This window comes from Neolamprologus multifasciatus, chromosome 7 (assembly GCF_963576455.1).
Source record: "Neolamprologus multifasciatus chromosome 7, fNeoMul1.2, whole genome shotgun sequence".
Lineage (NCBI taxonomy): Eukaryota > Metazoa > Chordata > Actinopteri > Cichliformes > Cichlidae > Neolamprologus > Neolamprologus multifasciatus.
In genome coordinates this window covers 60,971,026-61,096,812 of record NC_140445.1, presented here as the reverse complement: position 1 = coordinate 61,096,812, position 125,787 = coordinate 60,971,026, and the positions used below count along the sequence as shown (strand labels likewise).

Below are 125,787 nucleotides of genomic sequence, written 5' to 3'. Positions count from 1 at the left end.
CAACCAGGAAAAGGTGATCACAACAGCTTTGCAGTGACGTGCATGAATCGTCATGTGCATGAGAGCCCAAATAAATTGTCATATTTCATTTATATCTTAGTTTGAACTCATTTATGTTCTTGAAGGAAAATTCTGAGGGTTATTTTCCGTGTGTCATAATGTTTGATTTGGCCTTTTCCACAAGCTGCCTCAAAAATAGCAGAAAGCACAGATGCTCAGTAATGTTTACTTGGTGGAAGCAGTCAGACCTCCGCCGTGAAGCAACAACAAGGAAAAAAAATTATATCGCATGAAATGTTGCTACATTTTCTGATTTAGATGGTTCCCTACTATGTGTTAGAATTATCTGTACTTAATAGAAGAGTCTGCGGTTAATAAAGTAGACCTACCTATCTGTGCTTACACTCATTCTGTCTCTTTGCTCAGACCAAAATGTAAGAAAACAGTGTGTCATACACAACGGGTGCTTTGTCTGAGGTTGTTATGTCTTGGCTTTACTCACAACATGCTCATTTTTGTGCTACATCTGTGCTTCATCAATAGCAAACAAGTGTGTGCTTGCCACTGAGTCACACTCTGCAAAGTAGAGCACACGCCACTTGCATCTTTTCCACTTTGATTACTTTCCAAACTCTAGAACTTAGAAAGAAGTTGTGTGAATACAAATATGGTTGCGAAGTGACGTTAACATCTGATTAAGTAGCTTGCATGCAAGAATATTCAAGTGCATAATCATAGAGTGCTAAGATTAATGACCCTTTTCAATAGTCAAGCGTGCTTGGCCACAGCTGGATTAGTGTCTGCCATGACATCATAGCTGAGGACACAGAACAGATCGTTGGCGCTACATAACAATGACATTCAGTGTTTTTCCCTCAGCAGGCCCCTAAATGTGGGCGCCAATTGACAATGCTCCTCTGTGCCCCCTGAAGTATGGCATCCTGGCATCGTTGTGGCCCTGGAAGGCTCTTGGGATGAATATTCGTGCCAAATGCATTCAAACCTTCCAAATCCCTAGATGGTATCCTCTGGGACTCATGCTTGATTGTCTGGGATTCAGCTTACAAAAATGCTGAAAGAAAAACTGCCTTAAGGTAAGTGTGTTTAGTGAGATAGACAAAGCAAGTGAGGAAAAGAAAGAAACACCTTTGAATAGTTAAAAAGTGCCATCTTGCAACAAGCAAAGGTAAGTCTACTCTGAAATGCATAATTTTGTAGATAAATTGGGATGATAATGACTGAAATGGTTTTTACACACTTCTTGCTTGGAGAAGGAAACAGGAAATGTATTTCCCCAAGAAACCTGACCAAAAATAAATCAATCTTTAAAGCACATCCCATTATTTTTTGTAGCCTCTGATCAAATTCTAGCATTGCTCCCCACGTACAGTAACACTACACCTGCCAGTCAAAAGGTGGCAACACAAACCTTATTATTTCTTTCTCTGACAGAGAGGAAAATTGGGGGGTGAGACTGCATTTGGCTCAATCACCGAGGTAATTACAGATTTAAAGACGAAAAGAGATTCACTCAAACAACTGTGCCCGAGGCCAGTGAAACGAAGAAGCTGTTTTTGTGTGTGTAGTATGTGTGTATGAGTGTGTGTGCTGCTGCTGTGACTGACAGAATGGTGGGAAAGAATAAGAAAGATATGGGAAAGAAGAGCGGGAGAAGGAAGGGGAAACAGTTTAAGAGGGAGGGCAGAAGCAGAGAATAGTTTCGGCAAAAGGGCGGGATGATGTGAAGAGGGGACAGAAAAGCAGTGAGTGAAAGGATGGAGATTGAATTTCGTCTTCACAGGCGAGAACACTGTCTGCGAACAAACAAAAGGATGAAAAGATGACCCGCCGTTGTTCTCAGACTGACAGTTGGATGGTCCCCCATCTTCCTGATGGCAGCTCCTCCCTTTAACTCCCTTTGTTGCTGCGAATGTCCTATTGCCACTGTGCAATATGAACTCCTGCGCTGAGTCAGCAAACAGTCGTGGAAGACTACCTGTCACAGACCGTGGAGAGGGTCCAGGAAAATGGTGCAGGGGAGGGAAAGAGGAAGGAAGGGGGGAAAAAAGACGCAAGGAAGGAAGAATGGATGAATCATTTTAGAAATGGAACTCTGAAGACGGTTAAGCCGCTTAATAATTTGGCTGACGCTGCAGATGTGTGCGTGCGCATGTGTGCCCGCTTGCGCTGTCTGTTTGTCCTTTGAGGGAATACAACTTAAGTCACAGTAAAAGCAGATTATGAGATTAAGTGGTGTGCTGCTGGGAAATAAATAAATAATAAAAAAAAAGAGGTATGTGAATGAATATAGCAAGTAGCCTACAATAGCACTACAAGAAATTTCTTCTTAATTGATTTTTTGTGTGTGATGCGTTGATGTACAAGGAGGAACGTAGGAGTAAAGTATGACTGACATTGGAAGGGGCTATGCATTACTGTCATATTCACACATTATGTTCTGACAAAGAGAGGGCCGTGCAGGTTAACTTCACTCTATAAAAGCTTTACCGAGAACAGGGACGTAAACTGATAAATCAAAGCATCGATGACGACTTTTGAAATGAAGTAACCTGAAGAGATTTTGCTTTTATCTCCTGTGCTTACAGAGTTGCGTGTCTTGCTTAAAATTTCCTCGCGAATATACCACATAATCCCACTGGATTATTTTTTATTTTAACTGTTTTTTTTTTTTAAGGAACATGTGTAGCACGGCATCAGAGGAATCTTTCAACCATGTTAAATATGAAATCGAGGCTTTGATGTGAACCACTGCAGGGCCACTGCTTTTTTCATGCTTCCTCTGTGTTTATCTCTCTTTGCCCCCCCCCCCCCCCCTCTCTCGTTTCCTCCCTGTGTTTAGAAATAGGATCTTATAGCCCGAAAGTGGGACTGCTTCGTAACACTCAACACATGGCAGCAGATGCGTAGCAATATGCGAGGAGAGTGTGAGGGCAAAGGGAATATAAGACAGAAGGAGGGTGAGACGTAGAAGATGTAAGAAAGTAACGGAAAAAAGGAGAGAGGGGGAGGGAATTGACAGACAGAGATATAGAGGAGGAAGAAAGATGAGAGGAAGAGGGGAGGGAAGAGAAATGGTGGGGAGTTTACAGGCTCTCAAACACTTTGCACTCCCAGCACAGCAGATGCCACATTCTGTCTGGCACAGTGATCTGTGGGCCTGCTCTATTTATACCCTCTCCGTGTCACTTCAGGGCCAGCATCACACTCACAATGTGCACACATCTAGTATGAGGCTTTTGCAGATCCCCTTACTGACTCAGATGAGGCAGGTAAGAGAGGCTCCCAGCATGGGGTAGAGATGAAAAATTGAGAGCATGTGCAGAGAGAAAAGTGGAGCAGGATATATGATGTGGCTCTATAGGAATGAATACTGGGTGTGTAGAAGTGTCTGAAATTCACATGTGTGAGAGAGGATAAAGAGTCTGTTTTTAATTTCTTATAATACCTGATTAGTTTTAGTTGGCAGGCAGGACCATGAGAAAAAGGAGATTGAACAAACAGTGGTCTGATTAAGCAGCGGGAGGATTGGAGCCTTTTGAGTCACCCTGGTTACTGGGAATAACAGCCACAATTTACTGCAGCTTTTCTACCTTAACAACGGATAGAACTGCAATGCTCGAAGACGAAAAATTGAAAAGCAAAGTCAGAGGGAATGAGAAAAAGAAGCAACAATGTGAGCCTTTAAAGTTGAAACAATAAATATACTCGGAAATGCTTTCTTCCATAAAAAGTGAAAAGTGGCTTTGAAGAAATACATAAGATGGGGAAATTGTACATGAATCATCACACAGCTTCATTTTCATCCTGGGTGGTGCTTTCATGCGGGTGGAGAGAAAACTTGATAATGGCACAGCTTTAATTTAAAAAGCTGCATGCTGTGGACAAAAGCAGGGCGTCTTTACTCATATTTTATGTATAATCTCATCTATGAAGCTTTGTTGCATTGTTAAGAGACAGCACCCCTGCATATTAAATGGCATTTGTTTGTAATCAGTCAACCCAAATGTTACGGAAGCAAAGCGGGGTTCATTACACATCTGCTCAGAGAAACGACAGCATTCCACACATCCATCAACTTCACTCACGTGGGCCCCTGCGATGTAACGCTAGCTGGATGGGAACGACAGCTAGTGCTCACGCGCAAATACAAACACACCCATTAGTCTGCGACCTATCGTATTATATCAAAGGCACACAAGCAAACTCTAATAGCGCAGAACAAGGCGGCTTTTAAGTGCAAGATATTATTATGCAGGTGCGCTAAAAAAAGGATTTAAAGCAATCTTTGAAGGGTGACCTTTGATATGAAAAATAACAGGCTAAATCAGAGCTCTGTGTGCCTATCGATGTGCGGGGATGAGAAAGGCGGACTTCAAAAGGTGCAAACTGACATCTCTCTTCATACAGGAATCAAAAAAAATGTAATGAAAGCTATCTGAACAGATAACAATGTGTAAACGAGTGATTGAACACTCCGGCTGTCTGACGTTCAGAGGGAGAGAGTGCTCATACATGTGCACCACTGAGCACCGCGGAGTAAAACAACAAACGCTTCCTCCTCTTTGAAGTGGACCCTGTTACCCTCCCAGCAGCAAGTCTGCCTCCCCCTCCAATGTCCATCAGCAAGCCATAAATCCAGGCTCTCATCTGCCGGTGTGCCTCTGAAGTTCTGGAATGCCCGTATAGGATTTGAGCCCGGGTGAGTTATGGGAACACCTGGGAGGGGTAAAGTGGAGCAGGAAGGGGGGAGGGGAGGTTCATGCATGCTTACCTATGAGGGGCAACGTGTTGACAGCCAACAAAGCTAATGCATTAGTTCTGGCGGATCTTAGGTGTTATATGTAAAGTAATATGCCTTTGAAGACTGGATTAAGCGTGGAAAACAGCCTGCTGAAAGCATGCACGTTTGTACCCATGCACACAGCTACTGTTTTTACAAGATGACAACAACGGCGTGTGAGACAGGCTTCCACGTCCAGCGGCGACCTTTTACGGAAAGAAGTTGCAAGGAAATAAATGATGACAGTGGGCTGTTTTGGAAAAGGCTGAGGGTTATAAAAACGAAACGTGGCCGGGGTCGTGGGACCTGGCCTAACTCTGTTGTTCTTGTGCTGGAAGCTGAGTTACCCATGTGTCTACCAGCAGAGACGCTACAGTGCCCTTTCGTTCAAGAGCCAGGTCTTTGACGTGAACGACGCGAGCCGGCTCCTTATCGCGAGCCGTGGGTTTTTTTTTTCTTTCTCTCACCCTCTCTCTCGCACTTTTTTTCGGCTTCACTCGCATGCGAGCCTTGTGCTTTACGCTGGGCAGAGGGGGGAGGGGCGGTAGTTACACTCAGTAGCACAGGAACAGAGCCGGAGGGAGAGACAGAGAAAGAGCCACGGACAACAGCGTCACATTAGAAAGGTATAGTAATCATCCACAACTATTTTCAGTTGCAGATGATAAAGGATTCAGAAAGTTTATTCATGCGGGCCCATATGACAGAGAATATGCATGTTCTTTTTGTTTTCATATTTTAATTTATATTTAATTGTGTTGTGGTTTGCAGTGTTTTGTGTTGTTTCACTTTAAATTTGTAAAAGGAAAAAGCTGAAAATTTAAATAGTTAAAATTTGAAATGTGAATAGTTGATTTATGTATTATATGATTTATTTATTACATTTTATGTGGAGTGAATAAATAAAAGTATATTTACGGTGGCCCCTACAGACAAAGCACATACAAACTTCAAATCACGTAAAAACACGTACAAACTCCGAAGCACGTAAAAACTCCGAAGCACGTAAAAACTCAGAAGCACATAAAAACTCAAAACACGTACAAAACACAACAGAAGCGCTCCAGGATGCTGGGCGCAGTGTTGAGCTTTTGTTACCTAGTGGCTACACAAGCCAGCAAGTACCAACAACCAGATTTGGTGTGTGGTAGTAACAAGTAAATGAACTTTTTTTAAAAATTATTTGAATATATATGAGTGCCTGTGTATAAATACACAAACAATACACACATGCTTTCAATTGTGTAATTTAAGTGATCTAGTAGCTCTGCTTTGGAAGTTCAGTTCATGCTAGAAATGTGTTTGGGAGTTTGTACATGTTTTGTCTCTAGGGGCCACCGCATATATTTATATATAAACATATATAAATAAAACCACTTTTTTTTACGTTAGTAATTCCTTTTCTGCATAATTTTATATTATTGTTAATAATAAATTAATTAAAGCAACAAAACAACCTGAAGAGCCGGTTCGGAGCCGAAAGAGCCGGATCTCTAAAAAGAGCTGGAAATCCCATCACTAATTCCCTGACAATGCTAGCTCATTTTAAAATGTGAAAATGTGAGAACATCTATTGTACTTTCAACAGCATGCTGAAGATTTAGACTACAGTTACAAATCCCTCTCTGGCCAAAAATCAATGGAAAAGACATGAAAATAGGAATATTCTTGTTAATCAACACAGAACTAATTAGCCCTGGGGCCAGTACTGCGAAACAAGTTCAACATACCGAAATTATCAAAGCACAAATTTGTGCATATTTCTCATGAGAATAGCAGACAGCAACGCCAATCCACCCATTTATTTATTTGATTGTCCAGCTTTGGGTGTCAGTACACCCTGAGCAGGTTGCATGTTCCTCAAAGAGCATACACCCATCCTCACCCTCACAGCCACGTGTGCAGCCAGTTTAGAGTAACAATTAGCCTAACATGCATGCCTTTAGACCAAGAAGTTTCAAAAAATTGGTGCCCAAGGCACACCAAAGGGCAAGCCAAAATTTCAAGGCACATCTGCACATCAGTGGATAACAGCTTCTGTATGATCTGAAATACAACCAGTTCTTCTCATTTATCAAATAATGACAGTACAGTGAATATGAAATCAAATAATCATACTGCCCAGCAGGACTCCTGTAGTGTTAATTATTTGTGCTTTGCTCCTCATAAAGTGATCTTTCTTACTGCTTTGCAAATGTTGCCCTTCTTGCTCCGCCTAAGCCCCTTTAAGGTCTGCTAATGTAAACTGCATGTAAATTTAGTTAATTGCAATTTGTGCAACTCTAATAGAGTAAGACATTTCAACTGACGCAAATTTCCAAGGCACAAATGGGCATGCCCTAAGGCACCCTATACAACCTGTGGGTTTAATTTGAACCAGGAACCTTTTTGCAGTGAATCAGCAGTGCTACCAACTGGACCACCATGCTGCTCCCTAAGCAAACAAGAGTTTAAATTCTTAATGTCAGCTAAAAGCTGAAGCCAGCTCAAGCCAGAAAGGATCGAAAGAAATATCAAACTGGGCAAATGCGCAAGTGAATTAATCAGAATCACTGGGCTGCCATAAAGGCATGTGCATGATTCATTCGTTTTTTGTTTATTGGCTCCATTTTAAATCTTATAATGTGCTTTAAGTCTCTGATTTAGGGTTATATTTATATGAGAAGGATTATAGAACACTAAAACAGCAGCTTCCTCCCCTGAGAATTTATGTCACTTATACAGATGCTTGTCAGGGAAAGCCAAAAACAGTCTCTAAGAGCTCTTGTCTTTTAAGTAATCTTCGCATTATTAATGCACTGATGCCCATGATGTCTTCTCTGTGAAAACGGTGATCTTATTTTCTTTGAAAAGCGAATGTTCATTCGGTGGTGAATTGGGATTTCTCTGTCCTCAAATGCAACCTGCTTCTTAGCGAGTTATTACGTGTACCGCTTAAATGACCGTGGTAATGTATCTATGTAGGAAATTAACCGCAATCATTATGAAGGAGAAAGGGTGCAGTATGAAGCAAGATTAATGGATTAGTGAGATGTATGAGCCTAAAGCCAGGATTTTTAATATCACAAAGATGGCTTTCTTTTAACTTGGCTTATTTATCATGGTAACTAATGCGCGTGAGGAGGAGGAGGTTACGTTCAGTGTCGCAAACATGCTGAGCCATAGGTTAGAAATTCCTCAGGACAACGTTTTATTAACGAGAAGTAATCATTAAACATGATAGCATGTAACACGGTTCTGGGAAGAATGCAGATTATACTTGTTCATAAAGAGAAGGTCAGTAGAAAAAATGCCTTAATCGTATATGTATATACAAATTCGTATATTCGTATATGAATGTACTCTGTGTGAGACTATATATCATTTAAATTGTGTAAATGTTGAGTATCTCTCTGATTACAGCATGATCACGCACACTCCCTCAACAGATGGAGAGATCCAAAGCTGGACAGACCTGCCGTGCCCCAGTTACAGCTGCTGTCCTATGAATGGATAATCACTGTTTGGGGGAGGGGTTCCACACGCAGCCAGCTTCCTTGAACTCATCCCTGAATTGCTTGTTTTGTCTGACAAACAATCCACATCAATTTGCATAAATCAAAACGGACATCTGTGATTGATTCATTAGCAAAATTGTTGTCAATTTATTGTCATTTCATCTGCTAATCATTTTACTATGCATGACCTTGTTTGTTCGGTCTGGAACGACAACTTGCAGGCGACGTGACAAGTGTACTCTACGTCTATGCAAGAAGGCAAAACAGGAGGAAGATAAGTCAACACATTAATTGCCAAATTCATTTTAGTGCGCTCTGTAGGTGGACGTTTTCTGTACCTTTCTATTTCCTGGTTGGAAGCCATAATTTATACCATTAAAACTGATTTATATGTAGTACACAATGCTTTGATGATGTATTTCAAATCCCAAGTATACAATAAATCTCCTTCTTTCTCTTTTTAAAGGATAATTATATAGAATAAATGAAGTGGTTCAAAAATCGAAGATGTAGGGAAAAAAAAAGAAGAGTCAAAATGTGAGAAAATAGATATTCCCCCTGTGGCAGACAGTGCTATATTACAAAGGTTTGTGGGAACCTAAGAAGATTTAGTTTCCCTTTCAGTGGCATTGATTATGGGGAAGATGTCTTTGTAACCAACCCAGATGATTAGACCCCACATACAGTCAATGCTCAGAGGATCCCACAGTGGCAATATTTGCAGGAGCCAAATAGATGTGAAGAAATAGACTGAGATGAGAAAATAGCGTTATTAATGGATATGGTAAAGAAGAAAACTTGAAAAGCGAGAGCCCTTAAAAAACTGGGACAAGGTCAGGAGCCACATCTCTATATCAAAAGCTTTTGTTGTGTGTGTTTTCATAAATTCAGACCTGCTGATTCATAAAATCAATATGTCTGTCTGAATTTCACATAACCACATCTTTTCTGTCAAGTGCTCTTTTTCATATTTGAAACCTCCGCTTTCCAGATTTCAGTTCTGATTGATTTTATGCAGAATAGCACAATGTAAGGCTAAAACAAAGGTTTGCTACTTGAACTGCCTCTTAGCATGGATGAACATGAACCACTACACCCTGTATTGTTTCCCCTCTGGTTCGGGTAATTTGAGGGTGTCGTGGAATGCTAGACACCAAGCCTCACCCTGTAGTTGTGTCAGAGTATAATTGCTGTTGCGGCATGTGTGGGAGGCCTGAATGCCTTCGTCTTGTTATCTGAGATGAGTCAGATTACAGGTGTGAAAGAAAAGAAACATCTCTGAGAGACACAAACATTTCTCAGCGCTCATATACGTACATATATCATCCATTCTCTTGATTTTGTCCACTTTTCCAGCTACTTTATGATTCTTATATTGGCTGTTATGATACAGCAGTGCAGCAGTTAGCTCCGTCGCCTCACAGATGTGGATGTTAGCATTAATGGTTGTTGGTTTCATGTTGTTACACAAGCAACTGCAAGAAGTTTGCAAGTTTACACCATCTATCCTAACCAAATCCCACAGCTTTTCCATTAACATTGAAAATTCTCCCACCCTTCCCTCCCCTCAGGTTAAGAGTTTGGGTGTCATACTTGATAATACTCTCTCATTCCAGTCTCACATGAATTACATAACCCGGTCTTCTTACTTCCACTTACGTAATATTAACCGACTGCGCCCTTTCCTTACTCCCCATGCTGCTGCCATCCTTGTCCATAGTCTTATTACATCCCGTATTGATTACTGTAATTCCCTCCTATTTGGTCTCCCTAAAAAGTCCCTTCATAAACTCCAACTTCTTCAAAATTCTGCAGCTCGGATCATAACCCGTACACCGTTAAGTGCTCATATTACCCCAGTTCTTCAGCAGCTTCACTGGTTGCCCATAGAAGCCAGGATAAACTTTAAAATCTTACTTCTCACGTTCAAATGTATCCATAAATCTGCTCCTTCATATCTGTGTGACCTGCTCCATATCACCACTGTTTCCCGCCCTCTCAGATCATCATCTGCTACTCATCTTACCGTTCCGTCCTCACACCTTATCACTATGGGGAACAGAGCTTTCAGTCGCTCTGCTCCCCGGCTCTGGAACTCTCTTCCTCCTGCACTAAGAAATATTGACACCCTTTCCGTATTTAAGACACAGCTCAAAACACACCTGTTTAAACTGGCTTATTCGCTTTAATGCTGATTTTATCTGTTGTCACGCTCTGTTTTGTCATTTTAACTTATTTTATGTATTTTATGACTACTGTTCCTTTTATTAATTGTGTTTTTTGTAAGGTGACCTTGGGTTTCTGAAAGGCGCCCTCAAATAAAATGTATTATTATTATTATTATTAAGAAGTCACCTTTGCAGGCAGCGGCTGTTTGACACTTCTCAAAAATCTATCAGTAAAGCTGCATATCTGAGGAAGACAGGGTGATCACGGCGTAGTTGCATGGAACTGTATTGGCTTTTTAAATTAAAGTTTTATGACACAAGAGGCAATAACAGCGGCAAATCTACTCTAACTTGCTGCCGTTAAAGTCAAACCACACGATCCACATGTTCACATAAAAATATTAATAAATCATCTTCGATAGGAAGCTGTTAGCGTATGAGGCAGTTCTCGAAATTGTCTGTCAGAGCAACACGATGTTGAACAGATCTGCTTTAGTAGAGTGTGATACAGGTTGGAAAACTGAGTAGTGACAGTGAAAAAGAGGAGACAAAAAAAGTTTCGCAATTCATTGACATTGTGTTTGATTTGGAGAGAAAAAGTTAAAAGAAACCTAATTTTCTTTGGATAATTCAATATAGTGATGCCTTTAAGTGATACTGCTGTCAAGGACACAGAGAAGATAATATCTGTAAGAGACATGATTGCTTGGCTTGCGACACTGCCGAGATTTAGACCTAACCCTAAGTTTATAAACCATGAAGTATTACAACCAAGAAATCCTGTTGGTGTCATTAATCTATATGCATATAACAATATTTCAATTTTTATACTTTCTCACATTGTTTTCTATCCTATATGTAGCCCTGTGGGCTCAATTTATTTCTAATATGTATCTATGAATAGTGTTGATGAATAGTGTTATTCTTTAGCTCTCTGTATGTCCATATTAATTAAGGTAAAGTTTATTTTGTTAACATGCTTTTGTTTTGAACTGAGAAGAGCCGAGAGGATAGAGAAGGACAAAGGAGAAAGATAGGAAGGGAAGGAGAAAAGGCTAAAAGAGTTGGAGAATGGATTGGTTGGGTGTGACCAGTGTCAACTGGGACATTCATCATGGAATATGGTGGGTGATCCAGTATCCACGGCCAAAGAACTGGACTTAGATGTGGGTTAGTACAGCTCAGACTAGCCAACACACAGTGTTGGGGAGTAACGGAATACATGTACCGCCGTTACGTATTTAAAATACAAAATATGAGTAACTGTATTCCGTTACAGTTACCGTTTAAAAAGGTGGTATTTAGAATACAGTTACTTTGTTGAAATAAATGGATTACACGGCGGTACTTCCCTGTTTCATATTGTGGCGGGTCAGGACTGTTTGGGTTTTGTTTGACAGCTACGTTCTGTTGTTCCAGGCGGCAGCGTTACGGTTGCCATGGTTACAGGGTGACGCTCTCTCGCTGCGTGTTTCCTGGGTGAGAGAGGCCTTTTTGTTGTTGTTGTGCTAAGCTAATAGGCAGAATGCTACAGGTATAGCTCTAAAGAATGTAGCATCATAGGCAGTGTAGTCCGTGCTGCAGGGAGAATGGACTGCCATACCCGTTATGTGTCTGTGAGTGAGGGAGGGAGAAAAAGGAAAAGTACGAGCTGTCATCGAGCAAAAACGGGAGCTGGAAGCATGTAAATATAATAATAACCACTGCAGCCAAGAAGAGAGCCTGACGAGCCCAGTTGTAAGTAAGCTATTAAGACTCGACTGTACACCGTGTTCGTGTTTTCCTCCGAAACAATAAGTTCCGTTGGAGCAGCCTTTCAACGCCTCTCTCTGTCTCTCGCTAGTAAAGTTGACCCAGACAACAAAGTAAAGCTAGTTTTCGGCTACGAGCCCGACGTATTAGCCAGAGGTCCCTTTACTACGGTTCAGAGCCGCGCACCTTCAGTAACAGTAATAAATGACAGCAATAGTACATTCATGTAGTTGTAAACAACATGATAATATATTAAGTAATCCAAAGTATTCAGAATACGTTACTCTAATCGAGTAACGTAACGGAATACGTTACAGAATACATTTTGGGGCATGTATTTTGTAATCTGTAATGGAATACATTTTAAAAGTAACCTTCCCAACACTGCCAACACATATCTGCGACAGTCAGGGCCAAACATTACTGAGGACCTTAGCTCGACCAGGCTGAAGATGTCCCCAATTAGTTTGCATATATTAACACCATATATATTTGGTAAAGAGTGTTTGGTGGTATTAAAGAGTAAAAAATCTGAATTTATGCGAAAAACATAAAAACTTTCTGAAAGAAAATCGGCCCCAGGCAGTTATAAGAGCAAAACTAGAAGTGATAATAAGCATAGTAAACAGAATAAGAGAGTGAAATGTTCTCACAGCTGATCTGGCTGTATCAGATGGCCAGGAGCGCTACGTAAACTACAGTGTAATTTTTCTTTCACTCAGGCATGTCCAATCTTGTGCAAATGACAATGATACCGCAGAGTCAGCCATAAACCTCCCCTAATGTTTGTCTCCAGTGAGCTCTTCCCTCTTCCCCCATGTAAAGAGACACGCAAGCACCTGGATGCAACCCAAAAATGGCTGCTTGAATCTTATACCTGTCTTCAACGGCACATGGCTGAGTGCTTTCCTCTTCTTTCTATACTTGTGTTGACCTATCTACTCAGCTGATTGACTGTCATGACATTTTCTCACAGTTAGCTTTAATCATTTCATTGTAACGGTGGACCATTATGGGATGAGGCAAGCCGCTGCATAAGCGAACAGAAAAGCCCACTATGGTGGCACAAAGCCCAATTTACATAGAAATGGCCAGATTACTGAGCCCTGCACAGGCAATAAGTGCTATAATTCAAAATGACTACTGCGAGTAGCCAAGTTCAGATCTCCGACAGGGTATAGCCTCCAGCTAACACTAACATTCAGAGAGCAAGTGGTCAGCAAGCAGGAAGGAATGTGTTGTTTCAGCAGGTTGTGGGTATTTTGGCATCAAGTATCACACGTCCTCGTGCCCTTCTGCGTATCGATTCTCCCTGTGCTTCAGGCGTGGCAACTGTAAAGCACTTATGGCAAGGTCACAACACATTAAAATACTCAACTGACAAAAAGTGCACAAGTAAAAAAGAAACGGCTACTTTAGGAGTAAGTATGCGCTTTAAAGTCTGAACAATAAGATTAGAAAATTAGAAAAAGTTATCCCTCCCATTCAAAACATATGTGCAGCTTGCTAATTAGTCCGGTGCTGGGGTTGATTCATAGCCTCCCCATTTATAGCATTTGCACAGAAATATCTTAATTATGGTCAAAGCCTGAGCTAGGTGCAGGTGGCGATGAGAAATGCACATTCACTAACAAAATGATAGATTATCACCCCATGAATATTATCAGTTATTCCTTCCTAGCAAGAGATTGGGGGTGGAAAAAAGTCATTTCCATGAGCATACTAATTCACATTTACATAGAGATAGAGATGAATCCAGATGCAAATGAGAAAAGCTGCATGTTACTTAAAACTGGTCCGCTTTCTGTACTGACAAGCTTCACATTAATATCGACCTTTATCAAGGATGTTGATCAAATGCTATGCAAGAGGGGAGAAGCAAAACAGTTCAACACAACAAGGCCCTTGTGAAATGCACTACACACCGGCACACACACGCCCAGGTCTTTGTCTTCAGATGCCAAGTTTATTTATTGTTGTTTGTTATGACCGACCACAGTCTGACAGCTGTCGGTCTCAGCTGATCTCCAGCCCTCCTCCGCTCCTCTCCCGTCTCACTATAAAGGGGAAGGAAATAGGGCTGGGCGATATGACCCAAAATTCATATCTCGATATTTTTTACCTGGACGGCGATATAAGATATATATCTCGATTTTTTTTTTTTTTAAGCCATAAAGTAAGAACAAAAAGAGAGTTCTTAGTCAAAGCTGTGTCCCAGATGTCACACAGGCACTTTTATTAACATAGAGCATAGATGTACATAAAATTTACTCAAAAATAAATTATGAGCATTTATCAAATAATAATGCTCCATAAATAAAAGAAAACAATGTTGTTTTTGTGCATAACAAAAAGCTCACAATTGTGCAGTCAAAATGTAAACTAACAGACGCTGAGCATAGTAACAAAGACAGATTTCACAGCTGCTCTGTTCCCAACTTCTACTGTGTGACTGACAGCATTGAGTTTGAAATCCTCTTCGTAACCACGTCTCTTAACAGGTGCCATTTATGGTCCTTATACACAGTAGGGTAATATTACGTTGAAGCACCGTACGTATCACTCCGCGAGGCTCCTCGGTAGCCGTAATGCTCTGACAATCCATCAACCGGCGCAGCACCGTAGCTTACCAAAGTCGTACTAAAACATTTTTGACAGATTGCTGAGCGCTGTGTACCACATAAAATCGGTTCGCGGTCATCAAGCACAACCAGAATTCATACATAAGGCGCGCTGTCAACTTTTGAGAAAATGAAAGGATTTTAGGCTGTGCAGCGCCTCTGGGCTGCATGGCGTTAGCGTGGTTAGCTCGTTAGCGTGGTTAGCTATCTAACAAGTTGACGGCGTCCAGCCCCACGCACGGGGCGATGCGCAGTAACTCGTTAACTGAGATTTGCCGCGTCCATCTTGTCGCTTCCTGCAGGTGAAGCGATGGGGGAGGAGGGGGAGTTGTGTTCAGTGAAGGAGGGGCGAGGCCGAGTAACGTTGCGTAAAGACAAAAGTGGACGAAAGAGAGGCAAACTTGCGGCTCCACAAGTATAGTTATAACGTAACATAGACTATATCGATATAAAGGATATTGTCACATCTTATATCTCGTATAAAAATATATCGATATTTTTTAAAAACTCGATATATCGCCCAGCTCTAGAAGGAAACCATCATCAGTCCAAAACGCCATCAGCTGTTCTCACCTGCGTCTCCAGCACCGCCCCGTTGAGCTCAACGCACCACTCCTCCCCTGCAGCCGCGCCCGGGACCACACCTCCGCCATAAAGCATCACGGTGAAACTAGTTTAATTCCCATTTTGCACATCTGCTAAGTGAAGAAGGGACGAAACGTTTATGATAAATGTGCTGTAGATAGGGTTGCCAACTCCCTGAGAAATAAATAAGGGACACCTGGTGGCCAGGGCCGGGCGACCCAGTTGTCTTCACCCTTCCCAGTGTGGTGAATTTTTTAGCTCTTTTTTTGTGTGTGAAATTATTTTTTTAACCATTTGACTTGAATTTGATTTAAGTAGATGCATATTCTTTGTGATATCAACACATGGGAAACTAAAATCATTTAGCCATTTATTTTTTAGCTCAAAATGACAACATTAACACAATAAAACAGGTCTCTTTCTTAAACAGAAGCCTGTCATACTTAACTTTTGAGAATAAAAGTAAATCTTTCTTTAAAAGAACTCTGTCCTGCTTAACCTAAAATTATATAAATTAATAGAAAACAATAGAAAGAAAAATATTCTTGTAACAGTGCACATTTAGTGCATTTAGTGCAATTGGCTTCAGTAGAGGCATTTTTTCAGCTTTTGCTCCCGTTTGTAAACCCACTTGTTCCCATGATTACGCATCATAACTCATCATCATTATTCATCTATGTATGAATAATGATCTATTATTACTTTTATACTTTTATTACTTCTAACCCTAACCCTAACCCCTAACCCTAACCCCTAACCCTAACCCTAATCATTGTTGGATAGATGATTACAACAAATAGATTACATCTATTTGTTGTAATCATCTATCCTTGCAGTTGTTTATTACACAAAATAAATTATATTATCACACTTCTGGCCACATAGCGCTGATATTCACTGCACATGCCCATTTTAACCTTAACCAGAGGGTTTAAAAACAAACAAACCAGTGTTTACATACCATATCTGCTTCTGCCGTGGCCTGATGGACAAAAATTGGTTAAGGGTTCCCCGAGCTTTCACGCCCCTCATGTTCTTCATGTGCCCACCATTAGAAGCATGCCTATGGAAAAAGTGCGCCGGCACACAGTGCAGTGCGCTTTATTGGTGTTATCTTGCACTTTTCCAGCCAGGTGTTTTCCTTTTCCCATTCTTTCCTGTACTTTTGTAGCCTTTTTTTCTTTCTCTGAGAGGAACAAACATTGCTGGTCTAATGCTGGGCTTACACTGTGCGATTTGTGGCCCATTTTGAGCCGATTTTTGAGTCGTGCGACCAATTTGGTGATCGGCCCGATTTTGGCCTTCATCGTGCATCGTGTAGTATACGTGGGGTAACGAGAAGCGATTAACACCTCACGACCAGCTCCCGATCATCAATAGCTCGTGAGGGTGTCACCGCAGCCGCTCACACTGCTCACACGCAAACACGTAAACGTCGGTGAAAAAGACGGAGCAGCACGGCTGTGCGGCGTGTGATCTGGACACAAGCGATGGAGGCACAACTTGTAGAACTTTGGAAAGCTCATCCGAGCCTTTTCGAAGTGGCATCACCAAATTATCACGACCACAACAACCGTGAAAATAGTCGGATTTACATTGCTGCTCAATCACAGCTGCCTGATCAGTGTTTTTCATTAGCAATTTAGCAAAGTTGATGGTGGTGTGTGTCTGTGTGACAGATTTTCTGTTATAACCTTCATTTTATGGAGGCACAGTGTGAGCACTCAGGTCGCATCAGAGCATCGGGCGGTATAGTGTGAGACCCTGCATCGTGACCTACGAACTTATAACCCATGCGAGCCAATCGTGCAGTTTGAAAATCGCACAGTGTTTGCCCAGCTTCAGGTGTACTGTCGTCTGAGACCGCAGTGTCGGCGTTTGTTTCCCCGTTGGCCATGCTTTTTGTTGTGGTCATCTGTTGTCTTCCGGTATTTTCTCTGCAAGCGACCTTTCCTCAACCAATGAGATGAGCGGTAATCTGAATTGTCATACTCGAATTGTCATAAGTGTGCTGTCAGCTCATTGGTCACAAAGCAGGAGCGGGGCTGGGAATTATGTTTTCAAACAAAGTGTTAATTACATTAAAACTTATAGACTACTTTTGATTCTCACTGTATTACGGGACAAAGTGCGTCCCTTTTCAGCTCAATACGGGACGTGTACTTTTGTTTCTAAATACGGGACGATTCCGTTTTTTAAGGGACGGTTGGCAACCCTAGCTGTAGATATGTTGGACAGTAGACTTTCCTGCCTGTTCTCATATCTGTAGACATAGTGTTTATGATATCAAATATAAATGTTGAACATGAAATCAACTCAAGCTTATGACTGTCTGCAGGCTACGGTGTGACATTCTGGAGACAGAGCTTGATGAGCGCAGCATGACAAACAGGATGGATTTAAGTGCTGAAATTAATCAGGATTTATTTTTATGTATCCTATGACTAGCGTGAAGCAAATCGCATTAAGGGAAAATAGAGGGAAATCAAATTGAGGCTAAACAGTTCTTGTTTCTAAAACTGTTAACGGATTATTTGCAGATCTGCATCTCTGTTCTGTAGGCTACAACATTGCTCCAAGCCTTATACTATCATTATATATAGATAGTGACTTGTCTATATTTCTGTCTACGTAAACTATTGAGATCAAAGATTTGACTTAGGGTTTGTCATCACAGATTGAGGGGGGAAAAAAGATGCTTGCAATAGTGGTAACACACTTCTGTGATTGAAAAAAGACAAGTTCGCTGTAATCTCTTCGACAATCTGCAAGGGTGGCAGCTGCGGGAGAGTACAGAGATGACTGGAAAGGGACAAAGAATCCTTGTCTTTCAGCACCTGGGAGCCTAAAGCTCAATAGCGGTCAATGGCAGTGGTAATGTATTTTAAAAGTGTGGAAAAACAACGAGAAGGATCAGCAAACTTTAGTAAGTAGTAGAGGTGGGAATCACCATACATCCCACGATACGATATTATCACAATACTTAACGCACGATACGATATTATTGCAATTTTTTAAAATATTTTGCGATATTCAGATTCTGTACATAAAGGTAAACTTTATCAATATTCATTTTATCTAATATCAAAGTCTCACACTCAGTCTTTCTCTCATTTCAGTTTTATTGTTGACAAACTGAACGGTTTGTATTACAGTCTAGTCCAACTTAACTGAATGCAACCATCTGGTACAATTATAGCTATTCTGAACTATGCAGTTTATGAAAACTATGCAGCCCCTTCAGCAACTGAAGAATTTTAAATTAAACAAAACAAAATATAATTTTACATTAAATAAAAAAGTTTTAAACTTAATTAAACTAAAACATGTCTTAAATTAAAATAAGTAAACTGTCATGTTTATTGCTGCCAAAAAAAAGTTAAACACATTTGGACAGTGAAGGAATGTCAGGATTCTTGGTCAGAAAAAGGAGCTGATCAACATGCTCTGAAGTCAGAGTCCACAAAAACTTTTTTTGTAACAAAATATCGATTTCTGCTGTCCCTGTATCGATACATTATTAGCAAACAAAATATCACAATACTACACAGTATCGATTTTTTCCCCCACCTCTAGTAAGTAGTAGTAGCAGTGTGCAGCCACCATGGAGACACCAGGGATCACTTCAAATTGTAAGTCAGTGCCTTGGTCAAGGGCACAGTGGCAGAAGAAATTAACCTAGCATGGTTTTAATGGTGGGAAAACCTGGACAGAGGGGTTATAGCTTGGATCTGAGGTCTCATGAATTGTTACCCAAAGAACTTCTAAATCATAGAGCAAATTAAGACATTTTTAACTAGTGATAAAACTAGCAAATGTTCAACATAACATAAAATAATATTTAACTTTTACTTCAGGTAATTTGCACATTCTCAGATATTTGACATATTTTTTCTCCATTTATCACATGATGCATGTGCATTCCCCTTCTGGCCTTAGTTTGTTGCTCATTACTTTCTGCTGTACAAGAATGCACAAAGCTTTTGGCCTCGCACTTCCAGCCCTGGATTGGACAAATTCAGTCTTTGTGCCAGCTCTTCAGGCACACCACAGCCTGCGTGTCCAGTGCTTGCATTGTCAAAGGCCCTCGAGTCGTTGCCCCAACCCCCCCCCAGTTTAACCATCATGGCCCGAATCCACTCAGCTGTGACTAAGTGACTCTTCCTGAGTTTCATAATGAAATCATTCAGTCATGCGCAGGAAGTTCCTTGTACTGTGTAGCTGTGAAACAATGCAAGTTGTGTTCTTCCACTAACGGGCCACCAGTCAGTTTGTCACCTAGTGTCTGGGAAAATGCTCTTTTTTTTGGCACGGTCTGACAAAAGCAGTCCTGTTTTCTTGAAATAAATAAAATAGAAAAAAAACACCTAAAGTCTATTAAATAACTCCAGAACTCAGTAACTGATATGTTACACCTTGTTTTTACTCTTAAATGCACAGACCAACAAGTGTAGAAACAAAACAAAAGCAAATTTACAGGGTAGTGTGTGCCAGAATATTTCTTGGCAGGTGTTGTCATAGTCTTGTTGTCACCATAGGTTTGCCAGGCAGTTGGCTGAGAATTTGGAGGAGTCACTCCTCTTGGCCAAAAGAAAAATTTAACCTTAAATCTTATTAAACCAGCACAGTCACATCATTTTACTCTTTCTTTAATGTATATGGACTCAGCAGACAAGATACCTTAAAAGGTTTATTTGTGAGATTTAGAAGAGCTGATAAGTAGATTTTCCTTTTAGTTAATAAGATTGTGGCTGTATAGCCTCCTGACGCCAAACTGACTAGACTGGTACTCTCACTTACCTTACAGCAAGAAAGCAACAATAACTAGCATCTACTGAAATGTCTTTCTGTTCCTAATAAAATGTAGCATGCTGTAATTTATTTATTTTTTTAAAAAAAGATGAAAAAGGATCCGAGTCAACGTTGACAGCGGTTTGTGTACACAGCTGGGACGCTTCAGTGCCTGAGAAGTGTCTGTGTGTGCTGGTGTGTCCGTGGAGATGATCCTCCCTCGGCTCCTCAGGAATGTTTGAAATTTGCACAAAGAAGAACAAGATTGGCTCGAGTACCTGGGGTCGGTGCTCGGGCCTGCTGTTAGCCCCCGGCTGTCTGTACTTACACAGGAAAAAAAACGAACACATCTGCAGGAAACTGAAGAAAACTGACGCGTATTAACTTGTAAGTAAAATAATCTGCTGCACTGATGCCACAAGCTAGGACGGGTTGCATTCATTACACAACTACACAAACTTATCTGTATGAAGATTTTGTTGGTGTTGGGTGGGGGAAAAAAAGACCTCATGAAGTCTGTGTGGTTATCTGAAATAAGCAAGGCAGTAAGAGTGAAGGAAGAACATATGTGAACAGTTAAGGGTGTTTCAACGACCTCTTTGAAATACCCCATTAGTGTGATTACAGCTGGCAGGAAACCCGGGTTAAAAAATGACTTTCTTGTGCAAAGGAATCCACAAAAAAAACTAATTAGGAAAATGAAACTTTCATTTTCAATTTAGGTCATAAATGAAGCTGACAGCGATGTTAAGAGCAAAGACAGATGCACAAAAAGATGGGTATGGTGTGGATGGAATACGGAAGGGGAAATCAAGCGAGGCAAGAAAGGAGGAAAGGTCACAAGTCTGTCTTCGACATGCAGACCTTAGCTTTGCATTGTTTTTAATCCCCGGAGCCTGCAGCTGGTTGTAAATCTCTTTGCAGAGTTTGGTATTAACAGACATGCCTGGAGCACCATACCCAGCTGCAAGTGTAGATTTTGCAAGGGCCTTGAAACACATGTTCCTATTTTAACTGAAAAGGCAGCACATTAACATGACCTTCTTTCGCCTACACACCAGTCAGTGCACATATTGATCCCCGAGTCCCTATTACAGCTGAAGCACAGCAGAATGCCTCTAGTTACACCTATTTACACCTTTGCTGCCTGTCTCCCTTTACGCAGTGACCTAGCAGGCAGAAGAACAATTCACTGAAACATGCCGTAAACCATGAAATAAAGTATAAGCACAAAAATCGAGCCACTATTTTTACAAGGTGCATTCATCTCTCTTCGTGGAGTCGCGCAAACAGTTTGTGGCGTGTCCTGGACTTGAACATATATGAAGAAATTTTAAAAGAAACCAGATGGGCTGTAGGATAGCAAAAGGCTGGAAAGAATTAGTCTGTCAAAAGTTTGATCACTGTCTTTCCCTTAGATGTGCTCATAAGTCTGGAACCAGAGATCAGACACAGAAGTAGGCCTGTAGTGGAACGAATAAGAAAAGTATGGCTCTATAAGGTTCGAATTAAAAAAATTATGCGCTGATGTAAAGTGACAGCACAGACTATACAGCGAATTAACGCAGCTGGCCTTGATGTTTTTCTCTTCGAAACCTTTCACGGTTACATTTCCAACCCATAAAAAGCCGTAAACAAGTCTCTCCACTGAGGGCAAAACACTCATTAACAGCACATGCAGCACATGCAACCAGTAAGGCAGACTGCTTATAGGTTGACCAATTTATATTGTGCGACAAATATTCTGCAATATACGGTATAGCTAGGAAATGTCATAATATAGTTAGGGAACAGCAAATTCCTTTTCAAATGATGTCAAATAATGTCAGTCGTCTCCTTCAGTTCATCATTCTGGGTGAGATTATAAAGGGGATTAGAGACGCCTGTTGTAGCGTGCCTGTGGCTGACAGAATGGCTCCTGGGGAAGTGTGCCAGTGCAAGATATTTCTACAGTACAATGAGAGCACTGTATGGGAAAGTACGGAGGCAACAGAGGCTTCAAAAACAAGGAAAAAAGAAAAAAAAAAACAGCACTCCACACAAAATAGGTAAATATTTGATGCGTTCTAATAAGGCAGTTAAGAACAAACTGCATACAAAATACGCATTAACAGAGAAGTTAAATTACAGCATATTTATAAAAAAAAACAAAAACAAGAGTTTTTTTGGAATGTTAAAAAGCACATTAAATTAGTTTAGCATCAAATTTCCAAAACAGGTTGGCAGACCGTATTTACATCAGACAAATGCACAAATGAATATGCTCCACCTGTGAAATTAAGGCTAAGTACGCTATCCAAACACAATTACAAGAGTGCAGGTGCTGGGCAATGTGTGTGCAAAAGATCTTCTCTAAAAAAGCGAGCTGAACGTCAACAGAAATACAATATTCAAGAGTCAACTTACATTAAGGCTTAGGAGTTTATCATTGGGATTATTGAACACAAATCAACAATCCAAACCGCAGCATGAAGGGGTAGTTTATGATACCCAACGCGCATAGTCTACTCTTTACATTTAGTCATATTCAGGTGAACATCAGAGGGGTGAAGTAAAGACAGGGTCATTCTTCACAGTGAGGCGAACAGTGAACATCTCAGCTTATAAACGTGTCAAACTGATTCATTGATAAACTAGGAAACACATTCTATTCACAGGAGGTAGTTCAGCTGGATATTCAAGACATTTTTTTTCTGTGTAATGCGCATCAGCTTAGCACAGGTGTGCCAGCTGCGTTTGCAAAGCTCATTACTGTGCAGGCAGACAACAAATCCATCACCTGTGCATGCTGAATGTTCACAGCTGGCCGTACTTTCCTTTGCAATGCACAATGTGTGTATATAATCTGTCTATCCTGTCCTGGAGAACACCGGCGTGCTCATCTGAGAGAAATCCTAATTCCTGAGACAAAGGCTCGCTGTCTCTGTAGAGCTCCAGCAGCCTTTGCCTGGAGTCTCTGCGCGTGTGCAGCTCTGCCACGCGCTGCGTGGTCCTTTTTCTAAACACGCACACAGAGCTCAGGACTGTATTGTGATATTTCTCCCACATGTTTAACACTCGAAACCCGTGCACTAATCCGGCCTCGTTGTCTATGAATACGAGGTCACCGCGAGGGGTTTTCAGGAGATTGTTCGTGTCTCTCTCCATTACACGGGAGTCCCACTGCAGACTAAACAAATTGCTGACGAGCCTGTCGAAGTTTGCCGTCAGGTAGTCTAATACGATCAGGTCTGTCCACTGCATCAGCTCCAGCAGCTCCGCCGCTGTCTTGTTCCAGAGCCCCTTGAGCGCAGGATGCAGCCCGCTGCTCTCCTGTCTCAGCGGCGCAGGTGTGATGACCCCTGTCAGGTTGGAGATCCACTGAGTTAGAGAAACCACGGCTCGGTCATTCCACTGTAAACCATCTATCCGCGTCCTCACACTTTCCCATTGCTCACTGTCACTGTCCAGCTGGGACAGTACGAGAGGGGGCAGGTTTGTGATGCCAAGCAAACGTGCAAGGTAGTAAGTCAAAGTTTCACCCTGCACCTGGTCAGCGTTTATCCCGTAACGCACACAAGCTTTGGTCCCGTCTGCAAACGTGGCAAGCTGATTGGATATCCTGCCGCATCCCGGCTCCAGCTTCACCACCCGGTACGTCCTCGCTTTCTTTTGCCAAGCCACAGCATATTCCTCCGTGAATCCCGCAGGAAGGGTATCTTCCATCCATTCGTTCCAAAATATTCCGTCTTCCAATGGGGACAACTTGACCGGGCCCTCCCGCGGGGCTGACCTCTTGTTATCCCCATTCATATTGTAATCTCGATTTCCTGCAGAGACAGGTTGATTGGTGAGGTTGAGGCGAGTCTTCAGTCTGTCTCCAAAGTGCAGTCTCTGTGCCGCTGGGACAGCAAGCAATGCACGGAAAGTTTTGGCTGAAAGATCCACTGGGAGAGCTTGGTGAAAGGACACTGCACCTGGTACTGAGAACCTCCGTTTGTGTCGCTCCAAACGGTCCTCCAGTGCGCTCCAGACGTAGAAAACACTTGCGAGGGCGCACAGGAGGAGCAGAGAAAACAAGTTCGCTGAAAGAACCCTCATGGTGACGGCCACCATTCCTCTTGGCACACAGTACTCCAGCAGGTTTTAATAAGATACAGGCAGAAAAAAAATTCTCCGATCCGCAGTTGAGCCGGAGCGGCTTTGAGCGGTGCGCTTTCTGTCCTCTACACGCCCGAAGCCCTGCGGCTCAAAGGCGTACTGGGTAAGATCACAAGGAGAAGAGGGTCTCCGAAACTGTGTGAAGCTCATCTCCCGTCCTGTTCACACGCCTTGTCATATTCCTACTCTCTGGGAAAAAAAGAGCGCATTTCGCTTCACCCCGATAGCCGCTATTGGACGTTCTCCGTTACAGCCCACTGGCGTCGTAAGGGCTTTCTGTGCGTGCACGCCACACTCTTTCCCATCTGCCTTTATCTCTCCACCGGGCGCTGGGTGAGTTTGATTTGTGGTGGAGTCGGTTAGCAGAGACACACTAGGCGGTGAGACACGTGACTTTAGTCCCGAGATGGTGGGCGGATCGTGGGAAGGAGGGTTCCAAGAGGAGCGGAGCAAGTGCACCGCTGTGCGTTTTATGTGTTTGTGTGATGTCAGACGATTGTGTGTTATTACAAAAAAGGTAGCCATTATGATAATTGATATCCAGAGTATAAATACTCCGCATTTTAATACATTCGTATTCCGTACCTGCGTGGAAAGCTGTGCTTGCATCAGCGAGGCAGACAAGAATGGAGTCCAGGCGAGAGAGTTTGCAGACCTCACTCTTTTTGCATAGCATTTTTCACTGTTTTCGAATTCATCTTTTAATTTATGTCCGTTAAGGAGTCATTATGAATAAGAGAAACCACTAAGTATTTTACTTTGTTGTTTTACTTTGTATTTTTCAGCAGATTTCAGATTAAAGTCAAGGCATACTGAATTTCAGCTTTAACGCTTCTTTTTTTTTTTGGAGTATCTATATCTACATTGGCCACAAGACTCTTTGTTCCAGAGCATATAAACTAAGCAACAATATATGAACAAATAAACCAAATCTGATCACGATGATTTGATTGCCTCTCTGCCAAGAGCCAAAGTAACACAAAAAGCAGATACTTAAACGAAAAGCCTGGCAAAGGACTCAGTATATTCCAATTTATTGACTCAAGCAGTTTGTTGGGAGCCAAATGCAGTCTCCTTCTTTAAGAACAATGCAATCACAAGTAATAAACAATTTGAGCCCATTTTTTACATTCTGTTTTAATTCAATTGCGCTACAGTTCCCCCAGTTTCTATAAAATACAGTTTAAACATTATTCCCTTAAGAGGCCAAGTCCTTATTAGCAGATAAGACTTGCTCAGTTATGCATAGCGGATACAAATACACTATTCCAATATTTTTAGTAGTTTGCACTCTTGATTAATATTTAAAAAGAGCACAGTTATTTCCATTTTTTGCTGCTAAGCATTTGACCATTCTCCTATGAACACTAAAGTGAACCCCTGCTTGTTTGCTCTTTGTTCACGGTTTTTGTTAAACCAGATGTAACATGCATGCACATAAACTCCTTTTTACACTTCTCCCTCACTAATATTCTCTCACATTAACATCCCACTGCAACCTATACCATTCCACTCGTGTTTTCCCTCTCTGTATCTTGAACCTTGGTTTCCTAATCAAATTAATTGGGTCATTTTTATAGCAACATGCTGGCATGCTAAATTGCCTGAGTCGAAAAGACAGCCACGGACAAGAATACTCAATTACAGCCAGTAAACTAGATGTCCACTAATGTATGCTCGATATGCCCAGAGCGCTTAAACTCTTATCTCCACTGATATTCGTATTATATCATAGCTTGAACAGAGACATAGTGAATTACAAAATAATAAAATAAATAAATCGAATTTATCTTTTATAATCCCATATAGAAGAAAAACTCCTACAGACAGGCAGGCGAAATGATTCGGATTGGGACATGCTTCTTGTGTGCTTTCATTAACATCAGCGGGATAATTTCCTTTCTGAGAGCATGTTTGATTCTGCATTGCAGCTTGACGGAGCAGTGTGGAGAGAGACGGAAAAACCTCTCGATTCTGTGCAAGCAAAGAGGAATTAATGAATGCAACAGTCTCAATAAATGGTTTGTGTAGCGGTGAGTGGTACAAGGCTGTTTTTTCAGACATGTTGACAAAAGAGTCACTCCTGGTAAAAGTGAGGCTTTTCCACCTGCTGTGTAGAACAAATTAGCCTTTCTTAATTGCATGCCGCCAATTGCTCAAGATTGCAGATAGTTAGGGCACTCAGCAGGCTCGCTAAATATATACAACTTTATAATTACGTTGAAAGGGTACCTTGAAGTAGTTTGAAATATCTCTCTCTTTGATCTCCAGTCATAACAATCCTTCACCACCTTGCCACTTCCTTTCAGTTCCACATGAAAAGTGAGTAACAGCGAGATTTAAGACTTTCAGTGTCTAGACATAGAAAATGAAGAAGGCTTAAGTGCATTGCTGGAATTCTGTCTGATGGCTGTTACTTAAAAGGAGTGTGGACTAACAGTAATGGCTGGCTCTTGGTGTCGCTTTTCCCGAGCACAAGTGTGGGCATGTTCACATATCAAACCTATCTGTTTTCTTGCTATGTGTTATCTGCAGGTCATCTAACCCCTATGTCTCTCTCCTCATTACACCCCCATCCCCCACCCTCTTCCACACACACAGACATCCCACTGCTGTCATGCCCCCTGCTGCTGCATTCCTCCCACAGCAGTCCCGGGGGGGCTGTAACTTATGGAAACCTTTTCTCCCCTTGGTCATGGCTGTCCATAGTCAAGTGCCGCAGTGACACGGGAGAGCTCAGACCGTCTGTCATTCTGTCCGCGGCAACACAGCACACCCATCACTAGTCGCCTGACAACGCCACAGCTGTGATACAATCTCGTGGAGTCTGTGTGGTGCCTGTCTGCCAGCGCAGATGGATGCAGGGAGGGAAAGGAGATATTAAGGGACGGAGACAGTGGAAGAGAGAGTGCAGGGAGCTTCTATCACTTCCCCCGTAGTCTTAGGTTGTTCATGCTGAGTAATAACTCATGGGTCCCTTGACACTTTGTGGCACTCTGTTTCCTGGACTGAATAATGAATGTGCAGGACTTCCATTAGTGTTGAAAGCTACGATTATTTCACTAGGACTTACAATTACTCATGCTCTGGGGTTTGGGGACAGGGCGGAGGAGATCCATGGGGATGAATTTGTGTCTCCTGGTTTATGTATGTGCAGAGATGTCTGCATGTGGATGTATGCTTACAAGTGTTTATTCTAAAGAAGAGAGTGGAGCAGATGATACCAAGGGGATTAGAAGTTGACGGGATTATGTAATGTATATGTATATGTGAGGTGTCAATACTAGCTTTGAATCCAGGAGGAGGCACATTTCTATCTGTTCAAGAAACCCAACATGCTCTTCTCTTTCTCTCCCATCACATTAATATAGAATAGCTTTAGCAGAGTATTGCAATGAATACTTCAGAGAGACATAACACATTTATTTTATGTACTGGAGACACAGATACAATCTTCTCAGTACTTGGTTCAAGTAATGCTTTGGAATACTGCATACATAGCCCAAAATTGATTTTATCGTCAGCAGATTATCCTGACTTCAATTAGCCGGCAGATGTTGCTGGTCTTAAATGTGAGAGGTAATTCAGTTTAATTCTCGGCTAGAGTCTTCCCAGAATGATGCCATTTTTAAAAGCAGTTTCACTCGTGGTTTCATTGAGACAGAAGTACGGGAGCAGAAACAAGTAGCCTGTGCAGAATCAAACTGAAGCTGTTGCTACAACAAGCGATCCACTGCATTGCTGAACATGGCACACAGCCACCAAACGGCTGCCTTTTTTTTCCACTATTCACTGCGGTTTCGCTAGGCTGCCTTTGCCAATTTCCTGATACGCAGGCCCAAGGTTTTTAAAAGAGTGGTTGGTTGCCATTTGCTAATAATGAATGGGTTATTGTTAATAAATGCTGAATTTATCCAGCAGTCACAGAAGAAAAGATGGTTGGGTTATTCATGTACTGCACCCTCGTCTCCGCCCGGCTTCCATGCAGCAGAAGTTAGAGAGGGGAGGTTTGAACGAGCTGAGGAGTGGGCCATTGAAATTCAGCGCTACACAAGGGAGACCCTCTTACAAGAGTGAAATCAGGAGGGGAGGAAGGAGATGTACCGTGGAGCCACTTGATTAAAGAATCAGTGTCCAATCTCCTGGATTACACCCTCTGACCTGCCATGCCAAATCCCCTATTAAATAAGTCAAGAATTGAATTCTTTTTCTTTCCTTTCTGCTAACTGGCTTATTGACTCAAGTGTGCTCAGTGCCTTGTGGTGAGGTCCGCCTTTCAATTGGCTAAAAGGAGGGTTTAGGAACATCTGATCATTATTTACAAAGTCATGACTTTCCAAGCCTTGGTATTTTTTCAGACGAAATGCACCATGTGATGCTGCGATCTGGTTCCCCTCCCCTCCCCAGTGCTCGAGGGGGTCATGTGGTCAGTTAAGATTAGAGATGGAGGTTGAATGTCTTCCTAGCGTTTCAGCGAAAAATTTAGCAGCTTCAAATTTAATGGGAGAACAGCGTGAAGCGCTTGCTCTCATATCACACTGGAATGAATCCGCTGCATGTGTGAGGGAAGAGTGCAGCGGTCTAAATGCATCTTCTCTCAACTCCTCCCCACCCTCCCAGGATTTCAAACCAGTTTAAAGCAACCACTAATGAAAAACATGGGACCTTTTCAGCATATGGCCCAAGCTTACACAGAGAGGAGGGGACACAGTCACATTTCGTTTTAAACTGATGCATCCAGATATGCATATTAACATGACATATTTCACATCATGAAAAACTCCAAATTAAGTTATTGTTTTTCTACTCTGTGCTCCAGATAGAGTACAAACAGTGTTTTCAATGACTTATTTAAGCTCAGATTCAAAGGCTAAAGTCCACAGGACAGTGCAGATCTGTAATATTATTAATTTACCATATGGAGCACCCTGCAAACACACATACACACTTACACAGTAACTATAGCTTGCACATTTATTTCATCTTGTCACTTCAAAATACATCTTAGATGTAGCAGCTGGACATTGGGCAGAAAGAAAAATTGCAATATGCTACCAATGTATGAGGTTGCCACAGATCTGCTGATCACAAACTGCCAGATACAATGAAGGCACATTAGGTTGAATACAAACCTTGTGGTCAGTAACATCTGAAAAAGCTTCTGTTATTTCAACCTTATGTTTTGCGTTTCCCAGTGGTAGTCTTGTTTTTATGGTTCCTCAGCTGTAGTAAGAGAGGGAAAAGGTCAAATACCCGGGCACGAGCTTGACCCCTTTGCATTTTGACCTTTTTTTTTCTACCCATGAGGCTGGTAGTGTTGACAGGACGCTAGTGGGGGGAGGGTAGGCAAACAAGCCACATGGAAAAGGCTAGCAGGCAAGTGCTGCAAGACCAACAAGACTATGGAAAACCTTTCTCAAAGCTGGCTCAGTCCTCTGCTCTAAATTAGCATGCATTATAAGCTGTTTGCAACTTGACTCAAAGGACTGGCTGGTTTTGGGAGACTTTTCACAGCATAGGATGTCTAAATCAGGAATAATCCCTTTACTGTTATCTTGTAATCTTTGTTCTATATTTTTACATGTGCTGCATCAACAAATATTTGGTAGAACTGAAAGAGATGTTAGATAGTTTTTGTCATTTTAACTATGAAGAGAAGGCTCAAAATGCTGGCAATTTTCTCTGAAGCCGGCTATGGAGTGAAAGCCTGATCATTTATGGCTGTGGCCTTGCAGAGCGAGTCTTTTCCACAGGCCTTGATGCTCAGTGTATTTTACTTGCCTATGCTTCACTGCTGCTGGGAATCACTAATGTAGCTGATAGCACCCACCACTGATAGATTTGTGTCCCTCAGGACAGGTTTGTATCACTGCTGGCTGTCAGCACATACATTATGGGGTTTAAAGAAGAATGATCACTGCTATTAACAACAAAGCAGGCCCAATTGAATAATTTAGCACAGTGGGTATTCACAGTGGCTTGCTGCTGATAAAGAAGTGGAGAACTGATCAAACAGCTCTCACGCAAGGCGCGGAAATAAAAATACGAAAATAAGATCAGAGTAATTAGTTAAGGTGCCCCGTTCCAGTCCGGCGCCTAGTGCTTACATCCCTCTCGCTCTGACATTTAGTCAAAATTGTGATTCTGCTTTTCTGCCTGCAATGGCAAATCAATATGTTCCATAACAGATGGAAGTAGGAATGATGGGATGTGTTTTCTGTGTAATGCAAAAGCTGGTTTTGGTTCTTCTTCTCTCCTTGATCTGGTTTGTGTGATGTTGCTGCAGAAGTTACAATAAAATAAAAAATAAATAAATAAAATAAAACACCCTACATTTCCTGTTAGCCTATTATGGGCTATACTTGAGATTGATCTCATCTTCTTGGAGAAGAAATAAATAGATTTGCAGGCTCTAACTCCCTCTAGAGGCCCTGATGATTAACAGCAACACGCACACACACACACACACACACACACACACATTTTTTTGAATTTCTGGCACGTACCAAGTGTTAATAATGAAATGAAAGGACATTAATTATTTTGTACTCATATTTATATCAACACACTAACATGCTGTTTTATATATATATATATATATATATATATATATATATATATATATATATATATATATATATATATATATATATATATATATATATCAGTTTACTGCTGAGTTCAGTATTGGCTTGCTGTTCTGGGGGGTTTTGGCTTACTTTTGCAGCTGCTTCTGTCTTAAAATGTATTCATAATTTAATTTTAAACACTTTTTCAGTGACACAGTGGCATTCTACCAATAAGTTAAATCACATCCACACTGGTGACTCAATTTGCACAATTTAGACATCTGAAATGTCCTTTTCTATGGTCGTGCTTTGAGATTACTTGCAGCATTTTTGTCAATTTGCTGTCACAGTCACAACCGAGTAAGTGAAGAGAAAACAATATATTTGCATCAACATCAGAAGGCTCAGACAGACCACAGCCGATGTTGCACGCTCTGTGCTTCAGCTGCCTGCACTGTAAGAGCTTAGACATCCGCATGAGCAACACATGATGTAACAGGTCTGTAAGGATAACTTTAGGGAGAAACAGATCCTCAGCTATCAGCAGGGTTTATCAGGATCATGGTGCTTTTTTTTGATTAAAGTCTTAAAAGTCTTAAAATATTTTGATCCAAGATCAATGATAGATAAGCGATCTTCTGATATTTTACTCATTTAGATCTAGCCTTTTAACATTATGGAGTTTCCTCTCCAAAGTTTCCAGTGAGAGACAACACATGTGAAGATCAAAGGTCTTTTGAAGTTAAACGGTAGAATGACACCAGCAGTTACAAGTGCAGAGGTACGAACGTTAGAAAATAGAAGTGCATTTTCATTTTTTTCAGCAACTTACACACGTTTTCACACTTTTTGTTCTTTGTTAGATTCATTTTTAGATTTTAGATGTGTTAATTATGCCTCATTTTTCTCCTTTGTTTTTTTTTAATTGACCAGGCTCTCTCTCTCTCGCAAGCACAGTCTGTCTCTTTCTGTTATGTCAGTTTTATTACAAATATAATACAGATGCTCCAAATGTGCCTTGCTTTTTATGTAAATAATGGTGGCCTTGAAATCATTTCCTATTCTTCATATTTTACTAGGATAATGTGAAAGACGTGCAGTAATTTGTTGGAAGATGTGCAAACATAAGTAGAAATACAGTATATACTGAAAACAAAAAACAGTTTGTACAATTCTAACAAGCTTGAAAGTCAATATTTGGTATCGCCACCTTCATTCTTCAACACAGCGAGAACTCTCTGAGTTCAGGCCTGAGGTGTGTTGTTATTTATTTAGGAATAGTCCTACAGGCTTCTTGATGAATATTCCAAAGCTCTTCCTTGGATACTGGCTGCCTTTGATTCCATTTTCAGTCAAAATCCCACACTTTTTCTACAATGTTGAGGTGCAGTTTCTGGGGAAGCCATTATGTGCTTTTCTACCCAGGTATGCAGGTATGTTTGGGATGACTGTAAAGTTAAAAACATATGAAGCTGTTGTCAATCAATCCATGATAGTACTTTTAACTTTTAATAGTACTTTTAATTCCACCAATTTCATAATTTAATGAATTCTCACAAGATCCCCAACACCACTGGCTGAAATGCAGCCCCAAAATATGACAGAGCCTCCACCATGTTATATAGATAAATGCAGACAGTTACTGCTGTGCCTCTCTCTTTATGACCTCCAAATGTATTAATTTGGAGTCAACATGACTGATTTTCAGTCAAGTTTTTCTAGAATTTTGTATAGCTCAGCCCTTTATCCCTGTTCATTCATCTGCATATTCAGTTTAAAGCCTGTGAGTGGAGAATGGAGAGCCTATTGTTCCCCACTCCTCCAGTTTCTGAAGGTTTCTTCTTCTTCTTTTTTAAGGACTAATTTGACACTATTTTTTATGTTTTAGGTATATAGATTTTTATTTACTAGGTCTTTGGGAATAACATTCATTGTACAAAAATACTATTAGATGATTTAACTAAAGAAATTGGAAAAGCTATGAGTTTTTTATGTTTAGGTTATAGTCTGTTAGTAACATACAATTTAAAATAGTTTATTTTTCTAAGTTGTCTGTTACGTGTAGACACGGCACTAGTTCATCTCCTAAATTACTACATTGTAACTGAACGTACACACTGAATATACACACACTTTCCTCTTCGAGTACAAGCATACTGTGCACTTTCCTGTCTGGCCACAAGAGGCCGCTGCACACATGTATCTCAAGAAACTGATTTAAAGAACACAGTTGCTCTTTAAGCTATTGTGCTCCTTATTTATTTATTTATTTTTGCAAAGATAAGTACAGAAAAAGGGTGGACATGTCCATACACTACCAGTCAAAGTTTGGGCATGCCTTCTCATTTAATGGTTTTTGTTTATTTTGACTACTTTCTACATTGTAGATAGATACTGACAACATCAAATATATGTATATATATATATATTACTAAATATATGGAATTGTGTAGCAAAAAAAAAAAAAAGATAAATGACTTTAAATTGTTTTATATTTTAGATTCCTCAAAGTAGCCACCCTTTGTTTTGTTGACAGCGCTACAAACCCTTGGCCTTCTCTCAATGAGCTTCATGATGTTCATGATTCACTTGACAGGTGTGTCTTGTCAGGGTTCATTTGTGGAATTACTTACCTTCTTAATGGGTTGGGACCATTAGTTGTGTTGTGTAAAGGTCAGGTTGGTACACAGCTGACAGCCCTATTTGACAACTGTTAAAATTCATATTATGTCAAGAACAATTGATCAAAGTAAAGAGAAACGACAGTTCGTTATTACTTTAAGAACTGAAGGTTAGTCAGTCCAGAACATTGCAAAACTGGCTCACACGAGGACTGCCCCAGGAAAGGAAGACAAAGAGTCACCTCTGCTGCTGAGGAAAAATTTATCTGAGTCACCAGCCTCAGAAATCACAAGTTAACAGCACCTCAGATTGGAGCCCAGATAAATGCCACACAGAGTTCCAGTAGCAGACACATCTCTACATCATCAGAGGAGACTGTGTGAATCTCGCCTTGATGGTCAAATAGCTGCTAAGAAACCACTAGTAAGGAAAAGCAACAAGCAGAAGAGATTTGTTTGGGCAAAGAAACACAAGGAATGGACATTAGACCAGTGGAAATCTGTGCTTTGGTCTCATAAGTTCACATTTGAGATCTTTGGTTCCACCTCTTTATGCAACGCAGAAAAGGGGGTAACCGTGGCGCAGGGGGTTGGGAAGCGCATCTGTAACCGTAAATTGCCAGTTCAATCCCTTGCCTCTCTGTCCTGGTTGTTGTGTCCTTGGGCAAGACACTTTACCCTACTGGTGTTGGCCAGAGGGGCCGATGGCGCGATATGGCAGCCTTGCTTCTGTCAGTCTGCCCCAGGGCAGCTGTGGCTACAACTGTAGCTGCCTCCATCAGTTTGTGAATGTGAGAGTGAATGAATAGTGGAATTGTAAAGTGCTTTGGGTGCCTTGAAAAGTGCTATATAAATGCAATCCATTATTACCTCTTTATGCAATGCAGAAAAGGTGAGCAGATGAACTCTACATGCATGGTTTCACTGTGAAGCATGAAGGAGGAGATGTGATGGGATGGGGATGCCTTGGGAATTTATTCAAAACTGATAGCACACTGAACCAAGGTGGCTACCATAGTATCCTACAGCAACATCCCATCCCGTTTGCATTTAGTTGGACAATCATTTATTTACCCCAAACACACCTCCAGGCAGTGTAAGGACTATTTGACCAAGGAGGAGAGTGATGGAGTGCTGTGCCAGATAGACCTGGCCTCCAGAGTCACCTTACCTAAACCCAATCGAGAGCAAAAGGGCCAACAAGTGTTCAGCATCTCTGGGAACTTCTTCAAGACTGTTGACTGTTGAACGACCTAATGAAACTCATCGAGATATGCCAAGAGTGTGCAAAGCAGTAATTAAAGCAAAGAGGGGCTATTTTGAAGAATCTAAAATATAAAACATGTTTTGAGTTATTTCACACTTTTTGTTTACTACATAATTCCATATGTGTTCATTCTTAGTTTTGATGCCTTCAGTGAAAATCTACAATGTAAATAGACATGAAAAAAAAACATTAAATGAAAAGGTGTGTATATATGTATATTGTATGAATGAACAATGGACACTTCTTCTTGTGTATGTCCCCTGTGGGATCTTGGGAATGGGATGTTGCTAATGGATCCTTTGGGGCTGTAGGTGTTGCAGTGGGTGGGCCCTCTTTGGATCAGGCTTGTTCCAGCACATCAGAAATTTGGTGCATTTGAAAGCACAGAAGCAGAAGCAGCCATGTTCTTGGCTGCTTCGGAGCACTTTCTGGGACGTGGCATGGTTCATTAACCTGCCGAAGGAGACTGCTCCCATTAAGGTGTGCTGTTGCTATTGTTTGTGATGTGCTTGGACTGCAACAGTGATTAGGTGGATGAAAGTCATCATTTATGGCTTAATAGTAGAATATCTGTGTGTAAGCACAGAGATATTTTTCTCCCTATGCTAAATCTCTTTAAAGGTGCTCTTGCGTGATACATGGTAGGTTCATATTTAGCTCAGTGGAAAAAGATACCAACCTGGTCCACTGTTATGATGATGGCTGCGAAGCAACAAACTTGCTCATAAAACATAATGCCAAATTAATACCTCTATAAATACACACAACAGATCAAGTGTTGAGAGTGCATAGCTTCGTGTCCATACCTCACCCCCTGACTGGTGGCACCTGTTTCTTTTTCCCAATAAGAGGTTATATTTTATAAAAATCTAAATTCCTCTTGTCAGTTGTTCCATTCCTTACATAAAATCCAAATTACGCCACTGAGAAGATGTTGACATCACGAGCTCCTGTCTGGAGACTCTTCAAGCGCTATAACCAATGGAAACCGTCAACAAAACACTGAGAGATCAGAAGGAAAAACTGCTCTCTAAGCAGCGAAGCTGGAGAGGAGGAGAATAGGTGCTGTTAAACGTTGGGCTTGCTCTTAATGGGTTCTGGGTTGCTGTGGTTCACTTTAAAGTAGCTTAGTGGTTCCAGTTGTGGTGTCTCATGCTGACCTCATTCGGCCTCACATTTCGAGTCTGGCCTCTCCTTTGTCTTGCCTCCCCTGTATCTCGCTGACCAAATTATTTCCACCGTAGTGGCACAGACTTGGTGCTCCACTGAGTGCACTGACAGGAAGGGGATAAAAACAGAAACCTTGTTTCCATGGCACACCAAAACAAACTCTCAGCGTGGCTATTATTTAGTGGCAATGACACGACAAAGGTCACTCCAGGGAAACACAGATGAAGGGAAGGAAATGCAGTTGTCTAATGCAAAAGGCAGAGATGTCAGAGAGACTTCAAAACTCCCACTTGGAGCCCAGAATAGATTCCTTCCTTCGGCATGCCAAACTTTCCTTCTCCTTCTCCTTGCACGTCCCTCCGAGATTTCCATTATATGATTTCTTTTAATTTATTTATTTTTCTTTATCCCAGCTCTCCAAGCAGGAGAGCTTTGTCTGCAATTACTGAATAAGCTTCCAGTGCTACTGCCACCAGCTCCGGTTGTTCTTCCCCATTCAATAATTTAGTTGTCACGACATGAAACTATGATCAGAAGACAGCGTCTTCAGCCTTCCTATAAACTTAACCGGACAGGATTTATGATCTTGAGAGCCATTTAGATGATGGCGCACGGCTCTTTGAGAGACAACTCCCTCTCAGAGGTGACCTTGTGGAAACCTAGTCAGCTAAAGATTTATTATTAAAAAGAAGCATCTTTGCTTTAGTAATTAAAATGAGGGATGAGGTGATCTGATTAATAGAATTCTGTAAGTTATTAAAAAAGAGGGGAATAAGGATAATAATAATAATTAATGCTTAGTATCACACAAGCACACACTATATTCACATAATATAAATCTAATGACATGTAACACATCCAAGGACATGAATGGGCTCATCCAAAGCCAAAGCTCATTAAGGCTGCACCAGATTTTCCCTTATTTGAGCATATACAGCATCTGGTTTCAAGTTTTTAAATCTTGAATAAATAGTTAAAGATCGAAAGAGTATGTTTAATGCTGCTTTATAAGTAATTACTAGCAGATTTTATATTCTGCTCTGCGTGAGTTAGCACAGAAAGCTGAGGCTTGCAGATATTTTTCATATGCCACAATTTAGATGGTGTTGTTTTCCATTAAAATAAATTGCTTCTTTTAAAAACATCACCAGTACGGCTCAGCTTTGTTCTCATTCAGTAAAACAAAAAATCAACAACCCCCCCCCTCCCCCACCCTCCCATATGGGAACATATGCATATGCTCAGACAGGCATCCGTCTTTCCAGCATTCTGTCTATAGATGACTCTAAGTGTGCTGTAATGGCATTAACTCTAATGTAGTTCCTTGCTATTACAAATATCCCACAGATGGATCTTTTGTTCTGGGATTAACCAGATGAAATCCAAGTCTTTGTCATTTACAGACAGAGCAGCTATAGCTGTATAACGTCACTGGGTGGAGACTAAAGAGGGCAGATTTAGAGCTTTATGTAAAGTCGTGTGTAAATGTTGACCTGAAATATGGATTCAAGTAAATCAAAAACAGACCGTGACAATTTGGAGAGTGACTTAAATGCAACAAGTAAGAACGTGTGAGTCAAAGGTATGTTAGATGTGTCTAACATAGCTTGTATGCATTTCAGTCATGGAAAATACTGAAGTACGAATCAGACTTTGACAGTATTAAAGCACTGAATCTGGTATGACACACGTGTAGTTGATCAGATATTAGAGTATTGGCTTTATGGACTTCATGCAAGCAGAGAGTGAAATCAGGAAAATGTACACATAAGCATATATAAATGTGTAGGGCACTTCATTCATTCAAAATGCTAACTCATCCATCCATCCAATCATCCATCCTCTTAGTGATAATATCCATGAGTTACTTTTCACCTATTCTTTAGCTGAATATATATTATATAAAAAAGGGAATGATGGATAAGTGAAAAGAACAGAAATGGCTCTGCTCCTTCTTGGTGACAGAACTATGTATAAACACAGCTGTGAAGAGGAGGGTGCTTAACATTAAAAGAGTTCACAAAAAGTTCAGCAAATACATGAGTGGATTTTTAAAAAGTCGTGTCCTCAAACTGTTCTGCTGCATTAAGTTACTAAACTGCATCTTATTATTACATTCTACTGGAAAACATTGTCACTGGCTTTGCGTAAAAGCTCTTACTGGCATCTTGGCCTACCTGCGACGCAGATGGCTTAAATTTCACATACTGAAAGTAAGGTAATGGACATGGCAGGCTGGGGCATGGTAAGGCCAGACAGTTAATTTTTGGGGGGATGGGAGGGCTGTCTTTGTCCACTGTGTAACCATAGAAATGAAATGTGATGTCATGATTAAATCTGCTCATATTAAAACCACATGTCTCCGTAGTCAGACACCTTCCTAATGTCTGACCTCACGAGAACCCTCAGACCTCAAACACAAGTTAATGCTACTGTTAATAAACCAATTAGACACCAGTCTGAGACTGAACTTTTACAAATAACATTGAACAGATTTAGTAACATAACTGCAGCCAACATGGGAATTCTCGTAATGGCCCCTAGAAAATGCACCCCCGTTACATTGCTTCCTTTATGTACTTGGTAATGAGATTTTTCTATGTGCTGTGGGCATTCATAAACAACAATCACTGTGGAGCTACCTGAGAAAAATGCAGCTCAGAATAAACTTAGGTCATGAGAAAATGTTTTCTTTTGTGAAAACGCCTTAACTACAGTAACATGATGGATGGAGCAGGCTTCTGTTTGTCAGGTAGTGTGACCAAAATGAAATTACACATAACAGCTTATCAAATTTTATTTTATTTTATTTTTTTTACTGAAAGTTTTTCAGTGGTTTCAGACTCCAAAATGTTTATACAGGACATAGCACAGAAGGAAACATTTTAAATGTTTTCTACTGCACTGTAAACCCAAACACTCAAAGTACTTGAATAAATTAAGTAATGTAACTTTTTAAAAACAGTCTTACCAACTCAATTAGCTTATGTTTATCTTACATTTTCTTCCATTTGAGTTAGTTCAATTTATTATTTTTGATCAACTTCAAATATTTTGCATATTAAGTACCTACTACTTACTATTTACTATAGTAAAAATATAATTATTCATAAACATAAGCAATCATAAACAAACATATTAGTCTTTGATCTGATATAACAGCTGACATTATTTAGCTTCTGAGAAAAGCCAGCAGAGTAAAAGTAAAATGTTCTTGTCTTTTATCAGTTGCTCACGTGTTGTTGCATTAATATTACGCATAAAGTTTAACAAATTCTTTTTGCTTTTTTTTGTTGATTTTATTTCTTTGTGAAATATTACATAAATATAAAAAAAAAAATAAACATTACACAATCTGCATTATTTTCAAGCTGTAAAAACAGTCAACTGGCCTTTAGATTTTTAATTTTGTTCATGTCCAGTCACATATGAAGCTCCGCCCACTGCACGTGGTTTGATTTTGAAATGTGAGCAAGTGGGATTAAAGACTCATCGAAAAGTCAGAAACACCAGCTGTCAGGTGGCTCAGTCTTCATCACTGTTGTATCACCGTAAGTATTCTAATTTTCTTTAGCTTTGTCTTTTTTCCAAGCCATTTTGGTGAAAAGCAAAGCAAAGCAGTTCTCATTCTCATACGGTTAGCAAACAGTTAATAAGCTAACATGGAATAAGCTAATGTAGCCGCTTCGCTAAGTTAGCTGACTGAGTTCGCAGCGGTAGCTGAGACAGACTACTAAATCTACTTTGCCACTATCCCTCCTCTGCACATATCTAAACCATCTTGAGATGGCTGAGATGGGTGTTCGAGCCCCGGCTCGCAAAGTCTCGGTCGTTGTGTCGTTGGGCAAGACACTTCACCTGCCGCCTACTGGTGTTGGCCAGAGGGGCCGATGGCGCGATATGGCAGCCTCGCTTCTGTCAGTCTGCCCCAGGGCAGCTGTGGCTACAACTGTAGCTGCCTTCACCAGTGTATGAATTTGAGATTGAATGAATAGTGGTATTGTAAAGCGCTTTGAGGGGTCCTGAAAAGTGCTATATAAATGCAATCCATTATTATTATTATTATTATTATACTTGTCACTTGGATTCGGTGGACACAGAATGGGTTACTGTCTAGAACACAGATAATCTGTTTATCTGTTACCTACCCATATATAGTTTGTTCTAAAAAACAAAACAAAAAACTACAAAAATACAGAGTTATAACTAAAATAATACACAGCTTTCAAACATAACTCTTGCTGGGTGAGTCTTAAATACATAAAAATGTTATAATGATTTGCAGAATCAGTATTATTCAGTATTAGACTTGAGTTATTTTCTTTATGTATAAAAAATAGTAATATAAATACCACATCTAGTGTGTGCTCTCTAGAGACAGAAGACTGCAGCTGTAGTAGGTCTCTACAATCAAAGCCTTGGGTTTCACATAATAAACTATTATGCATCTGGATAAACAGAAGAGGGGTGGTGGGAGGTGGATAGAAACTGCACTCAGGCAAATACCATTTCCTTTTACTCTCTTCTCCTGCTTTCCTCCTTCTGCTGCTTTTCCCTCTTCATCCCACTGCCGTTATACTTTTTTCTTTACAAACTATTTCCATTTCAGTCTTTATTCAGTTTTCCTACCAAAGAAATACATAGACTACAGTTTGTTTGCGCCCTGCTGTTTCAGGAAACTGCCAGAGATATTTGATTCACTTTCTCTGAGTTGTTTGATCTGTGCTCACCATGAGTTCTCACATGCAGCTTTCCATGTGGGAAAAGAACAACAAATGAATTAATTCCAGTGTCACGTCCAGCAGAAATAAACACACCCACCCAGCAGACCTAAATAGATAAATAAATAAATAATAATAATAAAAGCAATGGTAAACAGACACAAAAAATATTTTCATTGGCTACCTTCCTGTTGTTTTCAAGTGTCAAATAAGGGTATTTTCAACCTGATTTAAATAAAGTTTATTTAAGTAATCCTGTAAAAAAACAAATTGCAACCTTACTGATTTTATAGGAAGCAAGAGAATAAGTAACAACAAGGTGTTGCTAATCAAATACACTCCATTAATTAAACATCAGCAAGAGTGACCACCTCTGTAAAAGTAGACGTTTTGGCAGTTTGCTGGTCTGGACCATTGAAGAGTGTGTTAACACAATGTTACACTCTTACCAGGAGTAGATTTCCTGGCAAATTCACCCCAAGGTCAGACCGTGCAAAGCTCAGAAACTGCAAAAAAACCCAAGAACTACATTTCAGACTCCACAGGCATCAGTTACTATGTTAAATGTTGAAGTTCATTGTAGTGCAATTACAAGAAGCCTGAAGAAGTATGCTTTATTTGGAAGGGTGGCCAGAAGGAAGCCTCTTCTCTCTCAAAAGAACATGCAAGCATGGCTTCAATTTACAAAGTTGAGTTTGAACAAACCACTAGACTTCTGGGACAAAGTCCTTTGACCAGATGAGACAAAAGTAGAGATGCCTGGCTCATCCAAGTAACTTGGGTTAACCCTGAAGAAGGCAATTCACTTCTAACTGAGGTATATTGTCATTATACTGTGAACCTAACCTGCTCCAGAGTAGGCTCTGTTCCAGATGGGAAATAACCTTCAGTTCTCCAGATAATAGCATCACCATTCCTGTAAGATGTCTTTTGTAAGTATCTGCACCTATTCTGTATTTGCATACCTCATATCAAATTTGTATGTACACTAAGCCTATTTTTATTTAAACTTTACTCTCAAACTGCAAAGGGTAGTAAACCTTGATGCTTAAATGTATCCAAAAGTTAAAGATTTAAAAGCTCTAATGTGCTCTGATCATCGCAGAAATAAACAACGGCGCCAAGAGGGCACTCGGTGATAAAATAAGTAATTAATTAAAATGTTTAGTGAACAGGTCTTTACGTTAAATAATCAGATTATTAATTTTCGGTAGCATTAATGTGTCTTTTTGCAACATTGTTGCATTTTGCTCTTTTTTTTTATATTTATCTCAATTTTATCATCATCTTACAATATCTCTGACAGTAGTTGGAGTAGGGCACTCGAAGGTATAATTTTGTGTTGAAGAAGAGTCGTATAAACTGTGTCAGACATTAGACGTTGCTAACACCACCCATCTCATATGAATGCGCAGGGCCAACTTAGCACATTAGTAACAAACTTGATGTGATCGTTTTTCCTGATCGCTAATGTTAAGGTAAGTGAATCCTGATAACAGAAAGATAACCTGAGTGTTACTGAATTTGTAGTACAGGGCCCATGGAACCTTGTAGTCACCGAGTTGACCATTAACTCTTCTGTCTTCCACAGAAACACACCAGCAAATCTGGAGGAGAATTTCCGAAAGAAAAGGTCCAGAACTCAACTTGTGTAAAATGCTGTGGTGGGACATTAAGACAGCTGCACATTAACAAATGTCCACAAACCTTAATAAAAGTAACAATGGCTGTATCCCAATTCAGGGTCTGCAGCCTTAAAGGCCGCATTTTAAGGCCGATTACGTCACAGCGACGCGACGAAGGCTGTCCCAATTCAGAGGCTGCTCGAAATGCGGCCCTCAAATGCGTCCTTCATATCCCTGAATTTTAAGGACGTGGCGGTGTAGACTTCATGGCCCAACATATCCCAGAATGCATAGCGCGGCGGTGGGTGTGGATAATTTTGCCGAAAAAAAACGGCGGATGAGGGGCGCCTGAAGAGTAAACTTTAAGTAAGTACTGAATATTATGTCACTTATTTATGTGCAAATGTTTAATAACGAAGAACATTAAAACATTACTGTTGGCCACATGTCGGCAAAGTTATGTGACATTAGTGACGTTTGTACTAACTTGGTTTTACAGCCTTTACTTTAAAATATACGCCGTTCAATAGCTGAGCTTAATCTTACAGAGAATGATCAAAGCTCATGTAGAAACAAACAAACAAATGAACAAAAGATTTTCTCCTTCATTTCTGTCAAACAAAGCTGTATGAAACGTTTCCAGCTGTTAGTATCATGGTTGCTAGGCAACCTGGGCAGCGCAACGGAGGCTAGACCGTCCCATTTCACAAGCCTCGCACTTCCGGCCTTAGCAGTCTTTGAGTACGCGGCCCTTGAGGACCGTTGAAGCTGCTTACTTTAAGGCTGCAGACCCTGAATTGGGATACAGTGAATGGAAGTGGAGACAGCTTCGGCAAACAAGCACAGGTGAAGGCAATTAATACAATGAGACACTGGAGGAAGTAAAACTGAATACAAGAGGAAATGTAGATGCATAAATTAAAACTAGGGGAACTGACACATGATGATAAGACTGAAAACACTCAGGAAACAAATGCAAATGGTACTAAAATATAATCAGAAGTGAAAACTCAAAATGTTAGGAATAACTGAGAATGTAAAACCAAACAACACATAAAACTAAGAACAGTAGACTCCGAATAATTTCAACAATCAGAAAGTTTAAAGTATGGAATGTGTAACAAGAGTTATCCAACCCAAAAAACAGTATTAATATGGGCCCAATATTCCAAACAACACAGAAATGGGTTTAGGGTATTATTGTGTCACAGAAGTGAAATTTCCCTGGAATCACATCACAATCACTCACAATCCCACACTCCCTGTTTTTCCCATTTATTTAGGTGTGATAATAATGACATCAACATTTTTTAAGCCTGAGCCTGAGTGAAGCTGACATCAATTGTAGCACGACATAACTGATCACTACTTTGTTTGCCAGATTTCATGCCACCAGAAAGAGCAAAACACACTCACGCTCACTTTCATTCATGAGCAGTGACGTCATCTCCCAAGTGCGACGAGGGGAGTTTTCAGGAGACCACTGGTAGTGGAACTCCTTGCAAGGCTGGGCTGAAACCTGAAGCCTAAGAGAAGCGAGAGAGGGAAATTGAGGAAGAAAGAAAGTTAAGAGAAAAAGAGAGAGAGAGGAATGGAGGGAGGGAGAGGAATGAGGGGCAGAAAGAAGGTGATGTCAGCTGAGTTCAGAAAGTAAACAGAGTTCCAGACTGAAGCATGCTTTCTGCGGGACGGAGATTGCAGCTGGGGAAAACCTATGGGGGTATCCGAACAATCCCCTGGATCACCACCTTTATGTCTGGGAAGGGGCACTGGCTTCTCTTCATCTCTGTCTTCATTTCCATCTCCTTGCCCCAAGGGACAGCCTGGCCCTACGGTAAAGAATGGCAATTCATTTACCTTCACCACTCTTCCGTTTTACTCCCTCTCCTATCTCTGTGTTTGACGCAGCCTCTTGGCTCTTTGTTCTTAAAAAGCCGGCATCAGCACTCTTGCCATCCCCTCTTCCTTTTCCGAGTGCAGCGGCGCTCAGCAACATTTGTTGAACAGTGACAGAGAGCGACCCGGTGATTTATACCGTTTTTTTTTTTAGGCAAGCGAAGAAAAACACAGCTGATCAGCTTGTGTGATGTTTGTTTTTAAAGTTCTTGTTATGAAATCCAGAGGAAGGCACTGTCCTGTGTGGCTTTGTTTATTGTCTCATAAAAAATGGGAAACTCTGAGAGTCTTCATATATTTTCCTTCTCACTGTCGTTGTTGTTTTGTTACTAAATAAAAACAAAACAAAACAAGAGTTGCATGTTGCCACACATTCCTTGTGGTGAAGGAGACTGTTGCAGTTCTAATAGAGCAGCTGAATCTTGCCAATATTTTCTCCTTTGTGCAAAAGCTTCCCTTTAAAGTGTTATCTGAGGGAGTTCTCCTAGAGACTGAGATTTACTCCGCGTGTTTACCCTTGAACTGCTGCAGGAAGACATGAGTCATGTTTGAGACAATCATGCTGACCGTGGTAATGTGTATACCATACGCCGTCTCCAAGGCTCCGAAACCAAACCTCTGCCCTCTGTTTGATTCTTCGTTGCGTGGCTCATGCAATAAAACACTCCCTTCAATTTGTAATATTGGTAAATGTGGCAAAGGGCTTGGCAGAGTGCAGCTGCATTCTGCTGTAGTGATTAAAAGAGTTTCCACTGACTGATTTACCTACTTTTGTTGTTGTCAGTCAGCTGAATCACAGTCAGCACGGCCTGTTATATAATCGTGTCTAATCAGCTGATGAGAGATGTTTTCTACTGAGAAACCTAAAATAATTTCAAGATTTTTGCATGCAAGTCCTGTCTTTGTGGTTTGTTTACACTCATGCTCGCATGCGTGCGTGAGTGTATTTTTTATTTTCGCATGTTTTGGCGTTCCCTCTCAATGTTTCCGAATTGTGCAAGGCTTCCTGTTTAGGATCTTCTGTCCACCAAACACCCTCCCCTGACTGTGTGTTAAACTGGGTGGGGGGGGGGGGGGAGGGGGGGTATGGCACAAACTTCAAATTACATGATGAAAAACACTGGCCTCTGGCTTTGGAAAAGTAGTGTGTCATGTCAGATTCAAGTTTCATAGTTAAATGCTTAAAACAAATGTGCAGACCTCAGACTCAGTACCATTCACCACAGTTGATGACAGGATTGGGCTATAGTGCACGAGTTGTGCTGCAAACTACCAATTACGTCATGCTGGAAAAGGTCAAACTACAACAAAACTACCCCAAGGAGTCCAATATTAGAAAACTATTTAGAAAAAGGAGAATATCCATCTATTCGTAAGTGCGTGTTCAAAACGTGTCACTGTCAGCTTATTAAGCGGTCGTCAAAGGAGCTTGCAAAGAAAAGCGTCTGGACTTCTTTAAGTTGCTTGAAGACGTTTCACCTCTCATCCGAGAAGCTTCTTCAGTTCTAAGGTCAAATGGTGGAGAGTCCCAGATTTAAACCTAGTGGGAGTGTCCCCCCACAGAGGGACAAAAGGACCCCCTGATGATCCTCTAATCGACTGAGCCAAGGTGTGAAACTGGGTGTGGGTCCCAATCAGCCAGAGTTTTGGGTCAGTTCATTGTGAAACCTGGCCCCACCTTATCATGTGAATTCCTGAGGTCAGATGGCCCAGGATGTGAGTGGGCGTTAAGGCGTCTGGGGAGGGAACTCAAAACTGGATTATAGATGGCAGAGAGTTGGTGTCGTAAACCACCGCCTCTGTTCAAAGATGGTTGCTCACAGTGGACATAGATGGCTTCTTTCACTCCTCTTTCAAACCATCTGTCCTCTCTGTCCAAAATGTGAACATTGGCATCCTCGAAAGAGTGTCCTTTATCCTTAAGATGCAGATGGACAGCTGAGTCTTGTCCTGTGGAGGTGGCTCTTCTGTGTTTATTAAGCGGTTCCCATCTCAGGTTCTCTCAGGCTGAGATGGGCAAGTTTGGGGAGCAAATGAGCAACACCCACCCTTTTTGCACATGTACCATATAGTGTGTGTGGTAGTGGTTGCCTGACAACTGTATTGCCTGTGCATGCCTTCACAGCTGTCTGGATAAAAGAAAAAAAAAAGCAGCGGGGCTTGTCAGAGAGGGTTAAATTAGATTAGGTAAGTAATGGTCAAATCTTTTTTTGTAGTTGCAGTAAAAAAAAAAGGACTAACTGTATAGTTATAAATGTCTTTGAACTTTCAGAAAACTACTGTTGATAATAGAATAATGGTGTATTTCTTTGGGGTTGTGGTTTCCAATTATAGGAAAGTTTATTCAAAGCTATTTCCAGAATGACCACTGGGATCAGCACTCCAGGATCAGGATGCATTCAAGGTCGCAGCGACCACAGAGCTCCCCAGGGAGTTTCCTTGTTCCATGATAGCTTAATGCATCCAACCTCAAAATACAAAAAGACAGCTGCTGTGGACAGTAGGCAAATGAATTACACAGTCATAAATACTGTACATACATAGCACATACACTCACAGCTGCTGTAGAAACAACAGTTATTACCGTGTGAAATAAGCGAGAGTAAACTATTTACTCTCACGTAAACACTGTAACTTGCCATTTACTCCGTGAAATGTTTTCTGATGTTGGCAAAACTTATTATTAGATCATCAAAAGGAACATGTAGGAATTAACTGTGTTACAGGTAGGATTGTGCACAGTAGTATGTGCATTTCAATGCTACAAGGGGCCTGTGAAAAAAGTAGATTTTTGTAGTGTGATTGAAATGAATGCTAATACACTTGTTTGACAGATACTCAGATGCCCTGCGACTAATAGCAGGTTAGCTTAACTTAGCAGACCGCCTGACAACTAATACTGCCACCCTTAAACACAATCAGCACATTCTATCTTCTTTACCTTTGCTCAAATGTTAAACTATTCTTTTAAAAAACACATCTGTCAAAACATGAGAGTAAAGATATACCATGTATAACAGATGTGATTAACCCATATTATTATGCAATGATTTTCCTAAGCATGTCAGATTCATCCTGAAGTTCCCAACTGGTGTCCCGTCTGTATTGGTGTCCTGCTTGGTTTAGAATGAAAACAGAGTGAAGCAAGACTCAAGCTGATAAGAGTTCCCGAGTAGTAAACAAAGGGAAAAAAAATAGACAGTAATTGGCTTAAATTCCACAGCTAGCATTATACCCAGCTGCATCTATGATAGTATCTTGAGATCAGATTAAATCTTTATTGGATAAGTTATCTGAAACGCTGAAGGCAGCAATTAATTTGTTCATGTCAACGAGAGTATAAAAAAGTGCTGCAAGAAACGCTTTTAATGCAACAAATGCAGATGCTTTTATTTTTAGCTCAAGTCAAAGGAAAATGCTTCCTGGAACAGTTTAAGAGCAGATGGGGTTTCTGAGTCACTTGCGAGCCATCAGTCGTGCTGGTTCTGCATTTTAAAATCGGTGAATATATTTTTTTAATGTAAAACATAGAACGAAACTGAACAATATCATCACAGTTATATATTTTCTAAGTGGCAATAATCACAGGTTGTTGTGGGTAAGCCTCAGGTAAGTCCAGACGCAAGGTCATGGGAAGGCTTTCTGCCCCTGATCTTACTGCTGTCACTGTAAGGATACACATAAATACAGTGAGCAGCAGAGTCAGCTTCCTTGAAAATGCAAAGCACTTGAAAGTGCCATATGACACATAAAGTTATGACTGTTTATTGTTATAACTATTACTATTTTTATTTCTGTAGCATCGCTAAATGTAGATTTAAGATGGGATGGAAAAAACAAATGTCTTTCTATGTCTGCATATCTTCTGTCACAGAAAATGCTAGTTATGCACAGGGAAAATATGCAACAATGTAGAAATGATCGAAAATACCATAATACATATTTGGCAGGCTGGATGAAAATTGTGCAAGGCAGCCTTAAAGCATTACACAAAAGCAAACCTTGTTTTCAGATCGATTTCTTCCGAGCCTTCCTACCCTCTCTGACAACTACTGTCAGCACCTACAGTTTGTGATTAGAGACAATGGGTAGATAAAATAACCACAGTCTTGGGTTTAATTATAGGGGTCTTTGCGTGTTGCAACATTCATTGCTTGTGTTTGTGTAAAACAGTTAGAGGAGACAGGATTATGCAACATAAGTAAAACCCTTCCAAACCTGTTCAGACCTTCCTAAACTGCTGTTAAAAAATAAAAAAAACATTAAATTTTTACTCTTGAGTCTTTGGCTCCCTGCTAAAATGAACAAATTCATCTCAGAGCCATGTAAAAAATAGCTTTGCTAAATGCATCTTAAAGAAAGGGCATAGCAGTCCAGAAAAATATCGATGCTTTCCAGCATGTGTCCTACCCCCGCAGGAGAGTCCTCAGAGTCATGGTTCAGTGAAAACATAACAGCCTTATCAACAGAGCTGGAGGTCAGCAAACTGAATTCAGTCACAGTGTATAAACACTGAAAACATGGCTGCCTGAGTTTAGTTTCCTCAAGTGGGCACAGAAAGAACACAGCTTATGGAAATCTGGGAACCGATCCTGTCATAAATGCATGCACAGTGATGTCACTGGACTGCTGAGGTGAGAGGGAGTAATGTTTTCCAGACTTGGCTGAAGAAATAAAAAAATATTTTCGTTGTATTCCACTGTAAATGATTGTATTCTTGTGAAAGTGCGCTAAGGGCAGATGACGGACGTTTCTACAGTATATCTAAGGCAAGACAAATGGCAGTGATCCATGTAATGACATTACCAAGACCACTCATAAGCGCTTCTGTCGCTTTTATGTTTATGTCCTGTGAATCGGATTTCATGGTCTTTTTGGCCACTGTCCTTAACATGAAAGCAGAAAAGCTGTCCTGTAAGAGGGAGTGATGGTGTCAGCAACTCTTAATCTACATGTGGCAGGCATTAAACTTTGACAAATCCCAGTGTCTGAATTGTGTGGTTTGGTTCATATTGTAATCATAACTGAAGTGATTCTTGAAATATAGTTACTTATAGCTTGGACGGAGTCGTGTTATGCAGTAGCAACAGCTGTGAGCCATTGGCTACTGAATGCAGAAGGTTACAGATACTTCTAACATAGCCATGTGTTTTCACAGAAGGCTACATAAACAACACAACCAATCACATTGCGGATCTTTTTCAGTTGTTTTGATCAAGTGTCCGGGGATCTCCGCTGATTTAAACAACCATAGTTCACAGGAATTAGAAGGTTCTTCTTCTTACGCAGTAAAAAAAAGGATGAACTTTTGTATCGATAAAGGTGATTCGTTGCAGTTTTTGTTAAAAAAACAAGCATGCGGTAAATGAAAGAAACAATTCGGATTCTTTTTAAGGGCGTTTGAGCAAAAGCTACCCAATAAAACATGCGCAATACCTTTTTTGAAAACATTCTTATGAAACAGCAGTTTTCAATTAGAGTATCATAAAGTTGTTTGCTTATTGTGGCTAAAAACATGTCTTTGTGACTGTCATAATGAGTGTTAAACCCATCGAATTTTGTGGTTCTCACATTTGGTCAAAAGAAATCCACAAACATGTCAGTCTGAGAGGAAAGAAGGAGACTTTTTCTTTTTCCCCCCTTTTCTATTCTTTTTTCTTTTTGTCTCTGGGTGACAGTCCAAGTTAAACAAAGAAGATCATGCATAAACATCAGCTTTGATTTACAAGGAAAGTGTTGAAGGGATGGGACTTGGCATTCTTTCTTCAAGAAAGCTTTATTGGTAGCTGGAGTGGTAACACAATCAAAGGACTGATTGAAAATGAGCCCAGTGGCCCAAACATTTTTATTATCTTTGTTTTTAGATCTGTAGCAGTTTAAGTAGGCCTCAGAAGACCATGTTCTTTCAGGACTTTTGAACATTCTTTCACTTCTAATACACAAATCCAGCTGAGCCCATATACTAAAACATAAAAGAGTCAAAAAACTGCAATGGCTTTATAAAGATGAAACTCTGTCCTTTAAAAGCGTCCGCTGGGATTCCACTGCCCAACCTGCTTTCTGTTTGATTTATATCACCATATCTCTTCTAGTTGGAGAGGAAGCCAGACCGGTGATGGACAGAGCGACATTTTATGATGTCTTTAGAGAAAAGAAAGTCGAGATGAGTCTAAACATCTGCGCTTCTTGCCTCTCGGCTGCCAGCCACTGAGAGATTAAACACTTGTAGTTGCTTTTCTGTGTATTAGAGTCCCGGTTTGGCATATAAACAACGATTAGAGCCAGTGTTCAGCTATCACTTTATAAATAAGAAGTCAGTGATTGAGAGCAAAGAAGCTATTGTGACTGCAGGCTCGGGAGAGGGCACAAAATGTTGTAGTGACAATGTGCCAAGTTTAAAGTGCAGCTTTGGTTTGTTCTCCACATCTGCCACAAGAGAATTTCCACTTGTCTGTTTCAACATTTAAATCCGCTATTACATAATCATAACCGCTCTAACTCAAAGGTCTTTGAATCAGTGTTTTCCAGTCCAATAAAACGTCACATTTATTAGGTAAAAACTTTACAAAGAAGAAGGCTGTTGTTTACACTGGAGTTAATATATCACTTACTGATTAATGATTTGGTATTGTTTTCCATGACAGTGATTCAACCGTTTTGGCATGTCGTCTGACATAATAACACACAGTGGTGGTAAACTGCTGAGACTTTTGTGGTTTCCTAAAAAGGAGCGAGAAACCGTGTGACAGTGGCTCAAATAAACACTAAACTGAATCCTTCCAGTAACCCATTTCTGCTCACATTTTGCAAAAAAAGGTGAACTATTAATTTTGACTCATCGTCACTGCTAATGAACTGAAGGTTACACAAACAAATCGCTTTTTGCTGAGATATCGTCTTCTTTAGATTACAGGCACTTGTACAACCACTGTCCAGGTCCGGAGTGGAATGTTATGTGCAGAGGATGCTGCGAGTATGATGTGATTCGCTGTAAGTGTCCCCTCCAAGGGACTCCAGTAGGCTATGCAGTACCCTGTTGCCGGAATGCCATCAACGAGTGTGATCCCTGCATTATCCACCCAGGTAAAACTGTCATTCTGATTCTGATTAAATAATACTATGAATCTAATAAAATCTCCAATTATTTCTTTTCACTGAAAGAAGCTGTTAAAATGTCGAGCATTGCCTTATAAGTATGCATCTGTTGGAGCGACCTTCATGAATATCTTGAGTATCTGCCATGTTGTTTGTGCAAGACCAAGTGCTATCTATCATCTGTGCAGCTGTTTGCACTGTAGCATGACAGTGTGACAGAAAGACTGAAAAGAACTTGTGTATTTGTGTGTAAAATAATTTGTTTCCAGGCTAGCTTCACGCTCTTGACTGACTGGCAGAATCCTCTGAAAGCTGGCAGGATTCAGGAGTGAATGAGCACACTCAAAGCTTTGATTTGTGAATGAAATCAGACTAGATCCTTTTGTTTTTTCAAATCCTCTTTTTTCCTTACATGCCATTTGCCTGTAGAGGTGTGTCATGCCTTTTTTCATAGTTCAAGCATGCAGAGTTTTTCCTGTATGGGCGAAGAAAGCAGCTGTTCAGAATTAAATGGATGCCTGTACATTACTTTTTAACTGTTGAACACACACACAAAAGTGTTCCAACCTCAGCGTACGACCATAAATCTCCACATGCACATCCCCGGCCCGTGCGTTGTTAAAATCCATGCGTCCACTTGGGTCAGATGTTGCTCTTCACAACCCCATGGACGGGACAGCTTCTTAAGTGAAAATCCAGCCTCAAAGAAAACTGTTTCAACAGGTTTTCTCCACATTTCTATTTCAGGAAGCAGCGATATGTTTTCGCATTCTATTGCAGTGAAAGAGGACCTTAACGAGTTCAGCAGAGTTGATGCAAAGGGAACATTTTAGGGGTTGGTGGGTTTGTTAAAATCCAACAATACAGCATAAGCCATTCAGATAAAGGCTTCCTTATTCTTACATACAAACACATCTTCGGGAGATAATTAATGTTATTTGTTTTCATTTATCCACCTTTATCTTCTACTTTACTGTAGTTTTGTTTCTGGCTCTCCTCTTTCAGGTTGCAGCATATTTGAGAACTGTAAACGCTGCAACAATGGGACATGGGGCCCCAGGGATGATTTCTTCATTAATGGCAAATACTGCGCAGAATGTCGACCTGGCTGGTCTGGTGGAGACTGCATGAGTAAGTTTTTTCATCCTTCCCATTAACAGATCCTACGGCTTCACTCTAAATCATTTGTTTTACTTTAAGTGAAATGAATACCACGTACTATATGGTTTTTCCATCTCTGCTGATTTATCTCCATCTTGGGAAAGCTGTGCCAACTTGGAATGCAGTCATGCCCAGGAGGTTTTCCATAAGGAGCTAAATGACAAGTCAGGAATCCTATAAAACTATTTAAGATGTTAGTTTTGGACACTGGGTCTTGTGTTTAAATGCAGATATTCTACCAGCGGGCACAACAAACATACATTTAATTAAAAGCAGAAACCTTCCAAAGCTGCTGAATGCTTTTGTTCAACGTGTGTGTATGTGTGTGTGTGTTGTGATCATCCTTATTTATGTTGCTGTGTAGGCTCTCTGCAGTGACTTTGAAAGTCTAAATGCAATTACTGTTGTCTTAATGCTAACCAAAGCATTTGAAAGAGCTCTTCAAAACAGTAATTAAAGAAACTGAAGTTGCTGCCCAAATCAATATTTTCAAAATGAAATTTCTGTGTTTTCCAGAGTGTGGAGGGGTGATCCATAAACGACAGGGCCACTTGGTCCTGGAGAGCTACCCCAACAATGCTAGGTGTGAGTGGACCATACAGGTGGACAGGCCATTTACTATTGAACTCAGGTAAGATATTAAGATACTTTCCTCTGTAGGTAGTTACTGGTGTTCATTTTCCTCTGTGTTATTTTAGAATAGTTAGTAGTACCTTTGTTATAGAACTATGCAAAAGCCTTAAGCTACTCTTCTTTGTATTTTGTGGCTAAATTCTTCAGGCTTTCTGAGGATCATTTCAATGTTTTCTTTTGACATTGGCTACTTTTTCATTTTTTCGGTCCAGTCACTCGACCTAACTATTTTCAGTTCAATTCAGTTTTTATTTATACAACAACAGTCTCCTCAAGGCACTTTATATTGTAAGGTAGACCCTATGATAATACATAAAGAGAAAAACCCAACAATCATATGACAGTGGTGACAGTGGGAAGGAAAAACTCCCTTTTAACAGGAAGAAACCTCCGGCAGAACCAGGCTCAGGGAGGGGCGGGGCCATCTGCTGCGACCATTTGGGGAGAGAGAAGGAAGACAGGATAGAAGACATGCTGTGGAAGAGAGACAGAGATTAATTTTCACAGGAATGTTTTTGTTAAACCACTTAACACCAGTGTTGGTCAAGTTACTTGAAGAAAGTAATCAGTAACTAATTACTGATTACTTCCCCCCAAAAGTAATCCTGTTACTTTACTGATTACTTATTTTCAAAAGTAATTAATTACTTAGTTACTTTTTAAAAACACGATTTACAACCTGAATAGGTGATAAAGCAAAAGATCTTTCAGCCCAATTCTACTTTTTCTGCATAATCCATCATACAAAATGTAATCAAATGGAAAAGTCTCTTTTTAAAACTTGTTTTATTAGTTTTAACCTTTTAACTTTATGCATCAAGCAAAAATTTAATTATATGCAACATTCTCTGACAGGAAGAAATTTGTTTAATATTTAAACCTATTTTCTGCACATTCCAGCACATAAAATATATTTTTTTGTGTGTGTTTACACTCACTCTTTCAAATAGATGCAAGTAAAATACAGCAGAAAATAAATAAAGTCACAGACTAGCGGTCCTTTTGCTTTATTTTCACCTGTAAAGCAGGAGTAGGGTAGCCGGAGGTTTACCCTGGTGCAGGTGTGCCACAGCGGTCAGTGGAAGAATCTGCGAGTTTCTCTGTGAGTTTCCCATTACGTGGTAGCGCACTCGGTGCTTGCTTGGAAGTTTAGGGGGGTTTTTTTGCTGTAAAAAGAAGTTTTCTTCCCACGCACAGCGGACACTAATGTTTTTGTCACTTTTTATGGAATCAAACTTAAAGTAAGGTCAGTACTTCCAAGCTTTAAACGCTGCACGCTCATACTCTCTCCCGCACTCGATATATGATCCATTGTTGATCTGCACACAGCTGTTGTCACTAACGTCGCACTTGCTTACGTCACTGTCATGAGACATTCTCGCAAAAAATCATGGTTTTAGTAACGCAGTAATGCAGCGTTCCTACGGGAAAGTAACGGTAATCTAATTACCGTTTTTGCAATAGTAATCCCTTAATTTACTCGTTACTTGAAAAAAAGTAATCGGATTACAGTAACGTTTACAAGTAACGCGTTACTGCCCATCTCTGCTTAACACTGACATATGAATCATTCAAGTAGGCACCAGATTCAAGAGTTGCGTCTGGTGCTTTTCTCAAGTTGTCTGTTATGTGTTTATCTATAACAGACAACTTAGCAAAGAAAACATTTTAAATCTTATGGCACTTACTAGCAACCTGCTGCAAAAACACACAACTGGTTTATTTAATTGAATATATGAAAAATGTCAAAGATAACACAGTTTTCCAGGCAGAAGAGCTTCTGAACCAACTATAGTTGGTTCAGAAGTTGGTTCATTGAGAATCAACTATGAGGTGTTTACAGAAAACCTGGCAAATCTCAGCGTGATGCAGTGTGTCCTAAAAATGAGGAAACTGGACAAGTGGAGGGTAGCAAAAGAAGTGGCAGGCCTAAAAAGAAATCTCTCTGCAGCAGATGAACAGTATCTGGAAAGTGCATGTCTTAAGGGATAAGAACAAATCCACTAAAGACCAGACAGCATTTTTCCTAAACAGAATCAATACAGTAAAATTATACCTGGATAAAACACAAAGAAACACTATCAGTCACAGATTGGCCCAGACCTCAATTTTATTGCTGCAATGTGATCATCTTGACAGAGAAAGGTAGCCAACATCAAAAAGAAAAAAGAAAAAAAAAAGAATAAAATAAAAGCTTTCAAGTGTCTTTCAAGAAGCCTGGGGAACTACTCCTTAAGACTGTTCAGGCTGTGCTGAAGACTAATGATAGTCATAGCAAAAAATTATATTCTGTCTCATTGTTTTTGCCTTATACACTGTATTTCCTTATAAACTTGCACAAATTTCAATAAATTGCAGCACCTATTTTCCATTTTTCTAGCCACTTAAAGGGTGGCTCAAGACTTTTTCAGATAGGTTGTGATTATATTTTGTGAATCTGAAATAATGACCTGTAAATCCACTGGTGGCCCTGGTTTTAGCTTCACTTCCATAAATACTGTATCTGATAAACATAGTGACATTTTTATCACGAAGATGCTAATATGTTGATTTTAAGCAGTTAAAATCTGTATGATGTGCCAACATCACAGTAATACATTTTAAATGAAATTCTTCTGAATTGATGATTGTTGGTGGGCCATAATTACCCTTCCTAGAGACAGCCTGCAGCAGTGTTACAATATTAAATTTAAGGGTTCAAAAGCAAAGGTGTTAAAAAGCAAACAACAACAAAACAATGACCCAGTTATTATGAATAATTTTCAGATTGTCAACAGTAGTGAAGTGCTTCCTACCTGAAAGTCCTTGGAAAACCATCCTGCTGTTGCACAACAGCTTGTAAAAAAAACCAAACAATTAATATCAATTTAACCATTGATTATAAATACAGAAAAGCTTTGAGTCTGTCAAGTCAAGTCTGATTGGCTCTCAATCCTCAGTTATCTTCATTGTCCATCTGCAGTAAATATTATCAACTGGCCTGGTTAAGTCAAATTTCCACTCAGCTGGAAGATGTATGTTGAGGATTGATGGCAAAGAGTTTGGAGGTTTGGAAACCATAACACCATTTTTTTTTTTTTTTGGTAAGATTATGGCCTCTCAGTCCTGTGATAAATTTCTATTTCTGTCATTTTCTCCATTACACATACAGATTTTATGGGCAAGTGTTTGTGCAGGTTTTTAGAAGAACAAAAGCTCCATACAGCTAGGTTCAGACCGAGCATGCAGTTCCTGATGTCTAGGCTTGAAGTGTGTGTGAAAGAGATTTAATGATTGCAAGGATTTTTTTAAAAGCTATGTATGAAGTGCTTCATTAAAATTTACAGCCATGATGCATGTGACAAACTAAAGAGAAGGGCCAAATCCTTCTTGGAGGGCAATATAAGTGCAGCCATTGTCACATTTTAATAACTTTAACCAAAGTGCGTTTCTATTTTTAAAGCGACTGTTGGAAAATGTGTTTCTGCCTGACTAACTTTCCTCTCTGAAAAAAACAAACAAACAAAACATTATGTTGATTTGAAATGGAATGGGTTACACTGTTTATTAGCAATACATCCTGCCTATTACAATAATGAAATGGCACTGATTATGCAAATAATGAGCATTCACAATACACTGAACTTTACTATTTCAAACATTCTTTAGAGGTTTCAAGGCTCACCCAAACCACAAAGTTAATAATAGGCATCTCATTTGATTTGCTTTCGCCTGTATCCGTCATGACCTCTAGTGATCCCTTTACTTTAAAATCTTTTTTTAGTCATTATGCATGAACACAAAGATGAAAACACAAAAATAAATTTTAAAACTAGCCTAAAGATAATTCAAAGCAAATGCCACAGTGATTCTACGGTATAAAAATGGACAGGAAGAAATGTAGGCTGTGAGCTCATTGCTGCCTTTGCTGCTGCCTATTGAGGTTCAGGCCCTGGCTGCTGGGCTAGGGTCAGCATGCACTCAGCTTGATCATCAGTCTGGGTTCTTGACTAGCTTTGTGTTAGCATGCTGTCTGTACAGAAGCTCGCAAAGAGCTGAAGTTCTGTTAGCAGTACAATGCAGTTGCTTCTGTCCTGGATGTGGTTTGTACTTTATTGTTGCACTCTAGTCCTGATATCAGCTGACTGTAGCAAAAATGTGCAGGGAGAAAAAAGCATGTTTGGTTGATTTTTCTTCTTTTTAATTGCCCGGCATGCAAATAACTGAAGAAGATTTTTCCACACAAGATTGTAACACAAGTTGCAAGATTTGTAACTGTAATGTGATTACTGAATTCAGCACAGCAATGCGTTAAATTACTGTATTTATGAAAAGTTAAATGTAAAACACAGTAATGTGTTACTCTGGAAAGTGTTAAATCCAACACTGGCTACAACAAAGCTTTTTAATCTGACTTAGTTGCATCTGACAACAAAAAACAAATCAAAAACAATTCAGAAATCTAGCTTTCTAAATGCTGTGCTACCTTGTAAAAATAAGATTCAGTGCGATGGAAAGGAAAACCATTAAGAACTGTAATTATTTTGTTAACTTTATTCACATCATCAGCATCATGTGGACACAAATAGCATCAAGTTACTAGCATTAAGTCTAATGTTGAAGCACATCCCGACTCTTGATTGGATATGCAGAAGAGAATAGATGGTTGGATAGCCTTGAGCCATTTGTTCTACTCTCTGCCATTTCAATCTGCCACGACTCTTGTATTCGCAGGTTCATGATGCTGAGTCTGGAGTTTCACCATTCTTGTCATTACGACTACGTGGAAGTCCGAGATGGAGACAGCATCCGCTCGCGTGTTATCGGTAGATACTGTGGGAATAACAGACCTGCACCAGTTCACAGCTCCGGCAACAGTTTGCATGTTCTCTTTGTGTCTGATGGTTACAAGAATTTTGATGGATTCTTTGCCACTTTCCAAGAGAACTCAGGTAGGTTACATAACAAAGTAGTATCTCTTCTATTATAAGAACAGTGCTTTTCTCCTTTGCTTTAAAGTACCCTTGCCAATGTACCATACTTCCCAGCTGCAAATCTTAAGCCCTCTTAAATGAGCCGTCATGGAAGAAAGCTATTTTCTTTAAACCTGAAACCAAATCTTGATATTTAGATTGAGCTGGAATCTTTGCTTTTGTATATGGAATAGATAAGAAGTTGTTTATAAATTCGTCATAAACAACGGGGCTCTTTGGAATCACAACAAATACAAACAAGAAATACGTTTCCATGGTATTTAGTGTCCAGTACCTAATAAAAGCTCCTATTAGTGCATGACTAGCACCTACATTTTCTGGCAAAAGACTTTGTCATGGGTGTTGAGTCTGTTAACGGCCTGTTCACAAACCAAAATGCCCTCACTTCACAGAAATGCCCTCATTCTCAAGGTCTAGAACTCAAAAACAGACACACACACACATGTTACCAATGCCTAAGCCAGATGTAGTAAAAGTAAACAGTGGGCTTTGGAAATGAAGGTTTAATTATTTCAGCTTTGAGTATGATTCCTGGATGTAGCCCGACGTCTGCAGCCACACATTTCAGCTTTCTATGTTTTTATTTTGATAAAGACAGTCTTTCTGTTTGTACCCTAATGTTGCCTGTATGTTCACAGCTTGCAGCTCTTCCCCTTGCCTGCATGATGGGACATGTATCCTAGACAGTTCTTACTCTTACCACTGTGCCTGTCTGGCTGGCTACACAGGCAGGAGGTGTGAAAATGGTGAGTCTGTAACATAATAGGGGACTTTTGTGAGCAAAATAGTGATATTTTGGAGAAAATATATTAAAGTTGGAAATTAAAATAAAATCCATGCATGTTTTAATCACAGGAAAGACTAAACCAGTCTATTTTCCATCTTATGAGGCATTGGAAAGACATGTGTCTTAATGTACTGAGGCTTACAAAATCCCTGAATTATTTCAGCAATTTTCATCTGAAAATCGGCACGCCTAGTCACAACGAATTTCCAAAAATTGATTTCTTCCCTGAGGCTTTTCTTTACTGTTGTTGCTGCCCCAATGCAGGCAGTGATTCATTTTCACAAGGGAGAGGTTTGTGGTCTGGACTGAGATCAGGCCAGCTGCCTGCTACAGTCATACGGTCAGGACTGTCTGTGTTCATATGTGTCGATTTCAAGTTTCACTGGAAGAAACAGCAAAACCCAAATGGCCACCTAACACATATAGATGTGCAAAATTAAGCAATTTTCTTCTGTTGACAGATAAATAGGGTAGATGACATGAAACTAAATGAGGAAAGAAGGCAGCAAGAGGAAGTGGACAAGGAGAAGAAACACAGACTAGATTTTATACTATATTTTTACTGTACTGCCACTTTATACCACCTTAAATATTTGTGTGCCCTGGAGCTCTGGAGCTACTGCTCCCCTATGGGTCTGGTTAAAGTTACCTACAAGGCACTACAAGGTCTTTTAGTTATAGATGTCTGGTGTGTTTTTGTATTCAACACACCTCTCTTAAGATTCGGCAAAAGCAGACTTGGTGAATTCCACATTTTTTCTTTTGGTGCTGTTTTTCAGGGCTACATTCAAGTCCATAAAACTAATGGTGAAACAATTCGACTTATATAACAACAGACAGTATTTTCCACTGGAGGAGACACCCATTTTTCTTTTTCAAAAAAGGCTGTTTGATTTCACACAGTGTGCATTCATCTGTATTCTCACGATGAATCCTCAGCTGTTAATTTGAATGGAAAAGAGCTGCAGCAACGTTAATGCCTTACATTTTCTGGTGATAATGTAGTCTGCATTTCTGCCTGAGAGTCAGACGGAGAATTTCAAATACGAGCCTGACCTTAGCCATATTTTATGCCTTCTGTAATCACCCTGTCATCTGTCGAAAGCTAAAAACTCATTTGGTACGAGACAGTGTGACACTTTATCATAAAAAACAGGAAATGCTTTCTCTTCTTTTTCTTTTCCCTCTCGGCGTCAGTCGAATTTATCTTTGACAATTATCAGTTTCAGTATGCAGTAAGTAACTCAGTTTCCAGAGAACTTGTGAAAGAAACGATGATTTACTTACGGTACGTGTTGTGATGTGCAATATGTTAGCATTCCACTCTAATGACGCCACATTTATTTTGATTTGTCTTTGAAAACATTCGCATATAAAAGACAAATCGTTTCATGGGAAAAGAGCAACAAGGCACACGGCACCTCTGGGCACTTCGTGGTTTTTTAGACATATTCAAAAGAGGTCAGCTACAGTTTATTTCTCTACTTTTGGTTTGCCAAGCGCATTCCTTATCCCCTAAAAGACTGAAGGTTGGAAATGCCGTTCAGTTATAAAGATTATAGGGAGGGTTCTTTGGTTTGGAGCTTAAAAACCACAGACAGTGCCTTTCATGGATCTGATCCCACTTAAAGTCAACAACATAACAAATCTTCCGAGACAGCCTCATAGAGATATGATAACTGTTGTCTTAACACATGTTTTGCGAACCCATTCGCAGCCCTTTATCACAACATTTGTGTGCATATGTGCAGCTGTGCTTAACCCTTTAAAACCAGTCGGAGCGGGCACGCTCCGTTTTGCGTAACTATTTTTAAATCCCAGTAGCTCTGCAACCACGTGAGCTAGCGCAATAATTTTTTTTGCATATGAAACCAGAGGAGTTGTACTTACATCTTATGCCATCAGCTTGTCCTCGGTCACAGTTTCCTTCCACATATAGCTTTGCAAAAACTGCATAAAAAGCGCTTGCAGCAATAAAAACATAATATTCCAGAAACACGCTTTGCTGATCCGATCAGCTGTTTGTAACACTTCCTACGTCCATCAGCGCGAACTTTTGCATGTCCGCCATGACCTGCCCGAAACCGGAAGTGACGTCATTTTGCGGAAATGTAGTTTTTTACCATCAGGGCCTCATGAGCCTATACTGGTGTTTTTAAAAGTTATGTTTGACTTTATGACTTTCTGTGTCATTTCTGGGATGCTTAGGACTCATATTGCACTGCTGGAAATAGTTTATTTTGATGCATATGCTGCTTTTTTGCAAATTTGCACTATAATATTTATTTTCGTTTTTCCTGCAGTGTATAAAAATTGGTGTATTTCAAAAATAAAACTATGAAGACACTCAAAATAAATTTCCTGTGGTGGGAAACTATTTTGTGCAACTTTTTTTGTATTTACAGTTTTGAGGGATAAGCCTCTTAAATTTCTCTAACTAGAAATATATGTTAAAAAACAAAAACGATTTTCAATTTTTTTGTAGTTTATTGCATTTTTTTGCGATTTATGTAATTACTATGCACTTAATGCATGCATATTATTCAAATTTAGGCTGTAATGGTTGTATTGATGTATAGCAACTTGAAATGCTCCCAAAAATGGCTCCACAACATGTAAAAATATAATATCAGCTCTGGCGGACTTGGTTCTATGGTAGGTCTTAAAGGGTTAATGATTAAGGATTACAGTGCACATGCAGAAGAGTTTTCCCCGGACTGTTTTTATTTTTGCAAGAGGTTCTTCTATGGGACAGTTGCACACAGTATTCCATAAACACATTACCAGTCTCTACTATCCGACTTCGTAAAAATCTCTTTTACAGCAGTGGAAAATTGAAAATTTTGACTAAAAGGGTTTTATTGCATCTATTTCTTCCTTATTTACAAGCCATGTGTTAAAGTCATGCTGTTAACTGTTCACACTTTGCGATGATGAGTGAAATTATTTATTAATGAGTCTCCGAGGTAGCAGGCAGTGCTTTTAAATCTCAGGAACCTTTTGAATTAGAAAAATTGAGTCTTTGCTTTATGGACTACCTGTCTGACCTGTAAATAGAAAGGAAAAGGAAGAACTTGCTGAAACTGTTTGTGTGGTCTCAACTGATTGTTGAGGTATGTTAGAGATGCCTCCTATGCGTTGTAATTTTGATGACTGGACATTTAGTTGGGAAAAAAGGGAAACTTTGTGTGTATATAAATAAACCCCACATGTCTGTGTTTCTCGTCAGTGGTGGGCTGCCGCAGGCCTCCGGTGCCCACCCACGGATCTACAGAGGGTCTGTTTCATCACTCTGGTGCACGCATCACTTTTCGTTGTGACCCTGGGTTTGAGCTGAAGGGGTTTCGTCACGCCATCTGCCTGAGTGACGGAACATGGAGTGCGCCTGCTCCGGACTGTGGTAGGATAATAATACAAATAGGCTTTTTTCCCTCTTCAAAATAATTACAATTTCATATCTGGGAAAGTCATACAGTATGCGTGTCTTTAGCTTGCATCTTGATGCCATACATATTGCCTCAGAAATGGTTTAGCTCATGGAAAATAAATATTTTTTTTCCCCTTCCTCCCTTCAGTTCAAGTGGAAAGAGTCTGTGCTCTGCCACCCAAGCCAGCCAATGGGGACCACTTCTTGGTTTATGGGCCCAATGATGTTCTCATCGCATTACAGTACTTGTGCCACCAGCCATATGAACTCAGTGGGGGCTCTCAGAGAACCTGCCTCCCCAATAACACCTGGAGTGGGACTTCTCCTGTTTGCATTAAAGGTTGGAAAATATGTCTTAATAACTGTAGACTGGAGATGGATGAGTCATTTTGAGGTTTTTTTAATAGTAAGCTGTTAATAGATGAGAGAAAATGACTCAATGCCTTAGAGCTATTCATCGTACAGGCCAATGTACAACGAATAGCTATGACTATGAGCTCTTAATAATCTCTTTTATGTTTTTCTTCACAGTGAATAACACTCTTAATGAAGCAGAAAAGGACAAAGTAAAAGAAAAGGGCAAAGAGACAAATATTTACAGTAACGAAGATAAAAGTAAAACTAAAGAGAAAGAAGAAGAGAACACGACTAGCGAAAACGAAAGTGTTGCCGGAAAAGATGTAAACACTGAGCAGGAGAACACAACAGCAGTCGACGGGGATGATAAATATAATGGGACCACTCCTGGGAAAACTGTGGTTGAGGGCAGGAATGAAGGAGAGGTAGATGAGAGAAATACTGGCCCAGAGACGCCATCTGGAGGTGGGGAAGATAAAGTGACTAGCGAAAGCCCAGATAACAGCCTAGATTACATGGTTGAAGAGAAAGAGCCAAAACGACCTGAAAAAAAAGAAGACACAAACTTTGACAAGGGAAAGACGGATGTTACAGAGATCCCGGTGACAAAAGACAAAGGACAGGAAGAAAGTGAAAGAAAAGAAAAACAGGTGAATGGGAAAAGAGATCCTGACAAAGTGGGCCCCAATGACACCAAGCTCAAGACGGTCATATCTGAGGGTGAAAACACAGTGGAAATGCCTGAACTGGAAGTGACAAAGAACAACACTGTTTCACATGATACCGAGAGCACAAGTAAAGAAAATAATACCATAGGGTCTCTACCGCCAGGGAGGAAAATAATTCCAACTCGTGTCAACATCACCCTGTACAGAGCAGAAAGTGGGAAACCGAAGGAAAAATCAACAACTGCGAAGGATGAAAAGGAGAAGGATTCAACTGAGAAAACAAAGGAGGAGGTGGAAAGAGAGAAGAAAGAAGAAGAGAAAGAAAGGGAGCGAGAAGACAACCAAAGCTTCACCGGTAAGAGAATCAATGACGACAGTATGAATAATTGAGTGAATAATTATCTGCTTTTATTTGGCCTTCGCTCTCACCCGCTCTCTGTTGTCCAGAAAAAAGCTGCCCAACTCTACCTCGCCTTTACCATGGCTACCACCAGGTGGTGCCAGGTTTGGAGCCTGAAACAGTAGAGTTCAAGTGCAATCAATCTTATGCGCTCAGTGGTGATGACCGACGCACATGCCAGCCAGATGGCACATGGAGTGGCAAACAGCCCCTCTGTGTCAGAGGTACCAGTGCCTGCTTTGTCTTTTTATTAAATTAATGATCATAATTTTGTTGTTTGGAGATTTGTGAAATGTTTTTATTTCTTTAAGCATATACAAACAGCATTTTTCTTTCTTTTTTTACGGGACTGGTGTGTAGGTTTCAGACATATTGAAGCATTAGAGGACGCTGTAGTGTTTGAGAACAAAATGAACAGTTAATAGATGGTTGTGGATGTTATATCAGTCTATTAAAGTTGTAGATATACAGGCTTGTATGTCAATAATCTGAAAATGCTGAATAAACGCTAAAGCTAAATGTTATTAATGAAAGGGTTCTGGCAGTAAAATGATCCATCAGGGCTAGAGCTGTAAATATTAATTAGTTCTTAATAGATTTTGGCCTGGGTGCCCTGTAGCTCTTTGCCAAGAAGTAAGTGGAGAAACTGTCCACTGGCACAGCTTTAATGAATAAATTAAAGAAACAGGCACAGCCAAAGTAGGCCATGTGAAACAGCATGCAAAACATGCCTCTATTAATACAATTTAAAAGCTTTTAGGTGAAAAGCATTTAGAAATGAATTTCTAAGAAGATGGTTTAACATTGTGCGAAAAGCTCCTATTTTATTTTTGCCAAGTGTTACATATACAGATAGATTCCACATGCCTCTTTAGCAGAAAAAATACTGCAATCAGCAGCCGGTTGGTCACTTTTCCGAATTTTTTGTGCATATTTCATATGAATGGGTTTTTTAAACATATTTGTTTATTTGCAGCATGTCGTGAGCCCAAAGTCTCAGAGCTGGTGAAACAAAAAGTTCTGCCCCCTCAGGTACCATCCAGGTATGATTATTAAAACATCATCTTATATAGAATAACTGACAACCAGAAATATATAGTATTGTGTCGGTATGTATGCCATTTAGCTGAAGAATTAATATCAAGGACTCATATAATGCATTTACTACATACCTTTGGCATATTTTCCCCCTCAGAAAGACACCCGTGCACAAGCTCTACTCCTCAGTCATGGGCCAGCAGCCACAGTTGCACAGTCCCACTAAAGCCCCCCTGGTGCTTTCGCAGTTGCCCCAGGGTTTCCACCATCTTTACACGCATATAGAATATGAGTGTGCATCTCAGTACTACCACCACTTTGGCAGTCCACGTCGGACTTGCTTGAAGACAGGGAAATGGAGCGGGCGCCATGTCTCCTGTTCACCAGGTGAGGGCAGCAGAGGACCACTAGTTGTCAGACATTGTTAATACAGTGATTTACACCCACATAACAATCCTGTGCAGACATTAAAAATGATGATGTGGTAACTTAGTCATAGCGTTTTGATGGCAATTTATATAATGAAGTAATATTTGATGATCATATACAAAAGCACCTTCTAAAAGCATTCTTGTCTCCAATCGCTGACATTGATTAAAGCATTTTTGCACAGCCTTTTTACCCCTCAGTGAAAGCTTGCTAAGAACCTAAGCTCAAATTCATAAGCTGGTATGTACAGCACAGCTGTGACATCGGTGCAATGACAGAATTTTCAATAAAAGATGTCAGATGTAGCACTAATGCCTCTTGTTTGCATAAACAGTTAGAGTGGAGAATAGTATAACAGCAAAGTTAAAACACAGCTGATGTAATGCTGCTATCTACACATGATTACTTCATCATATTAAACAGTGAAGATGAGCTGTTTATATTAAATATATATATGTATCATGCATTATTAAAGTAGTTAATATTTCTAGCTGTTAATTAAATACTGAATATAGTGAATATACACCTATATAAACAACTTATTATGTTACTATTCAAGATTATTACTCTTTATTTTCTTTACTGCACTCTTAAATTGAATTCCCTCTCTATGGGATATGAGATTTGTATGGTAACAATCACAAAATGGACTGCCCCTTTTTTAAAACAACTTTGCTTATTACTAATGTGGAAAAAGCAATGTTGTGAGCACTGTTAAATAAAGCACATCAATAAATACTGGAGGAATATTTATTTTTATATGGTACTGAGCTAAGAAACAACACCAGATCAATGAATAAAATCCTTGAATAATCTGCTTCTTTGGTCTGATTTTGTAATTCTGGTGAATTGGTATTAGTGTTTAGTGTTTAAGTGTATACAGGCAAGGTACCATTCTATGTTATGTGCAAATTGTGTACTTAAAGATGACGTTTTCTCACTTCTTCTTTCAGGGAGTCACATTTCACATGGCTCTGTAGCCTTTAAGTGTTTTATATTCTGCTCCATCAATGCTACTACTTTAAATAAAAGCAGTCCCACAGCTCAAAATGTTGACTTAACCTCAGTGCAATTTCAATTTCTCCTGTCTTGTTTTTCCTGCTGTCCCGTTGATAATGGTCTCACCTCTCATCCTCTTTGGCAGTGTGTGGGAAGCATCCAACCTTTGACACAGAGAGGCCAGAAGAGGCTCACTGGCCTTGGCTGGCTGCCATCTACCGCCGCTCCACCAAGGGTACAGAGACCAAGGTGACCAAGGCAGACAGCCAGGCAGGGTCCCTGAAGAAGGATGGCGGAGCAGGAAGTGGCAAACACAATCAGGCTTTTCACTGGCAGCTGGTCTGCAGTGCAGCTCTGGTTAACCAAAGGGTTCTGGTCGTAGCTGCTCACTGTGTGACAGATCTGGGCAAGGTTTTTCCCCTGGACACTGCCACAATAAAGGTGGTTGTGGGGAAGCACTATCGTGATGATGACAGGGAAACCAAAGGTCTTCAACACCTGCGGGTAAGCTCTTGGAAGTCTTGTTATTCACACAATCCCTTTTGATAAGACTAAGCATGTCTTTCCCCCTTTCAGGTGGCCTCCATTGTTATTCATCCAAACTATGATCCCAATATTCTTGACTCTGACATTGCTGTGATCAAATTACTGGACAAGGCAAGGATTGGAGAAAAAGTCCTGCCTCTGTGCCTGTCAGAAAACCAGGAAGAAGATTTGACATCAACTCAAGGACTTGTGACGGGCTGGTCTCCAATGCCCGAGTCAAGTTTAGGCCCCGATGAGAAGGCTAGGGTTGGGCTCGTTCACCTTGCTGATGTAGTCCCATGTGAGCAGCAATACGCTCGTAACGGTGTGCCAGTCAGTGTAACAGACAATATGCTGTGTGCCAGCCAAAAGCCCGACTATGGACCATCTAACATATGCCCCTCTGACACTGGGGGAATTCTCGTCCTCCCTGCCCTCTCTGAGAATCAAGTCAATGATAACCGAAAGCCTGGTTATGCACAGGCGCAAGGGGAGAGCAAAGGGCTGTGGAGACTCCTGGGACTGGTGAGCTTTGGCTATGACCAAGGGGAGTGCGATCCTGACCTCTACACAGTCTACACACATGTAGCCAGCTTTAAAGACTGGATTGAGAGCAATATGAAATAAACATCTTACAGTCCTCTCCTCTGCTTAATCTCTATTGTAGTGAATTCATTCGGTCTAATCTATTTTTATGCACAAGGGCATTTTCCTACTAAACGCAGAACCAACACTGGACATCACAGTGCTCAAACTGAAGGGGGTGCTAGCACATTAGATGTGCTGATGCAGCGGCCCTTTATCTGAAGACTTTAGTGTTCAGGTCTTTCAACCTGAGATTAAACACTTGAAACTGATAAGAAAATCATTCATCTGAGTATTTGACGGTTAATGGTTTGGACTGTAACCTCTGTTATGTATATATGTTGTAATGTACTGAATTATTATATCAATTCAAGTGACTCCAGAGATGTACATATTTTATTGAAAGAGAAAAATCATGACATTTTTATTAAAGGAAAGGTTGGTGTGGTGAAGCTTGTGAGACTGGTCATTTTTATCCTTTCACACGGTGTAAAAGTCTTTATGACAAATATATTCCGTAGACAGATTCGGGTACATTGAAAAAGGACCTTATATTTGCTTCATGAAGCACACAATGGAATGAATCCGGGTCAGAGCAGCACCGTTTTCACAACCATAAACATAGCAAGTTATTCACAGATCATTTCCCAAATCAATTACCTCCATTGTGACTTTTCTCCATTATACAACTTCCAAGTGAGTTTGCATAGACTAAAGACCTGCAGCTTATAATGAGTTAGAAAACGGGACAGTAAGCGATGCATTACTGTAGTTTTATTCCATTTATGCACACGGTGAAGCTGGTGAAACACTGCAGTCTTACCACATAGACAAAAATGACCTGAGCTTTCATTTCCAGCTGGCCGCAATTGCTTTGTGTCATTCCACCCAATATAATGTTTTAGCAAACACGTTTGTGTTTAGTATAACATCTACTTATTACTGTTCAAAAACGATTTGGCCTTTTACAGTTCAACAGGAGATATTAATAATGCAAGGTCACAACTGGAATGCCGAACTGGTGGAATTCCCTTTTTCTCTTCACAGGAACATCTTCTATCAAAGACTTTCTGTCTTCTCTTCAACCATTTACCAAAGCTGAACAACAGCTTAGCAATAGTCCCATGTTTCCCAGAGGACAGTCCTATCCACTTGTGCTGGGAGACCGTCTGTTCACAGGCCCTTGTAAGCTCACAGGGCATCATCAATAGAGACACAGGCAACGTTAAACCATAAGCTGACTGGCCTGGGAACAGAGGTGTAGCTCTGAACAAAGTACTGGGATAATGATGAGAAAATGCTACCATGAGAAAATAGTTTACACCGGAGAGCCAGAGGGGTAAAATACTTAACACCAGACTTAAAGAAAATGTTTAGGTGTTGATCCAGTTTCCCAGTTAGGCTGATGAGCTTTCTGTGCTTGCTTCTCAGCATGAGAGGAAGCCTTTGAGCTGAAAAGGATGCCCACATACTCCACTGCTAGCATTGTTGTCATAACAAAATGGGACTTCTTCTGTAATGTCCAGAAATGTCTTCTGCATTTACAGTTCAAGCTTTGCTCCTCACGTTTTTCTCATAGACCTCCCTAGCTCTCAGTCATAAAGCCTATTTGCTGGTACTAAAGGTAAATTTGAAAATGGTTTGTCAATGTTTAAAACAAATCTTGCTAATGTTACACTATTATTAATTAAACCGTAATTTCCACCTGTATTTATGATTCACTCAGTCTAAACTGCAGTGTCCACACACTACAACAGTTACATGTCAATCAGTGCAAACATTGAACTTCTGTGTTTTTGATTATTGTATCTGTAACAATAATAGATACATAAAGATGGAAAGCTGAATTGCGCTTACTTGTCTTATTGACTCAATGTTGCACTTCACAACCTACCATGCTATCTCTATCAAATCTTATTTCAGCTTCAGCCTAAATAGTCAATACAATACTGTGTACAGGGTAGTTAACAAATCATCGTGTTTAAAGTATGATACAAATAAATACAAATAAATTACTTAAACTGTTCCATAATTCAATTCAATTCAATTTCTTTATTGTCCCACAAGGGGAAATGAGTTCCCTTGTGGGACAATAAAGAAATAAACTAGCTAATATGTCATTCCTTGAGGTCACACTGAAGTCACAGTCGAGTAATCTTGGGTAACAGATTTGTGCAGAAATATCTGTATGTGAAAACCAAGCAGCTTAAGAAATTCTTAATGTAAGACCCAGACTGAGACAAGTTAAAAGGACAGGGTGGGAAGGCTGAGAGGACAAGAGACATTCAAAGGAAAACATTTTAATTCCAAGCTCTCGTCCACTTTCCTTTAAGATTTTAAGGACACAACAGTACTCCATCCTGAGATAGGAATCACATCACTCATGCAAAAATAATATTTTATGTTGGACTAATTGTGTCATCATTAGCATTTTTCATAGATTTGGCTGAAGCAACATTGGTTCATTCCTTGAGTTAGGAACCTTTTCAATAGTACATTATTGAAGCAGCATGTTTTCATCTTGACAGAGAACGGAAAAAAAGTCAGCTAAAAGGCTGTCTCTTCAAAAAACCTGGAAACTATTCATATACTTTAAGGAAGTACAAGAAAGCCTGCTTGAGAGAGTTTAGGCTGTGTCAAGAAAAAAGATAACCATACCAAATATGACTCAATAATCAATTTTTGGGCCATTCCTAATGCTGAGTACGCCTTTGAGTTTGCTTGTTTTCTATAAGGTATATTGCACTCACAATCACACCTATGGACAAGTTAACCTGACATGCATATCTTTGACTATATGAGAAACCTTGAATACCTGGAGATAACTGGCAATGCCACACAGAAGGGCATTAGCTGGCCAGTGAGTTTAAGCCAGGAATCCTTTACTCAATGCACTGTCATGCCTTCCTACATTACATAGGTATAACTCAAATAAATCCTAGAAACCAAGAGCCCACAGCTAGTAGAAGTGGGGCTAATTTCAAAAGGAAGAATACCATATTGCACATAATCTACATGATGCATTTGTGAAAGATTGGTGAGTTTCTTGCAGTAAGCCCCTCGATTGTCAGTATCATCAATGGCTCTCCCAAAGAGACAAGCTTCTTATTATTTTTCTCAAAGCTATCACCCTATCCATACTGCTCATTCTGTTCCTGTCAGCAGTGCTGCTCATCAGACACCCCAGACACATTTTCTTTTCTTGTCTGCTCTCTCTTTTTTATATCTTCACAATAGAAGAGATAATACTGATACAGTCTTGGTGTGACGTTTAATGGTTTTCTGGTTTATGTTGAATTTTCCAGCAGATCCCTCTGTTTGATCTTCAGTTTGCCCTACACTTTTCAATTTGAAGATGTGAAAAGTGAAACATTAAAATTAAGACTACCTGTGTTAAAAATCAAAAATGTATTTCTGTTATTTCCATTCAATTAGTCTTTACTTTTCCACATCAATGGTGGCAAAGCTGCAAATAGAATTTGTAGAGACTAATTAGTGCTGCTCACACAAATGCCTTTCTGTTTCCGAGCTAGTGGGCTGCTGGATACATACCGAAAGGGTCCCTCAGCTGAAAACATGCAATCATTGTATTGAGTCATGTGTGCAGAAGTGTAATATCAAATCAGTTGAAAAAGTGCTCCACCAACCCCTCATACCTGACAATGCTTAGTCAGCACTCTGCGTTTGGGATTTTGCTTGCATTACGCCACATGCACTTATTTGTTGCTTAACTTCTTAAGCCTCAAGCCTAACTGATCTCCTGCCTTTTGCCCCCGTATCAGGGGGCATTGGGGCTTAAGAGGTTAATAAGCTTTAAATGCAAAGACCATATTTATCTAAATGTACAGTAACTTCAATGATAATTCAGTGTGATCTATCACATGCTGTCAGAGAAACAGTAACCTTAAGCACTGCTTCATCACTATGTCCCCACTCAAACTAGAGTATTTCCTAACAGATCAGCTTAAAGGGGGTTTATGGATTTCAAGGGCTTTGAACTGACAGGAAACAGCATGCAAACAGCACTCTCATGAGTCAAATCCCACTCTTTAAAGATCAGTCCATTGATCGCAAACTCATCTCAATGGTATTTTGTAGCCAGTGAATTTTAAAAGTTCATTGGCTTTGAAAACAAACTTGTTACAAAGCCAGTTTTTGCCATCATGTTTGAAATATGCTACTTGTACTCGTTCAGGCAAGCCACACCTATGGAGGGGTGAAAAGCCTTCTCTCATAGAGTCCTGTTGAAGCTAAGCAAAGAAAAAAAAATCTAACCAAAAAAAACCCCTAAAAATTGTACATGAAAGCAAGAAATCTTGATAAATAAAGAGAAAGACAGAGTTTCAGAAAAATCTGTTTTCAAATTCCAGAGTGAGAAAGGTTGCTGTTTGACAGTCCCACAGAACCGTTAATGGTCTGGAACACTGTAACTATACGTCTTTATCAGCTACACTGAGGCAAAAATATTAAATTAAGGATGTGTCACGATGCCTTGTGAAAGTAAAATATTGACCTACTTACTTTATATTTCTTTAATGTCTTGTCTTTCAATGGAATCAATAGGAGAATTTTATTTTAGCATTTCTGACATTTTAACTCTTTATTCCTTTCAGAAAAAGGTCTCACGCCACCTTGCATAATCAAAACATTTAGAAAGGTAGAATTGTTTATGCTGTCTGGGTTAAATCTGAGATGAGTTATTTAACTTCTTTAGCTATGTTGTAACTTTCATTTTAAGAGGTTTATTTTAGTATTGAAAATCAGTGTGGGAGATATCACTTTTACAACACTGTGCCCAAACTGGAATGGTTCATGAATAATTGGAAACTTGACACCTTTGTGGGCTTTAAAGCAGATCAATCAGGTCATCTCAGTATAGAAACAATGTTAGTGAAGGTCACAAATGGTATTCGTAGGGCCTCTTATCTTTGTGTTTGTCCTGCTAAACCTCAGCACAGCATTCAGTACTGTTGATCATGATTTTTTCTTACTACCATTAGAGCATACCATAGATATTAAAGGTATTACATTGCAGTGGTTTGAATTATATCTGAGACTCAAATTTGTTCATGCAAATGGTGAGTCTTTCTCATATGCTAAGGCTCATTAAGGAGTTCCACAGGGTTCTGTGCTAGAACCAGTTCTATTTACATTAGAATAGAATAGAATTCAACTTTATTGTCATTGCACATGTCACAGGTACAGGGCAACAAAATGCAGTTTGCATCCATCCAGAAGTGCTTTAGCCATGATATAGATATATTACAATATATATTAGCAATAATATAGATATGTAAGTATATTACAGAAATGGGTCTATTATGGTATGTTATAATGTACACTGTATGAAGTATGTTATGAATATGCTATAACTATAAGTATTTACAGGCTGTAGTGAGTACAAGCTATACAGGCTATGAACAGGATATAATACAGGCAGTATGAAGGCAAAATATACATCTTCACTTCTATGCAGATGATACCCAGATTTACCTATCCATGAAACCAGATGACACACAGTATTTTTGATTTGGACTTCAGGGTCATCTTAAATGTATTATCCCACTCAAAATTAATGGACTACTTCTTTGCCAACAATTGATCATTGCAGTCATTTTCAAGAGAAAGAAAATCAGAGTCCATCGTGTACTCCATTGTAAAGATTGTATACTTTTTTTCCTTATACTACTACCATATTAAATTTAATTTTAGCTTTGGGCTGAAGATTCTCTGCGTCATTCTTTGAATCTTACATGAAGCTAAATACTAACTAATAACACCTTCTTACTTTAGACTTAGACTGGATATATATTTCACTTTTCTTTCATTTATCTAATAAATATGCTGCGAGTTAGACCGACAACATAGAAAATGTAGTGCAGGTCTAATATAACCTCAAGCCTGTGTAAAAATAGGTAATAAAACCTCACATCACCAATAATGCCATTGGTGTAGATCAGACAAATCCGCAGAACACCTTATGGCTATCAAAGAATGACTTAATTAGGACACTTTTTGAGGTTAGGTTGGTATTAGTGGGCTTCACTTTAAGGAAATCTAGCCCTATGAGGAAGGTTTTGCGTGTCCTTGCCGGTAAATCGCGCGCGTGCTCCTATGCATACGCGTGAAAGAAAACTAGAGACTGAGTGGGGTAGAGAGGGTCACAGGGAGACACGGAGAGAAAAAGGGGTACGGTATAGGCTGCATCTTCAGCCAACGAGAGTTGGCATTCCCATGCAGAAGGAACAAAGAGGGGGGAAACGGGTGGAGGTGGGTGGGGGAGTAAAGCGCCGAAGAGTGAGGTGAGGCAGAGCTCATTCAGTGGGATCGTTGAGCTGCGGAGCTCCTCGGATTTTACTAACAGAAAATCCCTGTTTGGTCTGTGAAGCGCTCCTGTCTTGGAACGCGGTGCGCTCTGAAGCTCGCGGTGGCAGACCCTCTCTGAAGCTGATGAAATAAGGTCCTGTACGGGGACAGCACCGAAAACTTTTTTTTCGCCGCGATTTGCTGCAAAGGTAAGACAATGATTGGCATTTATTTTAAACATGCAAATAGCATACGTAAACACAAACAGGTTGATTATTAACGAGTGAGTGGCTTTTCTTTGGCGACACGTCCAGTTGGTTGTTCATCACCACAACTTACAGGTAAACATAAGTAATTGCTTTGAGAAACGATTACAGGTGCACCTGATATACATGCTAGTAGGTAAACCATTTCAAAAAGCTAATTGGTTGACAGATTTCCATCTCTCCCCCTTTTTATTAACATTTTTATTTGTTTGTTTGTTTGTTTTTACATTCATATCGCAGCTACTCCAAAGGTAAAGTGACAACCTACAATGAAAAGTCCCACAAGGCCGACCGTCAACAATAAGCTTGAGCTGCAGATTAAATTGCAGCAGTGAAAAGGGCTAAATATGCTCATATTTCTCTTCGGATCGCGAAAATGGCAAATGTTAAATGATAGTCGATTGATGTAGATAAACGACGTAAAGAAACATTACAGTGGACGGTTAAAAATAAACCCGGCTTTGCGATGGTCAACACTTTGATACCTAACATTTCTGGACACAATTCTGAGGATGGCCCGTGATTATTCTAATAATAATTATTCTAATTAACTGGCAGCTGAGCCAAAAGCAGCACTCTGCGAAGGTGGCTGTCCTTGTTTTTCTTCATCCAAACGCGGAACGATTCCCATCTTATTATTGTTTAGAGAAATTCAGATGGGTTAAGCGCAGATCACAAAGAAAAAGTAGATTTTATTGTAAATAGGTGCTGTGACATATTTTTTACAGTTCCATTATAAATTTTGGTTTGACACCAGGTGTAACTGCGTACTATTGAACAAACCCTGTTTTTTCTTGTGTGGCCTGTGTAGTGATTCTGAAGATAAAGCCAACAAGTTGTAGACTGTGTTGCAGCTTCTTATAAAGTATTTTATTGTGGAAAATCTATTCGTAGCCTCCTAGAGGTGTCAGGTGTCGGCAGCCTCTTGCATTTACAAGACGACCATGCAGTTGAGTAATATATGAACTCCTCCCTTAAAAAAACAAAAAACAAAAAAGAATATCTTATAGCGAGCTGTCGCCTCCCACCCCTTTCCACCTTCTTACCTTTGGCTACAAACGCCACCCCATCTGAAACCAATTCTTGCAGCACTCTTCCTTTTGATATTAAAAGGAATGCACATGGGCGTTGGGGTGTGAGCACACACAAACACACAGTTTTCCAATCGCACCATCAATGTCACCATGGAAACCAATTCTCTTGGCACTCTCAGTTGATCGCCTTCTGCATTAGTCTTGGATGGTCTTGAAAACGGTTACAGGGTTGTTTATGGATGCTTCTGTCAAAAGGATGTTAATCAAACCTAGACAGGGTTTGGCGCTTCGCCTCAGTGCAGATAAGTCTATATGTTTGGGTTTAATGGGCATGTTTTCTTCCATCGGTGGGCCTTGTGAGAGGAACTGGCTGTACCATGAGGAGACATGATCGCTGAGGCCTTGACCTTCATTGTAATTGCTACGAGAATCTGTAAAGCAACTGTTCATGCAGCTGATCCATATTGGCAAACTATTGCACCGTGGCATCTTTCTGCCTTACATGACTGAACCTGACACACATTCAAGGCAAATCCACACATGCAGCTGGGGGAGGGAGGGGGGATCATTTATATTTGCAAGCATATGTCTTTATCATGTCATGCGGTTTCACACTGTGAAGTGCAGCCATAGCATTTCACATAAATGAAAATTTGCATCGACATCAATGTTTGTATGATGCATAAATTTAGCATCCACTTATAAAGAAGAAATTAATAACACGTTTTTGTAGGCACCGTATCTGTCAGTTCAATTTTGAATCTTCCTTTGCTGCATTTGTCAGGAATTAATTAGGATCAAAAACTAATTATTTATAGGGTGTTTATGATTTTTTTGTTACAAGACAGGAAAAGGAATTTTCTCTCTTTCTGTGCTTTTCAGCTTAGAGAAATGGTCAAAGTAACACTGTTGAAAAGACAAATATTGCAACTTTAAAGACAATTTTGCAATGACTATCAAAAATGTATTTTATAAATATGTTTAAAATATGTTTTAACGCTTGGAAGTTTGGAAGCTCAAAACATGTAACAAAGGAGTTGCCAGTTGTCATGCATGTGCACGCACACACAAAAAACACGCAGTACAGACACGCACATGCACATCAAACGATCCTGCAGCATGGCCAATCTTGCTCTAGAAGTGAAACAACTCAAAAGTATATTTTGCCAAAGCTCTTATCCTTAACATCTGTCAAGATGCTACTTTAATTAGTGAAGACAACATTCACTGCCCTCAGGGCAGGACAGATGTTTAGGTTAACACTCACATGCACATACACGCTCACATTGTTGTGGAGAAACCGGCTGAAGGCAAATCATGGCGCCTTGTCAAAAAAATCCATGTGTCGATTGACTGATATCTTCTTCAGTGACTATCCTCTTTAGTGCAAATTAAATTCCACAAATCAGTCTCAATAGTTTTGAAACTTGATAAAGATCTGTTGTGCTTCAGAATTATTAGAGAAGGAATCCAGTAGATAGATTTTTTTAATGTACTCAGTTGACTGGGAACAGTGGACCAACTAAGCAGTCAGCAGTATTTAGACATGAACTGATTCAAAGAAAATTCAAGCTAAGTGGTGGAATAAATAAAAACAAACAAAAACAAACAAACAGGTGAAACAACACCCACTGAAATCCAAAGCACTTTAGTTTTTGCCAGACAAACTGAGGTTTTACTCTGTGAGAAGTGTGAGGTAGAGTGTGAGAGAGTTAACATGTGGGAGTAATAGAAAGATAAAATGCTGGGGAGGACAGAGAGCAATACATAGAACTCTTTGCTTTTAAATTGATAAATGATGGAGTGGGTGAGCAAGGGAGAAGGTGGGGTTGTTTCCTCTCCTTGAGACCGAGATACATTTTTCTCTGAAAAGCAAATCCTGCCCATGTACGCAGAATTCAAAGAGCTCCAGAAGCACTTAGAAGATGGGGCCCATGTTACCTGTCTGGGGCTGGCCAAGTCAGACCTGTTCTCTTATCTGTTTGGAAAGGCTTGATTGAAGACACTGAGAACAAGTGTGATTGAGAATGGGATGAAATGTGGAAGAATGAAGGAAAACTGATTGTAGATGAAGAAAAAAGAAAGAGAGGAAACAGGTGAACTAGAGACCAGTCCACAGCAGGAGGACATCCACAGAGATGTGTACCTGTGTCCATGTGTGGTTGTGTGTCTCCATTCACCCAGCTTCTCTGTGGTCTCGCTGGCAGTCTGTGGCATCTAGTGCTTGAGTAATCCTCCTGGGAACATTCAGAAGCTGCCAAAGTGCCATCCAGCTCCTCTTTTCACTCTTTACCACCCGTACTTGTCTATCTCTATCTCTCTATCTCTCTATCTCTCTTTTTACACTCATTCAGTACTCCCCCTTTTCTTTCTCTAGCTATTGCTTTTATTCCAGTCCTTCAAAATTACAGTAGTATCACCCAATTTAATTTTTTTACTTGATTTTACTGTATTTGTTTGCCAACTTTTCTCTCTGGGCTTTGAATCATGATTTGTCTTTTTCTTGTGACTCCATCACAGCTGTGAGTCTTCCCAATATGGGGAAGAAGGTGATTCATCATCTGTTTTTTTTTTTTCCTTTCCCTCTTGTAGTTCTGCCTATAGAACCAATGTTTTGGTTCTCAGAGAGCTGGACAGTTAAGCCTTTCCCATGGGATGACCAAACAAAGAGCCCAGCTCCCTTCACTTCTGTATGACTGCACAGGAACAGAATCATAGGCATTCACTAGCGGGACTGCTGCTGGGCGGCAAAATGATAGATCTCTGCCGGCCATGAATGAGGCACTTCTTCATTTTTGCAATAAGACACCAATATAAACTGCCCAATTAATCTCTGATGATGTGCAGGGGAAGAAGCAAAACCACCCACGTGGTGCCATTTAAGTTTACAGTTTATCTCATGCAATGTAAATTTTGTCTCAGAATAATATTTTGTACCGCTGGACTAGAATTCTCCTTAATGAGGGTTCTGACAGCAGAGGTAAAGAAAGACACATTAACTCCATCATACAAAAACAATACAGTGAAAAAAGTTTACATTTATTTAAATATAGTAAAATTAATTGTACAGTATTGTTGGAATTTCTGCCATCACAGCGTAAGGCCTCTGTATATGTGCTGGAAAGGTGCTCTATAGGCTCATAAACAGCAACAAAGTAAAATGGTGCTACTGTATGTACTTTTTTTGTGCTTTGCAGGCTGGTACATTGCCTCATTGCTACACTATTGTGAAATAAAAAAATTTATATCATGTAATTAGATGTCTTTTTAGCCTTCTAGTGTAATTTAGTGCTTTGCTGTGCAATGTTCTTGGCCCTGTCGCCCATTACTAAACTCTCTGAATTCTGGGTTTGGTCCCATCTGGTAGACATGGGTCAGAAGTTATTGTTAGATTATCCAGGATGCGTACTGAAAGCCTGCCAGTGCCATCACAAAGTTACATAAATACAGATAAGTGTCCCTCACATACTGAGTTGATCTGCTCTGCCTATTATATGCAAATCTGCAGTTTTCGATTCCTGTTTTGACCTATATTCTGCATCATATTAGATAACTGCTGATAATTAATACTGGAGGTCACCATACTAGCGAGGTGGGGGGGGGGGGGGGCATGAGGTTTGAGTCAGCATTTACTGGTACAGCAAAGGCCTCCTCCCTCCCACTCGCTTCATGCCACTGTCCTCCTCCTTGCAAAACTTCAAACCACCCACATCCCATTGGCACCTGCTACGCTGCAATTCAGGTCAGCAGGGGGAGTCACAAAATTACTCCAATAGTGATTGGTAAAGGGAAGAAGAGGCAGGATAGAGGGGGGTCTCATTTTCTTTCTTTTTTTTCCTTCCTGGCACCAAAGACCATGCCACTATGAACAATCATCCCATTGTGTGGCGACAAAAGAAACATAATTGAAGCAGATTTAGAGCTCAAAACAAATAAAAGACTTCATCTGAACAGTGATTTATCGTGACAGATTCACACTGATTATCAGATGGAGCTCCTTTTGGTTTATACAACAGCTTTGTTAACTTGATGTCAGATGCCTTTGCATTTTGCAGAAAGTAGCATCCAATCGCAAAAACGCTCAACTTTCAATAACAATAATAGAGCTATTCCATTAATCTGTCGATTGAGACTTTCAAAAATAGTTCTGTGTAACTAAAAATATGCCAAAGAGCCTTTGAACTGTTAAAATACATTAATAACAAACGTTTTTGTTTAACGTGTCTTTAGGTTTAGGAAAAGTCTCTCGTATCCCACTGGATGCTCCTTTTGCTGTTTACATTTGTCTACCTATCATTTCTACGTTTGATACTTGAAATCCATGTTTTGGAAATCAAATCTTACAAAACACAAAGGGGGAAAACATAAAAATAACACAAAAACAACAAAGAAATTGTCTAATTGCCCATTTCACCCACTACCCCTCCCAGTCTCACCCACCTTCCTCTTCTTTTGCCCCTTTTTACTATTCCACAAATCCTCAATTAAGTGCGTAATGGGCCTCAGAGGCAGGTTTGTGTGCTTCTTTGTTCAGCCTTGGGGGATCGACTGGCATTAATGTTCCTCTTGAGTATGTAAATAGCCTGAGCTGTGGGAGCGCAAAGCAGAGCTGCTACTTGTCTACTTAATCGCAGCGAGCTCCATCACTTTCGGACATTTTAGGGAGCTGAAGCAAGACATGCATGAGAACTTCAGCACTAAATACAATACCCACACTTAGAAGAGTAACCTCGGCACCCATCTCCGCCCCCCAATTCTTCCGGAACCCCCCCCTTCTTTTTTTTGCTCTCTCTCTCCTGATTCCCTCAGGACCCTTTACTCTCACCCTTTCTACCTAACTCCCCCCCAGACCTGGCAGTGGCCCTCACCCCTCCTACTTACACAGCTCCCTGACCAATCCTTCCTCTGCATGTGTGCTGCTCCCCACTGCTCAGCCTATCCCATCTTGACAAGCTCCAGTCGATAGACCCTACAGTCTAGTTTTGTTTACCTCACCCACTTGTCCAGCGGAACACACAACAATTGTGTTCATTGCCTGTTTGTCAGCCCCCTTTTCAGAACTAAGAGAGGAGAAAGAGAGGGTGGGGGGAATGAAAAAACAAAAATGGAGGCAACAATTAAGTTTTCCCTCCTCCCCATGAACCCTGTGCGAGCGGTTTCCCAGCTCTATATTCTGTGAACTAACTTGGAGGCCTGTAAAGTGGCCCATTATTCTAGTAGGGTTGGCGTGTTCCAAGAGCGGATTGCCTCAATGGCCGATGAACACAGAGAGGGTTTTGTTAGCAGCGTTTGGCTCACCACATTATGCACCGGTTAATTAGGAGCTCTATCTATCTATCTATCTATCTATCTATCTATCTATCTATCTATCTATCTATCTATCTATCTATCTATCTATCTATCTATCTATCTATCTATCATTCTATCATTCTATCTATCTATCTATCTATCTATCTATCTATCTATACAGTCGCCTAGATATCTACACATATAACCTGAAATCAACGTCTACCATGTAACATTTATGGATTACACAGACCTGTTGGTACATTCCCACTGACATCTTTGGGAATCCTTGTTTCCTCGTCCTGAAATCCAAAGCAAGTTTACGATCTTCTCGCATGCTACGATTTTTATGCACGTGGGATTTATGACAGTGGAAAATTGCTGAAAATTATTTTGCCTGATATTCATGATAATGATTGACTGTCACTATATGCTGGCTTCAATAATTAGGTTGTGGAAAAAGTCTATGAGAGAGTGCTCACCCTCTACGGCATTCCTTTGCTGCCTGTGACTGAAGAAATATTTACATAAGTTTGACAAAGTGTGCATGACTTTAAAGGAAAAAAGATGAACCAAAGAGTAGCAGGAGACTCCATGTGGCCTCATGTGTAAAAGTGTTAGTAGTAAGCAACAGCTAGCTCCTGCTTTTCAGATTCAAAGACATGGCTCTGAAAGAATAGCGATAGTAAAGAGCTTCTTTATCTTTAGTAATTGTAAATTTGTAAAATTCTGTTTATTTCAAAAAAGACCTAAAATACTCCAGTTCATGGAATCAGGACCAAAAAAAAGCTCAAGATAATCTGCCTTGGCTGAAAATATCCCGTACTGTATCAGTATCTTGTATGTGTGTGAGGAAGAAAAGACGAGAGAAACTTAGGTAGAGACAGAGAGCGATGAACAGGAAAACAGATATACGCTGAGACACTGAAAGTGAGCAGCTGACAGCTCGGTTACACTTCCCTGCTCTCCTGATACGCTTCCATATTGTGTCCCTGATGTTGTCCATTTTCTTCAGGACACACACAAACATAGAATGGCCATGTGTACATACATCTATTTCAAGTTTTATATGCAGATAACATATGGCACATATCCAAGAAGTACAAGCATTTCATTTGGTTGCACAGATACTCGGCACTGGTTTCAATACCTGCGGTATTATTATCTTACTGTTAGAGGATAAAATGATTTCCGTGCTGTTTTTGAGCAAAATTTAATATAGACTTGTAAAATTTTAACCAGACTTTGCTTCTTATTTAAATGAATTCATATAACATATAAAAATCTACACAAAATATTTGTGTTTAGGACTGAGTCATATGCTAGCGTAGGTACAAAATGTGCACGTGGTATCTTGGCTGAGCTGGATGATGTAATGAGCTGTATGTGTGCAGGCATGCCCTTTCAGGCAACGCTGCAGGGTGGTGTGGGGAAATCAGGGTAATGGCTACTGTTTCAGCCTATGCTCAGTCCCTATAGGCTGCACTGTTTAATTAGTGAGAGAACATCCATCCTCCTTTGTCCTCTTATTGGCAAATCCAGACCCGGACTTTAACCCCCCTCACCCAGCCTTTGATTCATGGAACATGACCAGCAGATGTTTTCATTGTTGACAATGGCATTCCATATTCAAAAACAATTTTAAGCGCATCCTGTCATTTTAATTCATTTCAATTTCAGAGTGTGTCAGGTGAGTCTAGTGATGTATGAAACATGATTTGCGCAGTAATCCAATTTCACAGGGCCAGCTGCCTAACACAGATGTCAGCTCGTCATGTGTCCACAGATAACGTGCTAACAAAAAAGCCCCTTGCTTGCAGTAAATGTGGAGACATGCTGCTCTTCAAGTGATTACTCTCCCCTTCACCTTTGCTGTTTTCTTATTCGCTTGCCATTCCTTTGTCTCCATCCTCACCTCCATCAGTGACGCCCCCCCGTTCCCTCGCCCTTCCCCCACTGCATTGTTATGGATCCATCTCGATGTGGCATTCTTGCCATTTAACCCCTCCCCTCTTCCCTGTCATCTGCCTCTCAGCCATGTAGCGGGTATATTATAGCGGCGTTTGTAGTAGGGGGTGGGGTTGTCCTGCCTTACTGGCTCATTTAATGAGCTCCGGTGGGGATCGGACCAACGGCATGAAAAGCTGCGTGTTGAAAAATGGGATGTTCTGTTAAACAGATGCGCCTCTGCTAATGATAGTGCTGTAGCCTCACTTCATATACAGCATGAACACAGAAACACTCTTAGGAGGCGGGAAATGTGTGTAACCCATCGTCTGCCAGGGAGGTTTGGAGCGGTAGAGTGAGAGCATCTCAGGTGACTCTTTGTTTTTGTGAACTTAGAAAAGAGTTGGCGAGTTGGATAGCTGGTACTGAAGGAGCGGTCACTACATAGCTGAAATGTTCACAGTTAAGAGTCTAAGAAGAATGTGAGTCATAAAAACTGAGACTTGGGTTATGAATGTGAGAGGTTTGAGAATAGCTGTTTGATGTTTGGCCTTTTTAAGTAATAAAAATAATCCAACATACTCTGGGGTGTCACTACGTGTCCTGTAGCTCCAGCAGTAAAGAGGTTGTGGTGAAATAGATACCACCAATAGATAAATTCCCTGTCAGATATTATCCGGATGAATTGAAGTCACCTCATTCATTTCTGTGACAACCATGATCCTGCATAATGGGCCGTTAGGACTTAATTACAGTGGGACTTTTTCACATGTGCGATCTATAGAGACTCCAACACAAGCTTCGGGATTCTCAGAGACTCTCTAATGACTGCCTCATTATGGACACAGAGTTGTGCTAAACAAAAGGAAACCTTAGGGAATGCTCCTTTATGCACTGCCAAGATGGCGATACACTGTGATTTTAAAATATAATGAGAAAAATGGGAAATTTGAAAAGAGAAAATTTGTCTTACAGCTGTTGAATACAAGAAATTGAGAATTTTCTCTCTCAGGAAGGACATTCATTGAAGAGGAGAGTCATCACTGTATTTGTTGGAAGCCCTGAAAGACAAAACTGACAGTCTGTGAATTCATGTAAAAAAATTGGTACAATTATGACAAGTATGACTTTTTTGAGCTCCTTATAGTTTCAGTATGTGACAATCTCAGGGTCAGCTGTGGTAAGTACATGGTAGTCTGTCAGTATTTGGGAGATCTGTGCTAAGACCAGAGGCTGGGTCACTGACCGTGGTACTGAATACCAGTGCTTAGGCCTACAAAGGCAGGATGCCCATATGTTTTTAAGGATACCCCTGTTATTGTCACCAGATCTGCAGCACTGTATTGATAACAACACGCTTTAAATTTCTGTTGCTTTTCTCTTATTTGACTGTGAGTAAAACTTCACAATTGCAGAAAAGTTTCCTCAGAATTTCCTTTCGAACACGTCACCTGCTTTCCAGTTAGTGATTAGTGACTTTGATGAATTTCAGCATAAATATATTTTATTCATGTTCACATACCTTTGTGTCTTTCTTGTGACTACAAGCTCACTGCAGGGTTAACTTTGAATAAGCCTAACACAACTTTTTAAGTGTCCCACTGAGTGACTGCACACCTACTCTCTTAAATTAACAGAATTGAGAAAATTTAGGATCACCAACACTAAAATGGGAATGTCAGAGGTGTAGCATGCTTTGGAAAACAACATTCAGAAACAGCTGAGACACAAATATGTGAAAAGACAATGTATAAAGATATTATGCAGAAAATACATAATCTTTAAAAATGTTTATTTGTTGGAGAATAGCATACTGTCTGCGGAAGGAAAGCACAGTGTCAGTTGTGATTTGGGATTTGATATTTAACACATGCAGTTTTGCATCAGTATTGTTTTATTGGAACGTCCACTTGATTACTTTTCCCTCTGTGGACATCTCTATCAATACCTGTCCCTAAACATATTAATCCCAACCATGTAGGGATGCATAATCTAGAGGTGCAGTGTGATAAAGCCTTTTTTTCTTTAGAGTCCTGGAAATGATCTCCCTCTTCTTATGCACAGCACAACCTGGAGTGTTTGCTGAGAGCTTCCTTTTGAGGGGCTGGTGGTGGTCACAGCTCCTAGGCAGCCAGTATGTGTGAGCTCATTTCTTCCCACTGTAATGCAAGTGACTGTGAGGCCCAAAGGGAGCAGATATATCCGGAGCCTGGCCCTGCTCCAGTTGCCTTTATATCACAACATATTGTGATGCACCAATCAAGAGAACGGGGATCGGGCTCCTCGAGAGACCAGTGGGAAACGTGTATAATGGGCCGTCTGTGCTATCACATGGATGATAACAGCCTGGATTTGACCAGTAGCAAACTTCTAGACATATTTTATGACTGGCACCATATGTCCACACTTACCACAGTAGCTTAAAAATGATGAAGCAGCACAAAACGCCTCATGAAGTTTGTTTACATTTTTTTTGAATGCATGCATTTGAATGAATTTTCTTTTATGAGATAAAGATAAAACTTCAATCTTTTGAGCCATACATTCTCTTTATAGGGTGTTTGTGCAGGCTGTGTGTTTGTATGCTATGTATGTGTGTGGCTGTGAGCTTCCTCCTTCCCCTTCATCCTCTTCTCTAAACCACAGAGTGTTGCCAGGACAACCCCTCGTGGTCCTTGCAGCATCTCAGCAGCCCTCAATGCCAGCGCTCAGGGAACCTCCTCGCACTGGGAAGGCTGCATAAAATTGGGATAATCGCCGTCGATTATGGGACACAATGAGCTGCTGCTTCTGAAAGATTCATTCATCCTGGAAAAAGAGACTGTGGAGGGGGGCAAGAGAAAGGGGCGCCTTGGTCCCTCCGCTGCTCTCCCACGGTGGGCACAGGCATGACATCAGTGGCCTGAAAGAACTGGCATTCTGGACATGCCCACTGCACTCCCCTCTTGCTATACCCTTGCACCCCCTCTCATCTGAATCCCCCCCCCTCCTTTTCTTGCTCCTGCCAGTTTGGATGCAGCGCTTGGCCGGACGAGTTGGGGCCGCTGCCACTGTTTGCGTGTGAAACAAAGCCCCTCAGAAGGAAGAGAGAGGAAGCAGAGAGCTTCACATGGTACCAGCCAAAAGCGGGGATGGCTGCCTCGGCCTTCCCCTCACAGGCCCCTCTTTTGGCTGAGAAGTGCTGGTGCGACCCCAGTACCCCCTTCTCCCCTAGTGTCCCTCTTACTCCCCCTTGTAACCCCTTCTTCTCTGTCCTAGCCCCTTGCTCTCATCCCGAAACTGCACTCTTTTCCCGGGAGAGCGCTTTGAATAAGGATGACATGTTAAGGGATTTAGGATGAGTGATTTCTCATGACACAACCTTTTTACAGACAGAGATGGCATTCCTCTCGCTTTTGTTGTGTAGCTGGTCATTTGTTTGAAGAGGAAATAGCTTTCCAACACATTTCCCTAATTAGAATAATGTGATACTGCTCAATGCCATGTGAAGTCTCATGCTGCTGGGAGACTAGAGGGAAATCAGCGTGACAGCATCCTCACATGAATCACATAGGTCAATTGTGCTTTGGAGTTCAGTTTGGAGTTTTATTGACTATAGTCAATCTAGATAGATAGATAGATAGATAGATAGATAGATAGATAGATAGATAGATAGATAGATAGATAGATAGATAGATAAAGTAACCAGTGTATAATGTGGTGAACCACATATCCATCTGGATGTCCTCAAACCTCTAAACAGCAGAATTATGTATGTTAATTGTTTATTCTTTAATCATCTTTTCCCACAAAAGGCTTACTTACAAAGCACTATTATATTGCGCCAGCATGATCATGCTCATCTCCAGCAGTCTAGCCTGTCATGCACTATCCATGGTACTTGGATGTGTCTAGAAGCATGCTCTCTGTGGGGATTACAGTGTTCAGGGACTGTTAAAGACCCTGAGGGATTTGAAACATAGGCTCTGATACTAGCTCCTCCCTCCATTTCTTCTTCTTAGTTATTTATTTACTTTTAGGTTTGTTGGCTGTGCGTCTGCGTATGATATGTGTGCACGTGTGAGATTCGTGAGTAGCTGGCCGTGGGTGTTGGTGGCAGTGGAGTCAAGGGGTAGGAGGTGTGGTGGTGGAGGGGGGTGGGGGATGTAGCAGACATCAGGATGGGGCCATTCAGGTTGCTGTGTCTGTGATTAAGTCTGTCGTCTGGACCGTGTTGACTCGCTCCTCTCTGGATGCTGCGGAGGAGTTTGTGGACAGCTGAAAGCAGGTTGCCGTCAGCAGAGCAGAGGTGTTTTTAGCCACCGGCTGTACCTGGGATCTTATCTGCTGACATCAGGCAACATATTTGGATGGAGCACTTGCACGCCTGCTAACACTTTCTTGTGCCGACTCCCTCTTAAATACCAAAGACTGGAGATTTGATCCTGGTCAATGTATATAGCACTTACCTCAACTCCCCCAGAAATGAAGTAAGTACTATGTATTTCCATTCATATCATAAATATTTACTCCTTTTACTTTTTTTCTCTTTTTTTTACTCCAGCCACTTATTGATTTTTAAGTTTTGTTTTTATACACAATGAAAAAAATATAGTTTTATAGTTTTCATTTTATTCACAACTCCAGTAACTCTTCATGGCTTTACAGTCCTGTAATGCAATTAATCTGACTAAGCTCTCAGCCAAGATTAACCGGTTTACAACATGATCCCATTAGTGACTGAGAGGAAGAAGCTGTTTGTGGGTGTGTGGGCTTGTACAGGTCTGAAGGTCTGAAATATGGTTTTGTACTGAACATTTAGTAAAATCTGATTATACTGAAACAAAAGTAACTTTTTAACATTTACACTTCCTAAAACAAGATGCCCAGTCCCATCTGATTGTGGACTTAAGTGTGAAGCTTCTCAGAATTATTTGTTAGGGCACAGTAATTAATTCGAAGCTCATGAAATGTTAATAACAAGAAGAATGTTGCATCAAACAAAATGACTCTATAACACAAAAACACCTTGCTGTTTCCTCCTGGTGCAAATTGATAATAAATAATGCAGCTGCTGCAGTGGCTGTAACTCTTAGCTATATTTTTTTCACATTCATCCATCACTGGGTCACACAAACCTGCTCTCTCATTTGTCTCTGACTTGGTGAGAAGTGTTAATGAGAGAGTATCGCCTGCTTCCTCTCATAGTGCTAAAAATAACGAAAGGGAGAGAAAAAGGGGGACATTCAATTAGCAGCACTCATCACTCCCGTGGAATAGGGTTTTTATATAATGGTAATTTTTTAATTTCTGGGGTTTTATGAATTCCTTGAGTTTTTATCTAAAGTATGAAATCACACCAAGATAGAGTGCAATGTGGCTGCTATTTGCCTGCTGTTTGCATGCATTTTCTGTATTTCACACATAGAAATTAATAAGAGGAGCTAGGAATCATCCATCTGTGTGCCTGGAAGGTGACCAGGTGGTCTTGTTATAGTCTTTCAACGTCACAATGCACACACAATGGGGGAGGTGCGTGTAACTTAGAAAGTGTGTGTTTTATGTGGAATTGTATGCATGCACAAAAAACTAAAATCTAAAAAATCATCCCAAAACAACCTCTTGATTCAAGCTCTCTGTTGCATTTGGTAAAAGCTTTAGCTTTGACAAAGAAAGAAAAAAAATACTTGACATCATCATTAATATTTCCAAATAACACAATCTTCACCACTGAAGCTTCCATTGGGGTTTTTTAGACTGTGAACCCCACGGCAAGGGGGAAGGTGAGGGTCACTTTATTTCATTTGTTCTGCTCTTGGTTATCCATCACACCAGCATTTGTAATGGGCTCATTGAATAGCAACAAAGTCCATAAGCAGACAAAAGATATATCAAGCCAAGCAAGTTAATTGTGTATATTTTTTCTTTAACTTGATGCTGAGGGATTAGCATAAAGCTATAGTGCCTGTTATTTTCTCTTTTCTGACATGTTTTAAACACATGCCTAACTGTCACATGACAGACACAGCTGGCTCCCTTCTCATTAAACAAATGCATTAACACCTCAGTGGGACTACAGACAGCTACTCTGGGCTGCTCATTATGGAAAATTGTGTTTTATTCAACACAAAGCTGCTCTCAAAGCATTACCTGTGAATGTGAAACTGAAATGATAACTGAGAGATAGAAAGATCAAGTCTAAGCAGATATATTATTTGATGGTTAGGCATTTTTTGGTCTTGTACTCTTTTTTTCCAGTGCAACAACATTGTAAAATTAAGGCTCTGTTTAATCTGTGCATTGTAACAATTCCTGAAAAGTCAACATTTTCCACAATTTATTTTATTTTATCAGAAAAAAAGTTTCACAGTTTCAGCAAAAATCGAACAAAAGTCTGCTCTGAGAAAATTGGGGCTACACAATCGCCCTTCAGTAAACTGAGATGAGATACCCCAACGGACTGTGATTTCAGAAGCAGCAGCTTGTAGTCAGCTTGCATCTTTTGGAATGCTCTCTTAACCGTGAACAAACAGTGTTCGAGTGACAGCTTGGCAATGCTTGAATGCTAAACATTTTTCATCACACAGTGTTTTGATTTGAGCTATAAACAGTTTTCAAAGGCTCCTGTATGTTGTTGTGGAATCAACAGAGTCCTCTTTCTCACAGTGACTGTCACATGACAGAATATGACCACAGCATGATCGCCACAGCATGGACATCAAAAATGTTCTGTGGTCAAGTGTGTACTTTTTACATTGTCTGACTTGATGGCTTTGATTTTAATAAATATCACTTGTTCTTTCTTCATATCACAGTGCCAACAGTATGCCTAAACAAGTGGAGGTGAGGATGCACGAGAGTCACCTGGAGCCCATTGAGGCCAGGCCCCAGTCGAAATGTGGCCTAATCTGCTCCAAAATGTTCAAGAACCTTCTTCTCACTCTCACTGTCCTTGGTAAGCCCCCTCACACTGTATTTTTCTTCTTTCAATTACTTTTTATTATTATTATTATGTTTTTTTTGTTTGTTTTTTTATCTCGAGAGCCTAATAAAAAGCAAGGCGGGCTAAACACAGATACTAACTACCACTTGCTAGCTCAATTATATGTGCGGAGGAGATGCCATCTGTGCTCAGACAGAAAGATGACTGAGTGTTCTGAACTTTCCCAATTCTGTGCCACCTGTTGCTATCAAAAGCTCTGTGCTGTACTGGACATACAAACAGCCTCTGGTGATGCATGAAAAGTGCTGTCATCTTACCACAGGCTGATTAGGGTCCAAAGCAAAAATGTTTTTAATAAACATCTTAAATTAGATTTGTTTAAGCTGTAGTTCTTTCTGATGGTTTGTTTTTATGTCGTCTCTCCCAGTCATACAGTCTATAATTACAGGACTCTTTAAACTGTAAATTAAAAAATATGTGTACATTTGACTTATTCAGTTTCTTACTGCATTGCACTTGTATAGATGTGGGCTTGTGTGAGCATGCGTACTGTGTACATCCAATGGCACCCGGCTGGACGCTCACATAGCAAGTGAGCCAGCATGATCATTGATCATCTGTCACTTGGCAGATGAAACCTTGAAAGGGAACTTGCAATTGCTCCAAAGGGAAAGCACAGGAAATCAAGTGCCATCCAAAACCATCGGGTGTGCAGAATCCACAGGATGCTGCTGGACTGGGGGATAGATTAAAGCGCTGAAGACAACTTAGGTTTAAAAAAAACAAAACAAAATAAAAAAACGCTGGAGGCCTTGTGATCAGTTTGTGTTATGAAACAATATATTGGGCTGTGTTATCTTTGGCAGCGGAAGTGCAGCCCCAGGAGGATGTTGGAGTTTTGTCTGGCCTAAGACAGACAGACACAGAGGCCAACCACCAGGCCTGGTAGGCAGGGGAGGGGGGGGGGGGAAGCATACAGAGGTCAGATTTACTTAACAGTGTGTGGCAGGAAAAGAGTTGTTGGTTAGAAGAGACACTGTGGCTTTAAGGGTCAACAACGATTTTGTTTGAGAATAGATGATCTTTCAAATGTCACAATATTCAGGCTATTAAAGAGTGGAGATCAGAGGAAAGGTAAGGTTGCACACACAAAAAAGATAGTGTGAAAATAATCGAAGTACCTCAGTGAGACAAAATGTGTGCCTGAGATTAGAGTGAAACATATCTTTTTATCCATCATTTATTGAAGCTTTTGAAAAAATACTTTTTAAAAAAAGAGTTTGCTGAGATGACAGATGCTTCACCAGTGAGTCTGACATGCTGCTCCCCCTCTCTGCTTCAAAGGAATCTGATCTTAATCCTCCACGAGCTTTGCTCACTGTGAGCAGGTTTGCACTTTATCTTCACAACCCACTGCCCTCCCTAAGTATCCAGCAGATGCCTTCTCACCAAACAACTGAAATTATAAGGCTGGAAGCTAAGATGTTACTAAGATGTTAATACGATGTCTTTGAGAACAAATCATATTTCATAGTTTGAATTGAAACTATTTTCAAGTAGCAAATGATTAAAATCATAGCATTTTGTTATGGTTTATTTGCATGTACTATCTAACTTACTTAAAGTTGGCTTGGCTTGGCCACTTTGTTTCTGTATTTCACTTTGTTTCTCTCACACAATTTCATATTTTGGGATTTTACACCTTTTTATTTTTCTTGTTGCACTTCAGGTGTGATCTTGGGGGCTGTATCAGGGATGCTGCTTCGTGTTGCTTCCCCAATCCACCCAGACATTGTCATGGTGATTGCTTTTCCTGGAGACATCCTAATGAGGATGCTGAAGATGTTGATTCTGCCACTCATTATCTCCAGTTTAATCACAGGTGCAGTGTAATTTATCACACTCAAATATATTAGGAATATTAAGTTCCTGATTTACGCCTTTTGCTGCTCTAATACGCTAAAATAGACTTGGTGAAAAAGTCATAATGCAATAAGAAAATACCCTTATATAATTTACTAATTGTCTTTGCATAGCACAGCCTTCATGTCTTGCAGCATTGAGTCAACATTTCCATTGGATACGTCCTAGCAATTAACAGGCAAACATGATCTTGCTTGCTTTGGGTGCAGGTCTAGCCGGTCTTGATGCCAAATCTAGCGGTCGCCTGGGCACCAGAGCTATGGTCTACTACATGACAACCACAATTATTGCTGCTATCCTGGGAGTTATCCTGGTGTTAGTCATCCACCCTGGCAACCCCAAACTGAAGGAGAATCTTGGCGAGGGCGAGAAAAATGATGATGTGTCTAGTCTGGATGCCTTCTTTGATCTGATCAGGAACCTTTTCCCAGAGAATCTTGTGCAGGCTTGTTTCCAACAGGTAACAGATTAAAAGGATTTATTCACAGTTTGAAAATCTTTGTGAGATATCTGAACACATGAATGCCATCCCATCACTTATTAGGGAATATTACACAAAGTCATAGAAAATAAACTTGTGTATTGGGACATGTGTAGGCTTACATTCATAAAGTGTTCGGAAGAGGCTACCAACAGAGAACTACAGGGGTTGATGCCTGATAAACCAAAACAATTGCACACACAATACAAATTTTATTTATATAATGCCAAATCAAAACAACAGTTGCCCCAATGCTATTATATTGTGAAGTAAATAGCTTTCAATAATAGAAAGGGAACATAGAAAATCCAAGCAACCCCTCCTCGAGCAAGCGCTTTGGGGACAGTGGGAAGAAAAAACTACCCTTTAACAGGAAGAAGCAGAATCAGGCTCAGGGAGAGGCAGCCATCTGTTGGAAGAGAGCCAGAGATTAATAAGTAATTAATTACTAATGATTAAATGCAGAGTGGTGTATAAACATATAGTGAGTGAAAAAGGTTAGTGAAGAAGAAACACATCATGGGAATCCCCCAGCAGCCTAGAGCTAGAGGATTCAGGGTCTCCTGATCCAGCCCTAAAAATATACTTTATCAAAATGAGAAGTTTTAAGCCTTATCTTAAAAGAAGAAAAGTGTCTATCTGCTAAATCCAAATTTAGAGCTGATTCCACAGAAGAGGGGCCTGAAAGGTGAAGACTTTACTTCTCATTCTACTTTCAAATACTAAAGGAACAACTAGTAGGCTTGCAGTCTAGAGCAAAGTGCTCTAATGTGATGTTATTGTACTATAAGGTCATTAAGATAAGATGCGGCCTGATTATCCAAGACCTTGTACATTATAAGAAAGATATTAAATCTGATTCTAGATTTAACAGAGAGCCAAAGAAGAGCAGTCAGTGTAGAAGATATATCTTGCTATATATATATGTTGCTATATATCTTCCTAGTCCCTGTCAATACTCTTGTTGCAGCATTTTGGATCAACTAAATGCTTTTTTAGGACATTCGAATAATAATGAACAAATCCAGCCTAGAAGTAATAAATGAATGAACAGTTTTTCAACATCACTCTGAGACATGTTTCTAATTTTAGAGATATGCTTCAAGTGGAAAAAAAAGTCCTACATAATTGTTTAATGTACGCGTTGAATATCCTGGTAAAAAACAATTCCAAGAATTGGTGGTCAAGGTAATGCTATCCAGAATGAGAATTTTCTTACTCTGGATAGCACTTGCTGCGGGTTTGTCTTTAAGACATAACTGCAGTTTAACTAACTGGTGTGTGTTATGGTGTATGTTCATGGACAGATAAAGTTTAGTATCATCTGTATAGTAGTGAAAATGTTTGCCAATGCCTTCTGATGATACTGCCTAAGGGAAGCATGTATAATGTTAACAGAATTGGTCCTAGCATGGAACCCTGTGGAACTCCATAGTTAACCTCAGTGTGTGAAGAGGACTCTCCATTTACACGAGCAAACTGGAGTCTTTTAGAGAGATCTGATTCAGAACCACTGCAGTGCATTACCTTTAATACCACAAAAGAATTCTTAAAGCAAAATATTTTAAATGGCATTAGGTCATTAATATTTATGCTTAATGCTTAATTTCTTTCAGATTCAGACAGTCACAAAGAAGGTGGAGGTGGTTATTGAGGAGGATGTCAATGCCACCACTATGGAGGGCCTAGTGGCTAACATTACAAAGGAGCCTCAGTACGTCATCAAAAAGTCACTGCAGTTCAAAAGTGGCATGAATGTTTTGGGTATGTAAAACTCACTGCAACTGAAAACACATAGTAATATAGCTGCAGTATGTGGCCTAGTAACATTAAGCAATATTACGACTGGTGCTAAGCGCTAACATCAGCATGCTAAAATGAAGACAATGATGAAGCTAAGATGCAAATGCTAAGCTGGTAGCAGGTAACAGAACATGTATACATGTTGAGAACATTCATCATCTTAGCCAGCTTAGCCATCACCATCACAGCATTTGCTAACTAGCGCAATACACAGAAATACAGATCGCTGCCTGATGGAAATGTTCTGAATGTTTTGCAGTTGAGACATTTCCATCAAAACCACAATGCAAAGAGAACAAGTCGGGGAATAATCAAAGTCATTTCGATTAATTCCCTCGGCACCATATTGATTTAATATCATGGAAAATAGATGTTCAGGTATTTCAGATACTCCAGTCATACTCTAGAGTCATGACTGGGAATCGGTTTTGAATGTTGCAAATATCTGGACAGGCCTATTGGTTTTTAAATGGAAACCCTATCATCTTATAAGAATTCCCTGATGCTGGACACATCTCACCCTTCAGCACTGGTGGCATTCAAAATGTGACACATTTATGATTTTTTGTCACAGGTCTGATTGGTTTCTTTATTGCATTTGGCATCTGCATGGGCAAGATGGGAGAGAAGGCCAGGCTCATGATTGAATTCTTCAATATCCTCAATGAGATTGTGATGAAACTTGTCATCATGATCATGTGGTTAGTGTCACTCAAGATTCCCATTGACTCATTTTAAAACTCATTTAAGTCATTTGAATCAGAAATGACTTAATTTAATGTGTTTGTTGTTCATTCCAAGTTATTTGTCAAGTCACTGTAACGCTTTAAAAGACAAAAGCTTGCTTGTAATAGGAAGATTTTATGAGGGTTAACTATATTAATATGTCGCTAAATGATTAAACATATACTTTTTCTTCTCATCAGGTACTCTCCTTTTGGTATTGCCTGTTTGATTTGTGGCAAGATCATTTCCATTAAGGATCTGGAGGTCGTGGCTAGGCAGCTGGGTATGTACATGGTGACAGTGATCATTGGCCTCATTATCCACGGAGCAATTTTCCTCCCCAGCATTTACTTCGCTATCACCAGGAAAAACCCCTTCACCTTCTTCCTGGGCATCTTCCAGGCCTGGATTACTGCTCTGGGGACAGCCTCCAGGTTAGCATCAGAAAAGGAATTGCTGTCTTAATATTTGTGCAAATTATTATACATTTATAATCCAACTTGTTTTGCTTTTCCCCTCCAGTGCTGGTACACTACCTGTCACCTTCCGTTGTCTGGAAGAGAATTTGGGTATTGACAAAAGAGTCACTCGTTTTGTGCTCCCAGTCGGTGCCACCATCAACATGGATGGAACTGCTCTGTATGAGGCTGTGGCTGCCATTTTCATTGCCCAGATGAACGGTGTCAACCTTGACCCTGGTCAGATTATCACTGTCAGGTCAGAAAAAACACGCCTTTGCACTTAATATTTAACATCCCATCCTAGCTTACATATATATAAGAATGGGTTTTAATCCTACAGAATGGCTGCATATGTGTGCAGTTCTTCCATTGAAGCTATTCTTAGTCACCAAAGTAAGACTTGCAGTTCCCACTGTTTAAATTGTTTAAACTGAGATAAATGCAGCTCCCACAGTTAGATCATTATAATAAAGACAAACTCAGCAGAAGTGTTGTGGCATTTAGTGGTGAGCTGAAAAGAAATTTAGAGTACAGATAATTAAGCACCCAGAGGAAGCAGCCATATGCCCCAGTCCCTTGTCTCATGCTAAGTAGGAAGCTAAGCAAGAATTACCAGTCGCTCGCTGTTTTCATCGTAACAGTCTTTCCAAAATACTCTTATAATCCAGTGATCTGCAGATAGATGACCTTGGCTCTGACATTTTTATTGGATATAAATCCATAGACCTTCAAATTAAACATCCAATCTCTCTTTCATCTCTGTGAGCTTCTGTTCATAAAGATGAAGAACCTACTCTGGTGCGCCTCAGCTAACTGTGAGGTGCAGAGGATGTAATGTTCATTGGTGTTTGGGGAAGTGCATCAGGGTGTGAAGAATGAGGTTAGGCAAGTGGTTTTGGAGAATGTTATTGAGTGCCGCTTTCCTATATCTTCACCCAGTCTGACAGCTACCTTGGCCAGTGTCGGGGCCGCCAGTATTCCCAGTGCTGGCCTGGTGACTATGTTGCTGATCCTAACTGCTGTAGGCCTGCCAACCCAAGATATCAGTCTCCTGGTTGCTGTCGACTGGCTGCTGTGAGTTTGATAAAAGAAAAAATTATATTGTGGTTACACTGTACAAGGTAATTTTGCCTTTGCTTGTGTATTAGGGTTTTGCAGACCCTTTACTAGCATGCAAAACCATCTTTCATGCTGATTTGTGTCTCATCAGTGATCGATTCAGGACCTCAGTGAACGTGGTGGGTGACTCCTACGGTGCAGGCATCGTGTACCACATGTCGAAGGCAGAGCTGGATGAGCTGGATGCACACATGGCAAAGTCGGATGACATCGAAATGATGACAAAGACCCAGTCTTATTACGATGACATGAAGAACCACCACGAAAATAATTCCAACCAGTGCGTCTTAACCGCTACCGATACCACAACTGCTAGCGCCACTGCTAACAATTCTGTTGTAGTAGATGAATGCAAGGTACATTTAATGCTTACAAACATAGAGACCTGTATATAACCCTCTCTCGTGTTGCATGCTCACCCTGCACCTTGCTTGAATCTGTTTGAGTTTTAAGCATTGCGTCTTTGTTTACATCATTGTAAATACACCCGCTGTTATTTTATTTCAGACGCAAAGCAATGGAACAATAGTTGGATGTATGCATGTGTTCATTTCTATGGAATAGCAGCTTTGCTGTTGAAAAACAACAACAAAAAATTATAGTTTATGTCAAAATATTATTCAGCATCAGTACATATGAATAAAGGATCAAATTTCTCTCCCTCAACAGTTAGCTTAATCTGATTACTGGAGCCAATTGGGGGTCGGCTCCAGTTCAAAAGGCAGCGCAAGATAATCCTCATTATGACACAGAGGAATTATTTACCAGCCACCTTTATCAAAACTTCAGAATACATGTATTAATAAACACTTTAAAGAAATGTCTTTTGACATCATTTTAAATATTGCTTATGTTCAAATTATTGTCCAGTGTGGCGTATTCTGCTTTTTCTTAGAATACAGCAGATTTTAACTGTTAAATGGAAACATTTCCAAAGGTTTCCCATTTTCTGTAGGATTTTAAGATACAGAAAGGGAAGTGCTAGAGCTAATTAGCAGTTCATATATTCCCTACACACCAACTACAAAACTGTCAGTGAGTCATTCCCTACAAGGGTTTTTTTTTTTTTTGCATTTTGACACCATCTATTTCTGTCCAGTGTGAGAAATATTCTGTGAAATCTAGAGGGGAGAAGGAGCTCCGGAAATGTAAAACATTTTAAATCTAATATCTGAATGTATTCCAGTCTTTTAGAATATTACATGTAAGTTCATAATGCTTGTTCTCTGACACACACAGATGGGCGGCAAAGGTCTACTGATGAGCCTATTCATTTATTAAAGGATGAAGGGCGTTACCTAGCAACGCTGGTAATCTGTCGCACAAGCAATCTGCCCATGGCAAAAAGTTATATCCTCCTTTCTCAGACTTGCTTTATTAATGGACACTTACATATGAATGTTACACAAAACCTTGCTGCTTCCAGTACCTTCCACACCACTTTTCCCTGTTTTCTGTTCTGCTTTGCCTCACATACATTTCTAACCCATTTCAAGTCCAATGAAACGCCGTAGATGCTTGCAGAATAGCTAAAACCTAACTATGCATTCATTTGGTAGTGTTCTTTCCTTTTTTGTGTTATTTGTATATTTTGAATTTAAAATGTATTCATTTGTCTTTTTTTTTTTTTTTACTGCCTCTTAAGTTGGTTTTCATCATAAATTTGTGGTCCATTCCCAGGTCATTAAAAGAAACTGTCTAACTCATGTTAGGACTACCACGAGCATGCATGAACATCAGTGGTTTTCCTGCAGTTCCAGTGTTCTCTTATTGCAAAATAGCAATTCTGTCTTTGTAGGTTTCAAGTGCTAAAGAGGGCTGTAGTCAACCAAAGAAAATCTCCATTAACTGAAATTGGTTCTCCCCTAAAACCCATTCATTGGTCTTGGGGAGAATAATTGTTTTCTAGATTAACTAAATCAGCTCCACTGTACTGAGTGCATTTTGCCTTATTAGCCAAAATTATTTATAGATAAACAAAAACGTTATTAAATTGTTTAAATTATTTCAAACTCTTCATTTTGTACTAAAATAAAAACAACTGATTTGCAGCTAACCAGCATATACCAGTGTGCATCCACACAAACCATATTAACTGGTGATCCCAGGACAAAAATGCAAACAAGCAATATGCTCTGACCAATAAGTTTGACACGTCTCCAACTGTAATATAATTCTACTGTATTGATGAAAGTGAAAGATTCATATTTGCTTTGGTCTTGGTGAATATGGTCTTGCTTTGTTGGTCTTACTGCAACTGGCAGATGTTGGTCCCAAACCTTTTGCTTTAATACACATACCAGTTACAGTTTCTAACATACTTATAGTCTCAAGCATTTAACATGAAAGATGTGTGAAATATTTAGCCTTAATAAAAAAATGTAGCCGACCTTTTTGACAGGTATTACAGAGCTAATGCTAAAGCTACTCTTTTCAAAGTCTCTATCCAAAGTGATCCTAAATGTGAGTTTTTGCTCTAACCATTAAAAATGAGGGAATAGTACTGGAACGACATTCTCCTTATGAAAGTAACATCAATTAGAAAACAAAGTATTTGGTCAGTTAACTAGTTGTTCTGGAGACTACAGCCCTACAAAGCTCTATAGCTAAAAGTAGTCAAATTTAAATAAGAATGTTGTATACAATATTTTAGTTTATAGACATCATATAGCAACGTAGACTGAAAAAGTAGCTGATCTGATGCGTTATAGGCTTTAAGAATGTGGTGTTATCCTAAGGTCTTTTGACCAGAATTTAATTTTTTTCTTGGATCCACTGTTTAGATCTTCTGCTAACTTCTTACAGGTAACCTCAGCCACTAATGGCTCTGCTGCGGAGTGCACGCTTGTTGAGGAGGAACCATGGAAACATGAATAATGGCAGCACAGAGATCCCCTGCTTCTGGGCTCCACAAGCTTTCCTGTCTGGTGATATACAAGAATGAATGAAAAATCACATGAACAGAACTACTAATTGTTCTTTTTTATGTAGCTTACATTTCTTTTCTTTTTTTAAAAAAAAATTAGTCCCTATAAAAATTTAACTGTCTATCTGACTGATATATATGATACTAATTCACTTAATTGTGAAATTATAACATAGGCATACCTCACATGTTAGAGCGCAGTTACGTCCTGTATAGCAGACACTTGCACAACATACTTCAAGACTTGGAGGGCGAAGGAAGGGAGGAAAACAAAGGTTAGATAAGCTATTCTTAGCAATACATCCTGGTCCCCTATTTGTATGAGGAGCGGAGAAGCGGAGATGCACTATCTTACAAGTTTCTTAAAGGTGACACGTTATTATAGTGTCAAAGACAAGTGGGAGTTGGAGCATTATTCACGACAGCCAATGCAATTTGTAATGAAATCCCCTTCTTTCCATCCCTGTCAGTACTATCACAATGTGTGCACACGGCCATTGCTTTTTGTTTTCATCCCAGCCTCTCATCTAAGAACAAAAGTGTCTCTAAAGTGCTTCTTACTGCAATTATAGTTACCCAATATTACTCAGCATCCCTGTGGAAAGGGGTCAGGGAGAACAATAGTGAACAGGAAAAACATGCTGAGCCTCAAAGCACCCAATGGTTTTATTTTATTTTATTTTATTTTGTCTACTGTGTAGAAAAGGGATCTTTTTCTTTGTGTCACGCATTCAGTGATATTTAAAGCTAATTTGTGTGTGTGATAGAGAGAGAGAGTGCTAAGGTCAAAACATGACCAAGTCAATTAAAGGGACCAAACAGGCAGAAAATCAATCAGCTCACAGAGGCCTTTGAACTGTCACCATGACATCCATTTTCTTAAACTATCCATTTATAGCACAACAAGGGATAAAACCTCAAAATCTAAAGCGTTGCCCTTAAATTAAAATTTATAGAGTATTGGTTTTCACCAAAAAATAGTAATTCTTTAATACCAATGAAAAAGACATTTCAATCAGTTTAAAACTAATTATAAATCTAAATGGCATACCTACATAAAATATTGAATAAAATATATTGAGAATATATATATATTAAAGCACAAATCAGGCCAGAATGTGAGTGCAGACAATAATCTTTCCAACTTAAAAAAGAAACTACTTTAAAATAAGTGAGATCAAAAGATACTCAGGCTTGTCATGTTTACTCTTACAGGGAAACATATTTTAATCCTAAAATGTTTACTTGTTTGTAAGACCAGTGTTTCCTTGAGAATGGCCTCTTAAGAGCACAACTTTAAAAGCTTTGTCTATGAAAAATGACAGCAAAAGTCTTTGTCGAGAGAAAGTTATTCTATAATATATGAAAATACAGTGAGCACACGTTTATTATTTCAAACTACATTCCAGTGGCTGAGTGAGCCTGTGAACCAGTGTACTAGAAAGCACAGACATAGTTATTACTAAACACTGGCAGAGCACAAAAGGTGAACAGCTAGAAACATTTATAAAAAGAAATTGGGAAGGAAGTAGAGCGGCACTTGGCTTGGCTTGCACGAACAGAGATAGATCCTCTCTGGGAACACCTGCCAGCTTCTTGTTTTAGCCAGATCTAAAAAGGTAAACAATATATTTTTGCCACCAGAGCTCAAGACTGTTTCTACAAACCCTAAATGCTGCAGCTGTTTATCCATAAAGTGGGAAGGTAGTTGATGAAACCAGAATATGAGAACGGACACGCACAGTTATATGCCAGGATGTTCCAGTTATCAGGTAATACACATATAATCATCTCATAGAACTAAATGATTAAAAACAATATATGGCAAATACACAAACAAAGCAGGAATGCTGTCTGTTATCGTTTTCTGGGTGCATGTGTAAGGGAGGTGAAACTGATGTCAATGTGAATTTGATTTCTTTGCACTGTATTCTTCTCTCCTCTCTTGTTTCTTTTCATGACCTTGCCTTGAAGGTGTTCGATTTAAACAAATGCCAATTAAAGTAACAGTAGGAAACTTAACACAACATCTAGTGCAGCGCTCTGTCATTTGTCTACTTTTATACATCACGATGAGCGTGCAGTGTTCTGCTCAACATACTGCATAGACTGATGTATATATGCACCATCTTCACACTTTTCTCCAAATGCACACGTAACAAAAATGCAAAAGTAAGTAAACAAACAAACACATGGAAGGTCAGTAATTTGTAATTGTTATGAGTGAGTACAGCACTGACACTCTAACCTCTTGTGATCTTCACGACAAACACACACATACACATATATATCTTTATATACATATACAGTGAGTAGCCGACAGTGTCACCGATGGGGATTGTGTGTTGGACCAATATTATGTTCAAACTCACGGTTTTAGAAGCATGAATTAAAACAATATGATAATTATTTTTTGCACCACTATCTTAAAAGCATGATATTTTGAAGTGCCTCCTTGCACTTTGTGTACATATTGTAGGTAACAGATGCTTTTTGTTTGTTTGGGTTTTTTTTTTTTTTTCCAGGGGATGTGGGGGTATCAAAATGGTACGTAGAAATCTAGTTTCATTGCTGTGACATTTATAAATGTAATCCTCTAGAGAGAAAAAAATCATCCATGTCACGAGTAAAATTAGATTAGACAAAATGTATAGAGAGGAAAATATGTCATAAATTGCTTGTTCTTTTTTTATTCTCTAATACCTGTTAACTAGCTGTTTTAATTAACTGTCACATTCCAGCATATAAATATCTTTTTTTTTAATCTAATGTAAGTGTTTTGAATGTTTCCTCCATGAAGATATAAGCAGTGTGAATTCATTTTCATTGTACATACATAAATATATAATTGTTCTGTTCAGTGACAATGCAGAATTCTCTGGAAATTATAGTAATCCTGCAAAAAAAAATTAAAAAAAAATTCTATTTGCATGAAGAAGAGAAAGAAAAAGACTGAGAAAGAGTGAGATGAGATAAAAAATAGGCATGAGGAAGTTTCTGGTTTGATGAGGGGGTCAACACGAGTTATTTTGGTGGGGAATTATTATTATAAAGGTTAGTGTTAAGACACAAAAACAGGGGAAAAGGTCAGATTTGCTCTGTGTGTAGGACAGTGATGAATCAAACATAGCCTAAGAGTTGATATAAGAGAAAGCTCAAACTTCAATTGTATTCAAATGCCTGTTACAGAATACAGCAGCATTCCTCAGGTGACTCATCTAAACACATTTTGTCTTGGTTTAGTCTCAGACATGTTTGTTTACCTGGTGCATTTGAAGACATGGACATCTATATCATTTAGATTCCATGTTAGCATCTCCATAAATCACATCTTCACACATTTGAACTCTGTCATGTCATCAGTCTAGGATGTTTTGAGGAATACTACTTAGTAAGCTGCCTTCACTTGACTTGCCTTTTTACTTTCTGCACAGAAATGATATGCACGCACGCAACACCTGGAATCGCTTACCTAAATGGTACTGACTACATGGAAAATAATTGGCACAGCAAAGAGCCAGTATATCTTGAAGCCTGTGCTTTTCTCCTGAAATGTGTTTTTTTGAAGAAACTCATACACTGAGCTGATAACCTGTTACACTCCTGCCTACAATGTGCTCTGCAGATTTTACTTTTCTAGGCCTTCCCTCTTTGTAAAGCTGTTGTTATCTTGATGTAAAGGCAGAGGTTATGTGTGGGTGAAATTCACTGTTGAGAAAAAAAAATGAATTCTTTTCTCAGTTTATGGTATACATAAAAAATCTGTTTCTACATATCAATAAGTGTTGTACCTTTGGTGTACATATACAAATATAACTAATAAATGTTGATTGATAACTAAATTGCAGCTGTTTTGAGACTTTCTTTCTTTCTTTGTTTTACAACAATTTTTGCACAAAAAACAAATACATGTATGTTATTTTGTGTTTATTTTTTATTAACTAGTTGTTTTAGTGTAGTATTACTGTATAAACATTTCTAAAGAATGCTGAAACACAAGTAGATTTGATCTTTTATTATTTTTGATTAAGAAGGTAAGGGAGAAAACAGACAGTGTAGTCTGTATTTACTGCTTGTTTTAAGCTATTCTATCCCATTTTGCTATTAATATTGATCGTATTAATCTTCAGATTAAGGCAACAAATGCTACACATTTTGTTTAGGTGGTAAACTTGCTAAAGAAAAAAAAAGGAACGGATTTGTTGAACCCATTAAGCATTGTGAACAAACTCCAAAGCGTCGTTGCTTCTAAGCTAATGTGGGAATCCATCAGATAGCCTACTGAATTAGCCTCTGGGCAACTGGTGATTTTGTCGCGCTTCCAGTATAACTAGCTGATGTCTGGAGCCAAGATTTCAATTTATGCCAGTTTTTGTCTTCCAGCTGAATACAGATAAATGTGATAAAAGCTAATGAAAAGCTAAATCATTGGCAGAAGACTATTGGTGGCAGTCCCACATCCCAATAGTCTTTATAGACATTAGTCCCATTTTGGGTTTTACATAGAGAAATGTTGTATGTTCCTTTATAAGTAAGTCATTACTTTTGAAAATTGGCCATTAAATAGCATGGCAGTAGATTTCTGCGGCTTTTTTTTTGTTGTTGAAATATAGAGCATTAAACACATAAAATATGACATTTGTGTTGCAGAATGTGGCACAATTTCTCTTTCTGTTCTTAAATATTGGGTGAATTAAAAAAAAAGAGAATGCACCTCATTAAGGCTAGAAATGGTTTACTACAAATAAACATAGACTGTATATAAAAGATGAACACTTTCCCCTCTTTTCATTGTTTTTTCTTTTTGCATATTTGTCACATTTACATGATTCAGATCATCAAACAAGTTTTGATATTAGATAAGATATAAGATAACCCAAGTAAATAAAATGCCATTTATAAATTATAATTTCATGTCTTCAGGAGGAAAAACTACCTGGCCCTATGCTTAATCAATAATTGGCCCATAACCTAAAAACTCGTTCCACCAACATGAAACTCCAATCAAGTATTTGTGATAACTAGCAATCTTTTTCACATTTTCACCTTTGAACTCTCCCACGGATGCCATTTTTCCACTGTCTTTCTTAAGGTTGACTCATGAATGCTGACCTTAACTGAGAGAAGTAAGTTCTTTAGATGTTGTTCTGGATTCTTTTGTGACCTTCAGGATGAGTTGTCTGTCTTGGAGGAATTCTGGTAGGCTGGCCACTCCTGGGAACGTTCACTAAAGTTTTCTCCATTTGTGGAGAATGCCTCTAACCAGGGTTCCCTGGAGTCACAAAGCCTTAGAAATCGCTTTGTAACACATTCCAGACTGCTCGATGGGTTATTCCATCTCAATCAGCAAATCTTTAGAACATTTTCTGCTCGACCTTCTGCACTTTGCATAAAAATCATAAAACAAGTTGCTGTGAAATTTTGCTTTTCAAGGACTATAAAGATAAAAGCCTGAAATTTTCATTGGCCTGTATCAGTATTTCTAATGGGAAAAGACATTAAAAAATTATTTGCCGGCTGGGTAAATAAAATATGAAAAAAGTAATCAAGTTGTTCTGTCTAGTATTTAAACATAGACTAATAAAAAGATATTACATGTACAGGTAGGTTTGAATTTTTTTTTTTACCCCTTAAAAAAAGAAATCATTGTTTAAAAACGACATTTAATATTTACTCAGGCTATTTATGTCTGTTATTAACATTTGCTTTATGATCTAAAACATGCAAGTGTAACAAATATGCAAAAAAAAGAAAGAAATCAGGATGGGGCAAATACTTTATACAACACTGTAAATAGATGAACCACCCCTCGCTAACTATTAAAACTAATTCTGATTCAAGGGCTTCTCCATTATCCATCCATGTCAGTGAATTAGACAGTGTACTGTGCAATAAATGCATGAAAAAAAAACCAGTAATACTTCTCTTTTGTTATTGTGACTACACTGCTTGCATTTCAATCCAGGAAAGAAGCCTTCTCTGCCTTTCAAAATGGCCGTCTTTTTCTCTTTCTGACTTCTGTGTAAACATGTTCTCTCGTCACAGTCCCGGTACCATGGAAACTTCTCTTCCTGTTATGCAGCGCAGTGTAACCACTTGCATTTCCTTTCTGGCTACACCGATCGATTGCTTCCCTTTGTCACTACACAAAAAGCAACAGTAATTACAGAGGGAACACCCCATTCCAGCAAATCTGTTTATGTACACATTTATTATTTAATTCAAGACTTTAGAAATTATTTCAAAGACATGCGTTATTCTGTCATAAAGCTGGCTACTCTAATACATTTGCTACTTCTCTTCAAAGCAAATCATTTTAGAGAAAAAAGGAGGAATTCACAAACCTAAATCTGTTTACAATTCAAAAAAAGGTTGGCGGACAGGAATGGATCTCGATAGGAAACAATGCATATTTTAGCTTTGAGAAGGTCAGTAGAAAAGAATGCAGCATTTGGTTTACATGTTTGAGCAACTGGCACATCGGGCTTGAGCAAAGCACATAAGTGTCATCAGTACAAACCCCTCTCTTGGGAACACATAGACAGTATTGTTGCAGTCTTTTTCTCTTGAAACAACCTTTCACATACAGTACAAGCATATGTTATTATGTGCAATTTGGTTCAGTATCCAAAGGCAAGCACCTGTCACTCGTGTGGCAAATTTGGCATTGGAAATGGTTAATGTGCTATAGATAGAGTCAAATTGTTTCTTTTGTGCTGTCCTTTAGCCCCAATGAATGTACACACTGTGTATATAGTATGGTTACATCTTTACTATGATTCTTCTTATCCTCAGGATAACATCAAGGTATCCTCATATTTGCAACTCAGTATAAATGTACATTATTTTAACTGACTTCAGTGATGCATAAATTTTGGATGCCTTAAATTAACTTTGACTATTGCAAAATCACAATTGTTTCATAGTTGCATCCTCAGTGTTTTTCTGAGATACAGCTTCTAATTAAATGACCCTCAGAAACCTCCTTAAAACAGGTACTAAAACCTTACTATAAAAAAACAAAACAAACAAAAAGACACATGGAGCTATTGCTAAGTCATTTTCAATATACATACTTTATATACAGAGATCAAGAAAAAGCTGCATAAATTAAGGTAGTGACATCCCCAGTTTTCTTGAACATGGTAAAGAACTTTTCAGTTCTCAGGAAATGTTTGAAATATACACAAGCCATTAACAATAGCGAAGAAAATAAATTAAATACTTGGGGGGCTGGTGGTTTAACATTATTGGTGTAAGTTAAAGAAGGTAAATCAGTTCTCGTTGCTGATTTCATCGTTTCCATTTAGGCTGAATTGCAAATTTTGGGATCCACCTTATCTAAAAGAGGTGAACATTATCTAAATTTGCTGTCACTCCTCATGCCCCCTATAAACACTTGCGCCTATGGCTTTATCATCAATAAAGCATACAAATGTACAAACGCGAAAACTAACAAAAAAATACATTTACAACCCCTGAGCAACATTCAGTCTGCGCTACCAGACAAAATGTTGCCCGTAAAAGACACGGTCCTACCTAGAAGCAGCTGCTTCAGACCCACTGGAGTACTGAAGCCAAGCCTCAGCTAGACAGTCTCTGTAACACCCTTCAGTGCTTGCCACCAAAAGCAATTTTATCCCCTAGAAACTGGAGCCCCTGCCCCCACCCATCTACTGTCTCGATCATCTCCTCACTTTGACACTCCTCCTCTAGCTGACTATCGTCTGCATGCGCTCATCCCTCATGCCAGCTGCTCTTTATCTGTCGACTCTCCCAGAGTGATGACAGTGAACTCCTCCGTGTTGCCGTTCTCTTGGACCTTCTCCTTGCTCATGAGGGTCACCATTTCCTGGTTCTGGGAGCCAGATGCCGCCGCTCCGTTGCCTTCACCTGTGTCTTTTGTGATCATCAGGGTTTGCGTCTTGCCGCACAAGCTGCAAAAGCACATTTAGATACATATATAATTAATGTCAGTTTTTTCAATGCCTCGCTGTGTAGTATATAGAGGGGTGTTTTACTAGGTGTTAATTGTCAGTCCTATTATGATGGTAATCTAAGTCATACCTTTTTCTCTTGGCGACAGCTGCACATAGAAGAATAATAATGATGACTGTCACAATCACTAGAATAATAACAATCCAATCTAGAAGGAGACATAAAAATTAGGATTAAAAGGGGTAAAAATCACTCAGTCCAGAGTGTAAATAGGATTGCATAGTATTGCATAGCTGCAATGACTCTTTATATGGTATATGTGAAATCATTTGCTTACTTGAGTCACTGTCACTCTGTGAATTCGGCTGTACAGTAGAATCTGCCTTGCGGCCTTTGCCATCATTTGGGGGCACTGATTTCAACAAAACAAGAGATATTCAGTTTATATCATCCTAAAAATAAGCCATATATTGGCATATAGATGTCTCAAAAATAAATATGTCTTAAATATTACCATTCCCATTTAATTTCCTTTTCTCTGTGAGTGGACCAGACTGGCATGCATTACTAGATACTATAAACTGCAGAAATATCAATAAAGCTGTTTCCCCCTCTGCATTATCTCTCCCAAAGTGTCACTTATAGTACCGTTATTAGGCCTTTAATTAAACTTATTTGAGTTAAGGTGTCAGTGCCTTCAGCAAATTAAATTGTACAACTCAAACTAACACAAGGGGGCATCCTAAGTTCTAAAACTTACTTTAGCCATCCCCAGACCTGTTGCATGAGATGTCATTATGGTGCATTATGACAGTATTTTTCTATGTTAAGTTATAAAATTATAAACAATTTGACATTATTGAAATTAAACATTATCATTTTTCATTATTCTATCTTTGGAATATACAAAAATAGAAGAATGTAGGGCAAATAACACATGACCTGAGTTCAATACAGTCTCTTGGAGAAATAGGCCTTGTATACTATGACAAAGCATTATGCTGTCATTATATTTTTTTTTAGTATAGATTATCAAAATCATGAAGAGTACATCTCAATCCTGAACTGAACTGCATTCATATACAAAACTCTTTGTTCTGAGTTTTGTGCTGTATGTTTTTCTTACATTTTGTTGTGGAAGAATATTCATCATGACTCTCTGTCTCATCCCCAACAGGAGTTTGCATTTCCTTAGTTGTTGAAACTGTTGTAAACTGTTCCAACTCATTCGACACCCCCCCTGATCCACTGTCGATTTCTGCAAGACTGGAAGTAGACTGGACTGGAAATGTACTCATACTGATGGTCTCAGTCTCTTCAGTAGTCTCTGCATCAGGACCTTTAAAGAAATCCTCTGTAGTATTAAAAGTTGGTAGAGTTGGGTCTGTCTCATCTTCAAGAGCTTGAGGTGTAGTTGTCTTCGTTTTAACTGTGGTTGATGTTGGGTTTTCAGGATGCAGGGAGGAATCAGAAAAGAAAGAGTCATGCATGGTTTAATGGTTATAACGAAACACGATTTTTACATTTTTTCTTCTGGGATCACTTTGATAATATTGAGTATTTATGGACATCAAAAGTAACTTAAAGTGACTTAGCAAGAAGCAAGAAGAATATTCGTTTTGCTTAGTTTTTCAAATAATTATGCAATGCTACAAAATGATCTTTCGTGTTAATGATATCCCACATTCACACATGTATCCTGCCTCTCATTCTAGGAGCTGGGATGGTCTCAAGCTCCTTAGTGCCTTTAACTGGATAAGTGGAAAAATTGGTGAATGATTGGATGCTAATGATATATGCCAAAATGTATTGTGACAATTAAAGGCATTCTATTCTATTGTTCTGTTTCACTACATCCCAAAAGTGCTCTATTGGACTGAGATCCAGTGACTGGTGACCTCGTTGCCATGCTTAGGAACCAGATTAAGATGATTAACGACATGCTACGTTATCCTGCTGGAAACAGGCATCGGAAGATCTGTATACTGTGGTCATAAAAGAATGGACATGGGCAGCAAAAACACTCAGGTAGCCTGTGGTGTTTAAATAATACTCAATTGGTACCAAAGGACCCAGAGTGCCAAGAAAATATCAGGGGTGGAACGTGGGGTGTTCTTCTGCTTCTGTAGCCCATCTCTTTCCAGGTTTGATGTGCTGTGCAGTCCATGCTTTTTATGTTGCTTTCCTACCATCTCAAAGCAGTTGTTCTCATCTGCCCTCTGACATCATCTAGACATTTCTGCCCAGGGAAACTGCCGCTCACTGGATATTTCATCTTTTTCACATCATTCTCTGTAAACCCTAGAAATAGTTGTGTGGAAAAATCCCAGAAAACCAGCTTGTCTGATGCCAGCAACCATTCCACCTTCATTCAATTTGAACTTCATCTTGACAATTTCTGCCTGTCTAAATCCACTGAGCTGCTGCCATGTGATTACTGATATGGGTAGCCAGGTGAACAGTTGTACCTAATTAAATAATTCTTAAGTTCATCATACATTCCAGATACAGATTATCATACAAGGCAATAATGATTTAGCCTTCACCATTATCATTACTAATATGACTTTTGTCATTATACACTATATTGTATAAGTATTCACTTGTCTACATACATGTGAACTTGAGTGACATCCCACCCTTATTCCATAGGTGTGCTTTAAATCTCAGTGCTCTTCTGTCATTCTGCCTTTCAGACTTTGATTAATGCAACCCGCCTCCTCCCAATCTCCTCCTCACCCTGGTCACTCAGAACCACACCTCACCACCTCATTTTCATCTTCATCACCACCAGCTTCTACACTCTGAGGGTTCCTCTCCTAATTCCTTTCACCAATGGGATTCTGTTCTGCTGTGATGGATCATCAACGGCTAATCACCAAATTTCTTAATTAAATTCTGTATCATAAAAAATGTTCACGTTCACTTTTTGCAAATAACCTCTCCTTATTAAACTATGGATGTCACGATCCTGGGTCTTATGACCCAGCATTTTGAGTTTTAGTTCATTTTGATGTTTATAGCTTATGTTTAAGCTCCTTAGATTTCTATGTTCATTTGCTTATTATATTCCCCTTGTGTTTTCAACCCTTGTGTTAAGTCTCCTTTATCCTTCATGTGTTTCATGTCTGTTTCTTATGTTGTCAAGTTCATGTAGTCATGTCAGTGTTTCATTGTTTCCTATTTTATTTTGAAAGAGGTCCTGTGTTTCGGTGCTCTGTTTTGCTCTTTCCCTGTGGGCGTCGTTATGTTCGTGTTGTGTCTACTTTGCCTTTCTGTCCCATGTTTCTGGTCCCTATGTTCTGTCTTCTCAGTTGCTGTTAAGTTTACATGTTTTGAGTTCAGTCAGTGTGTTTCCTGTTTTACTTTGAAGGTCCACGTCTCATGTGAGTGTTTCTACTTTTGCTTCCCTTGTCTTGTCCAGCCTGATTACTCCCAGCTGTGCTCTCCTTCTGTGTCTCATTCCCTCGTTATCCCTCTGTGTATTTAAGCCCTGTGTTTCTCTTTGTCAGTGTCGTAGTCTCCCTCATGGCTGTGTTTCCCTGTGTGTTAGTTATCCATGTCCCAGTTTAGTTTAGTTATTTTTTTTGTGCCATTCTGCAATAAAGCAGCTTTTTGAGTTTAATTTTGGTGTGGTGAGTTTTGCGTTTGGGTCCTTCTCCTGCCTGGACACAGCCGAAACATGACAATGGATGCCAGATGTATTAAAGCAAGGAGGGAGGGAATGGGTTTACTTTGCTTACCTGGTGGATTTTTTCTCAAATCAAATTCTTTGGTGCAGTTCTTCTTTGATCCAGCTGAAAACATCACCAAAAAGCCAAGTTCAATTAAATCTAGACTGAAAACTTACAAGACAATTTGTATGCTATCGTTTGACTGCAGCTGGGTAACAGCTTAATTCATTTTGGTAAAGTTACCATTTTCATCAAAGCAGTAGACATCATATTTCTCATCGGGCTGTACTTTTGTATTTACAATTAAACCAATCATGTTCCGTGAACAATTTTCATGCCGCTTGTGTCTGAGGATGGCGATGCTGTTATTGCTCATCCAGCCGTTCCTAAACAGATACAATAATATTGTTAGTAATATTCTGATATTAAAATGATTGTACATTTGTTAATGGTGGATGCACTCTATCAAATTAAATCATGCTAAAACACATCCCACAACTAATAGAGTTGATGGGAAGGTGGTTTCCTCAACTGAAGGATGGTCAATGGTGGTAACTTTTATTTGTGCACATTTTAGCTAAAGGGACACATAAAAAAAACACAAGAGGACCCCAAAAGCATCACATCTCTATATTGCAAAATCAAAACCAAAAATGAAAAAAAAAATCCCCAAAAAGGGGGGATCCGAGAAGGAAGAAAATAAAATTTAGTTACAACAATTTAGCTTGTAACCGTGAATACAAATACACATTTTTAGAAAAATGCACCTGCAGGTTTGGAAATTTGCATTATAGGCCTCCTCGACTTGTTCCAGGGTTGCAATGGTGCTCATCTGTTGCTCACACACTTGTTCAGCCATGTCAAAGTCCAAAGAGTGACGTTCATTTCCTTCAGCCCGGAAAACTCCAGCATAGCTGCAGGTTCGGACAGTCACTACAGGGAGAAACAGAAAAAAAAATTGAATTGGTTTTACTGGTTTGATCTCTATTCACTACGCAGGCCACTTGCAGTAACACATAGAGAAGACTTGTTATTTGGGTGAAGGGATTTGGAGAAAATTACAGCAAATCAAACAGAATCGCAATTCAACATGTAGTGATAATAATAATAATATTTTTGTATACATACTTATCATGACTAAGGTAGTACAAACAACCACAACTATAGATTTTAGCTTAAGAGTTCACACATCACAATGTATGCTTCCTACGCCTGGAAAGTACACAAAACAAAACAAAAACATCATTAAGTAACCGCTTCGTTAAAAGAACACTTTTTTGGCATAAACATGCTTTATGTCCTTACAATAAATCCACAAAAGAAGTGTCACAGAGTGCCACACACTATGTGTTCTGTGTCGTGTGAGGTAATTTGTATAAGTGAGTCTTCAGCAAAATGAAGCAAACTTTGTGATGCTGACATGCAAACGAGGGTTAGCAAATGAGCAATGAGCTAACAGAAGTTTGTGTACACATAGCTACTCCTGTCATAGAGCCACAGGTGCACGGTGTACACACACACACACACACACACACACAATGTAACCGTTGGTATTGGCAAAAAATCTATTTTAGAATTTAAGCACCTGGAGATTTTCCTGCCATAAGCACGACTGAGAATAAGGGAAATACTTGCGTATAAGTATGTGTAAGTTTTTGAAAGTTGTTTATGAGAAATTACAATCTCAACATCAAAATAATCATCAACACCATGAGAAACAAAAGCCTGAACAGCTGATTCAGACTAAAGAACAACAACAAAAAAAAGATAGGCAGATTTGTGCAGCAAGATTCACAAAATACAAATGCAGTATCTCTTTAAATCCATGTTGTTCATGTACGGAATTTTTTTTTCTGTTTTTCTTCTGTTTGATGCTTGTTTAAATTTGTTGCCATGGTAGGTTTCATAATGCCTTAATCACACATCACACAGGAAAATGACGCACATGATTTACTATCTTAACTTCCTGCAGTCAAGTGTGAAAGCGTAAAACTGATCATACTGTTGCTCCTTGTTCCTTCCTTCAGAGCAAATGGGTCTCTTGGAGGAGAAATATGCAATAACCAAAGTTAGCTGATCAGAAACCTGTTGAAACTGTTCCACAAAACTAAAAATGAGGCCACACCTTCCTTGTTAGTTGGAGTAAGAAAGTAAAAAGGTAAAAACAGACAAACCAGAAAATCTTCTCTATAGTGAAAATCAGTAAAATACTCTGGATAGACTCTAAAACACTCTTTGGCAACACAAAATGCAACTTTAAAAAATGTCTTTATACAGCAATACAATTCTCCTGCAATCAATACAACATGAAATAAACCAGATCACATTTTAGCTGTAGTACAGGGGTTTCCAACTACAGGCCTCAAAGCCTGGTGTCCTGCAGGATTTAGATCTCACCCTGGGTCAGCACATCTGAATCAAACATTAGTTCATTACAAGGCCTCTGGAGACCCTAAAGACATGTTGAAGAGCAATTTAGCCATTTAAATTACTGTGTTGGATCAAGGACACATCTAAAACCTGCTGGACACCGTCCCTTGAGGCCTAGAGTTGAACACCTCTGCTGTACTATGAAAAATATTAGTGAAGTTGTTTATTTAGAGGCAGTAAAGAATAATTGTAAGGATTTCTGAGACTTATATTGCAGTATATAAACAGAAAAAGACATACTACCAGGAAATATCTAAGGTACATGAATTCTTCAAAATGTATCGAAAAGCATCATGTGAAACCTCATCAACCATAGCTTGATGATTATTAATTGAAATAAATTAATAATCAATCAATAATCAATCAAGCTTTATCTTTCATAGTGACGTGAGTGCACAGATTAACAGTATCTCTTGATGCAGTGCTTAATGTAGCAGCAATAATCATAAATCAGATTCCTATTCAATTTTATGTTTTATCAGTGAAGCAAAATGTGATGTCTGCATCTGCAAATCATTTGGAGTAAACTGCCCATAAGTAGCCTAATGTCAATATGTTCAATGATTAGGGAGTATATCTGCAAACATTAACCAGCATTAAACTATAAAGTTATATAACTCATAAATCATTTTGATTAAAACAACTTGATTCTAAGCCATGCTTGATAAGAGAACCTGTTAATCATTCAATTTTTCATGTAACCGTACTGTAAAGAGTTACCGAAAAGACAAATATTAATTTTGCTTTAGTGTAATCTTCCTTTTCTCCACTCCAAACATTGAGATGCATATAAAAATGTTATTTTTAATTTGATAGCATATTAAATGCTATCAAATTTAAAAAAAATGTTATTTTTAATTTGATAGCATGTTTATCTCCTTGAAATAAAGACAGGAGTCGCCAGATATGATAGGTCCACCCACTTTCCACGGGCTGTTATGAGTAAACAGAGCACTAGCAACAAACGGAAGTTGAGATCTCTGCTGTTATAAGCAGTTAGGCAAAAAAAAAAAAAAGGCAGTGCAACTTTTATTGCAGAGCAGTTTCTGATCTTTGCCCTCGCTAACTCCCTCGCCACCACCACTTTTTTATCTCTCACTTTCACACATATGCACGCACACCTGAAAGAACTTCAACGTTTGCTGCCACACTGTGTTTCTCGCAAAAACACACAACTGCCCTGCCCAGAGAGATCAAAGCGGGCATGGCTCTGTGCGATGAAAAAGAGGCTGACATGAATCTTAGAAGTAATCATTAGTATGCAGAGAGAACAGTCATGGGTGTTTTTATACAGCCCAGAAACCTGTTGTGCCAAGGCACTGACTCTCCCAAAGGCTCTATTGTCACCTAATGGAGTTGAAACCAAGGAGACTGTGAAGTCTGTAGATACAAAGCCTAAGAGAAAGAGAGCTTTAGCACAGCTTCTTGCCAAAACCTCCAGCTGCTGTAGAAGTAATTGACAAGCCTGACTCTCAACCCTCACTTTTTTTCCTGCTCTCTCTCATTCTGTCTTGTTTTCTTTCATTACTCTCTGCTTGTCTTTTCTAGGGCAGCAATAAAGTACAATTTGCCCCCCTGCGCACAGGTGCGCAAACAGACAAGCGCATCACAGACACACGTGCGCAGGAACAGTCACTGATAATTTCTTCTTGGTTTCACGTGGCACGCCGTGGAAAACAGGAACACACGCACACGGGTTGTGTTTATTTTTATTCGCTTATCCACATTTTCTGAGGTGCACTTTACTGAAAAGGGAAGCAGCAAAGTCGTGCAGTGGTTAGCGCTGGCACTTCACAACGAGAACACTGTGGTTAGCTGGGGGCTTTCTGTGTGGAGCTACATGTCCAAATTTATGCACGACAGGTTGATTTGTGATTCTATACTGGCTGTATTTTTCTTTTTCACCGAGAGGCCCGTGACACACTGGCGGTGTGTCCTGAGTTTACCTTTCCTCTCACTCTGTGACAGCTGAGATAGGCTCCAGCCTCCTGTGATCCTAAGGGAGATAAGTAATGAAACCTTGCACATAAAGTATGACAACATTTCTAAAAATATTAATTTATACGTGGGAATTCAATGCTTGAACAGAAAATCAGCTGCACGTGTCCCACGACCACATTAACATCCATTTTATTCATCAGCTATTTGTGAGAGAGGGTCCTTTAGGTCATAGCTCCCACAATGCTCCAGTATCCTACATTCTCACACTAAAGTGAAGTTGCTCTGTCAGCAGATGCGTCTTTCCCTCCATTCGTCACAACAAAGGTCCAATGGGCCAGTGGGACAGGTGAAACACAAGCTCTTATGAAAATATGCCTGTGTGCATGCACACACACAAACACACAAGAACACAAAATCAAGGTCACAAGGACTGTTATTATCTGACTTTCACTCTAAACTGCCATTTCCTTTCCCACCTCCAGGCTTCCTGCACCACCTACCCAATTCATTTTCCCTTTCTCAACAAAAATACCATATTTATCAGATTTATCAACTCTGTCAGGTGTACTTTCATACCCTTTCACAGCCTTTTTCTAAACTTTAAATCTAAATAAAAAGTTGAATAGTAAAGTTAAAAAAGCGGAAGTACCACATTATCTCTTGCAGAAGTCCTTTTGATTGGCTGACAGAGGTACAAACCATCAAACTGATACATTTGCAAGAGGAAAGATCAATTTTAAACACATTTTCATGAATACTCACATTTTTATTTTTCATTCAAGAGTTTTACTCGAGCTTTTTTCAAGAGCTTTCTGTTACTCCTGAAAAAACAAAACCCTTTGTCTCACATTATGGGAAGTTAGTGGAAGTCACTTCTTAGCTTACAAACTGTATGATGTAACAGGGAAATTCATTTAGCTTCCTCTAAAAGTCAAGAAATAACTCATCAGTTATTCTTTTTGTTTCAATGAAATGTTAGCCTAGCTTCACTCCGCAAACAAGAATCACATCAACCTTATTTCCTAATTTTGCAAAGGCATAACTTACTTTATCTCTCAAAATCTCAGATTCAAGTATTATTCACATTTCCATTTCCTGTGTGGTTCAAGTTTCAGCTGAACCACAGATTACCTGTGCGCATAGAACTTTTTCTAAGAAAGCATGCTTGTAACAAAGACTTTGATGCATAAAAGAAAGACAAAGAGCAGAGGGCACATACTAATAGGAAGGTTGAAACATGCAAAACAACAGGGAAAAAAAGGCGAGTAACTCTAAGACTTATAACAAACTGTAATGATGCATGGACACGGAAACTCATTCATACCAGAGGTTATATTGGTGGAAGAGACACGTGTCTGGTGGTACTCAGAGCCTACAAATTACAAGCCCTCTTGTGAGTGCCTGCACTGAGGCTTTGACCATCCTTCACCTCAAAACCTAACATGAGCACCGAAGCAGGGGTTTCTAATCTAAAGAGGCAAATACTCAGCCACAATCCACTTTAGGCCAAGACCATGTACATTATGGAGACTGCTCTTGCTCTTTAACAAAGGCTACAGTGTTTCTCTAACTGAGTGCCTTATTGTTTCATTAGGATCAATTATCAATCTTTACCTATTGATAGATATTTACGAATGATCACATATGAAAGATTTCACACACTCTCACTGCTGGATGAATTATTGAAAAGCAACAATAGATTTGATTCAATCTAAATATGGGTCTTACTGCATCCCTGGCAAAAGGTCATGCAGTTCTATATTAATTTAAACTGATCAAATAAATTACATGAACTGCTGGGTAAAAAATTAATATGCAGCCATTACTATGGACTATTTATATGATATATTACTTATAAATCTTCACAGAACCATTTCCTGAAGCCACGTAATAACTATCTTTAAAACTATCTAGATATCTTGTGGATGTCTGGGGTGGTCACTGGTCCACGACACCTGCTCTCATTTCTGTGCTTGTGGCAAAAAAGATGTTGTCTGGATCAGGATGAGTAGTAACCACTGCAGGACACTTAAGTTTCCAGACACCAATTTCTCTGACACCCAGACGCTGAGATACAGATGCAGACACACATGCACGCAGCTCACAGCTACACAATCCACAACGAGTCTTGAGGGGCAAACACATGTTGAAGCACTATGGGGGAAAGTGGATCCACCCCCCCTCCTCCTTCCTACATGCACTTGACTTCACATACATGAGCGGTTCAGGTAGGTAGACTCATATTTGCCTTCAAATCCGGGTCAAATTCATGTCTTGGTGTTGATTGTTCTCTGGTGCAGTGCCAAAGGCAGTCTCTATGAACAACCTCACCACCGGCTCCTGAGAGAATAAGCCAGACAAGCCCCAGACCTGTTTGATTCTGTACCAGCTTCACCTCCTGAGATATACCGCTCCAAGCAACAAATCCAATCAAAACCTTACACAGAAATAGCATGTGTGACAGAGACAAAGAAAAAAGAGACAGACAGAGAGACATTGCCAGGGTGATTACATCCTTTGTGTTAGAGGATGTAGCATTAAGCGTGGCAGCAAAGAAGAAAAAAAACTCCTGCTTCTACTTTAAAGCTTCTGAAAGCTAAACTGGTCATCCAAAACCCCGATAAGGTTCACTTGCCAGCGTGCGAACAGAGAGTGAGCAAGAGCGCCTATCTCCTTTGTGTCTATCAGGAGTCTCGGACTGCCAGACTGTCTGTGCTGGTGTTGCTCACACTGTCTCGCCGGCATCTACACATGCATTCTACAAGCAGCAGAGCAGAGTCTCTTTCTTTTAAGTGGTGTCTTTTTCCACAGAGTAATAAAACTGTCTGATTAAAATCTTTTCAGAAACTCCCGCTGCCTGAGAGACCGGTACAATTTAGGCAAAATAAGAAAAAAAAAAATCCCCATACAAAGGGAAATCCACTGGGAAAAGGCACAATCTCCTCACCTTGAATTTCTGACCTGGAGGAGGCCAGTAATCCCAACATGACCCCCAAGATAAGCGTCCACATCCTGGGCATTGCGATTGTTGATGAGCTGGGTGAGCAGCAGCAAAGGTGTTTAACAGTTCTCCTGTGGTCCCGTCTTCTTTCAGCCAGGAGTGACGGTTGGTGTGTGTGTGTGTGTTTGTGCGTGTGGGTGTGTGTCAGAGTAAAAGAGAGCAAATGAGTAAGAGAACAGAAAAGAGAGACAGAGAAGAAACCTGGTGCTGTGGAGGAGAGTTGCTGTGAGTGTCTGGTAGCTGGTGGAGCTGACTCAGATTTTACCCCAACTTTTCGATTCTCTGCCTGAGAGACCAGTGGCACACCACGTAGAAGAGTGATTCATTTGAGCACACACCCTTGTGCCTCTCCCACACTTGCCCCACCCCCCTGCTGCCCCACCTCACACAGACCCCCCCTCTCTTCCTCTCACTTGCTTCCCGTTTCTACAGTTTGAAATGAATAAGATGAACGTCATCTCTTCTTCTGTCTGGCTGCCTATCCTCTCCCTGCTTCCCTACCGCTCCGCTGCCTTGTCTCCTAGCACCCCCCGACTTCCCCTTTTCGTGTTCTTGACAGTTTTAAAAGAGCCCATCTGTTTTCTCTTTAATCCTCACTCTATTGTCATCAGATTTTTTTTGCTTTCTTTTGTGTCTTGTGCTCCTTTGCACTTTTTCTGTCTCTATGTCTATTTTTTGTGCCTGCGTGACCAATTATAAGAGGTCAAATCCATTTCACAGACACACCTCATCATCAGCTTCAACTACTTACTGCACCTTTATCTCTCTGTCTGTGTGTCCGACATCTGCCTCGAACACTGCAAAGATACAGATCCATCAACGGAAATGTGTTTTAGACACAACTTTATTAAAAATCTGCGTACAGAAAGCACCTTGAAACTTTTCCCTTTTCATGCAATGGTGCCTGTTAACGCAGAACAACAACTCAACAACTAGAGGTTTCACTACCATCATGAGGAACCTGTCTCAATTCTATCTTTAGGTTTAACATTTCACTTCATCAGGATGATGGATAAAGCCACCTGAGGTTACTGGAATCTCCCCAGTGACACATCTTGTGATTGCGCAATATCTCAAGTAAACAGTGCGGTGAGAAAGCACAAGTGACTGTCTGTATTCCCGGGAGTTCCATATCAACCATAAAGTATGTCTAATGGCTCAGCATGGCCAATAAGTCTGTAGTCATGGGAACAGAATTCAAATAATAAGTGACCTGGCCCTTCAGTTGAAAACCGTTATTAGTGCATAACTTTATTACTTTAGCTTTTATATCTTACATCTCAGCATTAACCCACTCATTTGTCTCACAATTTGTCTCACAGTTGACTTGCAGACTCTATTACATATGCTTTTCAATGTGAAACTCCTTACATGCTTTAGCGGTCCAACACAGGAAGTGTAAGGTTACCATTGTACCAAGGTTAAGTGTCAACAGCTGTCTGTAAGGGTGCAAGTGAGGCAACAGTTGGCACAGTAGCACAGTGTACTGAGTAAAATGCTCACCAATCATTCTACTACTACATCTTAACCAGCTCATTATTCGTACCGTCATTGTACAAAACACACAGTCCATTGTAGGCACCTGTGAGTTATTCTTGCATTCGAGAACCATATAAAGTATATGTGAAATACTGACTTGGAGACAGCATTAACTCAAAAGTTAAGAGATTACTAAAGAAGTTCTTGGGAGTTGGCTGACATACCAAAAATGTGAGCATCGTGCCTGAGTAGGGGGATCCCCATTTGGAATTGTCCCATAGTTCAAGTTAAGTGAAAAAGGAGATTGAGGTGCAAAAGAAAACCTACAGTAAACATCACGATCACCCTGTGCTTTGAACCCATAGTTCATGGCCATTCATGTAATAGGTTTTGAAATATCTTTGTAATTGGCAATTAAGCTGAGTGATCAACCAACTGGATGTTGCCATCCTCAGAGTCAAGTGTCCAGCATATGCAAAAGCACAGAATACACCAAGGACACACAAATATCTGCTTCAAAGTCTTAATTATAATCTCTAAACGGCATCTCATGATTTGTATTAAATGATTTGTATAGGTATAATCTCATGATTTGTATATGATTAGCATGTAAGAGAAGCATCAATTGGACTTATTTTTGAGCAATGCTGCTGCTACATCTGATGGAGAAAAGCTGAGAACTGAGCCCATCCTTGAAAATATATATATAAATTAAATTATTAAGTTATTAAGTTTTTGCTGCTTATCTATGCAAAAATAAATAAATAAACAAATGTAACTAGGTATCTGAGTTATTCACACTCCTACAGCACAAATATAGCTTACTTCCTGTTTTACTGTTGCCATAGTGACATGACAGTTTATCCTACAATACAGAATGCAAGTAAACATGTTTGCAATGCTAGAAACCATAAAAACCCCTATTTATTTCAACTTCTTTTTTTTACACCTCGTATCACAGACGCATTTCCTGCCTTCCCTGGTGTGATTAGTATATCTTGCTCTTAACCTTTGAGTGGAAATGGGCTATACTGACATTTAAAAAATGAAACATCACTCAAATAATCTGAAAATAAAACTGAAATAATGTTGATATCTGGATGGCATTCCATCCAGATAATAAAAATAGTGAAGGTCGTCCCCCTCCCCCCCCCCCAAAAAAAGAAAAAGAACAGGAGAAACAATGACAACAAGCTTCTGAAGACCAAATGATTGTATAGAATGATCTTGCATGTTTCCTTCTCAGCACAATGTCTGCCCCAGTCTCAGAGGAGAAGCAACAATGATTTAAACTGAAATGATGATCCACTGCTTTAATGAATAGTTGGGTCAATGAGTAACATTTGCCATGACTGCTGAATCCTCTCTTAAACAGCTGTACATACACAGTCCCATATAAGCTAGACTGAGCCAAGGAGAGGCTAACTTGGTCAACACTCCAGCACAATGGAATGCACAAAACTCTCAATCACCGTCAGTTTATACAAGTAAAATAAACTTGCTCTTCCTAGTTGAACCCATCGTGTTTAAGAGCTCGTATGAACATAAAAACGGGCTAATGACTAAGTGGGTCATATTTCTCATTCAACCGTGATTTAGGTGGTAAACCCTATTCATAACCACATAGGCTGCAATGATGGCTTGAAAAATAACAAATTGCAGATAACCTTCAAGGGTTATCATGTGGCTATTGCTGGTGTATGGCAGTGAAAAGAAAAGCAAAGAACACAAAGGAACACTGGGGAATACAATATATGAGTAAACCCTTAATTAAACATCAGACTCCTGAGTCACTGATTATAAAAAAAGGGAACTTTCCCATGATGTTAACTAAATGAGATCACACACATACGCTGACACCGTGTTTGGGAATCCTTGTGGTAATTTAGGCTGCCTATTGGCAACTCCTTAGCATTCCTTTTAGGCAGCGTGCCTTTTTCCTTTCGACCAGAGCCGTTACTGGAATTTGAGCTAAAAGAAACTGCAAGATGTCCAAATAAGTGCAGAGCAGTGAGACAAACATTCAACATTCACAGTCTAAACATGTGATGAATATGAGTGATGTAAAGTATGTGGTGTAGTGAGGCTGTACACTATGACGACCACAGGAACTCTTTCTATATTTGTGTGTGTTGTCTCAGTAGGATGAAGCTCGTCTGCTGGTTGGCTGGAGCTGAACTCTGTCAAATAACAAAAAGCAACTTGCTAATAACCAAAGGCTATACAAGACCCACCACATTCTGCAATCAAAAGGGCCTGGTACCACCACTTTGTAATATGTTGAACCATTTTTTGTACAGCTTATTTTGACACTAAGGTTCTGTCAGTCTCATTTATCAATATTGCTTTTATATATTTAGTATTTTCTTAGTTATATTTGTACAAATTATCTGCGGGTGACAAAAATAGCAAGTTTGTGCTTTAACCCAATTCTCCCCAAAACAACTATTCTTTCCCTTTGTCTAATAAACTTAATAAAGTTAGGAGGTTGCTAGGACTGTGTCCTTGTTGTCTCTGGCCGAGCTCTGCCTCACCCTGCAGAGTGTCGAGCTGAGTGAGCTCTCCCAGCATCATGGGACCATGACTGGACCGCTTCAAAAGGCTGGGCTTTGCAACAACAACAAAGCAAGGGCCTCGCTTCTGTTTGGGTGCTGGGAGAGCAGAGACTGTGTTTGGATAGTGAGTGTCACAGCATACTGTAAAGCCAAATGGAATGTCCTGTGTCACCTGTACCCTCAGTTTGCATAAAGATAAGCCTCAGTAAGTCTCATTCGAAATGTTTGCAGATATCTCTCGGTTTCTGGGAACGCTACATGTGTTTCCTTTCAGAAGAAACAAACAGGATGCTTTAAGTTCAGCAGCAACTTACACCTTTCGAAAGAAATGACATCAAGTTCTAAATGTGGCATAACTCAGAAAAAGGAAGGGGAAGTATACAGTAGTAGTGTTACAGCCGGGTTAAGCAGACAAAACGTATCATATTTAAACGAGGATTGAATAAAGAAGTCCTTGTCGTAAGGGGAAATGGGGAGACCAGAGGAAATCCTGTCAACAATGGTTGAACAAACTTGAGCATGAGATAATGTGGATGAGAGCAACCCTCTTGCCAGCTGCGGTGATTAGCCTGCCTGCTTGTACAATGTAAATCTGCACTGCATGTGGCCCTCCCTATACAAATGACCAGAATAAAAAGGCAATAAAATAGAGCATTACAGAAGATGTAACCTTAACAGTTTGCTTTAAATCATGGTTTCTGGTAAAAAAAAAAAAAAAAAAAGTCTTAATTTATACTTCCAATAATTATCTATTTCTTGACTTGATGAAGAAATCTACATCTCCAGGATTGGATGGCTTGGGGAAAGGGTGGGATTCAAACTGAAGAGACTGCAATTCACCCTATGCCTTTTTTTCTACTATAATTAAGATCTGGTCCCAATCCCTCATTATATGCAGCTGAAAACCCTCAAACATGGAATTCAGCCATTACAGCTTTTGGACCAACACAGTTTTTGGACCAAGTGTCTGAAGGACATCCAAGAGGTGCACACTTGTTCTCTTTGGTCTCCATAGCAACTGCCTCCAGCACTCAGTACCATGCTGTGTGTCTGACCTACACATATGCCTGAGCCCCTGTATTATCTTCAAGACCCTGAAAACTGTTCAGCAAAACCTTAGTGGGAACAAATCTAATTCTTGCTGTCAATGCAGCTCCCTTATCCAGCTGTTACATATAATAAGATCGTTGGGCAGAGATTGGCGGGGTGGCTATCAGAGGACTAAATGTCAAACTGTGCAAAGAAAGCCAAGGAAATGTCAGACTCTGTTTTGCTGCAGAGCTGATATCTCGAAGTGTGTTGTTCAGCTGCTTTATTTAACAGATCCAGCAGTTGTCAAACTGATCGCAATCTGATATATAGCACGAAGGCCGAACACAGCAAGATTTCCCCTCATTGACATTCAGTTCTGTAACAGTGAGGCACATATAAAAAGATACATCATAATATTATAGTCCAATTCATCAATGCATTCATTCTATACAAATATTTGTATAGATGCTGGTGCTTTTTATGGATCAGTTGTGCTGCATTGGACTTGATATTTAATGATCTGTAAAGGCACATCATCTCTTCTCAGCATACGGGTAAATTGTGCATAGAGATAAATACTCAGCAGTGAGATCAGCACAGCTGACATGCAAAACAATTTATATTCATCATCATTCATACATTAAAAAGTAATGGCGATGAAGAATGGGTTTGACTGAGGCTGAAATACTATCAGATGTGGTGATATAGTATTCAGTTTCTTAATAACCTAAATATAACTGACAAAACTAAATTAGTCAATAGTGTTTGTATATTAGTCCTGCATGTCATTTATTTCTGTTGTTTTACTATTTATGTTTCCTGCACAGTTGGTGTGGAGTAGTGATGGGATTTCCGGCTCTTTTTAGGGATCCGGCTCTTCCGGCTCGGCTCACTAAAAAGAGCCGGCTCTTTCGGCTCCGAACCGGCTCTTCAGGTTGTTTTGTTGCTTTAATTATTTAATCATTAACAATAATATAAAATTATGCAGAAAAGGAATTACTAATGTAAAAAAAGTGGTTTTATTTATATGTGGCCCCTAGAGACAAAGCACGTACAAACTCCAAAACACATTTCTAGCGTTTACTGAACTTCCAAAACAGAGCTACCCAGATCACTTAAATTACACAATTGAAAGCATGTGTGTATTGTTTGTGTATTTATAGACAAGCACTCATATTTATTCAAATAATTTTTAAAAAAAGTTCATTTACCTGTTACTACCACACACCAAATCCGGTTGTTGATACTTCCTGGCTTGTGTAGCCACTAGGTAACAAAAGCTCAACACTGCGCCCTAGCATCCTGAAGCACTTCTGTTGTCTTTTGTACGTGATTCTGAGTTTGTACGTGATTCTGAGTTTTTACGTGTTTTGAAGTTTGTACGTGCTTCTGAGTTTTTACGTATTTTGGAGTTTTTACGTGTTTTGGAGTTTTTACGTGTTTTGGAGTTTTTACGTGTTTTGGAGTTTGTACGTGCTTTGGAGTTTGTACGTGCTTTGGAGTTTGTACGTGCTTAGGAGTTTGTACGTGCTTTGGAGTTTGTACGTGCTTAGGAGTTTGTACGTGCTTAGGAGTTTGTACGTGCTTAGGAGTTTGTACGTGCTTTGTCTCTAAGGGCCACCATAAATATACTTTATTTATTCACTCCACATAAAATGTAATAAATAAATCATATAATACAAAAAACAACTATTTACATTTTGAACTTTTAACTATTTAAATTTTCAGCTTTTTCCTTTTAAACAAATTTAACGTGAAACAACACAAAACACTGCAAACCACAACACAATTAAATATAAATTAAAATATTAAAACAAAAAGAAGATGCACATTCTCTGTCATATGGGCCTGCATGATTTCTGAATCCTTTATAATCTGCAACTGAAAATAGTGGATGATTACTATACCTTTCTAATGTGACGTTGTTGTCCCTCGCTCTCTTTCTCTCTGGCTCTGTTCCTGAGCTACTGCAAGTGTAACTAACGCCCCTCCCCCCTCTGCCCAGCGCAAAGTACAGGCGCGCATGCGGAGTTTAGCGGGAAAAGGGCGAGAGAGAGGGTGAGAGAAAGAAAAAAAAAAAACCCTCACGGCTCCCAATAAGGAGTCGGCTCGCGTCGTTCACTTCAAAGAGCCGGCTCTAAGAGCCATTTCGTTCGCGAACGACCCATCACTAGTGTGGAGCACCCACAATTTTATGGTACATGTACAATAATAACAATAGGCCACTCAATTCTATTCTAATGTTGACTGTCACGACTAGTACATCTCTGTGAGAATGTTGATGAAAAGTAAAGTTTATATCCACATGCTGAAACAAGAAATGTTAACAACTACCACTTTATCCAATACTCTCTTTGTGCTTAAGTGTATTTTCTGTTGCCTTGGCAACTAGTGAAAGGTGTGTGTGTGTGCAGAGGTGAGCATAGTGGATAAAGCAGTTGGGCTATGCCAACCAACCCCCTGTTCCTATGTACCCCTTTCTGTGTCTGTGTTTCCCTCTCAATCTGATGCCACAGCAACCATAGCACGAAATGTCCTTGCTTGTTATTAGGAAAAGGTTGTAAATTTGCAGTGAAGGAAAAATGAGAAAGGAAAGGCTGGTATTAGAGTTTGTGTTCACTGTTCTCCTGAATCCTCCATTAGTTATGCTGCGATAGGCAGTGTTGGGAAAGTTACTTTTAAAATGTATTCCATTACAGATTACAGAATACATGCCCCAAAATGTATTCTGTAACGTATTCCGTTACTCAATGAGAGTAACATATTCTGAATACTTTGGATTACTTAATATATTATCATGCTGTTTACAACTACATGAATGTACTATTGCTGTGATTTATTACTGTTACTGAAGGTCCGCGCAGTGTTGCCAACTTAGCGACTTTGTCGCTATATTTAGCGAGTTTTCAGACCCCAGCTAAAAAAAAGACGTGAAAGCGCATATCGCTTTTACTCTCAACAAGCAGCGGGTGCTGTAACGCAGTCAGTTCTTCTTTTACTCTTTTACTCTTATGCTGTTTTGTGGATCACAAGTAGTTTAAAACTACTTATAAACACACACACACAAAGTAACTCCACCAGAGTGCCTATTTCGGGTCACTTTTGCCGGTCCAAGCCCGGGTAAAGGAGCAGGGTTGGAATTGTGACATTAAAAAAACAATAATTGCTCAAATAAATTTAATTTGTAGTTCTAAATAAATTCTAAATGCATTTAGGACGTTTTTTACTCACTTTAT

At 39.7% G+C, this 125,787-nt stretch overlaps 4 protein-coding genes across 7 annotated transcripts; 2 read left to right on the top strand and 2 right to left on the bottom strand.

Annotated features, from left to right (window-relative positions):
- Positions 1–17,648: 17,648 nt before the first annotated feature.
- On the bottom strand, positions 17,649–24,810 carry fjx1 (four-jointed box kinase 1). Its single transcript, XM_085167476.1, has one exon. It carries the CDS (start codon positions 24,308–24,310, stop codon positions 23,012–23,014), a length of 1,299 nt encoding a protein of 432 aa, XP_085023602.1. The 5' UTR covers positions 24,311–24,810; the 3' UTR covers positions 17,649–23,011.
- A 14,619-nt stretch (positions 24,811–39,429) lies between these two features.
- pamr1b (peptidase domain containing associated with muscle regeneration 1b) lies at positions 39,430–69,060 on the top strand. 2 transcript variants are annotated; one of them, XM_085164797.1, is made up of 14 exons: positions 39,430–39,533; positions 51,131–51,307; positions 52,325–52,450; positions 52,997–53,111; positions 57,827–58,044; positions 58,725–58,832; positions 62,103–62,273; positions 62,449–62,640; positions 62,832–63,680; positions 63,773–63,949; positions 64,702–64,768; positions 64,921–65,150; positions 66,337–66,695; positions 66,768–69,060. In XM_085164797.1, the coding sequence occupies exons 2-14, from the start codon at positions 51,178–51,180 to the stop codon at positions 67,341–67,343; spliced, it is 3,318 nt and encodes a 1,105-aa protein (XP_085020923.1). In that variant the 5' UTR covers positions 39,430–39,533; positions 51,131–51,177; the 3' UTR covers positions 67,344–69,060. The 2 variants fall into 2 exon arrangements, with proteins under 2 accessions (XP_085020923.1, XP_085020922.1); XM_085164796.1 differs by lacking the exon at positions 39,430–39,533 and adding an exon at positions 43,154–44,162 and having other exon boundaries at positions 66,768–69,059.
- A 4,535-nt stretch (positions 69,061–73,595) lies between these two features.
- On the top strand, positions 73,596–102,343 carry LOC146515775 (excitatory amino acid transporter 2-like). Of its 3 annotated transcripts, none has more exons than XM_085164800.1 (11): positions 73,596–73,816; positions 88,935–89,074; positions 90,792–90,944; positions 91,195–91,445; positions 93,083–93,230; positions 93,844–93,970; positions 94,196–94,429; positions 94,518–94,712; positions 95,396–95,530; positions 95,667–95,931; positions 98,381–102,343. In XM_085164800.1, exons 2-11 carry the CDS (start codon positions 88,945–88,947, stop codon positions 98,450–98,452), a joined length of 1,710 nt encoding a protein of 569 aa, XP_085020926.1. In that variant the 5' UTR covers positions 73,596–73,816; positions 88,935–88,944; the 3' UTR covers positions 98,453–102,343. The 3 variants fall into 3 exon arrangements, with proteins under 3 accessions (XP_085020926.1, XP_085020924.1, XP_085020927.1); XM_085164798.1 differs by lacking the exon at positions 73,596–73,816 and adding an exon at positions 86,316–86,609; XM_085164801.1 differs by lacking the exon at positions 73,596–73,816 and adding an exon at positions 86,319–86,609 and having other exon boundaries at positions 95,667–95,855.
- On the bottom strand, positions 99,957–117,844 carry LOC146515774 (uncharacterized). Its single transcript, XM_085164813.1, has 8 exons — positions 117,432–117,844; positions 110,881–111,046; positions 110,357–110,499; positions 110,183–110,236; positions 107,566–107,868; positions 106,777–106,851; positions 106,569–106,647; positions 99,957–106,438 (listed from the first exon to the last, which is right to left on the bottom strand). The coding sequence occupies exons 1-8, from the start codon at positions 117,502–117,504 to the stop codon at positions 106,246–106,248; spliced, it is 1,086 nt and encodes a 361-aa protein (XP_085020939.1). The 5' UTR covers positions 117,505–117,844; the 3' UTR covers positions 99,957–106,245.
- Positions 117,845–125,787: the final 7,943 nt, after the last annotated feature.

Coding starts and splice junctions, on each gene's coding strand:
- fjx1 (XM_085167476.1), bottom strand. CDS start 24,310: ATGGTGGCCGTCACCATGAGGGTTCTTTCAGCGAACTTGTTTTCTCTG.
- pamr1b (XM_085164796.1), top strand. CDS start 44,003: ATGCTTTCTGCGGGACGGAGATTGCAGCTGGGGAAAACCTATGGGGGT. Junction 62,641..62,831: donor TTCTCCTGTTTGCATTAAAG/GTTGGAAAATAT, acceptor TTTTCTTCACAG/TGAATAACACTCTTAATGAA. Junction 66,696..66,767: donor AAGGTCTTCAACACCTGCGG/GTAAGCTCTTGG, acceptor TCCCCCTTTCAG/GTGGCCTCCATTGTTATTCA.
- LOC146515775 (XM_085164798.1), top strand. CDS start 86,572: ATGTATATAGCACTTACCTCAACTCCCCCAGAAATGAA. Junction 90,945..91,194: donor TATCTCCAGTTTAATCACAG/GTGCAGTGTAAT, acceptor CTTTGGGTGCAG/GTCTAGCCGGTCTTGATGCC. Junction 91,446..93,082: donor TGCAGGCTTGTTTCCAACAG/GTAACAGATTAA, acceptor AATTTCTTTCAG/ATTCAGACAGTCACAAAGAA.
- LOC146515774 (XM_085164813.1), bottom strand. CDS start 117,504: ATGCCCAGGATGTGGACGCTTATCTTGGGGGTCATGTTGGGATTACTG. Junction 106,852..107,565: donor ATATTCTTCCACAACAAAAT/GTAAGAAAAACA, acceptor TGTTGAAATCAG/TGCCCCCAAATGATGGCAAA. Junction 106,648..106,776: donor ACAGAGTGACAGTGACTCAA/GTAAGCAAATGA, acceptor GTCTCCTTCTAG/ATTGGATTGTTATTATTCTA.